General features: G+C 42.1%; 1 protein-coding gene, 2 long non-coding RNA genes and 1 pseudogene across 5 annotated transcripts; 2 read left to right on the forward strand and 2 right to left on the reverse strand.

Annotated features, from left to right (window-relative positions):
* Positions 1-19,651: 19,651 nt before the first annotated feature.
* LOC132664379 (uncharacterized) lies at positions 19,652-21,201 on the reverse strand. Of its 3 annotated transcripts, none has more exons than XR_009603643.3 (4): positions 20,966-21,201; positions 20,746-20,885; positions 20,266-20,390; positions 19,652-19,759 (listed from the first exon to the last, which is right to left on the reverse strand). It is a non-coding gene; the product is annotated as an uncharacterized LOC132664379 (long non-coding RNA). The 3 variants fall into 3 exon arrangements; XR_009603644.3 differs by having other exon boundaries at positions 20,746-20,867; positions 20,966-21,198; XR_009603642.2 differs by lacking the exon at positions 20,966-21,201 and having other exon boundaries at positions 20,746-20,953.
* A 3,798-nt stretch (positions 21,202-24,999) lies between these two features.
* LOC132664818 (uncharacterized) lies at positions 25,000-36,540 on the forward strand. Its single transcript, XR_009603860.1, has 3 exons — positions 25,000-25,056; positions 33,818-33,904; positions 36,369-36,540. It is a non-coding gene; the product is annotated as an uncharacterized LOC132664818 (long non-coding RNA).
* Positions 36,541-37,422: 882 nt separating this feature from the next.
* Positions 37,423-85,010, forward strand: ATP6V1C1 (ATPase H+ transporting V1 subunit C1). The gene is made up of 13 exons (XM_078441597.2): positions 37,423-37,600; positions 54,604-54,774; positions 56,063-56,130; positions 62,116-62,201; positions 66,751-66,845; positions 68,804-68,895; positions 69,935-70,033; positions 72,033-72,101; positions 79,236-79,328; positions 79,421-79,514; positions 81,678-81,775; positions 82,628-82,754; positions 84,105-85,010. Exons 2-13 carry the CDS (start codon positions 54,643-54,645, stop codon positions 84,198-84,200), a joined length of 1,149 nt encoding a protein of 382 aa, XP_078297723.1. The 5' UTR covers positions 37,423-37,600; positions 54,604-54,642; the 3' UTR covers positions 84,201-85,010.
* LOC132664380 (centromere protein N pseudogene) lies at positions 64,577-65,634 on the reverse strand (annotated as a pseudogene).
* Positions 85,011-115,987: the final 30,977 nt, after the last annotated feature.

The following is a 115,987-nucleotide window of genomic DNA, read 5'->3' on the forward strand; positions in this document are numbered from 1 at the left end:
ACGTCTTCTGCTGGGTGACTTTTTAAAATTTACAATAAACAAATTTATACAAAGGTATCACTAAGTATAATACTTGTGGCATGTTTATAAATGTAGAAGGGGCTGTAGGAACTGGTATATAAAGATGGAAATTTTAGGGGCACCTGGCTGGCTCAGACAGAGCATGTGACTCTTGATCTCGGGGTTGTGAGTTCGACCCCCACATTGGGTGTAGAGATTACTTAAAAATAAACTCTTCTAAAAAAGATGGAAATTGGGGCACCTGGGTGGCTCAGTTGGTTAAGTGTCAGACTTGGGCTCAGGTCATGATCTCGCGGTTCATGAGCTCGAGCCCCACATCGGGCTCTGTGCTGACAGCTCAGAGCCTGGAACCTGCTTCAGATTCTGTGTCTCCCTCTTTCTCTGCCCCTCCTCTGCTCATGCTCTATCCCTCTCTGTCTCTCAAAAACAAACAAACAAACAAACAATATTAAAAAAGATGGAAATTTTAGGTCTATGGGAGGCAGGTGGGGAAGGCATTTTTGGTCAGAGGTGCTTTTTAGTGACCTCTCTTATTAAATCTGTGGGGGTAAAAGACATGCTTAGCATCATACCTGGCCTGAAATATGGACTTTATAGGTAGCTACCACCGCCACCCCCACCCTCATCATCATCATCATCTTCTTCTTCTTCTTCTTCTTCTTCTTCTTCTTCATCCTCCTCCTCATCATCATCCAATATTCCTGAGGAACAGAGCTAGGCAGAGCTAAGAAGCCATTTGATTGACCTGGATCTCTGTGTGGAAGCTTGCAAACTCCTTGTTTTGCCCTCTCATTTTCCCTTAAATTTATTAAAGCATCGAAACATTGTGAAGAAAGCTTTTTTTCTTGTGGCGGTTAGGATGCTTTGTACATACGCCTCACCGCTCCCCCCCCCCCCACCTGCCAGTGGGAGAAGCAAGCGGTAAATATTACTTTGATCTGATCTGAATAGATGGAGTAAAATGATTGGCTGAGAGGACCTTCCCTGTAATTTATTCAAGCCAACTTAGCCAAAAGCTAGGATGTAGATGAAAGATTATGTCACATCATCCTTACGAGAGCAAACAGTATATGCAGAAGCAGCAGTAAAGTTTGCCCGCTGTATTCTGATCTTACTGCTACAGGAATAAGTATTTTGCAGTAACAGTGAAGTATTCTGATCTTACCACTCATCGGTCTCTGTCCAAAGGCCAGAGAGTTGCAGCAATAAAATCAGAACACAGACAGTTGTGGGTTACGAAGGGGGTTTCATGGAAGAGACGAGACCTGCAGCAGAGGGAGGGATAAATTACGAAGGATGTCCTGAGGGAAGAAAGTTAACTGGGGTAAATATTTAGAATCGCATTTCCTGCTCTGTGCTTTTACAAAAACGGCATTTGGCAAAAAGCATTCTAAGACCAAAGAAGTTTGGGAAATGGTGCATATATCCACCTTGGGTTACGCTATGTATCATATGCTCTGGGAACACCTGAAGTGAAGAACCCTGATCAGCTCTGTTTAATCTGTTTCCCAGCTGTGCTTGATCGGGGCATCTCCTTTTGGGGCATACCTATTAACATCTTCGAGAATGTTCAAGTACCATCGGGCCTCAATTGGGACACACTAATTTACGGGATGATGTTTCTGAAAAACTAGCATTTATTTATGCCTTTTTTGAGACCTCAAAAGAGTCCGTCTCATCCTCAGTTCACACTACCTTATGATCACAATTTCAACAGGGCTTCTCTTGTATTTTATCTTTCCCCTTTATCCCCAACCCCCCACTCCCCACCTTAAGTACCCACGTTCGTGTGTTTATTATCTTCCTTAAATATGCCTTTATCTTGATTAAAACAGAGAGGGGGGCAAACCATAAGAGACTCTTGGAACAAACTCAGGGTTGCTGGAGGGGAGGTGGGGGGCGATGGGTTAAATGGGTGATGGGCACGAAAGGAGGCACTTTTGGGGATGAGCAGTGGGTAGCATATGTAAGAGATGAATCATTGGGTTCTACTCCTGAAGCCAAGAGTTCACTGTATGTTAACTAACTTGAATTTAAATTTAAAAAAATGTACCTTTATCTCATACAAGATAGTGTTTTGTGCATATGTGCTTTATGTTTTATTTTTTCGTCTATTTTTTTCTCACCCAGTACTCTGTTTTAAAGAGCTAAGATTGTTGTCCATTCATCTCATTTGCTGTTTCACCTGCTGCACAGGATTCCACAGTATGCAGCCCACCTACTTACTCATCCATCCCTCCCCTAATAGACACCAAGTTTGATGGTGTTGGGGACCTTGAGACTGGGACACCAGAACAGAGAGAATAGTCATGTCTCCTAGATAAATAGTTTGAAAAGTTCTCTTCTATTAAATAATGAAATAACCTGGCCAATTTTGGCAAGCTGACCTAATCAAGTCCTGGTCATTTTGAAGAGTGAATTTCAGAAGAAATAGCCTTCAAATAATTTTCTAGAGCAGGCAGGGACTGAAGATCACTTGGTTCAGATTGTCCACATCTGCCATCCAAAACTTTCAACTTTATGCAGTTTTCAAGATTGAGCCCTTAACCTTAAATATGACTGTTGAAAATAAAACATTTTCTTAAAAACGCATAAAGGAGAAGAAACATTATAGCTTGTGGCAAGTGGTCTTGAGCTGGGCGTTGAACAGTCTTCCCTGTTGACCACGTCAGGAGAGCAGGGAGGGGTTGGCATAAGGTCCGAAAGAGTCTCATACTGAGGCACCTTGACCTTCTCTCGATTACCCACCCCCAGGACCTTCCAGTTCCCGTTTAGTGTGCTAAACAAAGTATTTAATATTAACCCCCTGCTTCAGGTAATAACTATGGACGAGAATCATGGCAAATTGAGAGAGTCAGAGGAATGCCAGCTTTAGAGGAAGCTTCTAATGGTGTTGAACAGGAAGTATCATATAGTTCAAGAACTTCTTAGCAATAGAGGCAACTCTTCCAGGTAATTAAAGTACCTGGAATTTGTTCCTTCAACTTGGACGCTTTTTATTTCCTTCAAAAAGTGATTCCTGCCATAGCCAATATTAATGAACTCTATTGCCAAAGAGATGGCTGAACTTAGAGAATGAACTTTATGTACAACTGGGGAGAGGATTTTCTGCAGTTGGGATTAACAGCCACTGATTAAACTCTTGAGTGAGGCAGAAAAGGTTTATTGGGCATCAGAAGAAATGGAGCTGGTTGAACCACACAGAGAGACTTCTGGATCAGAATGTCTAAGGGTTTTTACCAATTCACTCAAGAGGGATGATGGGTTCATACAAAAAATTTGCATATTATTTGTGGTGTTGCCTCCTGCCTTGAGCTCAGTAGCTCAGTGCCTAGACTGTAGGAAGCATGCAGTATATTTTTAGAATGAATGAATAAATATAAGCAGCTTAAATTAATTGCTTAGACTTCATTTTATCTACTGATTTATTTATATTATTAAGATCTTTTTTTTTTTTTAGAACATGTTTAGCTTCACAGAAAAATTGAGGGGAAGGTACAGCGATTTCTCATATAGCCCCTGCCCCCGTACACATGCATACCCTCCCCCATTAAGAAAATCCCCCAGCAGAGCAGTACATCTGTTACAATTGATGAGCCTACATTGACACATCATGATCATCCAAAGGCCATAGTTGGTCTTTGTGTTCTCACTCTTTGTGTTGTACATCCTGTGGGTTTGGACAAATGTATAATAATGTGTATCTATCATTATAGTATCATACAGAGTGTTTTCACTACCCCCCCAAATCCTCTGTGCTCAGCCTATTCATCCCCCCCGCCCATCCACTGAAAACCACTATCTTATGATTCTAGTTGGAATTATGCAATATACAACGTTTTCAGAATGGCTTCCTTTACTTGGTAATATGCATTTAAGATTCCTCCATATCCTTTCATGGCTTGATAGCTTATTTCTTTAGTGCTGAATAATACTCTATTGTCCGGATGACCCACAGTTTATCTATCCATTCATCTACTGAAAGACATCTTGGTTGCTTCCATGTTTTGGCGATTATGAATAAAGCCGCTAGAAACATCCATGTGTAGGTTTTTGTGTGGATATAAGTTTTTGATTCTTTTGGGTAAATACAGTACCAAGAAGCACAATTGCCACAAGGTGTGGTCAGAGCATGTTTAGTGTGTAAGAAACTGCCAACTGTCTTCCAAAATGGCTGTACCAAGTTCATTTTATTATATACGTTTATAAAGCTGTAAGTCGAAGAACCCCTTTAGATACTTATTGGGTGATCCACACCTAAAAACTGTAGTCAAGACTAGTGACCACAGTGAAAAGGCCAGGTGAATGGCCAACTTACAGAAGGAGGTCTTAACAAGGCTTATTTTTCGTAGGACATGTTGCCTGTTGGATTATCCTGGGCGGGGGAAGGAAACCAAATGTTGGACCTAGTACCTATGTTTGATTATTGGATTAGTCATTTGATGTCTCTTAAATCATAGGAACAAACACCCCCCATCTCAAGTATGAGATCTCCATGTTTATGTCCTCAGCTGAGGGCCTTTTCCTCTGTCCCGGTATGATATAGTCAAACGAGCTGTGCCGAGATTGGCCTCCAGTGTAATACAGCGCCCAGCCACATCTGTGACTCTGTAGCCAAACACAGCCCAAGCTTTCCAGATGTTTCAGCGGAGCACGCAAGCCATCTGTTCACGGGCACTTTACAGAATCATAATGGGAAAGGGGACAGATGCAAGGGCCTGGCTTCCAGCCCCAACAACAATAGTAATGACTTAAGAGGAATATTTATTTTGTATGTTTACTCAGATGTTTGGAAATGAGCTTCAGAAAAAGTCAATAAAAATAACACAAACTGTGGGGGAACTTGGAGAAAATCAATTCCTTCTCCCTGGTATTGAATTATAATTATCCTATAACTTTACACATTTTGAAGGGGGAAAAAAAAAACCTTTATTTAAGTGTTTCTACTCAGGCATGAGTCTAAAATGCAGATAATCTCTTTCCACATATATGTTCCATACACACACACCCACATACATATATCTATTTATGTAATATCTATGTAAATGCATATAACATAAATCTATTTGTATTACACATATACGGATATATACTTCAACATCTTATAGGTATAGGAGGAGGTAGAAAAAATGTAAGTTACCATCTTTGTCCATTTCTGAGAAAAATTTTTATCTTTGGGCACTCGGTATTTCTACTAATTAACCGCTTCTGCCAGGGGTACTTAGTAGAACGGCCTGCATGAGGGGCCAGGATACCTGGACTCCCTCACCCTTCAAGCAAACACTGCAAAGAAGTTGTAATCTTGTGAATGTCATTCATTTTTCTGGATTCAGAAATGAATCATTTAATTTTCTGAAGTCACAGGAGGGGGTTGGACTGCAGTCACATTGAACACCCTGGCAGTCTGACCTCCTTCTTGACCAGCCTCTCCCCTCTGGAGCATCTGAGGGAAGACTGTGTGGACATTGGTGGTCTTTTTGCCATCTGGCATTTTACGTAGGAAGGAGTATAGAAGCCACTCGGCATCCACGGCCCCTTCTGTTGGTAACATTCTGAGTTCCTTTAGGGAAGCCATCCCTGCCCATACTCTCCGCCCATGTGCTTTGTCCGGGACAGGCCTGGACATCAGTGCCCCAAATCCTCCAGGACCCATGGCCAGTCCATCAGAATGAGTCCCAGGACTTTGTCTTTCTACCTGAACCTGCAAGGATATGAAGCAAGGATGTGATTGCTGCAGCAATCTTACCAGCCCAGGGGAGCGCCTGGCTCAGCAATGAGCCAACACAGAAGCAGAAGAGCCCAGAGTTGGGGGAACCTAAGAGATCCCGATGACATAGTCTTGAGTGCCCGAAGCCTTGGACTTTTCAGTTCCTTGAACCAGTAGGTTTTCTTCTTGTCTTAACGCACATTGGGTTTTCTATTAATGTGCCGAAAGAGCCCAAAATTTTCCAAATCTTGTTTCAGTAACACCCAATGTTATTAAAAAGGACTCGATAATTTGAAATGTTAACGTCAGTTGTCAGATCCTGACATGACAAGGTAGTTTCCCTTCGTTCACTGTCTACTTGAGCTTCTTCAGGTATTTGGAATTTCTTACATAAAAGACATGTAAACTCACGGTTAAAAATAATATGGGGCATCTCGGTGTTTTAGTCGGTTAAGCTTCCGACTCTGGATTTTGGCTCAAGTCATGATCTCATGGTTCGTGGATTTGAGCCCCACATCGGGCTCTGTGCTGATAGCCTGGAGCCTGCTTGGGGTTCTCTCTGCCCCTCCCCTAATTGTGCATACACACTTTCTCACGCACTCTCTCCAAATAAATAAATAAACTTAAAAAAAAGAATATAACTCAAAAATCTTTCAAACGACATAATAAAACCTAAAGAAATGAATCACCTCAGTGCCGGTGCTGCCCTACAGAACCACTGCAAGAGCCCAGCAGGCCAGTACACTGAAAGGAGAAGTCAGAGTAGCTAGGCACCAGTGAGACGTGCAGAGGAACGAGCGATGACTTCCGTTTTGTGACACCCAGTTGCTGGAGAAGCATTGCAAAATATTCTTCAATACGCAGCATCTTCTTTTCATCTTGTTTTGCAGTCATTAACACAAAGGTTAAGTCAAGAGAAGAACCGGGGGAGGAAATCAGTGTTCCTCAGTTCCTCCATTATTGCTTTTCTTTTATGTTTGATTTGTTTTGTAGCGTACTGTTTTGATTCCTTTTTTATTTCCTTTTCTATTTTTTAAATGTTTTGTTTATTTGGTTTTAGTCATATTCTTAATCATATTCATACTCTTACTCTGGAGATCACAATTCCACTCTTAAACATACAGCGATCAGTTTTGAATTAATACCACTTTAGCTTCAATCGTATATATGAATCTGCTTCTGTGCAACTCCATTCCCCTTTCATGTTGTTATTTTCATCACAAGTTACATCTTTGTACATGATGTGCCCATTAACATAAATCTGTAAATGCTGTTCATTCATTTGTATTTCAAGCCATAGGGGGAGGGGCGCCTGGGTGGCTCAGTTGGTTGAACATCCAGCTTCAGCTCAGGTCATGATCTCCCAGTCTGTGAGTTCAAGCCCCGCATTGGGCTAGCTGCTGTCCGTGCAGAGCCTACTTCAGATCATCCGTCCTCCTCTCTCTTTGTCCTTCCCCCACTCGATGTCTCTTTTTCAATCTCTCTCTCAAAAATAAATAAACATTAAAAAAAAAAAAAAACTACGGGGAAAAATGGGTTACAAATTAAAAATATAATACTGGCTTTGTATTTACCTTGTGGTTATATTTCAATGCTCTTTATTTCTTCATATATGAAGAAATATATGAAGCCTTATGAAGCCTTCATAAGGCTTCACATTATGCCTTCTATTTCTGCATTAGCATTTCTTCTGGGGAAGGTCTACAAGTTGCATATGTGAGGATATGAAGGTGTGCACCAACCGGGGAGTGTCTGAAGAAGGCACCTGGCAGTCTTTTCCCTAGAAGCCTAGATCAGAGCCAAACTCCACCAAAGGACCCCATTTTGAGCTGAATTCAGAGACCTGCCATTTTCTCTGTCTCATACAGGCTTTGACCTGGGAGTCAAGGCATCTAAATTATAGTCTTAGTTCTGTCTTAACTGCCATGTGACTTTGGACCAAGTCACTTATCTTATTGGGACTTTTTTCCTTATCTGTAAAATTAGATGTTCTAGATCAGGTGGTCAAAACTTTTCTGCAAAAGACCAAATAGTATTTTATTTTATTATTTTTTTAAAGAAAAATAAAGAAATAAAGAAAAAAAAGAAAATAAAAATTTAAAGAAATTTTTATTTAAACGTTTATTCATTTTTTGATAGGGACAGAACACGAGTGGGGGAGGGGCAGAGAGAGAGGGAGACACAGAATCTGAAGCAGGCTCCAGGCTCTGAGCTGTCAGCACAGAGCCCGACACGGGGCTCAAACCCACGGACTGTGAGATCATGACCTGAGCCGAAGTCGGATGCCCAACCGACTGAGCCACCCAGGCGCCCCTCAAATAGTATTTTAGATCCTGCAGGTGGTAAAGTCTCTATAACAAGTACTCAACTCTGCTCTTGTAGTGCAAAAGCATCCATAGACAATAGGTAAATTAATGGCTGTCTTCTAATAAAACTTTATTTATGAAAACAGGAAGCAGGCCAATTTGGCCTGTGGGCCGTGGTTTGCCAACCCCTAAGAGTCCTTCTAGCTTTAAAAAATATAAAGAAGTCTGGTGCAGCCACTCTGGAAAACAGTATGGAGGTTCCTCAAAAACTAAAAGTAGAACTACCCTAGGACCCAGTCATTGCACTACTAGGCATTTATCCACGGGATACAGGTGTGCTATTTCGAAGGGACACAGGCACCCCCATGTTTATAGCAGCACTATCAACAATAGCCAAAGGATGGGAAGAGCCCAAATGTCCATCGATGGATGAATGGATAAAGATGGGGTGTATATATATATATATATATATATGCAATAGAGTATTACTTGGCAATCATATATATATATGTATATATATATGTGTGTGTGTGTGTGTGTGTGTGTGTGCAATGGAGTATTCCTTGGCAATCAAAAAGAGTGAAATCTTGCCATTTGCAACTACGTGGATGGAACTGGAGGGTATTATGCTAAGTGAAATTAGTCAGAGAAAGACAAAATCATATGACTTCACTCATATGAGGACTTTAAGAAAAAAAACAGATGACCATAAGGGAAGGGAAACAAAAATAATATAAACACAGGGAGGGGGACAAAACAGAAGAGACTCATAAATATGGAGAACAAACAGGGTTACTGGAGGGGTTGTAAGGGAGGATGGGCTAAATGGGCAAGGGGCACTAAGGAATCTACTCCTGAAATCATTGTTGCACTGTATGCTAATTTGGGTGTAAATTTTAAAAAATAGAATTCAATAAAGTGTATATATAAAGAAGTCTGATGATCTGCACTGCTGTTAAGGGTATCCTTTTGTCTACTCCTTCGTGCCATTCTAGAGCATTATCTCTATCAACAATACAATTGTAAGAATCTACTAGCCTTACTTGTGTACCTGGAGACCAAGCTTATTTATTTATTTATTTATTTTTTGTACTTTATTCATTCCTCCCAGCAAGGCTAGCAGGTGGATACTATTATAATCACCATTTTGGTAAAAAAGAACGAAGGTGAGAGAAATTCCCTAACAGGTCCCAGGCCATAGCATTGCCAGTAGCAGAATGCAGGCCCGTAGGACCCCAAAACCTTTGCTAAGTTTTCTCCATCTCACATCTCCTAGGTAAAAGGTTTTTAGCACAGTCGAGAATCCAGTTTTCTTGACAGGGGGAAAAAAATCTTAAATATGCCAATCTGACGATTAAGCTACACACACTCCACCCAGGCCATCTTGTATTATAAACCACAAAAGTGATCAGTTGCTGACTTAAAATGTAATCTTTCAAGTTGCAAAGCTGGCAAAAGAATATACCGATGCCCTCGAGAATCTCCCCATCTCTCCCGCAAGACATAGGAAAGAATTAGTAAACAAAATACAGTGCCAAGTTAATTACAGTAGAAGTGCTTTTGATTCCTCTTCACCGGCTGCACTTGCCAGACAGACTGACGCATGTCCTCAGTGCCACTCTGCCCCCAGCACTCTGGGTGCCTCTCCAGAGCACGACACTTGGGTCCCGTGCTAGTACCAATGGAAACCGCAGCAATTACCACACACACAGTGGCTTAAAACAACACACTTCCATTATCTCACAGTTCTGGATGTCAGAAGTCCAGAATCAGTCTCACTGGGCTAACGTCAAGGTGCGAGCCAGGCTGATTCCTTCTGGAATTTCTGTGGGGAAAATCTATTCTCTTGCCTTTTTCAGCTTCCGGAAAGCTTCTGTGTTCTGTTTCACTGCTCCTTCCTCCTGTCACTCTGACCTCTTGTTTGCATTGTGACATACTGTGCCACCAATTCGGACCCTCCTGCCTTTCTCTTACAAGGACCCTTATAAGAGATTATGTTGGACTCATCCAGATAGTCCAGGAAAATCTCCCCATCTCAAAATCCTTCTCTTAATCACAGTTATTTTACCAGCAAGATGGGTTTAGTTGAAAATAGCAAAGGATTTGCAACTCAGAATAAGCAAGCTATAGCTTTTATAGCTATAGCTAAAGCCATAGGCAAAGTCCACAGCACCAAGGAGAGGAACACTCTTATTTTTTTTTTAAATGTTTATTTATTATTGAGAGACAGACAGAGTGCGAGCAGGCAAGGAGCAGAGAGAGAGGGAGACACAGAATCCGAAGCAGGCTCCAGGCTCTGAGCTGTCAGCACAGAGCCCGACGTGGGGCTCGAACCCATGAACCGTGAGATCATGACCTGAGCTGAAGTCGGACACTTAACCGACTAAACCACCCAAGCACCCCAAGGAATACTCTTTCATAGAGGAAAGGGGCAAGCTGGGAAGACTGTTATAAACAAAAAGTCCGTAGGAATAAATTCAGAGCTCAAAATGTAGTGGCTTTTCATTGGCTGAGTTGTGACTGTCTCTCATTGTCTGGGCTGTTGCCAGGCAAAGAGAAAAATCTTCCTTCCTCTTGCTGGTGTTAGTAAAGTCGTATCAAGTGGCAACATGCCTCTCTTCCTATTGAGGTCCTCCGTAAGCTTCTTCTGTTGAGGGTCTGTACTCGATGGCAAGTGGTAGTGCCTGAGGGCTCCCCCTTGTGGTCTCCTGACTCTATTTTAAGGAGGTTTCCCTTTATTAATTTTCATGGCCATATAAGGTAACATTCCTAGGTTCCTGGGATTAGGAGAGGGGCGTCTTTGGGGAGCCATTATTCAGCCTACCACAGATCCCACTCCTCCACTTCCTCTCTCACAGATGAATCATACTCCCACCAGTCGGTTGTGTTTGTTTCCAGCTCTGTTTTTGTACTTGTTCTTGCAACTCCCTAATTTAACTTAAATATAATGAAACCAATGAATTCTGGGGGGCAAAAAGAAAGAGTTGCAATATCTATGGAACAAGGTAAATAAGCTAAGGCAAGTCGTTTTAAAAATGTGGTCAAATTAGGTATGGCCAGGAAATCTGTGAAAATTTGAGGGAAAAAATGTCAGATCCAAAACAATTAAATAATATGTAATAGGGATGATTTGTGTAAGAAAGACGAAGCAGAACACGTTTTGGTTTTTTTTTTTTTTTTTTGAAAGGTAAGCGTACTCATTTTAATTTCCTTTTAAGAAAATATTTATGGGGGCGCCTGGGTGGCTCAGTCGGTTGAGCGTCCGACTTCGGCTCAGGGCATCATCTCGCGATCCGTGAGTTCGAGCCCCGCATCGGGCTCTGTGCTGACAGCTCAGGGCCTGGAGCCTGTTTCAGATTCTGTGTCTCCCTCTTTCTGACCCTCCCCTGTTCATGCTCTCTCTCTCTCTCTGTCTCAAAAATAAATAAACGTTAAAAAAAATAAAAAAAAAAAAGAAAGAAAATATTTATATTAAGGGGCGCCTGGGTGGCTCAGTCAGTTGAGGGTCTTGCGGTTCGTGAGTTCGAGTCCCACATTGGGTTCACTGCTGTCAGTCTGTCCGCGCAGCCTGCTTTGGATCCTCTGTCACCCTCTCTCTTCCCCTTCCCCGCTTTCTCTCTCTCTCTCTCTCTCTCAAAAAATAAAACATTTAAAACATTTTTTTAATGTTTATTTATTTTTTTGAGAGAGAGCGGGAGACAGAGCTCAAGAGGGGAAGAGCAGAGAGAGAGGGAGACACAGAATCCGAAGCAGGCTCCAGGCTCCAAGCTGTCAGCGCAGAGCCCGATGCGGGGCTCGAACCCACGGACTGTGAGAACGTGACCTGAGCTGAAGTTGGACGCTTAACCGACTGAGCCACCCAGGCGCCCCAAAAATAAAACATTTTTTAAAAGACTTAAAAAAAGGAATATATTTGTATTTTAAAAACAGGACACATATACATCTGACTAAGCAGCATGGCTGACACAGACCAAATCCATGCTGGTAAGCTTTTGAGAACCACGGGGTATGCCGACGTTAACACTGGCACAGGCAGACAGAATAAGAAAAAATAGTGCTTCAGGGAGAGCAGTAGTGATCCACAGGGTAGGTAAAGACGAGGACACTGTAGCAGGAACAACTTCCTACCTAGTACTGATACGTGCAAAGTTCCAAATCTCTACCATCGGGAAACCTACTTGCACAAAAGAACTAGGCCTCGCATGAAAAAATACATTGGTCAGGGGCGCCTGGTGGCTCAGTCGGTTAAGCATCAGGTAACAATCTCACGGTTCATGGGTTTGAGCCCCACAATGGGCTCTGTGCTGACAGCTCAGAGCCTGGAGCCTGCTCCGGGTTCTGTCTCTCTCTCTCTCTCTCTCTGACCCTCCCCCACTCACGCTCTGTCTCTCTCTTTCAAAATTAAATAAGCATTAAAAAAATTTTTTTTAATTGTTAAAAAACTTGGTCAACAAGGTGATTTTAGATGATTTTATTAAAAGTGTAAAGCAGGTATATTTAAATTATATTCCCACTTTAACCAAATTTTTAGGTTAACTAACCAATCTCTCTCCAGTCTTATTTTTTTTTAAATTTTTTTTAATGTTTATTTTTGAAAGAGAGAGAGAGAGATGGGTCGGGGGGTGGGGGACAGAGATTGGGAGACAGAGGATCTGAAGCAGGCTTTGCTGACAACAGAAAGGCCGATGTGGGACTCAAATGCACAAACCGGACTGAAACGGCATCACCTGAGCCGAATTCAGAGACTCAGCCAACTGAGCCATCCAGGCCCCCCTCTCCAGTCTTATTAAATTTGATTCAAGGGGCGCCTGGGTGGCTCAGTCGGTTGAGCGGCTGACTTTGGCTCAGGTCATGATCTCGCGGTCCGTGAGTTCGAGCCCCACGTCGGGCTCTGTGCTGACAGCTCAGAGCCTGGAGCCTGTTTCAGATTCTGTGTCTCCCTCTCTCTGACCCTCCCCCGTTCATGCTCTGTCTCTCTCTGTCTCAAAAATAAATAAACGTTAAAAAAAAAAATTAAAAAATTAAAAAAAATTAAATTTGATTCAGGGCTTCAAAGACGATATTAATCATTTAGGGTTGCAAAAATTTGGGAAGAAGGCTTAATCGAAAGAGTGGAGCTTCTGGGGCGCCTGGGTGGCTCGGTTGGGCATCCGACTTCGGCTCAGGTCATGATCTCGCAGTTTGTGAGTTCGAGCCCCACATCGGGCTCTGTGCTGACAGCTTACAGCCTGGAGCCTGCTTCGGATTCTGTGTGTCCTTCTCTCTCTGCCCCTCCCCCACTTGTGCTCTGTCTCTATCAAAAATAAATAAATGTAATAAAAAAATTGAAAAAAGAAACAGTGGAGCTTAAAGTACTCCTTGAAAGTTATATAGGATCTGAATAGGTGATCAGGGGTCGAGGAAGGCACATGGGATGAAACAGTATATTCACAACTGTCAGATACAGATAAGTAGGAATGATCATTTTTTTAAAAGGTAATCTCCACACCCGACGTGGGGCTCAAACTCACAACGCTGAGATCAAGGGTCGCTCGCTCTTCTGGCTGAGCCAGCCAGGTACTCCAAGAATGCCTGAGGTAGAACCTTGATACTTCAAGTGGATCTCATTCCAGCAGCATCAGCAACACGAGGGGGCTAGAAATTTGGCCTGCCAGGCCTCGCCCCAGACCCACTGAGTCAGAATCTGCAATTTAACAAAATCCCCAGTTAATTTTATTTGCTTGGAACCTGTGACAAGTGCTGTTTCAGAGAGAGCAGGAATCTTCTTAAACTGCACCGAAGACTTAATATGGTACATGCAAAACAGAATGCCAACTGAGTTTATTAAGCACCTACTATGAGCCAGGCACACTACCAAGTGCTTCGCAAAGCCTGTCTACTTAATTCTCAAATGTCCCAGTCTTATGAAATAGAGGTGATCTTTACTCTCAGTAACGAAACAATCTTCTCTGCTGTCTGTGATCTCTGTGGTTGAACTTGGTGTAAAGAATACATTAGTGTCTCAAAACCTCAAATAATTGCTTTTTAAAATTCAATATGTAAAATATTTTGACATAATATTTTTTGCTCTCTTTGTTCCCTACGTTGCAAACTCTCACAGCTGGGATGATCTCAGATGCCTGGATAATTTCAACCTATGAGAAGTGGGAGACAACTCAGAAGCACTCTGGTTAGAACAGGGGTAAAAAAAATAAAAAGCAAGAAATACACACTGTTAAGTGGACTTCAAAAATGATAAATCAGATTGAGCCAAATCTTAGAGAGTTTGGAATAGGTTTGGGGTCCTCCTACAACACTGCATTCATCAACAGTTCATGCAAAAAGAGGCTAAGCCCTGTCTTACCAGAGGAGGCATGGAGACCGTCTTTCCTTGCCTTGTCCAGACTAGGAAAGGATAAAATTGTATCTTCTTGCTTCTCCCTGAGCTCAGTGCTCAGTCCCACTGAAAAGGGTAGAAGAAACCCAGGTGTGGGCACTCTCCAGAGCCATGAACATGTGTGTGCCTTGCTCACTGGGTCGGTTTTCAATGGACCTCCCGTTCCGATTAAATGCCTTTCTATAAGAAAGATTCCATGGGCCTCCACCCAGCTGTTCTCTTTATACAGTCTGGGGGTGGCAGACAGAAGGCTCCTAAAACTGCCCCAAGTGGTGAGTGGTAGGCGGACTGGTGCTCACCGCCACTGGGCTTAACCCCAGAACTAAACCTCATTGTGATGAGGATGGGAAGGCACTGGGGGGCTGGAAGGGCTGGGGTGTGAGGGGCATTCCTTTGCCTCTGACTTTCACAGAGCACACGTTGTATTCTAGAATCAGAAATCTGAGCGTGGGAAGGAGTGGGTTAGCCCTAGAGAAAGGGAAATGAGGATCATGAGTCTCTGCAAAGAGCTGGAAGTTAAAAAAATCAAGCTGTGCTTACTTACCAGCCATGATTCAATGGGGTCTTTCTTTGCCAGGTCCCAATGTCGCCTTAAAAGTATCTTGAATCTAAGGACAATTCCTATAAAGCAAGGGACCTTCCATGTCTTTATGCTTTACCACCTAAAGCCTTGCAGGGAGTACAGTGCCTTTCTTTCTTTCTTTCTTTCTTTCTTTCTTTCTTTCTTTCTTTCTTTCTTTCTTTCTTTCAAGTAGGCTCCAGCTCCTCCCAATGCGGGGCTTGAACTCACAACCCTGAGATCAAGACGTAAGCTGAGATCAAGAGTTGGATGCTTAACCGACTGAGCCACCCAGGCGCCCCTCTAATCAGTCTTTTTAAAAATACTTAAGGGGCGCCTGGGTGGCTCAGTCGGTTAAACACCTGACTCTTGGTTTCAGCTCAGGTCACGATCTCACAGTCTATGAGTTCAAGCCCTTCATCAGGCACTGACAACACGGAGCCTGCTTGGGATTTCTCTCTCCCTCTTTCTCTCTGCCCCTCTCCGGCTTTGTCTCTCTCTCTCAAAAATAAATGTGTAAACACTAAATTTTTTCTTTTTTTAATTTTTAAAAATACTTCAAAAAGTTTGAGGTGCCTGGCTGGCTCAGTCTGAAGAGCGTGAGACTCTTGATCTCAGGGTCATGAGTTTGAGCCCCATGTTGGGTGTAGAGATTACCGAAATAAAATAAAATAAAATAAACTTAAAAATAAGAATACTTGGGGCACCTGGGTGGCTCAGTCGGTTGGCGTCTGACTTCAGCTCAGGTCATGATCTCACGGTTTATGAATTTGAGCCCCACGTGTGGCTCTGTGCTGACAGCTCAGAGCCTGGAGCTTGCTTCAGATTCTGTGTCTCCCTCTTTCTGCCTCTCCCCCACTCTCTCTTTCTTTCTCTCTCTCTCTCTGTCTCAAAAATAAATAAACATTAAAAAAATAAAATAAGAATACTTAAAAAATTCTATATATGTATTAATGCTTAGTATTGTTTTTACACTATTTAAAAATTTATTTAAATGATATCATAGTATATAGATTCTGAAATTTTCTGTTCAGTGACTTAATATTATGTTCAGAGATTTATACTGAGACTTGATGTAGTTTATAAATGATGTATTACATTTCATCTGTTCTAACTAACTATATGGTATTGTAATTGATGATCAGATCACATTGTATCTAGTCCTCTACTGAGGGGCATTTAGGAATGTTCCAGCCTCTCACCATTTCAATTTTTCACTTATGTGAATAACCTTGTATTTACTCCTTGAGCACAAGTGGGGAATATTCTCTGGGATTTATGCCTAGACATTCTGCAGTTTATCTTAGTTTGGGTTTGTTTTTTGTTTTTGTTTTTTTCTGGAAAGAATACAGATATCTGCCTAGTGCATGGAATGGCTGCTCGGAACAAGTAACCCTGTAAATATAAAAATGCTTCGTAAATTGTGACACATGGCATAAATAAATAGTATTATCGTTCACAACTTAGTGATCTCTGCAGTCTGGCTTGCTGGAGATCGTATATTTAGGGGACTAAGAGCTTTCTTCCCCTCTTAAATTACTTACAAAATAAGATTGAAACATGAAAATTACATGATAGGTGGTTTAACCCAAAAAGTTCTTAGGATATGGACACCTACTATTGGAGAAGTAGAAGTAGGCATGGGAGGAAATTTGGGGGATGTTTTTTAGGGATCAATACTTATAGGGGTGCCTGGGTGGCTCAGTCGGTTAAGCGGCCGACTTCGGCTCAGGTCATGATCTCGCGGTCCGTGAGTTCGAGCCCCGCATCAGGCTCTGTGCTGACAGCTCAGAGCCTGGAGCCTGTTTCAGATTCTGTGTCTCCCTCTCTCTGACCCTCCCCCGTTCATGCTCTGTCTCTCTCTGTCTCAAAAATAAATAAACGTTAAAAAAAAATTAAAAAAAAATACTTATAAAAGGGTTGGGGGAGGAGCAGGATTGGGCAGAGGTTGAACTGTGATATACCGCCACAAGCTTTCAGCCTGGTGGGGAGCCCTGAAGTGCATATTCCCCATCGGTGTCCTGCCTCAGGTTGGAAGGGCTGGGTCTCTATACTCCTGCCTTACGAGGCACCAGAGAAAGGTGCAAGCTCAGGTGATGTGGCTCTCTGTAGTTGTGACAGCTCTGAAGAAAAGGACAGCTACAGGCTATCCATGAACCCCTCTTCCTGCAGCTGGGCTGCACCTCAGGCCTTCTTTGAAGGGAGATCCTGGGCTGGCGTCTCCATGTCCTTCGTCTCCTTATGCTGCTTGAACCCATTCTTTATGGGCATTGAAAAAGCAGCTTCCCCAGGATTCCAGCGGCCTCTCTGTTTGAGGTACACTTTTGGAGAAACAAATTCTGCCTCCGTCTCTACAATTGGTCTGGGGCAACAATTGACCTACATCATTTTCCTCCTACACTGTCCATTGAAGATCCCCCTCACCCTCGGCTACCAGCTCTTCTGGCCTTGGAGTCTTACCTGGGGGCTTGATCTGGACTGCCATCAATGAGGGGCCTGAGCCCTGGTCACCATTTCCTTCTCTGGCCAGGCTCCTGTACTTGTCAATTTACAGTCATGATTGGGCACGAATGTCTCCCCGCCCCATTGCGTAATAATAGCCTTACCTGTTCCTGATGATCAGGGTCAATTACCCCTGCCACAATGGTGACTTCTCTTCTTGCCTGCTGGCCCCTGGACACAAGAAGCCCAAGGTGTTTGGGCAATAGCTGTAGCTTATGATTCAATGCGCTCTTGCTGGGTCCCCTGGAAAAAGTGAATCCTCTTTGGGGCTGAGGTCCTCTAAGCCTGCAAAGCCCAGCAATGTGGGGACAGGAAACACAAAGTCCCTCAGAAGTGGGTCATTGAGAATGATGGTAAGTGAGGCCATCTGGACTTATTTACACTTCCTATTGGGAATACAAAGCTACCTAAAAACTTCGGTTCAAGGCACATGATGTGCTCTGGAAGATGCATCCTCACAGAGTAATGTCTCTAGCTGGCACTTCAGCTCTGTCTTCAGCAGGCTGCTCCAGCCCCATCAGGCTGGCAGCGTCTGGGTGATATGGTCATCGGATCCCACGGTCACGGCCCATTTCCACACCTCCTTTCTGGTGAAGTTAGTTCCCCTGTCTGACACAACGTGGGATCTGGTACTGGTGGGTCAAACACTCTGTAAGCCCTCAGATAGTGGTGCTGGATGAGGAAAGGAAAGCTCATACCGGAATATGTCCTGTGGGAACAAACTGTTGACCTTTCCAAAAATGGAAGGGGCCCAACGTGGCCAACTTGCCCCCAGTTGGCCAGTTGGCCTCATTGAGGAGTAAGGGGCTCAATATTGGTCTCTGTTGCAGGCAAATTGGACATTGGACAGTGGCAGTAGCTACATCAGTCTTGGAAGTACAGTTAGTCCTTGCTTTGCATGGTTCCAATACGCACAAAACTTCAGTTACCATGATTTAGTTAAATAACACCGGTCCCCCAACAACACGGTTCAAATATCTATTACCACACTGTATTAACTGTACAAACTGTGCAGAGCGCAAACCCCAATGTTAGCTCTGTAGGCCAACGATCACTATGTAAATAGAAGATGCATGTCATGATCGGTGCTGATCACATCACTTCTTTCAAAGTCAGGTGGTGACCGGTCACTGCCCACCTTTGTTCGGTTCACACACAGGCGGGCAGCCAAGCATCTAGTTGTGTTACCTGGTTCCCAGCGAAGCTACCCATGTGACGGTTGACTACGATGGATACTCGAAAAAGGGAATTGGCCAAAGAGATGAAAGCGCGGCAATGAATCCCCACAGTGATAAGGCTGGAAGTGAAATTCGAGTCAAACGAATTATAGAAGAAACAGCTGACTCTGGGAACACACCCCCAGCTGCCTCTTGGGAGCCTCTAGATGCACAGCAGAGGAACTTAGTGAAGGCCAAAGGTAGCGACGGAACTGAGAACGAGGTGGCAGCAAGAGAGCGGAGGTGTCCCAGAGGAAGCGGACCTGGCAGAAACTTCACACGCAAGCGGCTCTTTGAAAATTCTCATGACATTCCCGTTCAATTTCGTGGAAAGCGCAAAGCATCAAATGTCGGAAACTGATCCAGACTTAGAAAGGAATACAACAGTTCTCCACAGAGGCATAAAAGAGATGCTCTCTCCATATAGAAAAGTATACAAGATGGTAAACATTGTCCGAACTCTTGTTGCTAAGTTTACTTATACAGGAATAAACCACTAATTTCCAGACTTTCTCATGTTTTCAGTCATAGTTGACTAACAAAATATTAGTCGCACTATTTTTTTTTGTTTCCCTATACATGTATAACCAACAGTAAAACAGTTTTTAATATTTTGACAAAACGTTTTTAAAGTCGCAGCATGATCATCATTTTTCCCCCACTGATTTTTTTAAAATGTTTATTTTTGACAGAAGAGAGAGAGAGCACATGTGTGCGTGTGCACGCACACGCACGGTTGGGGAGGGGCAGAGAGAGGGAGACACGGGATCTGAAGTGGGCTCTGTGCTGACAGCAGAGAGCCCCATGCAGGGCTCAAACTCACAAACCATGAGATCATGACCCGAGCTGAAGTCAGGGGCTTAACCGACTGAGCCCCCCGGGGCGCCCCTTCCCCAGTGATTATTAACACTGCACGGTTTCAGGGTGCATGGTCATTTTTACCATCCCGCACTACTGTGCAAGGCAAGAACTGCCTTTATGTGCCCTTGGAAATATTCTCAGCCTCCATCTCTGTCACGGTGGCCTCTCCATTCATGTGCCCATCATGCCAGTTCTCGGGTGGCCAATGGCCTAGGAAGTTCAGACAGTGAGATGTCAAAATCTTTGGGGACATCCACCAAGATGTCTCCATTCCATCTGTTAGGACTAAAGGTTTTTCTAACCTAGTCCCCTCTCTTGACATGGGCCTGCTTTAATTTTTTATGAAGTCCAGTCTCTTAGCTGGAAGAGTCCAAAATTTTTTCTTATCCTACCATTGTAGGTCTGAAGGTGCATCTGTGAATATTCAGTGAGAGCCTTCTGGCGTTCACGCCTGGATTTCATACATGGTTTTCACCCTCAGCTGCTCCTTAAGTTTCTGTAGCCATCAGTGGGACTTAGCCAGAGCCACCCGATCCAATTATCCTTATATCTACCTTTTCCTTCCAAGTTTCAAATACCTGATACATCGCACCCACTAGTGCATTGGCTTCTCCTGGTACTCGTGCCCAAATCACCCCCCACCCCCCAGCCCCCCGCCCTGGGAGATGTAACAATTGAATGGCCGCCGGTGCTAGCAGCATCTGGACTCTACTTACCACCAGCGATGGGGGCCTCACGGCCAGCCTGGTGGTGTGTGACCCACTTTCAAACCCTCACTTTGTTGCCTGCTTTCTGGGACCACGCCCAGCACCGATGGCCACAGGTTAGAGTCTCTGGAAGTCTGGGGTGCAAGATGGTTGTCAGAGATGAACACCCGTAAAAGGATGTGAGAGGAAGCAGGACTGCTTTGGCGAAGAAGTTAACTGTTACATCCATCCAACAAAGGCTTCAGCAACCCAACAGGACAATCTGGAGCAAGCATTTATTGTCATGCTTTCCCCAGTTAGGTCAAAACAATTAGGCTTTAATACCCACCCCCCTCCCCACTTTCCTCAGCCACTGGACTCAGGCTTTCCTGGGAAGGGCATGACCTTGCACGAAGCCGTTTAGGCAGCTGAGACCCACCAAGAAGGAGCTGACAGCCGGCCGGGCTGTTTGCTGACTGCACTCCCCGCCCCCAGCCAGACAGCACATACCTCCTTGAAGGGGGATCTGGGCGGCACCCCTCTGTGTCTACCAGATCACGGGAGTTGCCTTCCTCACTCCGATTCTGCCTCATATAATGACATTGACAACGTTCATTCTAATTGTGACCGGACTGTAGAATACCACAAAACTGGAGTACAAGTCTGACAGTGTAAATCTCATCCTGAGAATGAAAAAAAAAAAAAAAAAAAAAAAGAGTCATTTATTCACCTGTTTTGGACAAAAAGCCACTCTATGTGATTTCTCTATTCCGACATGGATATTTACAAAGGAAATAGTCATTGATGTTTCCCTCTTTTCGGTCTCCTAGAAAAAAAAAATCTTGAAAAAGTTTTCCTCGGAAAAGCAGAGTCATCTAGCAGACCCTGTGGCTAATGTACAATTAAACCGTACAAAATTAAACACATCTCACATGACTGTCACGGGTTCCCTCTGAAGAGCTGAATCACATATACGAAAGCAAACTCCCCCTAGAAGAATAACAGAAACATGGAAACCGGGAGGCGGCCTCGTGCTAAAGACCCAGCAGGGAGGGAGCTTGGAGGTTAGCCACGACCTAAATTCCTACGGTGCTGAAATACTACCATTTTAGTCGACCCACAAGTGTTTACTTGGCATCTCCATTGTTGCCTCTGACGTTGCACGGGGTCCGGAGGGGAAGCTGAGGGCCAGCGGGACTGACCGACTCCCCCAGGGTCACGCTGCGGCCCAAACCCTGACTGAAACCCAGGCCTCCTGACTGGAAGAACAGTGCTTGCTGCTGCTCTCTTCCTGGTGCTTGTTCTCCAGCAGGGAATGTTATCCATACAGATAGAACACAACAAAGTCAGAGTTATATGTTGTTGTTTCCCCCCCCCCCCTTTTTTTAAGTTTATTTATTTTGAGAGAGAGAGAGAGAGCAGGGGAAAGGCAGAGCGGGGGTGGGGTGGGCAGAGAGAATCCCAAGCAGGCTCTGTGCTGTCAACACAGAACCCGACATGGGGCTTGATCTCGTGAACCCTGAGATCATGCCGTGAATGGAAATCAGACGCTTAACTGACCGAGCCACCCCGGTCCTGCTCCTTTCTTGAGGTCCCCTCAGTAGATGCTGTCAGTGTGCCCTGACACTGGGTGTGCTTTCTGCCACCAGCCACCCCATCTCTGCCGTAGCCTGCTTTACCTGTGCTGCAGAAAGCCGGGTCTCCCTGGCGATTATCCCCCTCCACAACCTGTAGTCCGTAACGGACCACAGGCAGAAACGGGGATACGAATGTTGCCATCCCTGTCCTTGGGTGGGACAACTCTTGAGGTGTGAGCTACCCCTCCCCAGGTCACCTCGGCTTGGTATCACAGCCTTACTTGGTCCTCTTTTCTTCCCTGCCCCACTTCCTTATTCCCCTAATGATTTTTCCTGGGAACACTCCCTAATACATCATTTTCCTATGAATATTCCTTGTCTCAAAATCTGTGTCCAGGGAATAGAAGTGAAAAACCACTGACTCTGAAACTTTTGTCTAAATTTCCTTCTGTGTAAACATGGAAAATTCTCTCTCTCTCTCTCTTTCTCGGATATCAACTGCTTATTTTAATGTGGGTGTGGGTTGGGGGCTTGGCACTCAATTAGAGAGAAGCAGGCCAGGTCAGTGCTTTGGTGAGCACCGAGGCTTCAGCCAAATAACTTGCTGACGTGTCTATCACTAATGCCTGTGACTACAGGGTGAAAAAAGTGTTGTCCAAAGCTGACTGATCAGTGGGGCAAGAGAAATGGTATTTTTCAGTATCTCTCACGGGACGAGACCTCTGAAGGATTTTGTAAGCATTTGTTGGCAAACTGGAAAACACAACCGGGTAACTCCCAGAGGGGACAGGAGCTTTTTAGGGGACACAGTGGAAAGTAGAAGCCCAAGGGGAGGGAAGGGAACGGACCCAGGCTGGAGCAGCAAGCTGGATGGGGGAGGGGAAAGGGGGCCTGGCCCAGTAAGGGCCTGGGAGCCAATGAAGATTCCACAGAGAGATGGGAGGGGGATGGGAAGGCCTGGGGGCATTACCAGAACAGGTGAAGTCTCCAGGGGACATAAAACAAATAAACACCCAAGGAAGAGAAGCCTTGCAAAACATTTGTAATCCCTCACTAACTGCCAGGCAATATGGTGGGTGACTTTCAGAGACTCAAACTCAAACACGCTCTATTTGTGTAGGAAAAGCCTGCACTGGCCAGCCACAGTGACTAAATTTCCACAATTAATCAAACCATTTGATGAAGGCAAGATTTCTTAATCAGGATCCAAGGCCCAAGGACATTGAATTCAGGGGGTCCGTGAACTTGGATGAAGAAAAAAATTATATTAAATTATATCTGCATTCTCACCTAACTGAAATTTTAATTATGAATGTAGTCAACACACCTTAGCACCACCTAAGACTTCATCACCAATAGAAATCATAGGTATTTTTGTATGACGTTACCGTCGCTATGAATATTTCGAGATACCATTGATGCTCACGATATTTTCAAATTAAGAAAACTATTAGATATGCCTCTAGGTCTTGTTTTCTGATATATCAATAAAGAAGAACACGTTACTATTTCACATTTCAAAACATATTTTGAGAGCAGTATTTCAATACAGTTGGTTTCCTTTGTATTTCATTTTATGCATTTCAAACCACTTTCTGACAAGAGGCCCATGGAAGAACAGAATAATCATAATGAAGGCATTGAAAGTCACATATAAAAGCTCATGTGAGTAATTGTCACTGGTGTCCTTTAACACACATCAGAAGAGCTTCGTCCCCCCCAGGAAAGAAAGGGTGCTGCAGAAAAGGTGAATACTGAGGAGGCAAAAAGAAAAGGAAGATCTGCTTCAGAGGACAGAGCTGGGTGTTGGCACCATACCTGGGGAATCTTCAGCACCCCGGAAGGACACGCTTCAAAAAAGAGAAAGCCAGAGGATCTGTTGCCACACAACAAACAAACGAAGATAAAACAACCTTCTCTGCAAGTTGATGTGGATTGAAGGATGAGTCAGCTGAGACATGGGTGTTTGTTAAAAATACAGATTTTCAGGCCTTGGGTTGAGCGTGAGAATCTGTATTTTTAAGAAGCACCCCAGGCGGTGTGGCGCTAAAACCCAAGCAGGGAGTCTTGACTATAGAAGAATGTTGGGATGGAAGAATATGCTGTAGCTTTCCAGGGAGTAACTCGGCTATCCTTGACATGCTAATTTGTACCTGAATTCCCGAGAAATGGAGATTGCATCCCTGTGTGTCATAATCCAGCCCCCTACTGAAGCAGGTGGACCTTCTCCCTCCAGGAATTTTAAATCCTGTGTCATTCATGAACGTATGGCCCCATATTTTTCAAAGCACCAGATCGGGGCTTTCCTTGGTCTAAATGAATCTTTTTAAGTAGGTCCGAACTCTAACTACACTTCCCATCTCAGTTTTAGAGGACTGGGATATTTACTTATTAACAAATACTTATTATGCAAATCATAACGTTCTAACCTTAGTGTAACTGAATGTAGTTTGGGATTTGGGGGGGGGGGGAGAAATTCTGAGGAGTAAATCCACAGTATGTTTCAAAGAGAGATTTAAATTGCTAATTTCCTAGCATCGGAATGTGAGTAAGGATTGTCACAGACTTAGCATGCAAACCACGTATTTAACATTCCTGTGTAGTAACGGTCTCTGAAGTTGTGTTTTGGTTTGAGAAACAGCAAGAATAAATATAGCACGAGGGGGAAACTTTGTTGTTTATTTTTAAGGGGATAAAAATTTATGAGGAGCTTTTGCTCACCAGAAAAGAGCTTTCTCTTTAGTCTCCCACATGATTTTATACCTCTAATCACATTGGAAAGAACTTGTTTCCCAATGCTCTCGGAGTTCTGCATTTCGCTTCCCAGAACAAGGAAGTGAAGGGCTATGAAACACACACACACACACACACACACACACACACACACACACACTAGAAATGTGAAGAACAAGCATATCACCAGACAATATATGTGATTTGAAACAAAGACAGAATTATTTGCCTGCAACTCGGAAAGTTGTGCTGGGGGTGTCGTGAGGGACTGGAACTGGGTCTCTCCTTTCCCAACCCCCCTGGTAATCTTAACCACTTCCTCCACATTCATTCTCTTTTGAGTAGCCAACACATGGCATTTGGACTGCAGCAAAACCTCATTGTGACATTTCAATGGCATAATTAGTGACAATTCAGTCAATGTGTGTTGGGCACCTTCCACATATACCAGGATCTGGTCTCAGCCTTGTTTGTACACCGGCTCATTGACTCTTCATAATAACTCCATTAGGTGGGTTTTATCATCCACATTTTACAAGTGGCTGGCATAGAGTAAGCACTCATTGAATAGTACTTATTGTTTTAAATCGTCATTATTACTTTTATGAATAACTTCCATATGAGGCAATCAGGACACTTTCAGACTCTTACTTGAGCCTTGGAAAACAGGTTCAGTGTTGGTGGCTGGAGACAGGGAGGAGGCAGAGGGTAGTCCAGTATAAACCCAAGGCTGAAGGAAGGAAACTGTAAGGAATACATGAAAAATGAGTAAATTTACTTGTTTGTGTTGAGTTTGTAGAGAGGCATGTTTGGAGCCGTGCCTGGAAAGATAACTGCGGGTCTCATTTTGGAGCCTTGCTTGGCCAGAGAGTTTGGACATAAATTTAAAGGCAGTGGAAACTCACTGAAGGTTTCTGACGGGGCAGATGTTCTGGACTATGCAAGAAGGGCTGGGCACAGGGCAGGAGGCAAGAACAGAGAGGAATGCATTAGAGAGTTACTGTGGTATTCCAGGTCTAAGGTGATAAAGTCGGAGCCTGAACCAGGATAGTGGCCGTAAGAACGGAAGGAAAGGATGTGTGAGGGAGAAATTATGCAAGAGGGCTTGTTAGGACTTGGAGCCAGGAGAAAATGATGGGGAAGGTGGAGAAATCAAAGATCACAATCAAGGTCTTAATCTTGAAAAAATTATGGTATCGTTTCCAGATAGAGGAGATGGTGTTCAGATAGAAACGGGTAGGTCTGACTTTGAACACACTGATTTTGATTAGAGGATAATATCTAGGTAAAACTGCCTGCTAAGCAGTCGGAAACTCTAGTAGAGTGGGAGAAATGGAGAAGGGAGGAGTCCATTCTTTGGAAAGACTCATCTTTTGTGGGTAGAGGAGGAAGGGAGCCATTGAAGGAGAGGGAGAACAGTGTTGACATGTAAGGAAGAAAAGCGACATAGTAAGCAAGTGTCAGATAAGCCAAGGGAGGAGGAGGATTCAAGCCAGGGGGTGGAGGAGGTGGCCAAAAAGCAAGAGGGCAATGGTGGCCACTAGACATTTTTGGGAGCCACCCACCTTCTCCTGACCTTCCTTTGTCTGAAAGGCACATGAAAAGGTTATAGGGGCTTAGGAGAAAGAGGGTAGCTCTGTACAGATTCTAGGTCTTGCATTGATGTTTTTATTTACAGCCCCACAAATAAACCTCACTTGTGGTCAGTAGTGCCATCTGTGAATATGGAAAGCCTATCATTTTATTTTTGCAGTCATTGTCAACATCATCTAGAACCATCAGTGTGCTTTGGCTGCAAATACAGAAATGCAGACTCGGGGCGCCTGGGTGGCTCAGCCTGTTAAATGTCCGACTTCAGCTCAGGTCATGATCTCATGGTTTGTGAGTTCGAGCCCCGCGTCGGGCTCTGTGCTGACAGTTCAGAGCTGGAGCCTGCTTCAGATTCTGTGTCTCCCTCTCTCTCTCTCTCTGCCCCTCCCCTGCTTGCCCTCTGTGTCTCTCTCTTTCTCTCAGTGAATCGGAAGCCCTAAGGTAGAGTAGATGTCACCATTGGTTGATTAGAGGCTCAAAAAAAATTTTTTTTAATTAATTAATTAAGGAACGAAGTATTTCCCATTTCTCCTCTCTGCTGTCCCCAGTGGAAGCTTCTTCCTCAGAGAAGTAACAAGATGGCTGCCGCAGTTTCAGATAACACAGCAGAAGTATCTCTATTTGGAGGAAAAAGAGAGACCACCTCTTCCTGTAGCTTTCTTGGAGGAGGCAGGAAACTTTGCCAAAGCCTCCCAGCCGACTTCCCCTCATGCCTCATTGGCCAGAATTAGGTCACATGCAAATGCCTGACACAGTTCTCGTAAGGGTAATGGCATTACCTTTAGAGGAATCAGACTCATTCCTGACAATTTCCTCTGAAATACTTGGCTATGCAGATGAGTCCCTGGACAAAATTGAAATTCTGTTAGAAAGGAAGGAGGGGGAATGGACCCTGAGGGGGCAACTCTTAAATGGAGGCTATATTATCAGTCTTTAGGATTATGAAGAAATGTTTGCTTAGGATCCCTATCTGAAAGGGCCTTGTAATCTGGTTGGTGGTAGACACTCCAAAAAATGACAGCAGAGTTTTTAGCACAGTTTGGATACATAGTAGGCGCGTATGAATTTGCTGGATGAATGAATACGTACCAGTACACCCTAAATGCTAAATGAATAACACAACCATGCACAGAGATTCAGATGTATTGAATCAGTTCTAGTGCAAAGATTTATCAAGTATAGTGAAGTTCTATTAGAATACAGATACCCAAGTCACAACCCCTAGAATTCAAATTCAGGTTTTTTTCACGGCCCCAGTTACCTGCATTTTTAAACAAGAAGCCTAGGGGGTTCTAGTACAAGCTCCATGAGAGTTAGGGAGGGTGGCTGTAAGGGTGTGGTTGGAGTAGGTAGGTAAAATTTTGTTTAAAGCCATCTAATGAATCATCAAATTAAAGAACTGGTGATTTACCTTCTGATATTTGTAAAATGGTTGCTAGGATCCACAAAATAGTGTTTTAGAGTTCTTATCAAAGAACCGTAAGTACAAAGGGAACTTACTGTGCAACTTTTCCCTTCTGGGCTTAATTAAGCTGATCGACTGCTGAGGAAAAGGTGAATCAAACAGTGTTTCCAAATTCCAAATTCGAAGGTATTTGTTTTATTTGAGAATACAATCACATACAATGATCAGGCTGCTGTTTTATAATGGATTGAAAACATTTGCTCATTCTTATTCTTCCCCAGCACCAGTACCCCCTGCCCCAATTTCTTTATAATTTATTGTACTCAGAAACTTGTAGGTGTAGGGTGAGACTATTCTTTCCCTCTGAATTCCAAAATTTACATTTAGATGGGAAGAAAACCTTAATTTGCCACAGCTCTTATTTAACTGTCTGAAGAAATAGGGTCTAAATTCCAACCAGCAGGTACACGCGTGCTTGCTTTCATGTTGCCAATGTCATTTTCATTTATATCTGGTTAGTTTTTACTTCCCTTTCCTAATTCACCCTTTTATTTCTGCATTGTACTCACTCCCTTTGCTGGGGTGTGTGTGTGTGTATGTGTGTGTGTGTGTATTTTATTTTCTCAGTGAATGCACTGGTATGTGTGTGTGTGTATTTTATTTTCTCAGTGAATGCACTGGTATTGATATACCATTTGGATTGGATATTTGTAAAGCCTGGTTGGAGAATGTATGTAATAATCATAACTATAATTATATAGCAAGCATGATTTCAAAGCACTGTGACTTCCATTATCTCAAACTTCAAAACTTATTAGGTGCTAATATGCATATCATTTAGCAGGTTAGGAATTTGATATTTTTCCAGGATCATACAGTTAGTAAATAGGGCAGCCAGGGGGGGAAAAATTATAAGCCATGGTGGATTTGGTAGTGTCATATAAACTGGATTTAATTTTATAGGATTATTTTTTAAAACCTAAAAGATAGATCATCTCATCTGCTTTCATTCATACGATAGTAGCTACATCTGGATGCTCTGTAAGTAAATTGATATGGTTAGGGTGTTATTAATGTCAAGGATTGTTTTAGTGCAATCTGGATGCTTAATGTGAATTTAACCTCTAAAAGTGAAGGCTAGGGGCCCCTGGGTGGCTCAGTCAGTTGAGTGTCTGACTTTGGCTCAGGGGAGCCCCACATGGGCTCACTGCTGTCAGTGCAGAGCCTACTTCAGAACCTCTGTCCCCCTCTCTCTCTGCCCCTTCCCCACCTGTGCTCTCTCTCTCTCTCTCTCTCTCTCTCAAAAATAAATAATTAAAAAACATTTTTTAAAAAGTGAAGGCTATGGGGTGCCTGGGTGGCTCAGTCGGTTGGGCGTCCGACTTCAGCTCAGGTCCTGATCTCGTGGTCTGGGAGTTCAAGCCTCGCGTCAGGCTCTGTGCTGACAGCTCAGAGCCTAGAGCCTGTTTCAGATTCTGTGTCTCCCTCTCTCTCTGACCTTCCCCCATTCATGCTCTCTCTCTCTCTGTCTCAATAATGAATAAACGTTAAAAAAAATTAAAAAAAAAAAGTGAAGGCTATGGGGTGCCTGGATGGTTCAGTTGGTTAAGCATCCAACTTCAGCTCGGGTCATGATCTCACGGTTCGTGGGTTAGAGCCATGCATCGGGCTCTGTGGTGACACCTCAGAACCCGGAGCCTGCTTCGGGTTCTATGTCTCTCTCTCTCTGTCTTCCCTCCCCTGCTCACATTCTGTCCTCTCTCTCAAAAATAAATAAATATAAAAAAAAAAAACAACAATTAAAAGTGAAGGCTAAAAAGCTTTACGAGTGTACGTGTCTGTGTGTGTTCATGTGTGTTAACAGAAAATAGGTTATGATCATTCACAAGGTTCTTTAGATACTGCTTGTGTTCAGTTTCTGCAGCAGTTTTTAAATTTATTTAATTTATTTAATTTTTTCCTGGGGGCTCAGGACTCTGTTCCAGTTTCTGAGCAGAGATATGAGGCCCTCTAGCTCACCATGCTGAGATTCATGATCATCACCCTGTGCCTAACACACCAGCTACTATTCTAGGAACTTGGCTGCCTTTTTGAGACTCAATTCCCTTTCGTGTGTTCCAGTTTTATTCATAAATGATAATGATCATTATAGCTAGCATTTTGTGGGGACTCAATGGGCACCAGGTGCTTGCATAAGTGCATGATCTCATTTAATCCTCCTAATAAGCCTATTGCAAGGGTTATGGATGAGAAAACTGACATTCAGGTACGGTAGCAAGTGACAGAACCAGGGCCACCCTTAACTGGTGCATTGAGCCCCTGCCCAATACCCAGTCTGTCTAAGATCATGCTTTACAATGCCCCTTCCCTTTCCCAGCTCACTCCTGATGTTCACAAAACTCTCGTGGTCCCCAGAGAATCAGTTATGCCAAGAGTATTTTGCGAGATGTTAATTTGTGTTAAATACACTTTCCGTCCTCCACAAGTAAAGTGATGTGATGATATTAATCATAAGTCAAGATAATGCCTAGATTCTAGGCAAGCAATACACTCCTGGGGGTGTACCTAGGAGCCCTGGAAAGAAAGTGTTGTTTACAATTGTCGGAGCCCCCCAAGTTAAACCTACGTCATTCAATGGGCACAGGTTGACAGTTCCACTAATGTGGTCACCCACCAGCTGTTAAGTCCTAGAGTTCTCATGTCACTTGGAATACTTGAGCCTAGTCTTGTTTGAGGAGCTGCCTGGGGGCAGTCAGACTAAAATTGTCCGTTTGTCCGTGTCACCAGGCAGGTGGCATTCATCCACCCCTTGGAATGACTGTGCAATGACTGTACGAGTGGGGCTCGGGAAGACAGCCAGGAGTGTTGACAGGTGCTTTGTGTAGGACATGCAGGAGCTGGGACCATTCCTTGCTCTTTCAGATAAACATGGCGGTAAGGTTAAGGGGAAGAGGATCAAACCTCCAGTTGTTCTCAGAGCCAACAGGCTGGGAAAAGCAGTGAATGAAATGGAAAGTGCTAGGAAAGTTTAGGAGAATCACGATAGGATGTTCTCCTTTCTGAGGAAGGCTCTGGGGATGATCTAAATGACAAAGATCCTCAAGGTCCTTCCTCCTCCATACCTGCTAAGGTCTAGGGTGTTACTTGCCCAGGGGCTGGGTTATTCTCCCTCCTCCAACACAAAATCCAAGTGTCCCATTCCAGCGGCTCCCCCTTCACCTTTCCCCAGTCATTCTCTGTGCTCACTTGGACCTTTCATCTGGAAGAAACTTGCAAGAAGGATAAGGAATTTTTAAAAACTTACCGTGATTTATTATGTCCCCACTCTGGCCCCCAACAGGCCACTCTAGGGAGACTTGATGAATAGTGTGTTCAGCCAAGTGTTCGTTATCCTTATGATCTCTGTAACTGTTCTTTGACTGGGGTGGGGGCAGGGGCGTCTGCTCACCCAGGACACGTATCAGTACCAGTCATTATAAAGGGAAGAGCTGAGGCTGATTGCCAGAATGGTGAGGAAGTGCCTCCGCCTGGAGGAGAGTTAGCAGCCCAGCAACCCTGGCCCCAGCTAGTCTTTGAGACCGCATGACTTGCAACCGCCTCCCCAGTTCCTCCTTGGCAACAGGCTATAAAGCAGAGAACCATTTATTGCTCAGCAGACATTCGATGTAGCCTACAACTGATTCCCAGGGACCATACAGCTTGGTTTATTATCCGTTTTCAGGGACTTCTTGCAAAATCCATCAATCAGCCCATGAGATCCTCATCCTTCCTCTTCCAGAAAGCTGTGTCTGCGATGTAGTCCGTAGTCCCTGTCACAAACACTATCGAGAGCTGGGAAAGGTCTGAGATTGAACACTACAAGTTAGCCTGGCCTGTCAGAGCTTCATGGATGCTAGTCGCAGACGTAAGACCCCTGGGTCAGAAACAGAGGTCTTAGACTCACAGTACAGTACGTGGTGGGGGCCTCAGTGTATTTCTATCCGTTCCTCCACCCCGATGCCCACGGCGGGGACATAGATGGATGCGGGGACACATAGTCGATTTCATTACAGGCGTGTAACCCTGAGCTTAGGGAACCCAGATCTTTCATACGGTACAGTATGTGTGGCTGTCCAGCACTTCAGAAGGAGACGCTGTGTGCTATACAAACATCCTGGAAAAGATAGTCTGGGGAAGTTGGTGCTTCTACTACCAAGACGTGCAGAGATGTGAGAGACCCATGAAGAATTCTTTCCCTACAGGGGTCACATAAATACATTTAATAAAATAGTGAGGGCTGAGATAAAAGTATTGAAAAGGCACTTGAAACCAGTGTTCATTATGTCTGCTAATTTGTTTTAACACACTTTCCCTTCAGTAAACCCATTGTATTATTAACTGTTTGGAAAGATGTTATGTTTGTAAATTGAGGAATTAGATGTAACAATAACTGAGGGACTAAAGAGAACATGTTTATGATTATTATCAGGGGTTTTTTTGGCATGTTTTTTCCTTTAAAAAAAAACCTGATTGGTTCATTATAACTACTGGATGCTAACTTCCTGTGCTATTACTTCTAGGCTATTAGTGTAAATAAGAGGAAAATTAAATTGGTTTGGTCTGAAGCCAGCCACTTCCCAGTACAGAACAGTACTTGTTCAAAATCTTGCCCACTGTGTTATTTAAAGCTGGAATGAGCAAATTAGAAAGTAATGATAAAGGGAACAAAATCTTGAAATACAGATGAAAGGACCGAATTGCTTTTTTTTTAAGTTTATTTATTTATTTTTGCGGGGGGCAGAGAGAGAGAGAGAGAGAGAGAGAGAGAGAGAGAATCCCAAGCAGGCTCCATGCTGTCAGTGCAGAACTGATGCAGGCCTCGATCTCACAAACCACGAGATCATGACCTGAGCCAAAATCAAGAGTCGGTGCCCAAGGACAGAACTGCTTTTTAAAAAATATATTTTAGGGGTGCCCGGGTGGCTCAGTCGGTTAAGCGTCCGACTTCAGCTTAGGTCATGATTTTGCAGTTCATGGGTTCGAGCCCTGTGGACAGCTAGCTCAGAGCCTGGAGCCTGTCTTTAGGTTCTGTGTCTCCCCCTCTCTCTCTGTCCCTCCCTTGCTTTCTCTTTCTCTCTCTCTCTTAAAAATAAATAAAACACAAAAAAAATTTTTAAATATATTTTATCTTCCTACTTCTATGAATATTTGCTGCTCCCAAGAACGTTTCATAACATTTCCAAGGAGACAATGACAAAGGTGATAATTTCTATTAGTTCAGGGACCAACAATGCAGGGAACAGAAGAAAGGAACTGACAGGTTTAATGACTCAGTAACCTCGTCCCTTCCCCTCTGTCACTCAATGTTTGAAAATCCTGCCTTTCTTTTAATTATAAAATCTATTTAATCGTCTATTGGATGCTTACCATGTACAATACCCATTCAAGACTGAGTAAAAGGTGGTCTTGGTTAGGCTGATAAATCGTAATGCAAGTGAAATTAAATGCCCTAAGAATGCCGTGAGAATTCAGAGTAGAAAAGGAGTATGTCTCAGAGTGCAAAGAGAGCTTTATGTAGCAGAGGCTAAGAGCATGGACTCAGGAAACAGCCTGGGTTCAGAACTCAGATCTGCCGCTTACTAATTAGTCAAATGACATTATCCCATCATTCTTCAGTTTCCTCATATGTAAAATAGGGATAATAATACTTGTCTCAAAGGGTTGTTTTGAGGATTAAATGAGTTAATATATTCAAACCACACGGAACAGTGCTGGGCACAAAGCTAAGTGCTTTAGAAGTCCAGCTGTAATTGCTGTTGTTATATGTATGATTGTGGAGCTCAGGAAAAAAAAAAAAAAAACAACCTTTATGAATGAGAAGTCACTACAGGTGATCCTGGTTAACAGCAGGAAATGGAATGGAGACAATGTCAGACATCCCTTTTCTGACAGCCCAGCTGAGGCCCTAGAAACATGGATGTCCTTGGGTCTTGCTCTGGGGAAGGCTAGACAAAGACATTCCACACCTGCTGCTCTGAGCCTAGGGCAAAGGTTGCATATGTGCATACATCTGAACTGAAATATTCATGAAGGATGTACCCAATTGATTTTCCCTGAGTCGTGGAATGACAGGTGATGTTTACTTTCTTATTTTTGCTTGTCTATACTTTCTAATTACTAATAATTAATATCTATTATTTGTTATATTAGGAATAAATGAAACCCTGTTTTAAAACGCCATTATTCATTAAACAGTTGGCATTTATTGATAAAAAATTGTGTTTCTATTCTTCTCAAGCAAGGACTATAATATGCAGAAATTTGTGACTACGATGAGTCCAGAATTCACTAGGAGGGTGGCATATGGAAACCAATCTCTTCGCTAGTAAGTGAGTCTGGCTGACAACCCAAAATGGCAATGTGACCATAACATTACTTGATTCCATTTAAATCTTACAGCAACAATAGAGGTAGATATTATCGTCTCAATTTTATGGATGAAAACTCAGAGTATTATATATCATATTGGTAATCAAGAATTTGGGAATCTAATGGGATGCCTGACTGGCTCTGTTGGTAGAGCATGTGACTCTTAATCTCTGGGTTGGGAGTTCAAGCCCCACACTGGGCATAGAGATTACTTAAAAAAAAAAAAAAAAAAAAAGAGTTAGGGGCGCCTGGGTGGCGCAGTCGGTTAAGCGTCCGACTTCAGCCAGGTCACGATCTGGCGGTCCGTGAGTTCGAGCCCCGCGTCGGGCTCTGGGCTGATGGCTCGGAGCCTGGAGCCTGTTTCCGATTCTGTGTCTCCCTCTCTCTCTGCCCCTCCCCCGTTCATGCTCTGTCTCTCTCTGTCCCAAAAATAAATAAAAAACGTTGAAAAAAAAATTAAAAAAAAAAAGTTATAAAAACTTTGGAATCTGAGAATATCATGCATCTAGTCTAGGGTTCTCAGCCTCAGCACTAGTGACATTTTGGATCAGAAAATTCTTTGTCATGGGGGCTGTCCTATGCATTGTAGGACATTCAGCAGTAGCCCTAGGTTCTACCCCTAGACACCTGTAATATCCCTTTCCTCACAGGTTGTGACAAGCAAAAACATCTTCAGACATTGCCAAATGTCCTCTGATTGAGAACCACTGGTCTAGTGTATTCTATTCATTAATTATTAATTATATATCATTAACCATTAATTATGTATGAATTAATTATTCATATTAAACTCAACATTCAAGATATAAACCTCAAATCATTTTCAACACTTCACCTTTATAGGGGGCTTAGTCCTTCAATTAAATCTTTAATTGATGTTGCTGTTGATGAAAACAGACATTATGACATAATGGACATATTTTGTGTAAATATTTTCCTGTCTTTTGAATTACTTCCACCCTAATGTTATCAAATGAACAAACATTTTTTTTTATTTTTATTTTAGAGAGAGAGAGAGAGAGCATGAGTTGGGGAGAAATGTAGAAAGGAGAATCTTGAAAAAAAACCTTTTTTTTTAATGTTTTTAAATTTATTTTTGAGAGAGAGACAGAGAATGAGTGGGGGAAAGGCAACCAGAAAGGGAGACACAGAATCCAAAGCAAGCTCCAGGTTCTGAGCTGTCAGTATAGCACCTAAGACTGGGCTTGAACTCACGACCTGTGAGATCATGACCTAAGCCCAAATCAGACACTATAACGGACTGAGCCATCCATTCTCTTTAGGTGCCCCTAAAAAGAATCTTAAGCAGGTTCCATGCTCAGCCCAGAGCCTGACTAAAGGCTCAATCCCACGACCCTGGGACCATGACTAGACCTGAAATCAAGAGTTGGACGCTCAATCAACAGAGCCCCCCAGGTGCCCCAGGTGACATGATTTTGATTCCTATTGTGCTATTAGTTTGAACTACTTTTCTCACTTTGTTTAATTAAAATATTTATCTTTTTCCCCTTGAAAAAATTGTAAGAAAAAAAATAAGTGTTCTCTATGCAGTTTTTCAGTGCCTTTAAGCTTAGAAGGCACTTCCTGGTGGGGAGTATATATTTGGAAATGGAGGGGAAAGTGTGGCATGCCTGTTATACACACTGACATACTTAGTAAGCATGCTCCTACATGTAGTATAGAAAAGTGAGCTTGCTCTCTTTTGTAAAACACATTCTCCTACTCTTAAAAGCAATCATTCCCTGCTTATATAAACACTTGCTAGGTTTTTAATTGACATATGCCAGACCTAGTAATAATTAGAGCTAACATTTACCGAGCACTACATTACACGATCTCTCAAGTATAACATGGTGTTTACAACACTGGAATGTGTCGGGAGGCCAGAATTGGATGCACTTGAGTTTAAAATTTAAGAAACTGGGATGAGAATTCTGCTTCAGGGCCACACACAAACAAAAACCCCGGAAAGGTTTTAAATGCAGACCCTAAAATTGCACTGTCCAAACCGATTGCTACTAACCTCCCGTGCGTATCTAAATTTTAACTAAAGTGAAATAAATTTTAAAATTCAGTTTTGGCCACACTAGCCACATTTCAAGTGTTCAACAGCCACATAAGGCTAGTAGGTATCATATTAACAGCACAGAGTAACATTTCCATCATCGAAGAAAGTTTTATTGGACAGTGCAGAGCTAACAGAATATTGCCTTCAGGGCCATTTTTGTGATACCAGATAAAGCTTTTGGAATTCCTGACAAGTTTCCAAAGCTGTGTAACAGAACTGGTTGTTGGAGTTGCCTGAACTTCCTCCAGAATTGGTGAAAAGCATCAGGTTGGGGATAGTTTGGTTGGTTGTTACTTTCTGTCCAATATAATACTAAGGCTCTAAGAAATTCTGTGGTGAATTTCTTCTACAGGGACACAAGAGCAGAAAAAGCCCAGGATAGCTCAGAAAACTTCCGTCTTGTAATATCCAGTAAAACTGGTGACCATTCACTGGGTGTTTCCTATGTGCCAGTCACTGTGCTGAATGCATACTTCCTTCAATCCTCACAAAACCTCTAAAAGATGTGTATTGTTGCCACCATTTCACAGGTAAGGAAGCTGAACTTTAGAGGCCTAAGGTCACACAGTAGCAGAGCCAGGATCTAAAACAAGATACCTTTATGCTCATGTGTTAAGCACCCCTGTAAACCTCTGGTTCTTCACTTTCCTCATCTGCAAGTCTAAAAGGACTAAATTAGAAAATCCCAAAGTTCTCTACCATTTCTAAAACTATGTTCTAAATTAGAATAATACCCCCGCCCCCCATTTTCCCAAGCCAATGAACTATGCAGGGTTTGGAAGAGCGCCTTGCTACCTAAGGATATGCTTTCTCCCATCCATACTTTTTCCTGAAACCTTTCTCGGCTTCCCATTATCTAACGTGGTTTCGACTGTTGTGATGTTTATCTCACGCCACACATACTCCTGAACTAGAGAACGTGCTCTCGTGGCAAGGAGGGATTCGCTCCGGTAAATTCTTAAAAACTTAGCAGAACGCCTAGTGCACAGAAAATGCTCCACGAACATTTATGGAATTAACTGGAAGTGGACTGGCAGGAAAACGTGAACCACTTGAAGAGAACTATTAAGGATATTACTTAGAAAACGGGGCTGTCTGAAGAAAACCCCGAATGGAATAGCCCGTATGGGGGGGCGGCTGGAGACAAATTCTGAGCCGCAGACACCTGAAGAAGTGGAATAACGTTAGGGATGGCGGTGGTGACGTTCGCAGGGGGCGGAGCGGACGGCGCCAGGACTCTGGGAGAGGCGGCAAACTCCACCCACCCCGGAACAGCGGCCGCCTGCCCTCCCGGGTCTTCCAGGTTCCCGGGACCGCATCCCAGCCCCGCCCCTCCTCGGAGGTCGCTGCTGCGACGGCAGCTGCGGCTGCGCAGTGGCGCGCGCGTAGGCGAAGCGGCGCGCGCCGCGGTCAGCTGATTGCTCCGGCTGGCACGTGACTTGCTCCGTAGACGCTGGGGTCGTGAAAGCCGTGGGGCCGGAGCTTAGGTCCGGGAGGGATGGAGCGCTGAGCCGTTAACGTCTGCCGGGCTGTCCGCCTCCGTACCTGTTAGTGCAGCCACTTCGTCGTTTGACATCTTCCTGGGTCAGTGAGCGATGGTTACCCCGGATGGGGAGTCCTGGCCAGGCCGAACCTTGCGCTGCGGTCGCCGTCTGGGAGGGATGGGGGCGGGCGCAGGGGCCGAAGCTGTGGCGTTGGAGCTGGCTGGGTGGCTGTGGCTGGTTTCTCGGCGCCAGTTCGTTGAAACCTTGGGCGTAGGTTCTGTTTCTAAGGAAGAGGAAGCAGGGAAAAAGAAATGGCCCTAGGGGGTACGGAATAGCAGAGACAGGAAGGCAAAACACTGAGGGTCTGGGACATTTCTCCTTGCATTGAGGGTGGGGAGCAAATCCACGCCCCCTGATTGAGAGGGATGAAATGTGACAGAGTGGCCCAGATGAGGATCTGGGGTGGTGTTGTGTGAAGTCACCGCGAGCTCGAGAGCCTTCACTGGGTGTACGCGCTTGTGAGTAGGGGGATGGCAGTTTAAAGGGTCTGCGAGCCCTTCACTACTGGCAGGGGTCTCTCGCACAGGATGCAGGATCTTTGTAGGCAGGGGAAAGAGTGAGAATCCAGAGAACTCAAACCATTTTTTATTAGAATGGGGGAAGGGTAGGCAAGAAACCCTGCAAAGGAACTTGAGAGAGTCACGTAAGGCAAATTGAATCACCTGAAAATGAGTAAATAGAAGCTGATACTCTTTTCAGAGGAAAGGTCTGGTATGTTAGGGAAAGATAAAATATTTCAGTGAGAGCTCAGAACTTAGCACTGCTCTAGGAATGCGGGAGTGGGGTGTAAACAGTCCAGCCTTAGGAGTTCCCACCAGTGTTGGGGAGAGAAGTCACACACACATGAAACATTGAAGTACTATGAAGTTACAAGAAATTATCAAAAAGAATGCTAAGTGCTTTGGAATTATGAAGTAGGGATGGAGATATGACCCGACAGTATCATGCAATGTCCTGGAGGAAAGATAACTGGGGCTGGGCCTTTGCAAGCCAGTGGGATTTGAACTGGTGGAGAGAAATGAGGAGAACTTTCTAGGTGAGGAAATCCACAGGATCTGAAGGCCTGAAGATGAGAAGAAAGTGCTTCTAGGGGAGTAAAAAATCCAGGTTTGTGGTGGATTTGAATTACAGAGAAGTGAGAAATAAAGTTGGGGTCTGATAATGAAGACTACTGAATGATATTTACTCATTCATTCAACTGATACTCATTCAACTGAGCTATATATATATATATATATATATATATATATATATATATACCAAGTACTATGCTGCTATTAAGGTTTAGAAAACAGGATCTCTCTCGTAAAGCTTACAGTCAAGTGGAGGAGATGGGTTTTAATAAATAATCGTGCAAGTGTGAAATGTGCTTGGAAGGAATAACAGTGGTGTGAAAGAGTTTGTAAAGGAGATGCCTTTTTAGAAAGTACAAAGGAGGCTTTTTGGAGCATGTGACTTTCAAACTGATAGCTGAAAAGAGGCTAGAAAGGAGGAGAAGGTGTGACTGAAAATGTTCCAGGTGGAAAGAACAGCGTATGTATGTCCGTGCCCTGAGATGTGAAGAGGAATAAAGCTTTTGAGAAGTTGTAGGAGGGCTAGCATGGCCAAACCTGGAGGGAGCTATGTGAGAGAGGCATGCAGAGGAAGGCTGGGATCAGGCCCAGCAGGGCTTTTATCCTAAAAGTAAAGGGAAGCCAGTGAAGATTATAGTCAGTAAAGTGAGTTAGACATGTTGTTGTTGTTTTTTAATATTTATTTTGAGAGAGAGAGAGTGAGAGCACGCAAGTGGGGGAAGGGCGGAAGGGTGGGGACAGAGGATCCAAAGTGGGCTCCGTGCTGACAGCAGAGAGCCCAACATGGGGCCTGAACTCACCAGCCCTGAGTTCGTGACCTGAGCCGAAGTCAGACATTTAACCGACTGAGCCACCCAGGTCCCCTAGACGTGGTTTTTAAAAATAAAATTTTGTTGGGGTGCCTGGGTGGCTCAGTCACTTAAGTGTCTGACTTCGGCTCAGGTCATGATCTCACAGCTCATGAGTTCGAGACCCATGTCAGGCTCTGTGCTGACAGCTCGGAGCCTGGAGCCTGCTTCAGATTCTGTGTCTCCCTCTCTCTCTGCCCCTCCCTCACTCATGCTCTCTCTCAAAAATAAACATTAAAAAATTTTTTTAAAAAATAAAATTTTGTTGAGAGAGTGGAGGGTGCAAAAGTAAATGAGGGGAAACCACCTTGGGAGGACGTTGTTGTAATTCCTGCCAAGAGATGGCAAAGCAATTAATAGATCCTCCTGTAAGAAATGGAGAGCCACTGAAGGGTTTGAAGTCAGGATACCTTCTCTCTCCAGTAAGGAATTGAGAAGGTTTAACTGTATTCACTTTTGAGACTCAAGGAGTCAGGGAAGGGAAAGAGTGATTAGATTCTATATTGACCCTTCACTGAGGGCAGTTCTAACTACCCCCTAAGCAGTCCTGAAGTCCACAGGGAATCGTTTGGGAGTTGACTAGAGATTCTTTTGCAAAAATCTGTCTTTGGTCTCTCAGACTTATCGTCTGGTAATGTTATCTTCTCCAGAATGCCTTTTATTGAACAATAGTAACGGGCGGACTCAGTTACCTTTCATGTTTATCTTGTTCTCACAGGTCTTTGAGAGAAGGTAGATGAAAATGCTGTTCATTGTAAAGGTAGGAACCTGTTAAGACCCTTGGAGCTAGAAACAGTTTTGTCTCAGTGTGGCATAACTTCCAGAGTGTACTGACTCCTGGTATTGTTCCTGCTGATACACCTACATAATACTTAACAACAATCATATCTAGAGAGAAGGCTGAGTTTCCTAAAGTACATTGTAATCTTTGATTCAGCAGTTTTGGTGAACTTTTTCTAGTAGGACACCTTCAAAGGATTGGCAGTGGTGGTCAGCGCTTTTAAAACTGCTTTTCTGTAAGCTTGGGTAAACCTAGTCAGTACACAGCGGCTGGAGGAGATAATGAGCAACAAAGTAGAGCTCAAAGTGCTCAGGTTGTCAATCACGGTTCTTTGGCAACAAGCAGGTTTTAAGGTGTGCTGAAGACGCAGCGGAGCCTCAGGGTTGTGTCTCAGAGCTCCCGGATCTTTTTCTCTTGGTATATCTTGCAGGGACTAGATAAAATCTAAAGAAACAGTACCTGGCATCTGACTAAAGTAAATGCTGAGAGCTAGATAGTGTAATTTTGCATTTAAACTGGATAGAAGATACTCGTTTTTAATTTTTGGCATGTTAGTCTTAGGAGCTTCATTTACATTTGCTTTTACAACCTAAAAAGAAACTTCTGGGCTTCAAAAGTTGGATACTATGATTATTTCCACAACTTGTGAAATAATTCCATTGGCCAAAGAGCAAAATTGGAATGCCGAAATAAACCTTTATGGCAGGATCTCCTTTGTAGTCCACTAGTTCCAGAGCAGTCTTCCTATTGAACTTGAGTTTGTTTAGGGGTAGCTACAGTTTTGACTAAGTACCTCCTAGGTAAATTTTTTTCTTGTACATATTCTGATCTGTCTGCAGGAGTAAATCTTTTTCACCCTTTGGATGTGACATTTAATACCATTTTATGTATAAACTAATTCATGTTAGATTCCCATTTCATAAATGTTTTTAAGACCTAGTAGAAACCATTAGCATAGTGCCCTTGGAAAGATAGCTCAGGCAATGACCCAGACCATTCTAAAATCTTACTGAGATGACTGACCTTTGGAACTAGAAATTTCAAACTATATTCTTTTTTTTTTAATTTTATTTTTTTAAATTTACATCCAGATAAGCATATAGTGCAACAATGATTTCAGGAGTAGATTCCTTGATGCCCCTTACCCATTTAGCCCATCCCCCCTTCCACACCCCTTCCAGTAACCCTCTGTTTGTTCTCCATATTTATGAGTCTCTTCTGTTTTGTCCCCCTCCCTGTTTTTATATTATTTTTGTTTCCCTTCCCTTATGTTCATCTGTTCTGTATCTTAAAGTTCTCATATGAGTGAAGTCCTATGATACTTGTCTTTGACTGACTAGTTTCATGTAGCATAATACCCTCCAGTTCCATCCACGTAGTTGCAAATGGCAAGATTTCATTCTTTTTGATTGCCAAGTAATACTCCATTGTGTGTGTGTGTACATATATATATACACACATATATACATATATATACATATACATATATACATACACACATATATACATATACATATATATATATATGTATATATATACACATATATATATATATGTACACACACACACACCACATCTTCTTTATCCATTCATCCCTTGATGGACATTTGGGCTCTTTCCATCCTTTGGCTATTGTTGATAGTGCTGCTATAAACATGGGGGTGTATGTGTCCCTTCGAAACAGCACACCTGTATCCCGTGGATAAATGCCTGGTAGTGCAATGGCTGGGTCTTAGGGTAATTCTGGTTTTAGTTTTTTGAGGAACCTCCATACTGTTTTCCAGAGTGGCTGCACCAGCTTGCATTCCCAGCAAACTATATTCTTTTGTTGTTGTTTTTTTTAAATTTCTTTTTTTAATGTTTACTATTTTTGAGACAGAGAGAGAGACAGAGAGCAAGCAGGGAAGGGGCAGAGAGAGAGGGAGACACAGAATCTGAAGCAGGCTCCAGGCTCTGAGCTGCCAGCAGAGAGCCCCATTTGGGGCTCGAACCCATAAACTGTGAGATCATGATCTCAGCCAAAGTCAGATGTTTAACTGACTGAGCCGCCCAGGCACCCCCTGAAACCGATGTGTTTTTAAAGATATTTTAAGCAAGCTATCAGTGAATAGAAAGTTACTTGTAAATTAAAACTGATAATAGGTGGAGTAACTTTACCATGAAAGCTTTTCTTTATGAAGCAGCCTATACTTTAGTGTTCCTGTATGAGTGCTACTGGCATTTTGGACAGGACTCTGTTGTCTGGCCTCTGTACGGGGAGAACCTAAAATGCTCCCATATATTTTCAGACTCCTGGAGGAGAGAGGTACCATTTGCTTGCAAAACACATGTGGTGCTACCATTTATTTGTTGGACAGATACTTGCGTGCTTGTTAAGTGATAGGCACTCTGTTAGTTATTGGGGATCTAGAAGTTAAGAGTAGTATTTTAATAAGCTAGCATGTAAAATGTGTATAGCCGCTAGCTGTGTGATTTTGCGCACATAATTTCATTAACTGTTCTGTCGTTTTCTAGTGGGGGTGGTAGTAATATCTTCTTTGAGTTAAGCACAAAATTACTTAGCATACTGAAGTGGTTATCACATAGTGCATATTCAGTAAGTGGTTGTCACTACCAGTAAACAGAATCTCAAGCTTCTAGAGTGAAGAATGGGAGAAAACTAACATGTTGTAAGTCTGTAACTTGATGAATGTCAGGCTAGGATACGTTGTGTTGTAGATATAAGCATCTTCTGGCTGAACATGGTATTGTGGTCCATTCACGGTTACAAAATACCAGCCCAGGGTTGCTTGGCTGGTTCAGTCCATGGAGCATGTGACTCTTGATCTCAGGGTGTGAGTTTGAGCCCCGCATTGGGTGTGGAGCCTACTTAAAATAAAAATTAAAAAAAAAAAAAAAAACCCACCCCAAAGAAAAGGGAAATAACGTTTGGAAGCCATGAGTGTAGATTCAGGGATTCCCCTGGATTGGAAGGAATTGTTTGTTCCTTGGGTCATTGCTGAGTTGCATATGGCAGAGAGGAAGTCTCTAGGAGCTCAGAAGGTCCTGATGATTACTTTCAGTAATAGGTGTACAGTGCCCTCCTTGCCATGTCTAGCTTACCAGAAATTACCAGAAATTTTCCCTAACACAACCTAACACCACCCCCTCCCTAACCCTTCAGTGTTTAAGACAGATATCTATGCAAAAGGAAGGCTTGGCTCCTCTTCTTAAATTTATATATTTATTTTGAGAGAGAGGGAGAGAGAGAATTCCAAGCAGGCTCTGCACTGTCAGGATGGAGCCTGATGTGGGGCTTGAATTCATGAACCACAAGATCGTGGCCTGAGCCTTAAGTCGGACCCTTAGCCGACTGAGCCACCCAGGCGCTGCCAATTTATTATTAATTTATTTTTTAGAGAGACAGCACATGTGGGAGAGAGGGGCTGAGGGAGAGACAGCACATGTGGGAGAGAGGGGCTGAGGGGGAGAGGGGGAGAGAGAATCTCAAGGAGGCTCCACGCTCAGCCTGACACGGGTGAGGTGACCCACGACCCATGGTTGATCCCATGACCCTCAGATCATGAGCTGAGCCAAAGTCAAGAGTGGGGTGCTCAACCGTCTGAGACACCCAGGCGCCCCAGGCTTGGCTTTTACAAACTGTTTCTAGCCAACTGAAATAAAAAAGATGATCATTTATAAACTATGTCTATTAAAGATGAAATTGTCTTCCATCTTTAAATGTATTTATGGCATGAAATTCAGGTAGTCTGTAATGGGATTATAGAACAATTTTAAATACTTTAGTTGAAAACAGAAAAAAGCAAAAATTAAGGCTTATTTAAAGAAATATGTTCTGACAGTTTTTAAGTTTCATTCTGTATGAGTCATGAGACTACTCCTTGAAAGGTAAAATTCCCCTTTTAGTTACTAGAAACTTTTAAACAAGTTTTATTACCAGTAAGCCAAGCCCTTCCCACAATCTCAAGATGGTTCTGTTTTGAAGAGTAGAATTTTAACATTCAAAGAGGAAAAAGTTGTTATTTTTTCTTTTTAATTTTTTTTAATGTTTATTTTTGAGAGAGAGAGTGTGTGTGAGCAGGGGAGGGACAGAGAGAGAGGGAGACATAGAATCTGAAGCAGGCTCCAGACTCTGAGCTGTCCGCACAGAGCCCCATGCAGGGCTCAAACCCACAAACTGTGAGATCATGACCGAGCTGAAGTCAGATGCTTAACCGACTGAGCTATCCAGGTGCCCCCCATTTAAAAAAATTTTTTTTTTAATTTTATTAAATAATTTATTAGTTTTTAAAATCACAGTTGGAAGGCTATGTGATATTTCTCTGACATCCAAGGTGTTTCTTCTCGTGCTTATTGAAATCGGCACTTTATTTAGTAAACCTGTATTCTCAAGGACTGAAAAGGAGGTGGTTTTGCATGTAGACCACTTGCAGTCTCATTGCAAAAATTTATTTACTGTGAAAGGTGGTTGCATTTCAAAGATTAACATATTGTTTTCTGAAAGAGTTAAAGTCAGTTCAGTGTTGGAGCACTTACAGGGGTGCTATATTTTCTGTGATTGCCCCTAAGTTGGGTCAGGCTCATACCTTCAAAAAGAAATGCTAGCAGCTCTCTGTTTGAGCTTATTATCCCCACCATTTATGTTGTGATAGTTATTGCTTTACTGTTTTTGTTTTATATTCAAGTGAATTGTGGTAGGAAAATAATCCACGGCCTTCAGATTCCCAGCAATGGGTTGATAACAGTAAATAGTCTCAGAGCTTTGCACCCAGGTTTTCCTTTCTTCTCTCCTTTCTTCCATTTTGAAAAATAATTGTTACTGCTTTTTTTTTTTAATGTTCATTTTTGAGAGAGTGAGAGTGCAAGCAGGGGAGGGGCAGAGAGAGAAGGAGACAGGCTCCAAAGCTGGCTCTTTGCTGACAACAGAGAGCCTGATGTGGTGCTTGAACCCATGAACCGTTAGATGACGACCTGAGCCGAAGTCAGTCAGTCAACTGACTGAGCCGCCAGGCGCCCCACTGTTTGTTTTTTGTTTCTTTGTTTTTAAAAGCAGCATACTTAACTGCAGTCAGACAATATAGAAGTATTTTAAAAATTTGATCAGTGTTCCTCTTGTGTTTCCACTGGATGCTGCCTTGATTTTTCTTTTTTATCTTGTCATCTGGATTAAATTTCCCTCCCACCCCTAGCTACACACACAGACCTACCTACTCATACAGACCTGCGTGCTCAAAATTGTAAGCTCCTTCACGATAGGGAGTTCATTTTATTTGTTTTGCTTCTTAGATCCTACTACGGTTCTGGAAACTTAAGCACCCACAACGTTTGGTGAGATAAATGATATGATCCTAAATTGAAAACAATTACAGTCAAGCAAGAGACATGTGACAAAACACAAAATAGATGTCTGCTTTAATGCAGTTAGTTAATTACATGGTTCTAAATGGGTTGAGGGAGAACATACTGAGGGGGACATACTGGTTTGGTATTATAATAATGGTTTTAGTGCATGGTTGGGTGTAGTTGGGGAAATCTTTCATGAAGGGAAGTTTGAATTGATTTAAACAGGAAAGGAGTTGTTTTGTGCAAAATGGACTGAGCGGAGGCAAGTAGAAAGAGGACTAAAGGTAGGCAGGCCTGAGAACAAGATTGATAGAGTTCAGGAAGATTTGTGAAGATAAAGTAGAAAAACTCAGACAAGGACATCAGTAGTGATGACAGTGAAGACTGGCAGATTTGAGTTTTATTTCCAGGAAAGAAGCAAAGTAGGGGCAGACATTTTTGTGAGTTAATCAGCCTTCTATCATCTACAGTAATTTTTTTAGAGTTGGAAAAATTTTTTAAGGAGAAGTTTTGGGAATGAATCTGGATTCTACACTGTGGTCAAAGAAAGGACTTTTATGTAGGGCGTTTAAAATCCTCTGTATGCTGTCCTTCATAAATTAAATAAAAGTTCGCATTTCTTGAGCAAAGTAAGAGTTTACTCAGATTTTGTTTTGTTCTGTACTTGATATCGTATTGCTTTTCACATTTTAAGCTTATAACCTGCCATGGAAAGCATGCAAAAAGTGGGTTTCTAAACTCCACAGAACAAAAATCCATTTCTGTGTTATAGAACTAGCAATACTGTATGATTCTTGATGATATGACATTTAGCCATCTTATTAAAAAATATCTACCATTTTTTTAATAACATTCACCATATAATCAGTATGCAGTCCACTACTTAATCACGGAAATGCCTATTTTAGGACAGTGGTTCTGAAACCGGAGTGATCACCTGAATTACCTGAGGGATGTAACAAGAATATTAAAAAAAAAAAAAATTCTTGGATCTCACCCTGTATAGATTAATGGAATAGAGGAGGAGAAAGGGATCTTGGATATCGTATCCAGTCCTCTCATTTTACAAATGAAGAAACTTACACAGACAGTGATAAGCAGAACTGGAATTAGATTTCAGGTGTTCATATTTTCATTGCAGTGCTCTGGCCATTACATTGTGCTTCCTGAAGTTGGCATTTGGGTTTTCTCTGGCTGTAATTTCCAGTGAGATAAAAGGATTGCTTACCAACCTTGATCTCATGCTTCAGACGTAACTATTACTAACCAGCATTGCCCTTTTGTATTATCTCCAGGGTTCATTGTTACCATGCCTTTTAGTGGTCTCTAAACTTCTACATGATTTCAAGTGTGAGGATACTGCCTTTTTAAATAAATTGTATCGGGGGTGTGTGTGTGTGTGTATGCACACGCGTGTGTGTGTTCACATATAGTACTTCATTATTGAAAACTTAGGAAACAGGAATGTATAGGAAGAATGAGAACATTCATTATTCACTCCCAAGAGATAATCTTTAACAGTTTCTTTATAATTTAATGTTCACATGTACATACATCCTTTCCTTTCTTTAAGTTGGGATAGCTGGGACATGTGTACATTTTTATGGCTTTTGATAAATATTGAAACTGCCTTCTAGAAATTGTCTCTTTTTAAGCACAAAACTTTTTGGTCTTTCAGGTATTATATAGTTATTTTAGATTGAGGAGAAAGTACTAATAGCAAGTTATTATGTCTTTTTAATGGTTTTAAATGAATTTGTTTCATCAATCATGTCGGCATGCCATACATTTCGGAAGTAATAACATGTATGAATGTGTGGGACATTAATTCAAGCCCCATCTGTTCTTTTTTTTTTTTTTTTAACAAAAATGAACAATTTCTCCCCATATTACTAAAGCAATACATTTTCATTGTTGTGTTCACAGTATTACTACAGTCAGCTTAAACTTGTTAACATTTCTCAAGTTCATTGTTGTTACTCCTGCTTTCTATTGAGTGTTAAAACACTGCTGAGAGAGGCTGGAAGGTTATGGCTGGATCCCTACATAGAAACAAACAGATAACTTATAACAAAAACTGATGAACAGTCTATACAACAAAACTAGATGAGACTTCAGTTTTTGGCCATGATGGATCTTCTGGTACCATACTTGCTTTCTTACCATGAACAACTAGGAAACTGGACAAAATGTATGAAAAAATTCTTCCAAATATTGGACAACAGGTAGTATTTGAACTGAGAGACTGGAAACAAATGAAGTGAGATCCATAGTTCCTCTGCTTTCTACTTGGAATTGCTTTCTGTCTGGAGTCACTCTTTAGATCATGGTCTCAGAAGGAAAAACCAAGTAAAGCATGTTGGTCTTGCTGAATTGAGGAGACTGGAGTTGGGGAACACTTACCTGGCTGGAAGTTGCAGATCATATTGTCAGAAAGGAGGGAGCCAGACAGAAAAAACACCAAAAATTTGTATAGAGGTCTCTGTAGGAGGCCCAGCAAAGAATGACTAGAGAGCTTTAAGTGGAACAATATCCAGGGCACATGGGGCTGGGAAGTGTTTGAATACCTAGGGCATTCGCTAGAATCCCCAGAAAGACCTTAGTAGTAGAGCTTAATTAGCTTTAGACACATTCTAACAAAGTTTAAAAATAAGCCTCCAGTGTATTATGCTAATTCTCAAGTACCTGTCAGAAGAGAGTACAACATTCTTATAAGACGACAAAATCCAGTGATTGGCAATGTAACATTGTGAATTAGTGATCTAACAGAAAACGGAACATAATGAGGATAAAAATGAAAGGCTTTTGAAAATGGAACTTAGCTGAAAAATACATCTAAAGAGAAAAACTCACTTTGTGAGATGAATAGCAGATACTCTAAAGAAAAGTTCAGCAAACTAGAAGATAGAGCAAGAGTATACCCAAACTGAAGCATAGAAAACAACTGAAAAAAAAAAGAATCGAAGCTTTTTGACCTGTGGGACAGTATTAGGTGGTTTAATGTGTGACTTTTGTATCAAGAGAAGAGAAAGGGAAGCAGAAAAAAATTTGAAGAAGAAGATGGATGGGATTTTTTCACATTTGATGAAAAGTAAACACAGATTCAGGAAGCTCAGTGAAGTCTAAGCTGGATAAACCCTTGTGACCATGGAATAGGCAAATTTTTCTTATGCCACAGAAAGCATATATTATGGAAAAAGTTGGTAAATTAGACATCAGAATTGATAAGTTGAAAGCACTGAGTGAGCACATATAACACCTGGAGCTTGCATACCTTTCTGATGGCCTGTCTGCTTGGGAAAACCGTTTGGCGCCTTCTTATGAAGTTAAACATACGCTAATCCTTCAGCTCTGGAATTCCACTTCTTGATGTTTATCTAAGAGAAATGAAAATATATTTTCAAAAAAAGATTTGTCGTGGAATGTTCATAGCACCTTTGTTAATGGCTCCAAAGCAGAAAGTCTAAATATCGCTCAACATGCGAATAGATCAGCAAACCGTAGTACATTCATGCAATGAATTAATAAGCAGTAAAACAGAATGTACTGCTGTTGATACAACATGGACAAATACGAAAGACTTGCTGAGCAAAAGGAGTCCGATACCGGAGAGTACATGATGTATTTTCATTTACAGCAAACTTCTGGATTAGGCAGAGCTGTCGTATGACCGCAGATCAGCATCTGCCCAGGGCTGGCAGTGCAGTAGGAGTTGACTGGGACTGGGTGTGGGGGAAGGCTTTGGGACAAAAGAGATGTTTTAAATCTTGGTTGTGGTAGTGGTTACACAGGTGTATATGTTTGTCAACAACTCATGAAACTTTATATTTTCATAAAGTTGATTTTTAAAAATATAGGGGAAGTGAAGGGAGCTAATCAGTAATAAACCAGATATTTTAACTAGATTATCTCATTTAATCCTCACAGTTATTTATTCATTCACAAATATTCAGTAGGTACTTTTTGAGGTTCTACATACTGGCCTCTGTGCCAGGTACTGAGTTGTGAGCAAAAATTATCATGGTTTCCACCAACTCTAATGGGCAGTTTATTTAGAAGAAAGACTTGAATAAAAAGTGTCCCTCAGGGAAACACTAAAAAGAAGGTGCTATGAGAGCATATAACATATTTATCTGTAGCATATAATATATACTGTCACAATGTATGATATCCATTCTGTGGTGTATCTCATATGAGGTACTTTCTGTGCCTTGGTTTCTTTGCAACTACTACCCATCTGATAAGGTTGTTTTAAACATACTAAATGAGTTAATATATATGAAGTGTTTTTATTGGTGCTAGGAGATAGGAAGTGCCCAGTAAGTATTGGCTGTTACCTTGATGACATTTGACAGTTCTAACTGTCTAATGTATACCTGTAATAACCCAGGGAACACTGGAGTAGGAAGAGGTTTAGGGGAAGACATGAATTTGACTAAAAACACTGGGTTTTAGATGTTTTTGAGGCCTCCAAGTGGAGAGGTCTTGTAGTTAGTTGAGGAGGCTTGTTGGGTATGGCTCTGGATGCAGCAGAGGAGTCTGAGCTGGAGGTAAAAATTTGAGAGAGTTCATCTAGCCTGGAATTGTCTTGTTATAGATAACATCCTCAAGAGAAAAATTGTATGCACATGTTTATACCCACATGTAACAGAGGGAGTCAGACCTAGGTCTGAGTCTTGAGGAATTCCAACATTTGATTAGGGTACCTTTTAATTTTCCCTTTTGTTAAACATATGATTCATGTGTATTTATGCCTGACTTCCAATATGCAAGATGAAAAAAGGGAAATGATTAGGAATAAAAACAGAAGTCATTTGAAGCGTTCAGAGGGGATGGAAATGTCTAGGTTCTTGATGAGAAGATAACCAGTGGACACCCAGTTTTGACTGTTTCAGTGCAGCTGAGAGAAAAGGGGAAATGTGTTTAACAATACAATTTCATTTAAGATATATGTATATTCATCTGCAAAGATAAATTTTATATGGAGCTGAGCTTAAAGTTTTTTAAATTTGAAGGAAAAAAAATTTTTTTTAATTAAGTAGGCTCTGTTCCCAGTGTGGGGCTTGAACTCAATGACCCCAAGATCAAGAGTCACATGCTCTCCCAACTGAGCCAGCCAGGCGTCCCTCAAGGAGAAATTTTTTTATGTGACTTGTGTCCACAGGGTAACGGTGGACATTGTTCAAAAACAGAACAAAAGGAATTTTGCATAAGACTTACTGATGCTGTTCTCAAAGGCAATTCTTAGGTTCATCATTTTGTTGATTCCTTCCAACAGTTGTGTGAAGAGATTTATAGCATTCCACAGATGAGGAAACTACTGAGGGAATAGAGTCAGGAGTTTAACTCTTAATGGGACTCTAAAGTTTGTGCTGTTTTTCTCTTTTTAAATTTAATTAAATTTAAATTCTATCTCCATATCTCTTGAAACTATTTTTTTTGCTTTTCTGTTTGGAGGTATCATTGTTCCTTTAGGAGCTAGGATAGTTGGGGTGCTGGGCGTTGCTGTTTCAGACATCAACATCATCATTCTGATGATCCTAGATGAAAAGAAAAGGGAAGGGAAGCTCAATTTATTTAGAATTCCTTGGGCCTACTGGTTGCTTGGAGCCCAGAAGGAAGCAGTACAAAGGGTTTAAGGTTACACGTGGATTTCTTCAAATAGTGGAGCTCATGTGGGTCTGAGTGCGGAACATTTTCTTCTAGTATGACACAATAGAGAGTACATAGCCTTTTACAGTCAAACTCCATGGTATTTGAACCCCACTTGCCACTCATGTGGTCTTGGTAAATGAGAACCTCTCCTAAGTATTACTACCTACCTCATAGGGCTGTCATGAGAATTAAATGAGATAGCATATGAGATGTGTATAGCATAATACCAAACATAGAGAACACCTTTTCCTCCTCATATCCAAACAATTAGGCCCTAGAGAGGGCTCCAGTTAAAAATGGAATTAGAGTACTTTGTATAAGTTTCCTAGACATTTCCTTTTTCTTTTCTTTTCTTTTTCTTTTTTTTTTTTTTTTTAACCAATCTCAAACTTATGATTTCTAGTGGCTAAGTGTGGGGCTCAAACTTATGACTTGGAGATCAAGAGTTACATGCTCCATTGACTGAGCCAGCAGGTACCTCTTTCCTAGACATTTCTAGACTCTACTTTTGTTTAGAATCATCGTGACATTATTTTATGTGGTCCTGATAATAGCTCAGTGAAATAGGATAGGGCAGTTATTTATAGATGAAAAATGGGGTTCTTTTTCTTATTTTTTGAAATACTTTGGAAACCTGTTGGATAAAAAAGATTTTCTAGAACTCTAAATGGTATGATAGTGACATCTACTGTAATAGCTCATATTATTACAGTCTTTGAAGAAGCTGCACTTTGGATAATTTTAAAATATCAGAAAGAACTTATTGATTTAATCCCTGCTATTTTGGAAGGGAGAGGAGGTATAAAATGTCATCAGATACACTTTAACAAAATTGCTTGTATAAATAATAATAATAAAACCTCAGATTTCCCAAAACTACCATCATGTAGAAGATCTGGATTAGTAAAAGAGGTTTAAAGATGTTATGGAATTCTCTGATCAACTTAGAATTTTAAAGTTTAAGGTAGTGCTATGACTGGTGTTTGGGCTAAAAAAAACTAGATTTGATAAGTGCAAGAATATTAGATGGAGGAGACCAGAGAAGGGGAAAAGCCAGAGCCAAAGTTGCCAAAGGCAAATGAAAGGATAGCAAGGTTTGGAGCAGCTTAGGTGAGGTGACTCGGGTTAGGGGAAGACAGGAAAGCAGGAGATAGAACCACAACATTTCATCAGGAATTTAAAGAGCAACTTACTGAGATGGACTCTGGAGTTAATACAAGTGTAGCCCAAGCTCTTACCTTTACAATATTATGCAGTTAGAGTTCCTGAATATGTTGACCCTGAAGTATTTCTTGACAAAAAATTCCAAGACATCAGGAAGGCTTTTGTTCAATATATTACTATACTTGGTCATAACACAGTATGAACAGACTAGAAAGCATCTTGACTAGTTTTAAAACAGAAAAGTTGTGCTTGGGGGATCAACATGGTAACAAGACTATTCTCTGGATATTCTGTTTGAGAGTCCATTAAAATTTATAAATTTGCTAAACATTGTTTTATTTTATTGTGAAGTAATTACATTCTTGTAACAGTTAAAAATACTTAATTTTGAAATATTTCAAGTATGCAGAAAAGTTCAAATACTTTAGATTAACAGACATCCGTGTACCTACTACCCAGATTTAACAGTTATTAACATTGTACCATATTTTCCCTAGATATTTTTATTTTATTTTTTTAAATATTTATTTGTTTTGAGAGAGAGCACCAGCAGGGGAGGGGCAGAGAGAGAGAGAATCCCAAGGAGGCTCCATGCATGGAGCCGGACATGGACCTCGATCCCACGACCCTGTGATCATGACCTGAGCTGAAATCAAGTCGGTCACCCAGCCGACTGAGCCATCCAGGTGCTCCACCCCATTTTTATTTTTATTTTATTTTTTTGTTTTTTTAATACTTCTTTTTTGAGAGAGAGACAGAATGTGAGTGGGCAAGGGACAGAGAGAGAGGGAGACACAGAATCCTAAGCCAGCTCCAGGCTCTGAGCTGACAGCAGAGTCCAATGTGGGACTCAAACTCGCGAACCATGAGATCATGACCTGAGCTGCAGTCGGATGCTTAACTGACCGGGCCATGCAGGTGCCCCTAAAACATTTAAAACAGTACCTGGTATGTAGAAGATCTGTATAAACAGAAATTGGAAAAAGATAAAGTATATAGAATGGCATCTGTGTTCACTTTCAATTGTGTAATGATTGCCTAGGAGTACCTTAATTACAATTCTAAAAATAGGATGAGTGAAGTTATGAAGTTAATAAATGAGTGAAGTTATGAAGTTAATAAAAGTCCATTATGATTATTCTACTTTATATTTTAAAATAAATTTAAATTTACAAAGTCCTTTCACGTTCGTTACATGATTTTGTTATCAGGACACCTTTGTAAGGTAGTTCTTTTCTATTCGGGAGAGTGTCAACAGTGACTGGTAGTAGAAAGTTTATGGTGGTCCTAATGAAGACATATTCAAGTAGAAATAATGGTGCGGTAATATTTTCATTTTTAGGAGCTTGTGTGCTTTACCTACTTAGATTCTGAATAGATTTGGCTCTGGACTTTTATTTTTCCACGTGGGAGGGAAGGAGAGAGATTGTATAAGAGGGTTGGTTGTGTCTTAATGGAACTGCCTGGAGAGGGAGGTCCACAGCCTCTCACTTAGATCCAATAGTGTACCACCCCCAGCCCCCGCCCTGTTATATTTTTAAGTGTAAGGCCAATTGGGAAGATTGTTTTGCAAATTCGTAAAGTTTGATGGCAGCTAACTGTATGCCAGGGATGTGAGGAGATTCCCTTAGGTTGAATATGGGTTAAAATTAATAACTAATTTGGCTAACTTCGTAGGATTTGCTAAGCCAGGTGTGACAAATTTATTTGGTGGCTTCTGTTCAAGTGCATTGATTCAGTTCCTTCTCAAAGGTAAAAGTTATGCATGTTTTAAAATGTCCTATTTTGGTTTTTTGTTTTAAAAGTTTAAGATTAGCCTGTAAATTTGTGATTCTTCCTACTGCTTTTGTGGAATGAGACCTTTGGTGGCTGGTATTTTCCGTAGTTGCACCTCTTTGAATAATTCCCATTTTAGACTGTTTTGTAATTAAAAAAAAAATTAGATACTAAATGTGTTAGGTTTTTATCATCTTTTTTTCCCCCTAGTGTCATAAATAAATCCCCTTTTACCATTTATGTGGATTTACTTCAGGTAGGTACATTTGACTCTGCTTGGGATCAGCTGCCAATGCTGGATTCGTTTTGAAAAAGGTTAATATTTATCACTTATCCTGTGACTCTGAAATACTTTAGAAACAAATGTCATTGAAGGTATTTTTTGTTTCGTTTTACCTTTCAGAGTCCCTTTTGATTTGGAAAGAAACACTTGGTAACAAATATGACTGAGTTCTGGCTTATATCTGCTCCTGGGGAGAAAACATGTCAGCAAACATGGGAGAAATTGCATGCAGCAACTACGAAGAACAATAATCTTGCTATTACTTCAAAATTTAACATTCCTGACTTAAAGGTAAAACGGCATGGTGCAAAGTAGTGCATGAGTTCATTGTGAAGAGAACAGTTGTCTTTGCTTACATTTTGGTAGAAATTAGAGATCTGGGTTCCTTCAAAAGAAAAAAAAAGCTCATTTCTAGCCATTGGCATAATTGAAAACTTAATCTTGTTCTTTCTAATCTTCAGATTTTGTTTTTTAATTTGATTTTCTCTCGGTCTTTAAAATTTTTTTAATGTTTATTTACTTTTGAGAGAGAGAGAAGAGACAGAGGAGTGAACGGGGGAGGGGCAGAGAGTGAGGGAGACACAGAATCTGAAGCAGGTTCCAGGCTCTGAGCTATCAGCGCAGAGCCCAAAACGGGGCTCGAATTCACTGACCGAGAGGTCATGACCTGAGCCGAAGTTGGACACTTAACTGACTGAGCCACCCGGGAGCCCCTCTAATCTTCACATTTTAAATAATGAGGAACTTGAGATTTTAGAAGTAAACTACCAAAGTGAATAACATTTTTCTAAACTTTTGTGCTTTTCTAAATTGTAATTTGAATTGTAATGAGAAATGTTATGAAAATATTTGATATATTATATTCACATATATCTTCAGAAGTGAAAAATCTTAGTAATATACTTCAATATCACAGCAAACCCAGTTTTTTGTTATTAAATTCATGCAAGTTTCAGTAATGTTGTAAACGTTTTACCATTAGACCTCTTTAATCATACTTTGCAGGTCTACCTTAGTTATTTAATGTGGTTAATTTATTTAATATTTACTGAAGGTCTGTAACCTAGCAGCCTCAAAGGGAAGCAGGTTATCAGTAATTTTACAGAATGGAAAAATCACAGTATTTTTATTTTGCTGGGTAACTTAGCAGGTAGTTATATAGAGCATTCATTTAAGAAATAACTTGAAATTACTGGTTCTTCGTATTTTGGGAGTTACGAATTCCTTTGAGACACTGATAGTCATGGACCCCTCCCTATTTAAGAGCTGCTGCTGTAAACCATGACTTCAAATGGTCCACCCATCACTGGGCAGTAGAAGCAGACGCATAGGCCTGCCATTGCAGAATCTTCACCTCTTAAATGCTGGCTGTACCCATGAATTAGAGGATTATCCCGTGCATATAAATACCTTTGAAATGTCTGGCAAACTTTTTTAACCACACTTGCACATCATGGAATAAAATACGGAAAACTTAGGATTTATGGGCCCTTCAAATCAAGATGTTGTATCACCTTGTTAAAAAAAAAAATGGCAGGGGATGAAACCTAAGTAGTAAAATGCTGTATTTCCCTTCCAGGTTGGCACACTGGATGTCTTGGTTGGTTTGTCGGATGAACTGGCTAAACTGGATGCATTTGTAGAAGGGTAATGTATTTATATGCATTGACTAGAGCAAAATGAGTCACTGTTCTCAGGCTACCTGGACATTGGGTTTATTATCACATGTATAGTCTACTTATTGGAATGGTTTTAGAAGATGCCGACTCTTGGGCGCCTGCGTGGCTCAGTCAGTTAAGCGTCTGACTCTTGATTTCAGCTCAGGTCATCATCTCACGGTTGGTGAGGTTGAACCCCATGTGGAGCTCTGCGCTGACAGCGTGGAGCCTGCTTGGGATTCTCTCTCCCTCTCTCTCTCTGACCCTCCCCTCCCCTCTCTTTGTCTCAAAATAAATAAAAATAAATAAATAATAATAATTTAATTTAATGCTAATAAGTAATTTATTTAAATAAATAAAATAATAAAAGAAAATGATGACTCTGTTTTCTTTGTAAATCACCTTTATGAAAGTACATTTTATATACAATAAAATATACCTGTTTGAAGTATGAAAATGGTGACTATCTTTAATATTTTTATTGAGATATAACTTACATACCATGCGATTCACCTGTTTAAAGCGTACAACGTGTACCTTTTAAGTGTACAGTGATTTCTAGAATAGTCGTAGAGTTGTGGAGCCATCGCCACAGTCAGTCACAGTACATCTTCATCACTCTCCCACTACCACCATCACAGACATCCTATTCCTTGCCTCCCCTTACCCCCTGCCCACTTTCTGGCGCTACAGATTTGCTTATTCTAGACATTTCGTGTAAATGAAATCCTTTAATACGTGATCTCTTGTGACTGGCTTCTCTTCCTTGGCATAATGTTTCACGATTCATCCATGTTGTAGCGCGTATTGGTATTTCATTTCTTTTTACCAAATAATACTCCATTGTATAGATGTACCATATTTTATTAATCCATTTATCAGATGGTGGACATTTAGGCTATTTCTACTTTTTGAGAATACTGGTATGGATATTTGTGTACAAGTTTTTGTATACTCATATGTTTTCATTTCTCTTGGATGTGTACCTAGGAGTGGGGTTACTAGGTCATATGGTAGCTCTATTTTTAACATTTTGAGGAACTGCCAGACTGTTTTCCAAAGTGGTTACACCGTTTTACAGACCCATCAGCAGAGTATGGAGGTTCTCATTGCTTCACATTTTTGACAAACTTGTTACTAATCATCTGTTTCATTATAGTCTTTCTAGTGGGTATGAAATAGTGTTTCATTGCATTTTCCTTTTTGTAAAAAATTTTTTAACGTTTATTTTATTTTTGAGAGACAGAGCATGAGTTGAGGGAGGGACAAACAGAGAGGGAGACAGAGAATCTGAAACAGGCTCCAGGCTCAGCACAGAGCCCGACGCGGGGCTGAAACTCATGAACCATGAAACTCAAAGATCATGACCTGACCTGAAGTTGGACGCTTAACCAACTGAGCCACCCAGAGACCCCTTTCTCTGCATTTTCAATTTGCATTTACCTAATGATTAATGATGTGTTGAGCATTTTTTCATGCATTTACTGGCCATTTCTGTTTCTTTTGAGAAATGTCTATTTGGATTCTTTCCCCATTTTTAAATTGGCTTATTAGCCTTTTTATTATCGAATTCTAAGAGTTCTTTATACTAGATACAAGTTCCTTATCATAATGTGACTTGCACATATTTTCTTTCATTCTGTGGATTGTCTTCACTTTCTTGATAGTGTCCTTTGAAGCACATGCAAAAAATTTTTTTTGAAGATTTTATTTTTAAATAATCTCTATACCCAGTGCGGGGCTCAAACTCACAACCCTGAGATTAAGAGTCACGTGCCTTACCAACTGAGTCAGCCAGGCACCTCTGAAACACACACACACACACAAAATTTTTTTAAGTATAATCTCTGTCTTATTTTAACAGAGAACAGTTTTTCTTCAGTCCTTAAGGACTTAGCTCTTTACATGGGCTTTGGTGGAGGTTGTGGGGCAGCACCAGCAGGTCTAAATCGGGGTGGTGGTGTTCGGTCCTTCTGTGCTTCGTGAGAGCGATTCCTGACTACCTTGTTGTGAATGGCACAACTCACACAGTAATGTAGTTTCACATACAGCTTGGGAAGCACATAGGCGTCGAAGACACTCGCTTCGGAAATGTCCTTGACTGCGGCAGCCTCTTTTATATTCTGAATAACGAACTTCTTTTTTTTTTTTTTTTTAAATGTTTGTTTATGTTTGAGAGAGAGAGACACAGAGCAGAAGCTAGGAGAGGCAGAGAGAGAGGGAGACACAGAATCCAAAGCAGGATCCAGGCTCTGAGCTGTCGGCACAGAGCCTACCCAACACGGGGCTGGAACTCACAAACTGTGAGATCGTGACCTGAGCTGAAGTCAGGCACCCAACTGACTGAGCCACCCAGGTGCCCCAGAATAACGAACTTCTTAATGGCCTTGTCCTTGGGCACGGAACGGGCACAGTTGGTGCGGAGAATAGGCTGCATGGGGCCGTGGCCCTTTTTGGCATGACCATTATTCCTTCTTTCTTGGTCATCTTGGAAACCTGAGAGAGTGAAGCACAAATTTTTTCATTTTAACGTCCAATTGTATCTATTTTTCGTTGCTTGTGTTTTGTTTGTCTAAGAAACCATTGCCTAATTCAAGGTGACACAATTTTATAGCTATATTTTCTTATAAGAGTTTTATAGTTTTAGCTTGTACATTTAGGTCTTACATCCATTTTGAGTTAAGTTTTGTATATGATGTGAGGTAGGAGTCCCCACTTCAGGGTTTTTTTTTTGCATGTAGATATCCAGTTGTCCTAACACCATTTGTTGAAAAGACTATTTTTTTTCCATTGAATTGTCCTGGCACCCTTGCTGAAAATCAATTCAATGTAAATGTGAGGGTTTATTTCTGGACTCTCAGTTTTATTTTCTATTTCTTTCTATTCCTTATTTCTGTCTTTATGCCGGTACCATATTGTCTTGATTGTTGTAGCTTTGTAGTGAGTTTTGAAATCAGAAAGTGTGAATTCTCTGTGTTTTTCTAAATTTTCAAGGTTGTCTTGGCTATTCTGATTCTTTGCATTTTTATATGAATTTTAGGATCATGTCAAATTTCTGCAAAGAAGTCAGCTGGAATTTTGAGGGGGATTGTGTTGAATCTGTAGGTCAATTTGGGGATTATTGCCATCCTACCAATATTAAGTCTTTCATCCATGAGCATAGGTTTTTCTAAACTCCAGTTTCAGTTACTTCTGAAATTTACTTTGTGTTTTAGCTGAAGATGGGTGTGGGTCCTTGATAACTTTTTGCATTTTGATTAATTGGCAGAATCAGTCTATAATCCCCTTGACTCTTGGAATACAGAGCTTTTAAATAGGTAGGGTTTAGGTGAATAGGTACAATTTTGTAAAATACAGAATTTTGGAGAATCTTAGAAATGTGTATTTGATTGAAGCTTTAAGGGAACTTGAAGTCTGTGTAGAAGGATTTCCCATGTATGCTATTAGGCTTTTGTGAATCGATAGAACCACCGTAATGCAATCTTTCTGGTAATAGAGGCAAATATTGCCTCTCTACATTGATTTAACATACCAGCATATAGTAAGTAAATAGACCAGAAGATATACTGATGGTCTTTAACACTGGAGGCAAAGAGGCCAATTAGGAGACAGGTTTACAGTAGATTAGGCAAGAGATATTACAAGCTTCAACTGAGGCAAGACACTTGGCATAAGAATTAGTAAAAGGATGAAAGAAAAAGTAACAGCACTTTATGGTTACCAATTTCATGTATTCATGGTAGGGCAAATGTGAAAGTAATTATTGATGATATTCTCAGCGGACTGATTGATAGTATGAATCATCTCTTGGTTTCTGGATTACACATTTTTAGTTGAGGAAAACTCTTTGTAGTTGCCATTCCTGAGATGATGGTCTTCCCTACAGTCCCATCCCCACATTACAGTTTCAGGTGATGACAACCAAAGAAATCTGAAGAAGGGAAGTCCCTGAGAATGTAATTATCAACACTTACTTGGATTCTTGTTAATCACCTGGGTGGCTCTATAGGTCTTTCTTTAAATCGTCATTGGGATGTCCTGCATATTGTTTAAGGTTTGTTCACATTTTTTAGGGAAGGAATCTGGAAAGTATTTAGGGTAAATGCAGTCTGTTTGGTCGTGGAATTAAAAGTTGCCTGTGCATTTTGTCTCCTCTTCTGCACTGTTATGCAACTTGTCTTCGTCAGTTTTCCTGAAACCTTTGAAGAATTTAAAAATCTGTGGTTGTTAGACCTTGGTAGAATTGACAGATGTTAGCTTTTTAAGTCTGAACATTGTGATAATGTGGAGTAAATTACAGTTTTTACTTACCAAGTAATCTAATGATAAGAGCAGCTTTTGAGGTTACCATGTGTACTCGGACATAGATAACTTTTGTGGAGATGCACAGGGAGATTGTGAAGTTCTCAATTACACATTAAGTGTATAAACTTGACACCAGTCTGTTCTACACTCTTGAACTATTTCTGTGGCAAACATATGACCATTTTTGCATGTTCATAGTAAATGGTTCTGTTTACAAGATGCTTGGGAAATTATATGGGAATAATGGTTTGTCTCCTTTGAAGGGATAAGTGAATTTTGGAGACATAGCCAAATGTGTGTACAAATTCGAGTTGAAGACTTAACAGCTTTATCATTTTTTCTGCAGTTCTGCTTGATTAGGTTTGAGGTCATTCAGCATAGGATTTTTTCTGGGCCTTATTGGTTCATATTGCATGGAGTTTCTTAATTTGTCTACCAGTTTACTCTCCCTGCCATTGAATATATGGTCCTCAGATGAATTGTCAAAAACCCTGTTTGGACCGTGTTATACTGTACTTCTCTGTAAAGTCTGACCTCAGAGGCTGTCTATCTGCAGTCTGGCTCTGGGCCACCTTCCTCGCCCCCCATCCCCCTCTCAGCACGCTGGGCAGCCTGGATTCCTCATAATACTGTGAAGGCCCATTGGCTTTTCTGCCTCTCTTGATCCTGACTCGGAGGGTGCCCTGTAGCAAGAGTATACTTTCTCCCCATCTAATCATCCTTTCAAGACCATTCCTATCCTTTATTGCCCTGCTCATGAGTCATTGTGCTTTTTTTTTTTTTTTCTTTCTAAAGTTTATTTTGAGAGAGAGCACGCAAGCTGGGGAGGGGCAGAGAGAGAGAACCCCAAGCAGGCTCCACGTTATCAGCACAGAGCTCGATGCAGGGCTCAAACCCATGAGCCGTGAGATCATGACCTGAGCCGAAATCAAGAGTCGGACACCTAACTGACCGAGCTACCCTGATGCCCCAGAGTCATTATGACTTTTTGATTACAGTAGCTGAAAGTGATCCCTTTTTCCTTTATGCTTCTCTTCTCTGTAACCTGGTAATCTCAGTTGGCACTTAACCACACATTGCTTTGTATTTAGTCATTTGTATTTTTTGGTATCTTTTCAACTCGATATTTTGTCTTGTATACTTTTGTATCCCACCTCCTAGGGCCTAGAGGCAGACATGGAACCAGAGAAAGAACACCAAAGTCCAGACACTATGTTTCTAGTCTCAGCTCTGCCATTAGCTGCTTTTGTGATTTTGTGACTTTTGTGACTAAGTCATTTATTCTCTTTATACTTTGGTGTCTTTACTTATATAAAATGAAGGGATTGATAAGGTAACGTGTAGGTGCCTCAGTAGTTAACGACACCATGGTTTCTCTTTAGCGTTGTTCCTAATAGTTAATAGTAGTTAAATAGTTAAATAATAGTTAAGAAATAGTTAAAAGTCTACTTTTACTGAGTTCAGCTTTGCATGTTACAAAATCTTGGTCCCTTCTATCCTTAAAACATTACTTAAGAAGTTATAACCCATTTGTTCTGTATTAAATAGATACATGTAAAGGGATATATAGTCCAATTCATGTGTGTATGTAGTGTGTTCATTGTGAAGCATGGAATTTAGGTCTTTTTCCTGGAAACGATTATTGATTTTTTTTTTTTCCCCTCCCAAGGGTGGTTAAGAAAGTGGCTCAGTATATGGCTGATGTATTGGAAGATAGTAAAGATAAAGTTCAGGAGAATCTGTTGGCCAATGGAGGTAAGCTAATGTTTCAAGATTTGATACTGACTTGTATAAGGTGAATGACTTAAATATAAAAACAAAAAAAGAATGTAAAAAAAAACTATAGATAAGGATATTAAATATAATAGAAAGCCACTAAAGATAGGATTATTATTACTGAATTTGGTGATATTCTAGTTACATCTTGTCCCCCTTAACATTTTGTGTAAGACAGTCTTACATACATAGTAGATAATACAGCTTATGACATGGATGTCACGTCCTTCTAAAAGCAATATTATAAAGATTTACCTGAGTTCTTTCCTGGAGCCAGTTGTTAACTCACATTCACAGTGTTTCTAGGTTATGTGTCTCAGCATTTTTCCAGCTGAATACTTGTCTTCTCTAGCTTTTGTATTTAATAGCATCCAGCTTCTAAAGCCTTGGAATAAAAATTTTTAATTTTAGTGCAGGGGAAATACCTTTCCCCTCAAATTTGAATATGGCATTTCTTTATCTTAGTGCCATGGAGTAGTCTGCTACTGACCTCTCTGTAGCTGGAAGCTAATAGTTTGCTTGGTATAATAATGACTTTGTAAAGATAGTTTGACCTCACTGTTGTCATTTGTACTTGTATTTGGTGTTCTTTATGAAATGACACTTCATTTTAATTCAGGCTCATCTTTAGTGCTATGTCATTATAATAAGAAGTAACCCTTTTCTTTCATTCTGTCCTGTATTGCCTACTGTGATGAATGTCACTGTTGGGATTTTGTTACATTAACATTTGTTGAGTTGAGAGTCCTGGAGTATCATGGGATGTTGAGCCATGATTCAGCAAAAGACCTCAAGGGAAAGTGAAATAGAGAAGTTTATTACTCACGGGTCCTGTGGGAGGGGGCACCATACGGGGAGATCAAGGTCCAGGCAGAGAGTGGCAGGACCTGGGGCACATGCCTTTATTAGGGTCTGCGGGTGGAGTGCTTTGGGGTTCCCAGGCTAAGTTGGGGTTGGTCAGTTCAAACCAAAAAGAGTAGGGCTTTGGCAAACTTTGAGGGGGTCATGTCTTAGGGAGAAGGCCCTGGGCAGTGGGGGAGAGTGTTTTGTCAGTGGGAGTCTATCAGGAACTCACATTTCTTGCCACTCTGCAGGCTCTTACCTAGAACTGCTCCCAAGGAAAAGGCTTCTGTCATTTCTAGTTCCCTGTGGGCCACTTGGCCACACAAAATGGATGCCGAGGCAGCAGTATGGAGTAGTTTGACTAAGAGTTAACTGTATTTAAAAAAATTTGTTTTAAATTTTATTTATTTTGAGAGAGAGAAAGAGAACAAGCAGGGGAGAGGCAGAGAGAGAGGGGAGAGAGAATCCCAAGCAGGCCCTTTATTGTCAGCGCAGAGCCTGACGCAAGGCTCCGTCTCACGAACCGTGAGATTATGACCTGAGCTGAAACCAAGAGTTGGATGCCTAACCCACTGAGCCACCCAGGTGCCCCTGATGTACCAGTTTTTAAATATCTTCATTCACGAATGGTGTTTTCTTCTCTGCTTTGACCACTGGCTAACTCCACTCCAGTTTTTCAATCTTCTAGCAGATGGAGGCACTCGTATCTTGTTACATGGCAGTTTTATCTCTACCTTTATTCGGTCCTTGCTTTTCGTTTGCTTTCCCATTTGTCCAAGACTGCCTCACCTTTTAATTTTATCATAATTGTAATATACATTTTTATACCCCAAATCCTTTGTGGAACACAATAGGAAGCAGATTTCAAAATGTTATTAAGAAAGGACATGCTATATTGTGATGATCACCGAAGAATTGCCATCAGACGTAACTGATGTACCAGTTTTGAAATCTTTATTCACAAATCAGTATAGTATGGTGAGTTTGAATGCCATATGTAGGATAAAACAGATTATGAAAAGTATCACACTTACATTGAAACTATTATATTACTGAATCATCTGATATTCTACTTCCTGCAATAACTTAATGGACCCAACTCTACCCTTTGAATGGACCAATTTTATGATTTTCCTAGAAAGTTTTGAGTTGAGGATAGTTTCTTGCTGTTTCTTTCCATGATCCAAGGCTTCAGACAAAATCCTTGGAAACAAGCAATTAGAACCCAGTCTCTCCAGGATCAAGGAGAGATAGGAGTGAGGAAAAGGACACCTTATCGCTTTTTAAAGGCCCTCAATTGCTATGCTTTGCAGGATATGGGGGAGCGGGGTGCATACTGGAGGAGGAAAGAATCAGTCCCAACAAGCACATTGAACATTTCTGGACTGTCAATATTAAGAATGAATTTCTAAAACACAAGTTCGTAAACAGAAGCTTTCCAGCTAGCTGTTAACTGAAATGCATATGCAATATAGTCAAGGAAGTACCGTGCTTACAAAACCACAGACATCTTATTTATCTCTGATTTTAAAATAATTCATTCCCTTATTGGGTGAGCAATGGAGAAAGTGGTGTGACTGCAATACCAGCTGGTGCTAAGGATTTCAGTGCTTCCAGAAGATGCAGGCTAGAGAACTTCATTAGGCACCGGAGGGGCTCTTTTCTCTCGGCCAAGATGCCCCCATGGAAGTCACTTTTGAATTTTCGTTTCAAGCTTATATTGTGCAAATTCTAGTCTTGGTTGAGGATAGTCTCCAAAAGTTTCTTGAGTCACTCTCCGGACTCTCTCTTTTTCGATTCTGTTTTCATGAATGGTCCTTGAATCCGTGTGCATGTCCAGCTCAAGGGTTTCTTGTAGAGGCTTGGTGGAGTTGTGAGTTTCAAAGGTCTGACTATACTGTTTGAAAACAATAGCCTTCAGAGAGTCCAGATACTGGCTTCTGAGGTCCATTTTCACAATCTTATGGTGATTGCTAGCCCCTGTCAGTGCCTGACCCAGAAGGGGTATATTGCTCTTCAGGTGGCAGAAGGAAGTGAAGGCGTAGGGAGTCTGGGAGTAATACAGCACACAAACAGGTTTGTACTGGTTTGACTTTCTATGCTGCGTTCCCCAGTCAATTCAGATCCGTACTGCATTCTCCTCAGCGTCTCTGAAGCTGACCCTCACATTTTTTAATGCTCTCCGAAGAATTTTCTCAAATGAACTTTTGAATTGTTCCGTATCAAAAAAGGTCAGCGTCTTCACCTGGTTCTTTACTCATTTGAAAAACATCCCAAACTTTCTGGTGCCGATGAAATTGAGTATAAATGATGTCTAAAAGGGCTGTGTCGTGGAGACTTGCACACTTATCTCACAGAGCAGAACCAAGTCCTGAACGAGAGATTGCTTTCTCTGCCGGAAGTTTACGGTCTGCAGTTGATTTGCAGACAAAAAATCCCAGGCTTTGAGGATTTTCATCATTTCAGTCATTGGGATTTTCAAGATGGTCCTCATGATAAACGTGGCAACAGTTTCATCCATCTCTTTGGCAGTTGGAACATGTGGCGGTCGTGGAAAAGTCGCCCCACAAGCCTGGGATGTGGCTTTCTCAAGGTTCCTGCCACACTCAAGGGCCTGATCCCACACTGCGCGGGTCTCTTAACAGTCGGTTATCTCCAGCAGTGTTTCTTCTCGGCCAAGAGTTAACTGTATTTTTAATTTAGTGTTTCTCTAACCTCATTTCTTCTCCTTGCAAATAATAGATGCTGAATAAATACTTAGTAAAACAAAAATTTAGTGATTTATTCTTGCTCTTTGTTACAATAGTGATCCTGACCTAGTTGTTTACTGTTTCTGTTAATTTGGGTTCGGGGCAGAAGGGTAGAAGGTAGATATGTTAAGTTAGGATGCATTTACTGATCTTGTAGGTATTTGATGAACTAGGACATGCAGTCTAGTAGGTGGAATGGGGATTGACAGTCCACCTGGGTGGCACTGCGTGTGCAGTTGCTTTTAGAAATAGCATCCGTATTGACCCCTTAACATTAATGTAGGAAGAAACTGAGGAGAGAAGGATATTTTGATGTAAATTATTTTTGCCAGTTAGCCATTTGGTCTCCTTGACCTTGATCCCATTAGACTTGAGAAGTAAAGTCATCTTGATTACTGAACTTTCCAGGGAGTAGTTGTTGAGTGTCTCTTTGGCTTTACATTTTTTATTCTTTTCATTTGAATGTGAAAGGGCCTGTGTTTTGAAGATTGTTGTAAAGACTCCTAGAAACGGTTGTTAACCTGGTTTTAACAGGTTTATTTTCAGTTTATTTGGGTAGGCTGGCAAAGAAAGAACATACTTGCATCAAATTCTACTTATTGAGGAGTAGTTTCTTAATCTTTGTGTCTGTTTCTCCTACATATGAGGTATATCATGGGTATGTGCATATTCCATTTATTAAGTCATCACGTTAGAAGGAGCATTTATAAATATAAAATTCTGAGTAAGAAGAGATCCAGTCAGATGACAAAGTAAAAATGTTGATTAATCCATTACTGAATATAGTTCCACATTTTAAAAATCCGGACTCTCCAGCAGTGATGACGTTTTTACTGATTTTCTCGATGCAAATTTCAGCATTAAAATTTATTACTGTGTAGCAAACTATGAACGTTCTATTGCTTCTCAGTAATTAATTTATTTCCCTATTTCAGTTGACTTGGTTACTTATATAACAAGGTTTCAGTGGGACATGGCTAAATACCCAATCAAGCAGTCCCTGAAAAATATTTCTGAAATAATTGCCAAGGTAAGATAAAAAATGACACAGGTAGGACACACTGATTCATAGTGGCTTTATTGATTTTATAAGTATTTAGCTGTGAAATACTGTTTAGGTTTTGAGAAAGCAACTAAATTATATGTGACTGATAGAAATAGGAGGTACCATTACTACAACTTTACCAAAAAAGAAAGATGTTAAAAAGTGTTATGCTTTCCAGTGTACATTATCCAAGTTGTGTAGTTTACTTACTTAAGTGGTTAACTTAAATATTACATCAACAGTGTTTAAGTAAGGAAAAAAAACTTTAAAATCCTGTAATTATTACTGATACAAATTTTAAGGGTTAACTGAGATTATGTAGAACAGGAAATTGGAATCTATTAAAGATTTAGGAGTCATTCAGCTAGTGATAATGATTACTTTGGCATGTTTACATACAGTACTGCTTCAGACATTAAACTTTATGGGTTTTCTGACACCTTCAGACATTCAGTATTGACCCTCGACACAGAAAAATGCCTGTATTCATGTACACATGATTTTATGTACGGTTTCAATGAGTACACAGATCCTGAAGCTCATCCATGAACTCACCGAGTTAAGAGTTCCTTTTATATTACAGTCATTGAACTTGACAGAAAATATAAAAGTCTTACCTGAAACTCCAAACAAGGCAGATAGACAAGGATCTATTAACTGTTTGTCAACATTCTGACCTGACTGAGATGAAAAGTGGAGTTTAAATTCCTTGGACAGACTTTCCTTTTCCTAGCTTTCAGTGACTTTGAGTAAGTGCTGTATAGTTAAATATAAATGAGTAGATTATCAAGGATTTTAAAGCTGAGGTAATCATTATAATATAATGAAAATGAGTAGTTTGATAATATAAAGTGGTGCTCTTACTATGATTGAAGTCTCCTTATTTTGGTCCAGTTATCAAGGATTTAATCATCATTTTCTGATACTATTATAGATGAGGAAATAGGCTCAGAGAGGTGAATTGACTTACCGTATTGCCACACAACTGATAATGGTAGAGCTGAATTGAAACTCATTCTTCAAATGTTAAATCTGCTGATTTGTATGTTCTCCCTACATTGTTAGTAGTTTTAGGACTCTTTTTGAAAAATCAGCTTCTGTAACATTTATAAATACATCTAACCACAATTTTAATTTAATTGAAAAAATATTCTATGTAAGAACAGTGGCATTATGAACAATAAAACTCTGTGTAGCTTCATTACTTTTGGAAATTAATCCTTCAGCTTTGTGAATTTAAAGCTTTTTAATTAATAATCTCTATACCCAGTGGCTTAGATTCCATTTATGGTTTAAGATGTAGTATCATAACAGTAATTAAAATATATGTGGACTAAAACATTATCTTTAGTAGAAAAGATTCATGTGGAAATTACCAGGGTTATTAAAAATGAAGGAAGTTATTTTTTTAATCATCTTTTAAATTGTGCTTTTACATCAAAAAGAATGAAATCTTGCCATTTGCAACAATGTGGATGGAGCTAGGATGTATTATGCTAAGCAAAATAGGTTAATCAAAGACCAAACCATATAATTTCAATCATGTGGAATTTAAGAAACAAAACAGATGAACCTACGGGAAGGGGGAAAAAAGGAGAGGGAGACAAACCACAAGAGACTCTTGACAATAGAGAACAAACTGAGGGTTGATGGAGGGAGGTGGGTGGGAGATGGGCTAGATGGCTAATGGGTGTTAAGGAGGGCCCTTGTTGTGATCAGCACTGGGTGTTGTACGTAAGTGATGAATCACTCAATTCTATTCCTGAAACCAATATTGCACTATATACTAAAATTTAAATAAACGTTAAAAAAAAAAAGTTGTCCTTTTAAAATAATAGTTGTTACATCAGCAACTAGTGGTATTTGTTTTTTAAAGTGTTCAGGTACAGCTACTTTATTTCTGTTAGAAAAATTTTGCTTATTTTTCTTTTTCATTTTTAAAGGGAGTGACTCAGATTGACAATGACCTGAAATCTAGAGCATCCGCATATAATAACTTGAAAGGGAATCTTCAGAATTTGGAACGGAAGAATGCGTAAGCATATGTGAATATTAAGAATTGGGCAAGTGCTGAATGAGCTATTGTTGGGGTTTAGTGAATTCCAGTTTATTCTATTTCTATAATTAAAATGGTGTTTTTTCACTTCACGGAGAAAAATTTATTAATTCAGACTAGTCAAAACAGATGAAGCTGATTTATTCTTGTTTTATAAAACTTGTGAGTTGGGTCCTAATTTGTCCCTTGATCCATTTGTGTTTTCACTGAAAGATTGCCTAAAATTGTTTCAAATTGAATCATAGTTTAATTGCATAGCAATCACCTGCTGCTTGAAAGAATTCTATCAAAGAATTCTATTTGAATTTTATCAAAGAATAATTCTATCAAAGAATGTAATTTGTCTGTTTATCTGTTTTCCAAGTTTAGCTTTTTTACATGTTAGATTTTCCAAAAGTAGGACACGTTTGTTTTCTTGATCTCATTGTAGTATGACCACTGCAAGTGTAGCTTTAAATGTTTAACTATTCAAGTTACACATTCATATTCCAGAGGGAAAGTTGGTTGGATACTATCAGTGGTACAAACAGGGCAAGTCACTTTCATTATGAAATGTACTGGGAGACCAAATGAAGACTGATTTGATTATTGGGTTAACTAACCAAAATTGCCTAGGATCAGATGATACCTGGGGAGAGGGAGGAAGATCAGAGATTGTCCTTAGATGATGTAATTTTGTAATTATGATGAAATAGGTTTTAATTGGTATACAATGAATAACACTTGCCCAGTCAAGGTACTAGATATGTAATCAGGAGAAGAGTTGAATTATAATAATTAAAGCAAACACAAGGGGAGATACTAGAGGCAAATACTGATAAATGGTAGCGTTTCTTTGATAGTGAGGGTGGGAAATACTCAGCTAAATTTAGTCTTCTTACAAAGTAGAAACGTTACCTAAGACTAATCATAATCAGTCTCTTGAGGTGTACATATAGTAGATGTGAATGTAATTAGCCTGATACTTCTTATGTTATGGAGGCATGATCAGCCTGATTATTTTCTTCTTACTCCTCAGAGGAAGTTTGCTAACTAGAAGTTTAGCAGAAATTGTGAAGAAGGATGACTTTGTTCTTGATTCAGAGTATCTCGTCACATTACTGGTCGTGGTTCCCAAGTAGGTCTTTTAATTACTTTTGCTTGTTAAAATATTAAAAAAATGTTAGTGTCTGATACTGTAATTTGAAGTTTTCCATAGAACTCAATTGTAAAGGGAATATTATTACGTTGTCATTCATTCCATCAACTAACATGTACTCAGGTGGCACGTAAGTAGAATTTAGTTCATAATCTGATAATGGAGACATCAATTATAAATTGAGATTCCAAATCAAATTTAGCAGCTTAGTAGAGTTGGCTTATTTAAAAATTAAATAATGCTAAATTATTAGATTTAAAAAAAAATATAGATTTTAGATTTTTCTATAGGAGGAAGCTTTTGTTTTTCTGAAAAATCTTTTTTTTTTTTTTTTTTAAGTTTATTTATTTATTTTGAGAGAGAGAGAGAGGAGGAGAGGCAGAGACGGGGAGAGAAAGTACAGAGCTTGAAGAGCCCAATGTGGGGCTCAAACTCACAAATCTGTGAGATCGTGACCTCAGCTGAAATCAAGAGTTGGACGCCTAACCAACTGAGCCAGGCAGGTGGCCCTTGTGAAAAATCTTTATGATTGGTTAGGATGAATTAAGCCCTTTAAGAAGCAAAGGATAGATTAGATCTGGGGTTGGCAAATTTTTTCTGTGAAGGGTCATATAGTTCATATTTTACACTTTGCCAGCCATAGGGTCTGTGTTACAGCCACTCACCTTTGCCATGTCGACTTCGTGGTTGTAGCTGAAAGCAGCCATACACTGTACCTACAGAATGGATGTGGCTCTGTTTCAGTAAAACTTTGTTTACAAAAACAGTTTCAGGCTCTCGGCATAGTTTGCTGGGTTAGATAACCCTTTGAAATCTTTAGATTAGGTCTTCTGTGTTAATTAACATTTGATCATTGTTAATAAAATGAGGCCTTTCGATACTCATAGGAAGAATTAGAACTCTGTGTGCATGTGTGTCTATGAGAGAGAAACACTTAATGATTTCACTTCTGACTTGAACTGAAGTCTTGCTATCAGGGAATCTTTGGAGGATCCAAACTGAGGTGGAAAAGTTGGGGATTCTTCACAGTATCGGTGTACGAATTCTTCCTTTGCTGTGCTCTCCATTTTTTTTATCTGGTTACGAAATGGGGAGTATTAGAAAATGATGCCTCCTGGAAAGGATGGGAAAGCACCTCCGTTGAATTTACTGTGGCTACACTATCATCTGACTTCTGCTTTTCTCCCCTAACTTCAGAATACTATAGAGCACTGATTTTTTATAATAAATTTCTGTGTGTCTATGTTTTTATGCATGTAGGAAAATAACCTTTGTGCAGATAAAAGATTTGTCTCTGTTTTTATTGAAAACTTGTGTTTAAAATCAGACGTTTTTATAGTTTTCGCTTCGCTATTATTGAAACCTAGGACCTGGGGCACCTTCCATGATGAATTAGTCACCATCCTGACCTATAAATCCTGTAGTTCTTTATATTGCAAACATAACCTTCTCTCCCCACACCCCCAAAATCCGTTGGTCTGTAGAGAAAGTTGTTGCACAATGTTCTGTGGAGCATGGTTTACTGTCACTTAATTTACTCAATACTTCCTGGTACTTTGTGCTTTTGGTAAATAGTTTGATCCAGCCCTTCATAATGGCCAGTGAACAGAAATGATAGTGACTTCAGTATGGCCTTTGAATTTATTTATTTTTAATGAGGTAATGCATTATTGACTCTGAAGTTTGAAGGTAATTTAGAATGTATACTTTGCTTTACTACCTTTCCAAACTTAGTTCTAGGATGTGCCTCTTTTGCAATAGTTACTGGATGTAAGAGAGTGGTGAACTGTATTTCTTGCTTCACTGCTCACTGTATTTGAAATTCATTCTCAGTAGGAAACTTGAATTTTGTGTGTGACATAGATTTGAAGTATACTTTAGTTGAATTTCCTGTTTGTCCCATATTTTTTTCTGTCTCAGCATGGCAGGAGGTAAGACTTGTTTTTCTTTTCCACTACTTACTGTACCTTTTTTGCAGGTTAAACCACAACGACTGGATTAAGCAGTATGAAACACTAGCTGAAATGGTAGTTCCAAGGTCTAGCAAGTAAGTAGTAGTCTTTGTAAAACTTGTTGCTTTCCTAGAATTCCTTTTATAGTTGGGATGTTGGGTTAGGAAATATCTTTTTACCTTTTCTTTGTGGTAAGTTTATGGTTTCAGAACCATCTTTTTCACCTCATAAATAAGTTACGCCAACTCTAGTTATCACGATCATAGACCTGAAGGGGATTTTGTACAATATGATTGACTCACTCATGTTTATAGGTGTAGAAGTTTGAGGCCGCAGAGGTGAAGTGATTTGCCCAGAGTCGCACATGTCATTAATGGTAGGGCTAGAATTAGAACCTGGGTCACTGGTGTGGTACTTTTTCTGCTGTGCTGTGCCACCTTCTGAAAATGTTTTGTCCGGTATTTATTGTATACCTACTATGTGTCTGCCATTCATTTCTCTTGCAAAGGAAATGTACCAAAATGGCTGCTAGAGTACCATGTTGTTCTGTAAATACTCACCATCACTTTCCAGTGAGCATAGAGACTGTGTAATCTGTATTTTCCATTAAAAATTTTGCATTTTAAATTTATAGATTAATATACATTATCTAATTTGATATTTACAACAATTCTGTGAACTGGTTGGAGCAGTTATCGCTCTTGTGGATAAAGAAGTAAAAATGCAAGAAGAATTAAATAGTTACCTAAGGCATATGGCTGCATTTGGCTGTATTAGTGTCCGGTGACAAAGTTAGGACTAAAAGTCAGGTTTTTTAACATTAGGGCTCGTACTGTTGACGCTACCTTGTCATTTTTTTCCTGTGTTCTATCATTCCACGTGAGATGTTCTCCGAGGAAGTATTAAATACAGTATATATGCATCGCCCAAGGATTCTTTTGTGTGGATACCCCTCAAGAGGTGGCAACATGTGGTGAGAGGAAGGTATAGCAGATAGTAAAGAAGTGGTATTAGTGAGATTGGGCCCATGAAGTATTTGCTTTTCCAGTTTTTATATGGGAGGTACCTTAGTATAATAGAAAGAGTACTGGACCCAGGGATTTGAGTTCTATTGCTGGTTCTGCTACCAACTTGCTGTGTGACCTGGGGTAAGTCTTAATTTCTCCGGGCCTCATTTTCTTTGTAAAAAGAGCATAGCACCTTCCCAGTACACGTTATGAGGTTGTTTTAAGGCTTGATAAGGTATACAAAACATGAGGTCATATGATTATCGTAGTTTCATGAATGTTGATTTTTTGAGAACTAAACCACAAACCCCTGCTCATCACAAATTTTTTTTTTCCCCCATTTCGGGGAATACCTTCTGTTCACACACCAGCCCTTCGCATGGCAAACTGAAGAGCAAGGTGGTGTCTTCATATTAGTTTTCCACTGAAGGACAAATAACAACTGCATGTACCTTTGTACTCTGTAGGTCATTAAAGCCAAAGAGGTTGACTTGGTGTCCAAGAGGCAGGGGAAGGAGGGGGACTACGGACCCAGTGCATATGGAATGCAAGTTGTATATATGCCAGGCCTAAGGTCCAGAGGAGTGGTGTGGAGACACGTTTCCAATTTACTCTGAAAGAAGGACTCTAAAAATATTACTTCAGAGAGTTGCATCTTTTGAAGATTAATTTAGTAGTTTAGAGGAAAAAATGCCAGGTGGGAATGGTTTAGTGTAGACAACACCTGTCTTCTGAATGACAGATGAGTACTCCCTGACCACCAGTCGGTGGAAACATCTGTTCTACCTTTTTCTCAGTTCAAAAGACATTTGGAACCATTGCCGTGAGGCTTAGCTTTTTAAATTTAGTCCGCAAGAACAGCAGCATCTCAGCCAGCACCGTGAATAGCACGATTCACTCATGGGGGACAGACAGGCTGTAGTGGGTTAGTCTGGAATTTTGTCCATTGTTCAGGAAAGAACTCTAGGACTTGATGCTGGTTTTTTTTTTGCTGATCATAGTAACTAACATTTTTGAGTAGCTGCTGTGTGCTAGTAATTTTTCTAAGTGCTTTATTTTTAAGTCATTTGTGAGTAGTAATGCATTCACTTGTCGCTTCTTGGTACGTAAGTCCTTACTTGGGAGCAGTGAAGAGGAGAGTGGAATTGTGAGGTAGGAGAATGGATTGAAAAATACTGTCTTCAAACCTGAAGGAAACAATGTCACTTAAAAAAAAAAACCCTTAGAATCTTGCTGTCTGCAAAATTTTCTACTTAACTCTTAAAATTATTGCAGACTTTGAGCCATGCCACTGTTGTGTAGATAAGTGTAGGGATGCGTGTAAATGCCATGCAAAGTTACGGCCAAAGAAGTGGAGGCTGGCTGCTGTTCTGCTTCTTGTTGGAAAGCCTGCTCAAAGAGAGGTGTTTTTCACCACCTAAGTGGTACTTAGGGTTACCACTTTTCTTTTTTACGTACTTCTGCTTGTGAAGATAGTCTGACCAGGTCCAATTGCTAGTTAGCTTTGCCTTTTCTGTGTTTTTGGAAGCAGTACCACAAATGCATTGGTTCTTCACTGAGATTGGTGTTCAGGGGGCTAGAGGAACGTAGCTAGGAAAGCCTAGAAAAAACTTGTGCAGAGAAAAGTTTCCTTTGGGTTGTATAGCTGGGCTTGCAAAGATAACTTTTATGAAGAAAAGCAGGAGAGATGCCCCTGCAGTGACATGGGAAGATTGGTTAGGGGACAGAGAAGATGGCAGGTCTGAGTCTTAGGAGTGAACTAAGAAATCACAAGTGGCAGGCAGAGTTCAGTGAGCTCCAGAAGCACGGCCACTCACATGGGTTACTGAAAGTGCCGTGAAACACCTGGAAAATGTTGACGTTTCCTTCAGGCCTGGTTACATCTGTGTGAAGATAGTGCTGCTACTTCTATGTAATAGAACTAAAAGAAGGGAGTGTGTTTGGGTCATTTATTTGAATCTAGTAGAACTTAGGCAAGCTGAGTTAAGCCAAACTGAGCTCCTTTTTAGGCTGTTCCTGGCCAGTTCCTAGCCAGCATCACATCTGGGAAGTGTTATGTCCATGTTTAATCATGAAAAGATGGTACTTTCTTACCTCTTTCCTCTCTTTCTGGTTTTCATTTTGTTTCTATACCTTGGTCTCATATATCACTTAAGGTCACTGCTTGTTTTGGCTTGGTTTGAAATCCCTCCAGCTTCTGGCTTGTCAGCTCCCTGATCCCTGCCACTCACAGATCTCCAAGTCCACTTGAGTTTTGCATGCTCTTCCCTTGCCACATCCCTGACTTCTAGAAAGGCTTTACTTTTAGAAAGGCTTAAACCTGTAATCCAGCTCTTGACCCAGAGCCTTCTTTCTGGTTTTTTTTTTTTCACTGTGACAGAACCTGCTCTTTGACCTTGTCCACATCTCCAGTCCACCCCTTTACCTTGACATTGTTGATTTCTTCCAGTCATGCTGCTTCTCCTGCTGAACCTGGACTCTGAAGTCATCACTTTAACTGTTGTCCTGCGTGCACCATCGTCTCTGGACCCTGTGACTTCCTGTGACTTCCTCCCCTCATTAGCCTGTAATGCAGCCTCCTGGCTTCTATGCCTGAATTGCATGAGTGAGACAGAATGTGGTAGCCCTGAGTATTGGCTAGTGGACTTGGACTCTTCTGTCTTAGTGGGACAACCTGTTCTTCTGTCAGTGCCTTTTCAACCCCCCCCAGGGCTCTGGCCTCTGCCTGCGGCTTTGGGACCCTGAAATCTCCATCTGTGGCCTGGTGATCCCCATAGTTTCAGACTTACACGCCTGGATTTCTCGGGCACTGCACATGTCTGTACGTCGGTAACTACAATAGGACATTGTCCCCCCAACCTCAGCCTCAGTCGCCCATCTCCCTTGTGTGTGTGGGAGCAAGATCTGCCTAGTTACCAAACCAGAACATGGGAGTCCTTCATTTCGAACTCTTCCCTCTCCCTCCCCCACCCCCGGCCCACCCCAATTTAACCAGCTGTGTTATTTCTACCATCCGTAGCATTTGGTTGAACCATATGAAATTGCTATTTTGTAGGTCAAAAGTGGTCAGATACCAACAATTCATACAGGTCCACCCACTTACAGCTGTTCCTCCCCCTCTTCCCCTCCTCCCCCGCCCCTCACTCCCTCAGCTACTAATACTGCTTTAGTTTAGACTCCCATCTCTTGCCTGGCCTATTGTAATTGCCATTATCTGGGCTCCTTATCTCCAATATTTTCTTCTTCTCATCAGTCTCCTGCATTGCTGCCATTTTCATTTTTGTGGTGTACCAGTCTGTTACTGGCGCATGTGTGTACACACACACACCCCCTTCGTACCCTGTGTTCCAGCTACACTTCTTTCTGGCAGTTCCCCAAATGCACCATGCTGTTCCACACCTATATGCGTTTGCATATGGGCTTCTACTGGCATGTTCTCTTCTTTGCCTGTCTTTCAGACTTCCACTTGGCATCACTGCTTTTGTGAAACTCTTTAATATTCTCTGAGGTAAAGTTGGTTTTTGAAATTATTTTTTTAATGTTTATTTATCTGAGAGAGTGGGAGAGGGAGAGGGAGAGAATGAGTGGGGGAGGGGCAGAGAGAGGGGGAGACAGAATCCGAAACAGGCTCCGGGCTCCACGCTGTCGGCACAGAGCCCGACGTGGAGCTTGAACTCATGAACTGTGCAATCCCCAGCTGAGCTGAAGTGGGACGCTTGACTGACCGAGCCACCCAGGTGCCCCTGAGATAAAGTTATTAATTCCCTTTTTGCTCCTGTATGTCACATATATCTTCTGATACACTGACAACTCTGTATCATGTTACTTGTTTCTTTCTGTTTCCTTTATTAGACCCGTGTCTTGAGGTCAGAGAACCACTTTGTCTTAGTTTTGTTCCTTTTTTTTTTTTTTAAGTTTAGTTTTGAGAGAGAAAGCACAAGTGAGGGAGGTGACAGAGAGAGAGGGAAAGAGAGAGAATCCCAAGCAGGCTCCACACTGTCAGTGCACAGGCTGATACGGGGCTTGAAACCATGAGATCCTGACCTGCGCCGAAATCAAGAGTTGGACACTTAACTGACTGAGCCACACAGGCACCCCCTAGTTTTATTCCTAATACGTAGCAAGAGCTGTGCACCTTTATAGAGAGACGCAGTACGTGCTTTTGTGGTGGTGGTGGTGTGTGTGGTTTTTGTTTTGTTTTTGAGGCTGAGTACATGTTAAATGATTGAAAGTCCATTGTACCAAGGACACGTGGTTGGTTTTTTTAATAAGATTTTAAGAAATCTCTTTCCTGGGGATAGGAAGGAAAAGCAAATAAATGGTTTCTATTTATTTTTTTCTTCATAAGGTAGCACAGCAGGATTTAGTCCTAAAATAAGACTGAATTTTTATCGTGGCTCCCTTCATCATAAGGATTTTAAATACAGCAAACAACTTCACCGTGACCTAGGTCTCTACATGACAGAGGAACCTGCGTAATAGACACCCTGCTCATGGTCTCAGAGCATGTCAGACATCAGGCGCTTTTGAAACGGTCTTTAAAACAGCAGAGTACCGTATGAATTTAAAAGATTACTGTGACAGTGGTGGGATATTGTTAGGGGTCTGTAGTAGCCTGTCAGGTTGGATTTGGATTTCTTTTGATCACAGTGTGCATATTAGAGTCAAGCCTGGTAGACCAGAAGATCATTAAAGGTTTTTTATTAAGTTCTGTCCACTTGGTAGCTGCCTTGCTTTGGATTTGATAGTCACTGGGAGCAGGAACCTAAGGGTAATCGTTTTGAGAGGGCACCTTTCATTTAAAAAAAAAAATTTTTTTTTTTTTAAATTTTATTTTAAAGTAATCTCTGCATCCAATGTGGGGCCGAATCTCACAACCCCAAGATCAAGAGTCACACGCTCTGCCGACTGAGCCAGCCAGAGAGGGCACCTTTTAAAAGGAAGTTTAAATGTTCTAAATCCGCAGTAGCTGGGTTTCTGTGTCAGTGATGACAGTGGCCATTCCTCCCAGAGGCATCTGCTGGGCCTATTGCTGGAGAGGAAGACTGAGAATCAGTGGCTTCAGTTCTTCTAGCCATTCTGCATTAAAGCATTGTAGTTGCCTCCTGAATTAACTGCCAATCAGGCAGTTCTTAGACTTCCTGGAAAAACTAAACTTGTCCCCCCCCCCCCCACCCCCATATTTAGTAAAATATCTTTGAGTTCCACAAGCACTCCCTCAGGTTTATAAAACCTTTTTTTCTGATTTTAGAAGTACCATGTTATAAATAAAAACTAAACAAATAAAAAAAAACCCCCCGATACAGGAAAGATAGAAAGGAGAAGAGACCCCCCCCCCCCCCGACCCGCCACCCACCACCAAGTGATTCTCTTGCCCCACCATCATCACTGTTGGAACAATTCAGTGTATAGCTTCATAGACCTCATACATGGGATTCTGTACATAAGTAGCTGTAGGTAAGGTTTGAAAGCCAAATCAGGATCATAGTATACATGAACTGTGAAGTTTGCCTTTCCAATCAGTGGGTCTTTCCCCCAGGCATTTCAGATGTATATGGTAGTTAAAATTTCCCCATCGTGTCTAGAAAAGTCATTCCAGTGATGTCCATGGGAACTGTGACTGGAGGAAGTTCTGATCTCGCTGCTGGGATCTTCTAGAGCCTAGAAGGAAGCCCTGAGATGCATAAAAAAAAATCTGAGATGCGTCAGAAGTTGTTTAGACCATTGCATTTGTCAGTTTTTGAGTTAAGATGTGGAGGGAGACAAAGGAAAGATCTGTGGTAGCAGGTACTGGCAATGCAGAGAGGGTGGGCCAGGCCTCAGTGGGCTGGGTTGGGCTGGAGAGAGAGAGAATTTGTTTTCCAGAAGAGAAGAAGGTACTTATTAGCAAGAAAGCAGGGAAACTCTGGAAATAAACTGGCTCCTGGTTTTGCCTCAGCCGGCCTGGCACTGTTACAGATTGAAAAGCATGGTCCTTAGAGTTTGGACACTTCACTTGAGTTAATGTTGGATTTTGTTGGGTTAGAGAGAGGTAAATGTAACATAGGGCTGTGAAGGCATTGTAAATAAAAAATCGTAAACACAGATGGTTAGCATTGAGGTGGTTTGGAAAGAAGGGCTGCTGCCCTTTACTGTTCCTCCTCCTCCTGTTTGTGAAGTCTGCCCTCAGTGTGAAAGAGAGGAATAAATATCAAACTTTAAATGGACTTTTTTCCCCCATAGTGTACTCTCAGAGGACCAAGACAGTTACCTTTGCAATGTCACCTTGTTTAGGAAGGCAGTTGATGACTTCAGACACAAAGCCAGGGAAAACAAGTAAGATTATTATTTTTTGATTTTTAATTTGTTGATTACCTATATACACAGAGTGGACAATTTTGGTTTTCTCCCCGCTCCCCAAAATTTAGATTCATCGTTCGTGACTTCCAGTATAATGAAGAGGAGATGAAAGCAGATAAAGAAGAAATGAACAGGCTTTCTACTGACAAGAAAAAGCAGTTTGTATGTGTTGTTAATATTCAATATTATCAGTGTTAAGCAAAAGAAGAGGGCAGCACTGCTTTCTTCTTTTTATTTAAAAGAAAACTCTGATTTTACTTTTCAGACACTTGGTTTTAGTTATTTTTTCTATTTTAATAGTTTTTTTTTTTTTTTTTTAAGTTTATTTATTTATGGAGAGACAGAGAAAGAGAGATTGACTCCCAAGCAGGCTCCACGCTGTCAGTGCATTGCCCGACGCAGGGCTCAAACTCATGAACTGTGAGAGCATGACCTGAGTTAAAATCAAGAGTCATATGCTTAACCACTGAGCCACCCAGGCGCCTCTGGTTATTATCTCTAAACAGACTTCGATCTGTGAATAGTTATCTTGAAATCATACCTTTAATTATTCCATCTAAATCCCTACGAGTGATTATTTTAATTAAATAGTATTCTTTCTTTTTCAGTAAGAATTTTCACTTGAGGCAAATTTTTTTAATGCCGCAATCTTATACTGAAGCAATTGGTATTTAAACCACTGGAGAGTTCTAGTATGTTCTGGGCAAAATGGGGAAGGGGGATAGAATTGTGAAAACGGAAGATGGTGTCAACTTCCTTGCCATCTTTGAAGTGCTGGATTATTGTGAAGACAAAAAGCTTGTCTGGGAGGGGAAGAATGACTGAAAATGGATTTCTCTTGAAATGGAAAAAGAAATAAAAGCAAATCCCATTTGAAATTATTCCTAGGTACTTTATAAACCATATCATCTCATTTGGGATAAAACTAACCCTAACCAAGTAATGCCCAGTAAAACCAACTTGTTAGGAAGGACCAAAACCCTTTTAAAGAACAGATATTTTAACCAAAGATTTTTCACTTTGTCTTATGATCCTTTTTCCTTAAATTAATTGGTTGGTACATTGAATGAGCCTAATATGTTGTCTAAATAACTTAGCTGAACTTATCATGTATGTCTTTTAAGTATTGAGAGGCAGTATTGAGTTATTTGAAAGCTGTTTCTTTGAAGAAGTATTTTTATTTAATACTGGAAATCATACTGAATACTTTAAGTTCAAAAACAACTTAATGTAATCGAATCTTTAAAAGTTTGGAATGTGCAGAGAGGTTTAAGAGATCTAGATGAACATCCCTGATTTTACAAAAGAAAAAATTAAGACCTAGGGATAGGTATTAAATGATTTATTGCAGGGCGCCTGGTGGCTCACTCGGTTAAGCATCTGACTTTAGCTCAGGTCATGGTCTCACGGCTCATGAATTCATCCCCGGCTTGGGCTCTCTGTTGTCAGCACAGAGCCCACTTCAGATCATCTGTCTCCCTCTCTGCACACCCTCTCAAAAATAAATAAACATTTAAAAAAAAAAAAAGACTTATTGCATAACTTTTTATCCTTGTTCCTGAGAAGTTGTTTGTAAATTGAATTCTATTTTAAATGTCTGAAATGTATTGCATAATACATCCAGGTTTTTGTATTTTGGTTTTCAAGCATAGGGCACATCTGTATTCTGTATCAGTTTAAATTACTTTCATTAAAATGTATGTCTTTTCCTGTGTAGTGAGTAGGTTCTGTGAATTTTAGTGTCTACTGAGGTAATAGAGTAGTGACTAACCCTTTAATTTTATTGAAGATGAAGCATCCAAGATAATGAGAACATTTTTAAAACATTTTTAAAAATGAAACATTTTAAAATTTGTTAAATTTAAACAAATTTAAAATTTGTTTAAAATTTGTTTAAAATGTTTTAAAATAAAACATTTTAACATTTTAAAAACATTTTAAAAATGAAACATTTTTAAAAATGAATTATAATGTGATTTGATTTTCTTGTAGATTCTTACTAGATAGTCACTCCTTTAAAAATATTTGATTTGTTGGGCGCCTGGGTGGCTCAGTTGGTTAAGCGTCTGACTTCAGCTCAGGTCATGATCTCCTAGTTCGTGAGGTCGAGCCCCACGTCGGGCTCTGTGCTGACAGCTCAGAGCCTGGAGTCTTCTTCAGATTCTATGTCTCTGTCTTCTGCCCCTCTCCTCGTGTGCTCGCTCTCTCTCAAAGAATAAACATTAAAAAAATGTTTAAAAAAAATAAAATAAAAATATTTGATTTGTCTATTTTTAATTGCCATTTCTATACTAAATTTGTGGTAATTTTTTTTCCTTTTTATAGGGACCACTTGTACGGTGGCTGAAAGTAAATTTCAGTGAGGCGTTTATTGCGTGGATTCATGTGAAAGCGTTGAGAGTTTTTGTTGAGTCTGTCTTAAGGTAAAGAAAGTTAATTAAGAAACTTGAAATTGAAGGGGTCATAGGTCCCTTTACATTGGCCTCTTTGTTATAACACACAGTCCAGTGATGGGAAATTGCAGCCGAGAAACCGAAGGGACAGCTATGAGGGAGAGATCGGCAGTATCGCACGTGCATGTTAGTCTTGTCCTTAATACCAGGATTAGAAAAAGTGATCCATGCTGCTGTACTCCCTGATTCTTTTCTTGTGTAGTTAAGCTAAAAGTAAATTATACACTATTTAGCCAATGTTTGCTTAAAAGAAGATCTTTTGTATGTTTTATAGGTAGTTTAGTACACAGTGTATTGGTGACTTATTTGAAATCATTGTTTCATATTAACCTAAAATATTTTATTTTGAGACACTTAAAAATCTCAATCATCTTGTGATCCTCTGTACATTTTGCTTATGTTAGAAATAGTTCAAAATGCTTGCCTGTAGCCATGCTCACTCTTTGTAAATTTCATTGGTTTTTCAAGATGTGAGTAATTATGTTTATTATTATGAAGGTGTCTACTAAGTGTACATATTATTGCTATTTGCTGGGATTCATAGATTCATAGATTACCTTAGAAACTGAAGAGTAATTAAAAATAATTCCTAGTAGACAATTGGCTCTCATTTTAAGGAAAGATTTCTAGTGGACAGTGAGGACCAGAGAAGATTTGAGTTTCTTTGTATAATTAGCTGAACTTGCAAAGGTGATCATTAAAATGAGGTACCCTCTCTCTATTAACTGTGATTAAAGAAGAGTATGAGAATATTTGCTTTGAAACAAAAGTCTGTTTATATGTTTACTTGTGTTACACACTACACGTTTGCTTCCTGATAAGGTATGGCTTGCCCGTGAACTTCCAAGCAATGCTCCTTCAGCCCAATAAGAAAACAATGAAGAAACTAAGAGAAGTATTATATGAATTGTATAAACATCTAGACAGCAGTGCGGCAGCTATTATTGATGTAAGTACTTATTCGGTATTTTATTAGAGTAGGAACTGGAATTAATTTCAGAAAAAATTATTGGAAGGAGATAGAAAAGGGATAGTAAATATCCTATTATTTAATCTATCTTTTTTAATTGCTTTGAGATTCTCCATTAATTTGTTAGCTAAACATAGCAAGTAATTTACATTGTTTACTGTTTTATACTAGTTAGAGCAGTGCTTTGCTTCTAAGCCAGTCATTATCTTGCTATAGATCAGATGTTCATAGCTGTGGAAATAAAGAAGCAACCAGTGATACACTTGTTTACAAAAGTTAATAAATGGCAGAGAAGAAGAAAATAAGTAGTTATTTTAACTGTATTTGGTAGAAGTAGCGAAGTCAATAGAGGAGCATTTTAAAGGGAACTGTCAGTTTTCTAAACGGGTGTCTTTATATCTTCTTTTAAACAGAGGATATAAACAACATACGTGTGTTTTTGGTATTGCCGTTGTTTAAAATTGTAGTGGGCTTTTATTTCATATTTTTTTATTTCAAATACCTTGTTGATTTTCTTTTCGTTTTAAGGATGGTAGTATGTCACTCACATTTGCATTAGTTAGAACCCATGGAAAGTCAGTTTTTCTTGATAGAAGAAAATGAAGGAAATTACTTACTACATTATCAATAAAAAATGATGTCCAACTATTTGATACATAATTTCCTACCAGTGTATTCTTAAAACATGCATAAATAGTAAGTGATATCAGGGGCGCCTGGGTGGCTCAGTCAGTTAAGCGACTGACTTTGGCTCAGGTCATGATCTCACAGTTCGTGAGTTTGAGCCCCACATAAGGAGGGCTCTGTGCTGACAGCTCAGAGCCTGGAGCCTGCTTTGCATATTTTCTCTCTCTCTCTCTCTCTCTCTCTCTCTCTCTCTCTCTCTCTCTCTCGTCTTCCCCCGCTCATGCTCTGTCTCTCTCTCCTTCAAAAATAAATAAAAACATTTTTAAAACATTTAAAATAGTAAGTGATATCATTAAAATTATGCTTGGTTTACTTCTGTTCAACATTTTATAAGCCATATGTCCCATAAACCCAATATCCCAAACCTGAGATTTAAAAATTTTTTAAAATTTTATGCATTGGTAGGATTATGGTTAAACACCTACAGGCTTTGGAGTCAGTGCTTAAATCTGGCTTTACTACTTACGGTGTTTCCTCATTGGCAAAATAGGAGTAATAATGCCTAACTCAGATTAAATTAGGGTAAACATACAAACTTAGCCCACAGTAGGTGGTCAATAGGAAGGTGAATGGTAATACTTAGTTTGTTCTTTTTTTGATTTCTGTAAGTATTTCATTGAATAATTCTGATTTTTTCCATAGGCTCCTATGGATATTCCAGGCTTAAACCTGAGTCAGCAGGAATACTACCCCTATGTGTACTACAAGATTGATTGCAACTTGCTGGAATTCAAGTAAAAAAGAGCTCCTTCCCAGACAATCCTGTCCTTGTGTTGGTGTATTCTAACAGAAATAGGTTACAGTATGACAGTACTTTTAACTCTCTATTGTCCTTTGCTTGCTTCTGACCCCCTCTCCTAGGTGAGTTCTTCTGTAGTGGTCCATTTCTCAGTATTTTCTTGTTCAAGGAAAATAGATGTCTTATTTCTTTTTATTGATCAGGTCTGTAAATGTGTACTAAAAAAAAAATCAGAGTTTATTTATAAACAGAATAGTTTATTTAAAGACAAGGTCTTTCCTCATTGTGGTATGCATTAATTCCATTTGTTACTGTTGTGCACAAAAACCTTGTTTACAAGGGAATGGTAAACGTTTATACCATCTTGTTCACTGTATTTAGTAGACATAACTGTTTAATAGTGACTGAATCATGATGTAAAGAAATGTGACAATATTCAGGTATGTGCTTTCTGAATGTTTCAAATTACAATCTGTGAGCACTGTTGACACCCACAGGAGAGAATAAAATGACCTGTGCAAAGGTGCATTGTGGTGTGTGTAACTTTGGAAGGTGACAGTTGAGTTTGCGAGTTTGATAAATGATATTGTAGCTAACTTGCTGTCCCACTTGCAGGGTTTTGTTATGTATGGAGTGTCGACCATTTGTGTCTGACTCAGGTATGATTTAAGTGTGCCAAATCTGGGTCCCAGCACAAATGTAAAGATTATTTTTCAACGTATGATGGATATTTACATTTGGACACTAGACTTTGAGTTCGCTCAAATTAAGAGAAGGGCCAACTTTGAATAAAGTATAGCAAAACTGTGCGGTTTCGGTCATTTGTGTTGTGTAAGTCCTTGTTTTACAGGTTTCCTTTTTTTTTTTTTTTTTTTTTAACGTTTATTTATTTTGGAGACAGAGAGAGACAGAGCATGAACGGGGGAGGGTCAGAGAGAGAGGGAGACACAGAATCCGAAACAGGCTCCAGGCTCCGAGCTGTCAGCACAGAGCTCGACGCGGGGCTCGAACTCACGGACCGCGAGATCATGACCTGAGCCGAAGTCAGCCGCTCAACCGACTGAGCCACCCAGGAGCCCCCACAGGTTTCCTTTTTAAGATTTGTGATAAAAGGCTTCATTTTGACATATATGTCTTTGATGACATGGTCTGAAAAGAGGCAGTGTTAGTTTTAAAAATCTCTGAAATGGTGTGACTTAGTTTCACATCCTGAAGGAACTTTTAGAAGCGGGTTTTGTGGCAGTGCGAGCCTTCCTGTGCACTCCCAGGCTTGCACATGGGAGAGAGAAGTTTCTGTTGTAAGGGCATTTCTAACCTATTCTATTCCTTCTAGAAATTAACCTTCCAAATACTTTCTACTTCAAAAATTTATACTGTTATTTCAAGAGAAATTAACTTCAGATTCAGACTTTTGTAAAGTAAACAATGAGAGGTGACCCTTCCTGCCTCTCACATTTCTTCTTAAGGAAGTTTTTGTGTATTCTTCCAGGCCTTTTACTAGATTTCCACAACGTGTATATCACACACATGCCAACACTTTATTTTTAAATAAAAGTAGGATCAGACCGCATATATTCTGTCACTTGCTTTTTTGCTTACTGGTAATATCCAGAAGAGCCACAGGTCCATCTGTCTAGAGCTACCTCAGTTTCTCTTAACTGGCTGCATGGTTTTCCATCATGTATTTGTGCCATAATATAGCTGACTGGATGACTATACAGGTTATGTTTTGCTTTTGCTCTTAACAAACACTGCTGCAGTAAACATCCTTCTAATACCTTTGTTTACTTGTATTAGTATTTCCATATGCAAGACCTTGGGACTGGGGTTCACAGGTCATAGGTATGTATATTTAAAGTTTCGACACGAACTGCCAAGTTATCTGTCAGAATTCTAAATGTAAGACACGTTCAGAATGCAGATTTTATTTTCAATTTTCCTTTGGATAAGAGGCAGCTGAAAATTTTTGGTTTTGATATCAGAAAATTCTGGTTCTCTGCCTTCTGTTGCAAGCGTCGTTTAGAGTCTTAGTATCTGTACAATGGGCATAATGTGGGGTCGGGGATGTGTTTTGACAATTACAGTAAAAGATTGGTAGGCCTACGTGATGACTTTAAGGTTTTACTTGGACTGTAACATGTTTTGACCCATGTAGGTAGGGATTATTTCAAGTTTAAAATCCCAGCGTACATTTGGAACTTGGGAACTTTCACTATAATTTCTGTCAGGGATGCAGAGTGGCTGAGAGTGTAGCTGTGGAGCCCAGGCCCACCTCTGCTACTGATGAGCCCTGTATCTCCACACCCCGGTCCCTCCTTCATAGACTGGGGACAACCCGGGTGCCCACCTCATAGGGCCGCTGTGCTGACTGAAATAGATCCCCCCCTGCACACGGAGTGCTTTGAATGGTGGCTGGGGAGAGAGCTTATTAGATGCACGTACTCACCATCCTAGATGAGTGCCTGTAGCTTCTTTTCACCCATGTTTAATCTGAGAATTTCGAGATTTGTGACATTGTGGAGTCCGAAGATAGAAGGAAGGAAGTGTGTGTGCGCGCGCGCGTGTGTGTGTGTGTGGTGGGGTGAGTAGAGTTTGTGTACGTAGCATCATGTTAAAGCAGTGTGGGTCTCTGAGCTTCAGTCTGCATTGAAGTTTTTACACCTGTGATGGCAGCTACCGTTTCTGGGAAGGGACTCTTCCTACTGTTTTGCCTTGTTTGCTTCAGAGGCTGCTGGTTCTCTGAGACAGAGCTCAGATAACTTTGACATTCATTAGACATTTGTTGGGTGTCTGTCAGAGACCATTCCGCCGGTGCTCTCAACACTTGTTGCCTCACCCCTTCCCTGTGTTGTTTGTGCTGGAAGGACTGGTGGTCCCCATTCTACTTGTGGAGGCTTAGGGGCAAAGCATTGTAGTGGTTTCTTAGATCTCACAGATTTTGAGTTGGAGTCAGAACTTGAACTCTTGAAGAAGTCTTGAAGACTTCTGACTGCTGGGCTCTTTTGTCCATATCATGCCTCCTGCCCTCTGCTGGGTCCTGTAGGAGTGAGCCAGACATATTCCTTCACCTTCACCCCAAAAGGTCACGATATAGAAAAGGCAATTAAGTGTAGTTCATGAGATAGTAAACTGCGCTGGTGTTTGGCAGGAACTTGGGAGCCCAGACATTTTTGTTGGTGACGGGTCATGATGTGTCTAGCTGTTGTATGCTAATTTCAGCAGCTCAGGTAATTCAACCTGGAAGGTTTTCCTACCTGCTGAAGTTGTTCTTAGGCAGACACCATGTGGTCTGGATGGGTCAGACTCCCATGCAGCTTTTTAAATAAGGACATACCAAGTAATACCTTTCAAGTAATACTTTGTGCATCACAAATACTCAGCAAATGTAAACTTTCCTTTGTTCTCACTTCAAAATTAAATAGTCCCAAATGTTGGAAATAAGATAACAAGAAATTGATCTAGATATGAGGTTATTCTCCTTTATTCTCTTTAGGCACCCTCCCCCCCCCCCCCTTTTTAAAGAAATAACAAATGCACTAGGTTAAAAACCATACGTACACATATTATAGAATAGCCTATAATGAAAGCCGTGCTCTGTAGGAAAAAAAAATGGTTGTTTTTATCTATTAGCATCAGTAAAAGATGGTTTCTACTAGAAGATCTGTAACAATATTATGTTCTAGAGGAAGTACATTGAAAACTATGGTAACTTAGTTTTCTGTAAATTGAAGTTTAACCGTTTCAGTAAAGTAAACTTGTTTAGGGTCTTTATTTTTCTAGCCTAGATAGCTTTAGATTAATATGAATGTAATTCTGGCCTTTTTAGAAAACGTAACCCACCAGAACTATTTTATTTACCAGCAGATTCACCCTTAGGACAGATTTTCATCCGGGCCCCGTGACTTAGAGAAAAAGGGAACAAGGTAACGCCATGGAACTGATCGGCAGTAGGGGATAGCTCGTGGGATGGTTAGCTAGAGAAGAAAGTGAAACTGATGAGAAACGACAACGTACTTCGCACCAAGAATGGTCAAGATAATGCAAAAAGAAGAAAGTTTAAAATGAAGCAGTAGTGAGCAAACACAGATTTCCTGACAGTTTGCCTAATAGTGAAATTGATTAGATCCGTAATGGTTGTTACTTGGGGAATTTAATAAGAATGCAGATTCATTGCCATACTCCACAGAGATGTGGTAAGTCTTGCGTAGGTCTGAAGAATAATCTACATTTTTAAAAAAATTTTTTTTTATTTTTATTTATTTTTTTTAATGTTTATTTATTTTTGAGACAGAGAGAGACAGAGCATGAACGGGGGAGGGTCAGAGAGAGGGAGACACAGAATCTGAAACTGGCTCCAGGCTCTGAGCTGGCAGCACAGAGCCTGACGCGGGGCTCGAGCTCACGGACCGCGAGATCATGACCTGAGCCGAAGTCGGCCGCTTAACCGACTGAGCCACCCAGGCTCCCCGAATAATCTACATTTTTAACAAACACCCAAGAGACTTGGATGCTGGTGATCAGCCAGCTAAGTGAGACCACCTTTGGAAGACCTTTCCTCTGAACCCCCAGATAGGGTTGTTGATTTAGGATTTGGGAGCATGTTGGGGTCTCGTTCAAATAGTGATTCTTCTCTCTTTCTCACAGACAACACTCAATAGGATCATTAAGAATAAATCAGCTTTGCTACTCTGCCACCTAAAGAAGCATTCTACATTATTATTAATCAGCAGAACCAGAAAGTTCTGCCTCCGCAGAAACTGATGAATGCAGGTGTCTTCTACCCTGGCAAGGCCATAGAATATCAAATTGAAATTTGCAAAAATAACCTAAAGTGACCAGAATCACATTTCTATCCTTTATATGAAAACCCACTTTGGGAATGATTTATCACTGCTTATAAGAGTGTAAAAAACAACCAAAACAGATTTTCAGAGAATGGTTTGTATGAGGAAACAAAAGGATATTAAGAAAAAAGTGAAAACAGTTGGGTGCAGCAAAGATAATTGTTGATGTCAGACTAAAAAAGGAAAAACTGTATATATTTCAACTTCAAAATATTTTTTTTTAACCAGAGGATGAACAGAAACTATCCAGAGTATCAAATCCAGAGAGCAGCTTTGATGTATTTTGCTGTTTCCTAGGTATGTGGATGACCTCTTTGGATGGTTCTGTGACAAATCATTCTTAAATTACCTTTTATCACCACCACAACTTGCCAGATCTTAACTATCTTGGTACATAGTTGGGTTGATTCTCAGAGTAGGTACAGGTCAGTCCAGTTTTTAATGTGAGAAGCAGAAAGTCACTTTTTTTTGTTTTTTTTTTTTAAAGAAATTGTGACTACACAGGTACTATATTTCACCACAAGAGGGCGCTCTGGTGCCATCTAGAAGCAAACAGGTAGTTTAACCCCCAACTCCCCTTTATGGTTTGTTTACGAAACATACAGTCAATTTAGAGAAGCCCGCAAAAACTAGTTAATGTTCTGATTTGGAATATTTTGTTACAAGCATTTATTCATATAAAGGTGTCAGAAAATTCTAGACAACTTGTATTCATTTTGTGACTTAATCCAACCTGTATGTGTGTGTATGAGGCGCTTTGTGTATAGAACCAGTGTTTAGAACCCAAATACCTTGAGGTGACTAGTGCCAGCCAGTGACAGTTTTCACCAAAGATAAAATGCAAAAAGTAAGGATATATACAACCTGTCTGTCCACCTGTGTGCACATATGTTCATTTATTCAGCAGACAGCTTTCTAGCACATACCGTCAATCAGGTATTGTTTTAGGTACCAGGGATGTGATGCTGGGCAGGAAAAAGGCACTGAGCCTAACAACCCGAGATTAGAAAAAGTATTGTAATTACTGATCTGTGAAATCAAAAGCCTGAAACATACTTGAGGATATCTGTCCATAAAAGTCAACCTATCAACCTATATAATATCAGTCAGTGAGTGAAGAATAGACTTTTTTTTTTTTTTTTTTTTTTGCCTCCAAATATGACCACACAGTTAATCTGGTTTAGCACTGTCCACAAAAAATTTCTGTGATGATGGACATTCTGTGTCTGTACCACCCAGGCTGGTAGCCTCCCCCATATGAGCTGTAGTCCACTTGAAATGTGGCTGGTGTAAGTGTATTTTTTTTTTTTTTTAACGTTTATTTATTTTTGAGACAGAGAGAGACAGAGCATGAATGGGAGGGGCAGAGAGAGAGGGAGACACAGAATCCGAAACAGGCTCCAGGCTCTGAGCTGTCAGCACAGAGCCCAACGCGGGGCTCGAACTCACGGACCTTGAGATCGTGACCTGAGCCGAAGTCGGACGCTTAACCGACCAAGCCACCCAGGTGCCCCGAGGAAGTGTATTTTTAATCTTACTTGGTTAATGTAAATAGCTACCTGTGGCTAGTGGCTCCTGCATCAGCCAGCACAGGCCCAGTTGGTCAGGCTCAGGTAGTGAGCCATTTTGCCTTTTAGTTTCCAGTGTGCCCTGTGTCCTTTGGCTTTTTTTTTGTTCCAATAACTGGCAGAGCCAGCCTAGCTTCTAATTCACTCTTATTTCCAGACTTAATTTCCCTGCCAGCTTGAGAAACAAGGAAGGGATGCTTTCTGAGTCATTGTTGATGTGCCTCAGATGGCTACACACACAGCTTTCACTTTGATCACAAAAGACAACTACGTGTACTTTGTGCCTGTGTGTGCATGAGGGTAAACTGGTTGCAATATTGAAAGACCAAAAGCTGTTTCTGATGGGAAATATTGAATCAGCAGAATTGGAAACACAGCTGTGTGGTTCTGATGGGGACCTACTACTTTCTTCTGTCAGTCAGTGCTCACTTAGCACTCATTGTGTGCAGGGCATGCACTATGCCAGGCTCTGTAGGGAGACATCAAGGAGATGCTCAGCACAGGTTCTTGAAACCTGTCTCTTACTTGTCTCTGTTGATTGTCTTTAGGAATTTAAGAAGTTCGTAAAACAGTGAAGCGGTCCAGGTCTCTAGCAAGAAGAGGGACAGTGTACAGGGAAAGAGGTGAGTTATATCCGAGAGGACAGTACCTGTCTGCGGGTTGTTTTCATCAGCGGTATGGTGCCCTGGGTCTTGCCTGGTTCCTGAGCCCATTGGCACCATTTGCAGGACAGCTGGCCGAGGGAGGACAGAGTGCAGTCGGAAAGCAAGCCCCTCCCTCCAGCCCCGTGCTCCCACCTCTGCGGCCAGGCACTCAGGCATTCTGGAGGTTCTCTCCCCATGCCCCCTAGTCTCCAGCCCTTCCTTCCCCCAGTCTGTTTTGACAGCCTCCTAACTGGCTTTTTTGTCCCCTCTCCGCTCACCTTCAGATCACCCTAGCACTGCTGCCAGAGGACTGTCCGGTCACTGCTCACAAATCCTGATCACAACAGGACTCACAAAGCCCCCTTTTGCATATTGGATTCTTTTCCTTCTTTTTAATTTAGCCTTTCTGTGTGTGTTTTGAAAGCGGGGTATTGCTTTAGGTTTGTCTTGAATTTAGTCTGGAGTTTCTTTGACGAGGGAATGTAGACCACTGTTGTTTGTTACGAATACTCTGGTGGCATATTCTCTCCTGGCCACATCTGCCGGGGCTGGGTCCGGGTGTGGTCCTGGGCAGCCTGCCACCCTGGGGCTGACTCCATTTCTTCATCTGTAGAAGAGGGGTAATTATGATAACACTGTAGGATTATTGTGAGCATTTAAACCTCATGGTATGTTCAGAGTTTTGGCAAAGTACATGGATAGAGGAGGGGGTTCAACGTGCTAACAGCCATTTGGTTGTTAGTATTCTTTTTTATACTAGTTGGTTTTCGTTTCTTTTTTGGTCCTCCTCCAGCTTACGTGAATTGAAATTCGTTTCCCTTTAGGTACATCTATTTAGAAGGCAAATTCCTTCATTAAAAACCCACCAGGATCATGTGACTGGCAATTCCAAGGTTTATATACCCAGGAGAATTGAAAACCTGGATCCACACAGAGGCTTGTACACAAAAGTTTAGAGCAGCATTATTTATTGTAGCCAAAAAGTGGAAACAACCCAGGTGGCCATGATGAATGAATGGATAAACAAAATATGATATGTCCACACTAGGGAATATTATACTCCGCCATAGAAAGGAACAAAGTCCTGGTCAATGCCACAAACACATTGGCTGAACCTTGAGGACATTGCGCTGAGTGAAAGAAGCCAGACCCCGAAGGTCACATATTGTCTGATTCCTGTACATGAAATGTAGTGAGTCGAGCACACTTCCTGGTTCATCCAGGGGATGGGCAAATGGAGTGTACCCTATGCCAGGAAGTGTGTCCGACTCTGCAGCCAAGAGCTCTGCACCTTGTCACTCTTTTGAAAAGTGTTTTGCAAATATACTTCATGCTGTCCTGCAAATGTCCATGAAGATCCAGGCAGAATTTAACCATTCATAAACTTATTGATGTTTTTTTGTTTTTGTTTTTTTTTTTTGCAACTGCCCTGATTTCTTCAAGATCATGGTTATCACGTGTTTTCAGTCACATTCGATACATAACTGGCTAACGCTGTATCTGATTTAGTCACAGAGTAGTCCTTTGATAAGAGCCAACATACGACAACGGGACTTTTGGGGGATGGAAGGGACACTCTGGTTTCTTCCTCATTTTTCTGATATGTCTGAATTTCTCGCTTCCACACTCCTTAGAGGGGAAAGTTGTCTTTTTGCTTCAGACTGCCAGCCTTCTGCTGGGAGACAAGAGGCCATGATCCCCACTCACTAACTTAATACAGGAAGTGAAAAGTATCACGCAAATTGCTGCCGCTCTAACTTCTGTCTTGCCTCTGCCTCTTAAGTCATTGGAGGCATTCATTTGGCTCTGCTGTAACGGACCCCTAACGTTCTTCCAGGAGAAATACTAGAGCTTTGGAGAGACACGAACCCTGCGGTGTATGAATTGACTGCTTGAGAAGTGTTAGTGTCGGTTCTGGAATGGGGCCTGTGTCATAGGTACTTATGCTGAAAGGAAGTGTCAAATTTTCCATAGTCCGAGCTTTCCAGAATCTAGTTGGCTGCTTGCCTCTGAGTCAGAATTTCTTTTCTAAAATAAATGATTTGGAACGCTCTTATCTTTACACGCAGACGTAGCGCTTCAGTTCCTCCTGCCTGGGAAAGTTAGCTCTGCAGCTGAAATCCGGTACATGGTGTTGTCCTGGTTTAATCAGCTTCCAGAAACTCATTAAATCCCACACTAACTTTGTAAGGAAACAGCAGCATGTATTAGATTCCTTTTTGTTCCCCGCTTCGATGCCATTGTTTATTTTTTTTTTTGCCTTTTTTTGTTTCCTAGTCTTACCTCCTATTCTTTCTTCTTAATTTTGTTTGGTCAAAGGCTTTCTTTTAACATTCGGGTTCCATTTTGACTGTTTCACCTTGGTAGTAATTCTGCTTATTCTTTCTTCCTTTTTTCTTTTTTTTAAAATTTTTAATGTTATTATTTATTTTTGAGAGAGAGAGAACGAGCATGAGCAGGGGAGGGACAGAGACAGAAAGGGAGACACAGAATTTGGAACAGGCACCAGGTTCTGAGCTTTTAGCACAGAGACCGTTGTGGTGCTTGAACTCACAAACTGCAAGATCATGACCTGAGCCGAAGTTGGACGCTTAACCGACTGAGCCACCAAAGCTCCCCTCTTACTTTTTTCTCTCTTCATTTAAGAACCCCTTTCCAGTGAGCGTGCTTTTCTCCTCTAGGGATTGCAGTTGAAAAGAAAACCTAGTTGCCTGGAAATTCATGTCAATAGCCATTGCATGACCTTTCTTAAGTTGAGTGAATGAATGATAAAATCATAAAATACTTAGTGTATTCATCAGGGTCTCTAGAGAAACACAACCAGTATGATACACATGTGATCCTTGAACAACGTGGGAGTTAGAGGCCCCCCCTTCACCCCATCCCATGCCGTCGAAAATCCGGGTATAACTTTTGATTCTCCAAGCACATAACTAAATTAAATCCCATAACTTAACTTCTGGTCTACTGTTGACCAGAAGCCTTGCTGATAATATCAACAGTTGATTAACACTTATGTTGTATGTTATATGTATTATATACTGTATTCTTTACAATGAAGCAAGTTAGAGAAAGTGGTACTAAGAAAATTGTAAGGAAGAGAAAATGCATTTATAATATTGTACTTTAAAAATATCTGTGTGTAAGTAGACCCATACAGTTCAAATCTGTGTTGTTCAAGGGTCAGCTGTGTGTGTGTGTGTGTGTGTGTGTGTATGTGTGTGCGCACGCGCGAGCGAACACAAAAAGGACTTCTTATAATGAATTGGCTCATAGGATTATGGAGGCTGGAAAGTACAAAATCTCCAGAGTCAGTGCCCCAGTTTGAGTCCAGAGGCCAAAACTGCTGTAGAACCAGTAAGAGCTGATGTCCTAGCTTGAAGGCCATGAGGCAGGAGAATTGGCTCACGTGGGGGAGGTCAGCCTTTTGTTCCATTCAGGCCTTCAACTGATTAGGTGAGACCCATCCACATTAGGGAGAGCTATCTGCTTTACTCAAGTCCACCAATTAAAAAATTTTTTTAATGTTTTTTTTTGAGACAGAGGGAGACAGAGTGCGAGTGGTGGAGGGACAGAGAGAAAGGGAAACACAGAATCCGAAGCAGGCTCCAGGCTCTGAGCTCTCGGCACAGAACCTATCACAGGGCTCGAACCCATGAACCGCGAGGTCATGACCTGAGCTGAAGTTGGACGCTTAACCAACTGAGCCACCCAGGCGCCCCCAAGTCCACCAATTTAAATGCTAATCTCATCCAGAAACACCCTCACAGAAACACCCAGAATAATGTTTGACCGCCTACCTGGGCACCTGGTGGCCCCATCAAATTGACACTAAAATTAACCATCACAGGCAGCTGTTGCTTTCTCAGTAGCCTGGAGTTGGAGTTGTGTGCTGTTTGATTTGAACAGGAGCTGAACCCAGAGAAAAGGGACTGAAACCTCAGTTCGGAGCTATGATTTTATTTTGCAGGTTTTACGCCCCTCTGCTCTGCTCTCCTGGTCATGGACCCTCTTACCACGTTTTGTATGTGCTCTTTTTCTTGGTCATTGGTCAATGGCTTCTCATTCACCATAGGAATTGCTCCAGATGTCCTAATTTTTTAAGATCTTTCCCTAACTCCTGACCCTTTGCTTTCTGCTTGAGATCTGGCCTCTTCTTTCGCAGACGGGAGAAACTGAGACTTGGACAAGTCTGTTATCTGGCCTGAGGTCACACGGCTATTGGATGGTCAAACTGGGATTTAATTTGGAGCGATTGGGCTTGTCAGTCCTGGGAGCCTCTTGGGAGCAGGCACCAAGCCAAGCGCTAAATGCTCTCGTTTTCCCGATGTCTCTAACCTTGATGCCTATGTCCTTCCCATTTCTGGAAGGGCTGCAACCAGTATTTCCCTGACACTCCACGCACAACACTGCACTGATCTTAGCATCCAGTACCTGCCCTTGGTGCACAGGCCTCTGGCACTTGGCTCCTATAATTTTCTTTCCTGCTTATTTGTGGTATGTAAACCTAATTCTGTTCTTTCATCCTAAAAGCTCTCCCTTGACCCTGTGTAGCTGCTCCTGATCCCTTCTTTTCCTTTTATTCCCCAGTCTTTATTTTTAACTCCAAATAACTAACTCCTTAGCCTGCTGAGACCCAAGCTGCTGCTATCTGCCCATCCACTGAAACTATTCTTGGCAAAGCCACGGAGAGCATCCTGTTCAGTCACATGTAGCGGCCGCCCTGCTTGACTCCATCGCATCTGTCACTGCTGACCATTCCTTCCCCCAGGAACTCTCGTTCCTCCTGGTTCTTGCGCGGCACTCTCCGTCTTCTGTGCAGCTGTTCCACTGTGGTCCTCACACTCGACTGTGCGACTGTGCGTGAACATCGCCCCGAGGGCTTGCCGGCCCCACCCCAGGACTGCCGATTCAGCAGGTCCAGCAGGTCCAGGGCGGGCCCAAGGGTTTTGCCTCTAACCGGACTCCGTTGATGCCGCTGCCGCTCCAGAGACCACACTCCCGATGCTGACATTGCAGTTTTTCCAGAATGTTCTCTCATTGTGAGTTCTCCTTAGTGTCATCCTGTCTTCTCATGGATTCTGGTGTCATTTATTTTCTGAAACTCAGTCTCTCATTTCCACATCTCTCTGGTCTGGCAGGGAGATGTGCTTGGGGATTATCTTCAGTGTTTCTTGGAAGTAGCGCTTTTGGCATTTGGGTTGTGACAGTTCTGTGCTGAGTGGGGCAGTCCTGTGTCTTGCAGGATATTTGGTCCCACCCAGGCACTGGAACAACCAAGACACCCCCCACTTTCCCATCCCCCCGCTCCCGCACATTTCCAAATGCCCCCGGGGGTGTGGTGCCGTCCCAGCTGAGAAGCACTGGACTCCCCCATCCTGCACCTCCTGTATCCTAGCACACACCCCATCAATCAAGCAGAGACCTCTCCCTTCTCCCTCAACCTCCCTCCCTTTTAATTAGTCACCAATTCCATCCATTTAGTTCTAAAACAGCTCTTAATCCTTGATTTTAACTACTTCCGTAGTTAAAAGCGCAGGTTTTAACATCCGGCTCCTTGGCAGGAGTTCAATTAAAATCCTCATTTGGCCATTTAGTAGCTGTGTGACGTTAGGCAAGCTAACTAACCTCTCTGAGTCTCAGCGTCTTCATAAAGAGAAGATAAGAGTTCCTTCACAGGGTTATTGCGAGGATTAGCAGTGAGGTCCAAGCACTTTTCCCTGACACAGACGGGCCCTCAGCAAATAACGGCTGTCCCTAGGGGCCTGATGGTTTCTGCCTTAGACCACTGCAGCTGCCCCCTGCCAGCCTCCCCAATCTCTGTGCCCCAATCCTTGCCCCTTGCTTTTTAAAACGCAGCCTGGCCCGGCCACTCTCTGTTTAGGATCTTCATGGATCCCTGTCGCACATAGAGTTAAATGCCTTAGTGTGGCCTATAAGGCTCTTTTGATTGCAACCCAGTTTTCCAGCCTTAACTCTTGTCTTCCTGTCAACCTGCTTCCTCTGCTCACCACCAACCCCCAGCTTGCCCTCTCTCTCTCTCTCTCAAAGATTCACTGTCCCCACCCCCTCACATCTCCATGTTTCTCCTTTGCTTTCGGTGCCTGCTCCTTCCGGGCCAGCTCAAATGCCTTTCTCTTTCTCCTTCTCCTTCTCCTTCTCCTTCTCCTTCTCCTTCTCCTTCTCCTTCTCCTTCTCCTTCTCCTTCTCCTTCTCCTTCTCCTCTTTCTCTTTCTCTTTCTCTTTCTCTTTCTCTTTCTTTCTCTTTCTCTTTCTCTTTCTCTCTCTCTCTGGAGTCTTTCCCCTGCACCTCCTTCCGTCCTTGTTCCCACTGTGAGATGCGTGTCTCTCTTCTGGTGTGTGTTTTGTGTACCTGATTTCCAGTTTCTCCTTCACTTGCTGAGCGTGATGTGGTGGAAAGGGCACGGGCTTTTTCCCATGACACCTTTTCCCTCGGGCTGCATGGTGACTCAGCCACCCCTGAGGGGGAGCACGTTGGCACACGCCCCACTGTGGATGAGTAGTGTTTGGGTTCCCCTATGTGCCTCACGGACTCGGATGAGATCATATCATTAAGGCACCTGATAGAGTTCTCAGTGGGGAATAGTTGGGCAGAATGCCACTGGGGGCTCTCCACTTCCCTTCCCCTTCCCCTTCCCCTCTGAGCATCACTCGCCAGCACCATTCCGATTGTTCCAGTGTTCTGTTGCTGCCTGAACCAGTTACCACAAACTCAGTAGCTTGGATGACACGTGTTTCCCATCCTACGGTCTGGTAGGTCAGCAGTTTGCCCCCGATCTCACTTGGTAAAATCAACGTGTTGACAGGTTCCTTCCTAGAGCCTCCAGGGGAAGATCCGTCTCGTCACTCAGTTTGGGTTGTTGGCAGAATTCACTTCATAAGGTTGTAAGACTGAGGTTCCCATTTTCTTGCTGGCTATTGGCTGGAGGCCATGCTTAGCGAGTAGCCGTCTGTCGCTGGTCCTTGCATGGAGCTCCCTAGAGCTTCGAGCCAGCCACAGGGCACCAAATCTTCTCACTCGGCCACCTCTCAACACCCGTTTCTGCTCCTGCCGTGTGATTGTAATGGGCTCACCTGGATAATCCAGGATAATTTCCCCATCTCAAGGTCCATAACCTTAATCACATCCATAAAGTCCCTTTTGCCATGTGAGGTAATACATTCACAGGTTCCGGGGACCACAGCGTAAACATCTTGAGGGGCCCTTATTCTGTCTGCTACACCTATCCTCTCTCTGAACTCTGAAATATCACAAATGTTTTTCCCTTTCTTGATGATCCTCTGGTCATTTTCTTCCAAAGAATCCTTTGTCTCTGCAATAGCAGGCACCTCTTCTTGGGCATGGTGAGCGACGTGGTTATTGGTTGTTTTTGGCAGCCCAGAACTGGTCCTCCTCCCCTGAGTGATGGTACCCCGATCCTCCAGCCCCTGTTCTCAGGGTAAGTGGGGTGGTGCTGAATCAGTCGGCCAGCTCAGTGGTGGGCCGTGACCACACAGCTTAAGAGTGATTGGGCCAGGAATGGGGACCCGACAGACATCGGGCTACTGAGACATTGACCGGGGACTTTTCCTGGAACTGTTGGACAAGAGGCCTTTCTCCTTCCAGTGGGACAGACTGCTGGATAGAATGGCAGCCCGGAGATGGAGGTGGCTTTCTTGACCTCACCAGGCTAGGAAAGAGCCTGCCAGAGAATGAGGCCAACCTGAAAAATCAAAGCAGACCTAAAAAATGGAGACCAATAGATTTGTGCTGACCTAGTTTGAGCCCCTGGATTTAGAATTTTCTGAAGCCTGATGTGTACCTGAACTTTTAAGTTATAATGTAGCAATAAATTCCCTTCCTTGCCTTAGCGGGGTCAGGTTGGGTTTGTGATGACCGTGTGTCGTGACTCAGGCAGTGAGTGAAGGTGGAATCACAGGGTTTGTGTGTTCCGATAATGTAGCTCTGTCTTCTGGGTCTTCATGGAGATTCTGTTGAAAGACCTTATACTACTTGTGGGACCTGTTATTGTTTCTCTGGAATTTATGTGAAGGTCAACTGCTCCCACAAATTCGTGGAAGAAGCTCTCTTTAGTTACACATCTAGTGTCAGTGGCTGCTTATTCGTTTAAAAAATTGTAAGTAGTTCTGTGCCTATATAGCTGCAGTAGGAAGGCATGTCTGCTTCTAGGGAGATGTTGGCAAGACCGTGAATACTTGTACCCATGAGGCCAGCCAGGCTTTGAGGAGCTATAACACCCAGCCAGGGAAGGAAAGAGCCCTGTCTGCTCTGCTCCCCTCTGGCCTGTCCCTGAGGCAGTCTGTTCAACAGACGCAGTGCTCACAGCCAGACCTAGAAGGCCACTCAAGCACTAACACATGCGTACGTCCAGGAATCCGCCAGTATTTGAGGAAAACCCAACATGCTGAACGGGGAGGCACTAAACCCAGCAAATGAAAAAAATAACCTGGAAGAAAACATGAATCTGACAAGTGGAGTAAGGCTTTTTGAAAAAATAATACGAAGATTCATGTTTATAGACAAAAAGCTAGGTATCTTGGGTATGGTTAAACACTAAAAGGTGTTGGTTGGTTTCTAAGAAATGATTTACCTCAATCTAATTTAGCATTTTAATAAATCCTCCAAGGGGAAGGAAAAAAAAAAATGAGGTTAGAGTGGGAGAGAGCCAAAGCATAAGAGACTCTTAAAAACTGAGAACAAACTGAGGGTTGATGGGGGGTGGGAGGGAAGGGAGGGTGGGTGATGGGTATTGAGGGCATCTTTTGGGATGAGCACTGGGTGTTGTATGGAAACCAATTTGACAATAAATTTCATATATTAAAAAAAAATAAAAATAAAAATAAAATAAATCCTCCAAAAGCATGTTAATATAATGTGCCTAGCATGGTAGTTTGCACACACATGCAATAGATATTAGCTATTCTAATGAGAAAAAAAGCAAGTTGAAGAACAGTATTATAATACGGGACTATATTATTAAAACAGAAAGCAAAACTCCACCTTTTTATATAGACCTATATAGTAAATGCTTAGGAAAGGCCTGGAAAGAGTTACTGCTGGGGAGGCTCAGGGTGGGGAGTGAGGAATGGCCTGCATAGATTTTTACTTTATTTTTTATTATTTTTAAAAAATATTTTTGAGAGAGAGAGAGAGCCTGCGAGCCAGGAAGGGGCGGAGAAAGAAGGAGACACAGAATCTGAAACAGGCTCCAGGCTCCAAGCTGTCAGCAGAGGGCCCGACGCAGGGCTCGAACCCACAAACCACGAGATCATGACCTGAGCCAAAGTTGGATGCTCAAACCGATTGAGCCACCCAGGGGCCCCACAAAGATTTTTACTTTAGCTATATGTTGTGCAAATTTTACAGTGAGACTGTATTCAAGCCCAGTATTATTTTAATTAACACAGATTTTTTTTTCTTTTTTGGGGGGAGGGGGCTTAAGTAGAGGGAGAAGTAATAAAATCCCACAAAAGCCTGCTATTATAGTCTGGTCTGTAACACGGGGATTTGTTTTATTCCCTCAGCCCTGGTATTATATGTGACTTTTAAAATATCCTTTGTATTAATCCTTGTTAATTTATAATCACCATTGAATCCAGTGTTTTTAAGATGTGGGCCAGGATTCATCCAAGGGTGGTGAACCCCAGGTAGAGGGTTTCCATCAGCACTTTCTTAAAAAAAAAAAAAAAAAAAAAAAAAAAAAAAGGGAAAGAAAAAAAATAGGAGACAACAGAGCAGAGCAGAATCAAATAAAATAAAACTGTGTGCTTCACAAGCTTTAAGGTTAAATACTGTTTTGTGAAGCTTTGTCACGTGAAATGTATTTCTCGCTGTGGCCTGTGGCCTCAAAAGTTTGAAAAATCACTAATCTAACCCATTTTCTTCCTGGGAGGCTGCTAAACAAACCTGAATATTTTGTTTTCCCTTTGGTGTATTTGCAGAGTATGTTGTCTTGAATTATTAAACACTAAAGAAAAAGAGAAGCAGGCACGGCAGATTCATTCTTGCCATTTTCTCACTAAGTTCAGTTTTTGGAAGAGCAGAACCAAGAGCAGTTGTAAGTGAAAGAGAAACGTAGTCTGCTCCTTCTAAGTGCTCATTAGCACTGGCAAAGAGCCTCTCCAAATGAGGTTCAAGAGGCTTCTGGGTTCTGAATCGCAGCATTCCTTTGTAACTTAACGAGGAAACTAACCAGCAGCTAAATAACTGCTCTGTCAGCCTGGATTTCCTGTTACCAAACATCAAAAAGAGACATTTAGAATCATGAGTATTTCAGATTTGTGAATAAAGGATCAAAAAGTCCTATCACACACATGGAAGAATTTGGAAGGTGAATTTTCTGAAGTCACGGGTCTAGGATAGATACACAATTTGTCTTTGCTGTGCAACAGTATAGTTATATTTGTTCTTATAAACCTAACACATGGTATTAAGCACACACACAGAATATGTTTAATAAGAGAAATTTCTGAACTCAACACACATGACCTACATTTATACATGGAGACTTAACTGTCTCCTCTCGCTTCTCTCCCTGATCGCAACCAGCTCATTTTACTCATCCTCTTTTGGAGCTAAGGTAGCTCTTTTTTTTTTTAAGTTTTATTTATTTATTTGTTTTTTTGAGAGAGGGAGCGCATGTGGGTGAGGGGCAGGGAGAGAGAGGGAGGGAGAGAGAATCCCAAGCAGGTTCTGCACCATCAGTGCAGAGCCCTGTACGGGGCTCGAACCCATGAACTGTGAGATCATGACCTGAGCCAAAGTCACACTTAACCGACTGAGCCACCCGGGCACCCCGAGTTAGTCTTTGATGCATCAACTGCACTGTGTGACTTATAACTGGGGTGTGGGAGAGCCTCAGTGTGAGGGAGGGAACAAGATCTTGCTCCAATATGTCGAAAGCCAAATTAATTCAGTTATCTTTCATATCTGTTTTCTAAAAAGAGAAGATCTTAAATAATTCATGATCCCACATAACTGTGTTATTTTTATAACACATTACTCTGTGTGTGTGTGTGTGTGTGTGTGTGTGCGCGTGTGTGCGCACGCGCGTGCACCCGCCTGTGGTGTAATACAATAATTTTTAATGTCCTGTTTGGTATTCTGTTTTCACTTACCTATTGCATTCTTACTTAGTGTGCCTAATTACCTACTATTGATTTTGCTGCAAGTGTTTGGGGTATTTCCCTTTAACAGAAAAGGAAATAGAGCTAGATATAGATGATCATGTTATTTGTTTCTATTTTTACTCAACGAAGCAGTGCTTCTGCTGTTTGGCTTTAAGAAGCGGTGAGTCCTAAATAGAAAAACAGCAGCCAGTCTTGCCTTATTTACTACTGAAAGAAATCCCACCTGCCAGCATTCTCAGACCCAAGTTCTGTTTCCAATCCATGTTATTCCTTGGAATATTCCACTTAGACTGGTGATTGGAAAAACTGTGGGTTTGAATTCACACTTCTCATGGTATTTTGGTAGTGACCATTCTGAGAGCAGGGCCTGGCGTGGCTAAAAGCCTTTGTGTTCTAATATAATGGGGGGGGGGTGGCTGGGAGTGCCCTTGTGTCTTGGCTTGAAGGGGTGGCAAAGAGTCGAGTCCCAAGCAAACTCTCCAGTTAGCCCTGCCTATGTACAATGTCAAATATTTCCTTCCCCCAATGCCATCACCTCGAGGTGTCTAGGGACCTCCTCTCCTTGAAGAGGCTTTATGTGTGTTTGGAACATTAAAACATAAGTCGGAAACAGACTGACTCCCGGGCACAGACAGGTGCCCCCTGTCTAATGGTGGGTGGAAGATGGTCAATGGATGATGGGCATCCTGGTATTAGAGAGACAGGGTTGTGGCATACACTGTTGGTTGTCTCTCAGCGTAGTCCATACCCTGTTAGAAGGGCTCACCACCCACAGTAGAGACTAAATATGTCAGATATTTCTGGCCTCCACTGTAGCTAGGGGATGGTATATGACCCAGTCTAACCAATGAGATGTAAAGGGAAATCTGCTGAAGAGCATGTAGGAAAGATTTTCCTCCCTACTAAAAAGAAATATGCACAAGAGCCCTTCTTCCCTGTCTCCTTTCATTATGTGTTTGGATGCAGTTGCATGAGGATGTGATGCTTGGAGCTGTGGCAGCCATCTTGCATCAATGAGATGAGAAGCCTAGAAAAAACCCAGTCCTCTGAGATAGCAGAAGAGAGAGCCTGGGTTCTTAATGACAAATTTGCATTTTAAAAACTTGGGAAAATAATATTTCATCAAAACCATACATTTATTATTAGGGGTGCCTGGGTGGCTTAGTCGGTGAACATCTGACTCTTGATTTCAGCTTGGGTCATGATCTCATGGTGTGTGAGATCAGGCCCCATGTTGGGCTCTGCGCAACAGAGTAGTAGGACCTGCTTGGGATTCTCTCTCTCCCTCTGTCTCTCTGCCCCCTTCCCCATGCACGTGCTCTCTCTCTCTCTCAAAATAAACAACTTTAAAAGTAAAAACTTAAAAAACTACGCATCGATCATCAGTTATTTTAAAAGTACACCACATCGCTTGGCCTTTCCAGCACCTTCCACTCTCTGGGCAGTGATATGGCTGCTCTGTTACCCACAGGAGTTTCCCTTTGGGTGACTCTCCCCCCTCCCTCTCAGAGGAGCAGATTTAACCGGAGCCCTGGTGCTTTTCTCCTTTGGCATTTGTCTCCTTGGGCCTTTCTCTTGGGCATGTAAGTGGCAGCTGCGGGCTCCGACTGAGGAGACGGGCGCTTATTCTGGGGAATCACATCGGTTTTACAGCACCCAGAGCAGCTCGAGCATTTCTTTACCCATTAGCTGTTATTGACCCATCGTGGAGTCTCTGAAGTTTTGACCTGGTGTGAAATCCTCGAACTGACAGGGCCTCTGAAGCACAGCTCGTTTCTGCCCTTATCACGAAACACTTCTGCCTTCAAACCGTCTTGGCAGATGGACAAAGGGTTTTATGATTCCGCCACACTCTCTCATCTTGGTTACTGGTATGGCGCTCTGGTTAGAAGTGCCCACCGGTTGCTCACCAACTACATGCTGAATCTGGATATTCCTGAAGGGAGGTCTGAGTGTGCCGGGCAAGTATATCATTCAGTGTTTTCCTAAGTGGACATTTATTGAGTGCCTGCTGTGTGTAGTCACAGGAGCTGCAGGAGATACAAAGCAAAAGAAAAAATTCCAGCCCTGGAGAAGTTCATGGGTTTGTTTCTTTAGCAGTAGTGGAAGGATTCAAAATATCATTTGCTCTCCAGCTCAGGGGTCCCTCACGGACCTTTCCTTGTGGACCGAGGATCTTTATGTCCTGCTGGGGCCAGAGGATGTGAAGGCAGCTGCCTAGGCTAGAGATACTGGTGATGATCTAAAAACCTGAGTGGGATCCAGAGAAGGTAAGTGCAGCCCCGGAGCCACCTGGTGGGTGGTCTGCTGATGGTGTTGGGGAAGGAGACCAGCCATTGCAGGGGTGGGGAGCGTTTGGGGATGCCCGAATTCCAAAACAGAAGAAAGGCTGAATTTCTGTGAAACAGGAACATCTCAGAGGAGATGGGGAGGGAGGGGTTCCAAGTTGGCAGACTTTCCAGAAAAGAGAAAGCTCTCTTTTTTCCTACATCTCTCACCTGGCATTCTTCCTCACCCCAGGACCTGGAGGGAGTTCAGACTCTTTCCATTCTGGGGCCTAAGGACAGAACTGAAGAGTTAATATAAGTAGCATGCTGAGAACGATGCCTGGCACAGAGCGAGGGCTATTTAAGTGTCTGTCTTTTGTTGTTATGCTGCTATTTTCGTTCCCAAATGATCAGACAGATGGACCTGGACCTTCCATTGGAAAAGCCACTCACTAACGGTGGTCTGAATTCTGTGCAGACAACTTGTGGGCAGAGGGCCCATCTCTACACCCCGCCCCTCAGCCCTTACTGATGTCATGTGGCTAAATCCCTCTGCTGCCTGTTTTAGGAGGCTGGGGGAAGCTCCCAGACCCCATCCCTTCCTCAGAGCAGGGCCAAGTGGGGGCAATGAGGTGTCTGCCATGAGTAGTTCTGGTTGGCATCCATGTAGCAAAGAACCCCAAAGACACCTCAAGGTCCAGAGGTGCAGTGAAAGGAGGCTTGACTCTGCGAGGAGGTGAGGAGGGTGGAGAGGGGTCTGGAGTACTCGAGAAGCATCGAGGGGCGCCTGGGTGGCTCGGTCGGTTAAGTGTCTGACTTTGGCTCAGGTTATGATCTCGCAGTTGGCGAGTTCGAGCCCCACGTCAGGCTCGCTGCTGTCAGCGCGGAGCCCTCTTTGGATCCTCTATCCCCCTCCTTCTACCCTTGCCCTGCTTGTGCTCTCTCTCTCTCTCTCTCTCTCTCAAAAATAAATAAACATTAAAAAAAAAGAAGCAGCAGCATTGAGAAGTCCCAGCTCGCCTCACTCTTGGAGAGCGTGCCCTGTTACTATGCAGAGGGAAGCTTTCTTTTCTCACCTTCTTAGTGGTGTGGGACCTGTTCTCATGGGTTAACCAATCCTCCTGAGCCTTAACCAGGACTTCTCGAAAGGCTCCCAAGAGTTTGGAAATTGGATGGAAAATCCTCTAAACCAAGTACTTGAGGGCTCCCCTGACAGTAGGGGGCTCCAGTCACCCACATGACAAATGAAAAGTAAATGTTTTCATTAGAGGAGCTTTGTTTTGGTAGCATGTGGAAAACGTAGAGTTTAAGACACATGCTTAAACCGCTTTTACTGAGGAAATCTTAAGGGACTGTCCTTATAGAAAGTGCTTAAAAAGTAAACCTAGAGCGATTACTTAGAGTGTCCAGATAGGTAGCATGAGATAATTATTGAACATTTTATAATTTTATCTTCAGCATTTATAGGGGGCTTAATAAGTGTCAGACTCTGTGGTTAGTGTTTTGCATCCGTTATCTCTTTTAACCTTCATAGTAACCCTGTGATGAAAAAATCATGAGTAACTAGATGCAGGGTCACGGTTGCTTGCCCAAAGTCACCAAAGTTTGCCTCGGCTCCAAAGCTGTGTTCTTAGAACCGTTAGAACTCACCGCTCGGGAAATAATTGGTTTCCCTGTGAATAGTCACAGGTGTTCTGGAAACCAGTCAAGGCTTTTATAGGAAGCCTCTTGTTTGGGACTTTGAGGGGCAGGAAGAGAATATTTACCATGGTCTGAAGAATAAGAAAAAAAAAAAAAAAAAGGAAATGGTCTCATTTCTTCTGAAATCTAATGTCAGGTGGTCGGGTCATTTCAGCCAAAGTGGATTTTTGTCTCTGTTGACTTGGCCGGCCACAGGTGCACTTTTGGGGTCCATGTTTTCAGGCGCAAAGCCCCTTTCTCCTCCCTTACTGGTTCGGGACTAGGCCAGGAGGAAGGGAATGCCGATTCTGGGCCAGGCTGCTCTCCGGCTGCCTTGGGGCAGCGCCCCCGCCTCATCCACTCTCAGCCTGTGGGCCAAGTGGGGGAGCGAGCCCTTCCTCCCTCCGAGCTCCGATCAGAGACAAACGTGCCACGTCACTGCTGTCGGGGTGCGCGGGGGACCCCAGGCCCTGAGCAGAGAGGTAGCTGTGTGCAGAACTGCAGACCCACTCAGCCTTCCTTTTAAGGAGGCCTTGTAAGAGGCATATTTTTGAGACTGATGCAAAATCCCAGGCAGCGACGTTCCTTCCAGTGACTCAGCCCAGTAGGTGGAACTGACTTTAAATAATGACAGTATCGACCATCTTCCCCCTCCTGCAGTGTCACACAGCAGCAAACACACCCTCTCAGCCCCGCACCCGCTGTGTCAGCTGCTCTCCGCGAGAGCAGAGTGGCTGGGGTAAAGTAACGCATCTGTTGGACAATGTCCTCCTCCTCCCCAGAAACAAGCCCAGATAAACAAGAGTGACAAAAGGGTCACTCTGTACACCCCCCTCTCAGAGTGAAGCGAGCCATAATTCTAGCTGCCACCATCAGGGAAGAGGCCGCTTGAGTTCATTAGGAAGGGAAGCCACCCAGTCTCAGTTCAAAACATTTAGAAACTGGTAACGTCTTAGAAAGAGACTGCGGTAATTGGATCGGCAGCGTCACACGTCTCTGTAGACAGAACAAAAGGGACGTTGGCTCAGGAAAGGGGGCGCAGGTCATGCTGGGTTTGGATCTAACAAGCTTCTCTGTGTTCCGCGTAGACGTTGATTCACTGAGCCCAAACGGTGCCCAGCCACGGCCCCTGCCTCGAGGTGTCCTTGACCCTAGGTGCCTCCAGAGGTGAGGGGTCAATCGGGGACTTTACTGGGGCCTCTGGAGGATTGCAAGGACCAAATAAGGGTCAAGGTCCTCAAGCTGGCAGTGGGAGGAGAGGAGGATGGTTTCTTAGCAGCCATGAGATGGGAAGGGTCGGAGGGAAGACTCCAGAATAGCGTCCTGCATCAAAGCCCCTGGCTCCATATCCCTCAACTTTACTCCAAAGCCGGAGGCCCCGGATTGGGCGCTGGGCCAAAATGGATTTATTTTGTGTGCATCATTTTAAGGAATGCCCAGTGTGTACTGTCAGAACAAAAACAAACTAAAAGCAGATTCAATTCTCTCTGCTGAAAATAAAGGAAGAGATTTCCCTTTTTTCTCTCTCTCTCATTTTTTCCAAGCATTGATTTTAGGAAACTTGCCATTGTAAGTGCCTTCTCCCATCTTTGAAAGATGCACCTATCATTTAAAAAAAATTTTTTTTAACATTTATTTATTTTTGATAGAGACAGAGCGCAAGTGGGGGAGGGCCAGAGAGAGAGGGAGACACAGAATCCAAAGCAGGCTCCAGGCTCTGAGCTGTCAGCACAGAGCCCAATGCGAGGCTCGAACTTGTGAGCCACGAGATCATGACCTGAGCCGAAACCAAGAGTCAGATGCTTCACCGACTGAGCCACCCAGGTGCCCCGAAAGATACACAAATCGTTTTGAAGACTAGATTGGCATTTTGCCAACGCTGTGGCCCAGGAGTGTCTCTGTCGGTGACCTAGGCCCCATGTCTTTGAAATGTGAACATCAAGGGAGACAGTGCTCTGTCTTAGGCGGGAGGGTAGGAGCCTAACTTCGGTGAGCACCTCCCTCTAAGCCTCAAGATAACCTCCTATCATGAAGTCGGAAGGTCATTTCTCCTCTGGATAAAGCCAGTTAGCTAGCACACAAGGTCCTCAACTACCAGGTAGAGTTAGAATGAACTACGTGTGACCAATGGTGCCATCACTTGCCCGTACTTGAGGACTAGTGATGGTTTGTCTTGAGAACACGTATGGAACGGGTCGTGTCTGCCTGGCTCTTTAAAGAGTGAGACTTTGTTCTTTCTCTGCAATTCGCAGCACATTGTGCTGCACATCACATTCTGGCTTAATGCTTATTCAGTAATAAAACTGACCTTATTCTGTACTACCTTTTGGAGAGAATTTCTGGGTTAAATATCTTATGCCTGTTCTGTGCCTGGCCTCCCGCACTCAGTCCATATTTATAAGTACAGCATACATCACCTTGGCCTTTTATAGATAACGTTCTCCTAAAGGACCCAAACATTTGCCAAGAGATGACCTTAGAGCTCTGTGAAGTAAGGATCAGATATATCTACTTTCATTTTGTGGTGGTTCCGGAAGGTGTGGGGCTAGTCTGAGACTGGAGGAAGGTCAGGGAACTGTTTTACGAGGGAACTGTTAAATCCCTCAACTCCAGGACATTCCATATCTGCTGCCGTCTTACCCATCCCACAGGAACCCACACCATTTGATTTTCACTGTATTATAATCTTACAATTTTCTTTTTTTTTTTTTTAGAGGAGGGCTCTTTATTTTTCTTTGAAGTTCTTCAATTCTATTGATAATTTTCTTATCTAATCACCTGCAGTATTCACATTTCTCCCCAATTCCTGGCCACGATCTGCACCATCACCTTTGACGAATTCTTAAAAATGCAGCTTGCTCTCCTTCTAGACATATGTGCAAGAGAAAGACTTGCACAGTAATGTTCATAGCAGTTTTGTTCACGGTAGCCAAAACCTGGAAACAACCGAACGCGTCTCAACAGGGGATTGGGTAAACTAGCTGTGATGTGTCCATACTGCGGAACACCACTCAGCCACTGAAATAGACTATGGATACGTGCAGTCACATCAGAGAATTTCAAAAACATGACACTGGGCTAAAGAAACCAGACGGAACAAGGGAAATCACACATACTGTGTGATTCCACTTACATAATGTTCTATAATAAGCAAAACCAACCCGTTGTGACAGAAAGCAGCTCAGTGCTTGCCTAAGGTGGGAGAGGGGGAGGTTGATGTTAAATGGGCGCGGGGAACTTTTTGGGACGGCGGAAATGTTCTTTATCTTGATTGGGGTGGAGGTTGCACAGATCTATCCATTTGTCAAAACTCTCTCTCTCTCTCTCTCTCTCTCTCTCTCTCTCTCTCTCTCTCTATATATATATATATATATATATATATGTATATGAAATGGGTGCAGTCAGCTGTATGTAAATTTTCAGGAAGGTTTATTGAAAAAGTAGGGGCACCTGGTGTCTCAGTTGGTTAAGCGTCCGACTCTTGATTTCTGCTCAGGTCATGATCTGATGGTTTGTGGGTTCAAGCCCCGAGTTGAGCTCTGCACTGACAGGGAGGAGCCTGCTTGGGATTCTTTCTCTCTCTCTCTCTCTCTCTCTCTCTCTCTGTCTCTCTCTCTCTCAATAAATAAATAAATAAATAATGAAAAATGTTTTTAATTAAAAAAATCTAAAACATAAAATAAATGTTTCTTTATGCACAAAATCTGAAATTAACAGAAGACGCACAAACTGCGGCTCACTTTCTCGGCCACGGCGGCCTGGTTTGCACGGCGCTGGGAGCACAGCCCGTCCGCAGACTCTGGGAACCTGTCACAAGCTCAGAGCTGGTGTCGAGGTTACCCTGGCCCATCTCCGGTCTCTGAAAGGATGCGAACAAAGGCCGGCTGACAGTAACACGCAGCTGGCAGTGGCGGGTCCCCAGAGCTCTTCCTCAGGGAAAGTCTGCCCTGTCAGAAGAATAACACGCAACCCACAGCTGGCAGGCAGGGTTCGCGATGAATCACACCGCTTCTGTAAGAACGAAAAGGGTGTGATTCACACGTGTCACGGTTGATGGGAATATTAAGGGCTCCTTTCCCCAAGCGAGGGGGAAGCGGAAAACTCTCTTTAAATATTACACTTCTTTTCTTAAACAACTGCCATTTCAGCTCCTCCCCACTGACTCATTTGGGAGAAGAAATACGTGGCAGGTTTTGTATCGGTGAAGTCAAATCCTTCCTCGGAACAGGACAGTGTAGGGTACAGGGAAATCACCCAGATCTGGTCCCCGTTCACCAAAGGTTGGGGGGGGGGGGGAACCCGCTCTCTCTTTGTGACGTGAGCCATGCCAGGTGAGGGCGGCAACATTGTCCTTCTCTGACTGGTCTTCCCACCCTCAAGGGTCGGGAGGTGGGGGGGAAGATGGGCCTCAGTTGTAACTTGGTGTTTTAACGTAGACATCATGAGTCAGCAGATGCCAGAATGGGATCCTAGGGAGATTGTTAAAAAGGCTTTTGCAAATCCATCAGAGACGTCCATCCATCTTAGGAAAGCTTAGGAGAACAAAGAGATGAAGCAGGGATGGGAGTGATGTGTGTGCAAGCCACGGGACACCCAGACTCCTGGCCTCCGGAACTGTGGGAGAACACATCCCAGAGGCTGGAGCCCCCAGTGGGTGCTACCTTGTTCTGGAAGCCCCAGCAAGCTGGTGGGAGAAAGAGCCCGTGTGTGTGAAGAAGGGTGGTGAGTCCCACGTAGCTGGAGGTGATGTGTGAGGAGAGGGCCTCCACGATCCCTCCGGCTGGGCTGTGGGTGGCTGTGACCAGCAGGCTGTGGGGGGGGGGGGTGGGGGGACTTCCATGGGGGAGCCTCCCAGCCCCGTGCTGGCCTTTCGCCACAGAAAGAGCATTCAAGAGTCAACCGAGAGATGAAGTGAGAGCACCAGGTCCCTCTCCTCTGTCTGCCTGGAGCTCCGGAGCTCCCATTTCCACTTTCCTGGTAACATGGAGGACGAGCGTGACAATGCCTGGCCTGTGCGTCTCTCGGGGTGCCGGCAGGGAACAGAGGAAACTGTGTTTGGAAACTGTATCTTGGGGCACCCGGGTGGTCCAGTGGGTGAGCGTCCGACTTCAGCTGTGGTCATGATCTCACGGTTTGGGAGTTGGAGCCCCGTGTCGGACGGGCTGCTGTCCGCGCAGAGCGCACTTCAGATTCTCTGTCTCCCTCTCTCTCACTGCCCTCCCCCGCTCGTGCTCTTTCTCTTTCAAAAATAAACAATTTAAAAAAAAAAGCCATCTTGTGGGGGTACCTGGCTGGCTCAGTCAGAAGAGCACTTGACTGCTGATCTCAGGCTTGTGAGTTCGAGCCCTACATTGGGTGTAGAGATTACTTAAATGAATAAAACTTAAAAAAAACACAACAAAACCCAAAACATCTTGTGAATCACATGCACCAGGGTGTTAGACGCACCTTCTGTTGTCTCAGAGTTTCGGCAGAGACCCCCCAAAGGGAAAGAGAAATAATGCTTATGTGGGCAGGACTCTCTAAGCCATTATGAAATCAGCTTGTCACAGCCCCGGAGACCCCAGAAGAAGAGGCTCGGGGTGCAGCGTGAGATGGCGGAGAGCAGCTCTCTAGGGCGGGAGCCATTGCACTGTGAGGTGCCGCTTCTGCCCCTTTGCCTGTGACAGTCCCCAGCCCCTTCCCCACAGTGAGCCTGGTGAGACTCTGAGGCTTGAGAGCGCCCACAGGTGCCCGCTGGAGTTGGAGGGACAAAGGGACCGACACTGGGCCACACTTCAAGCCATGAATGCAGAGCCTGGATGGAGTGGCCCATGGTGGCAGGAGGAGGAGAGAGCTCAGAGGGGGGGCTTCTCACAGCTGCATGAGGACCCCAGGGAAGGGAGCTGGCACTAAGGTACCTTTATTATTTTTTTTAATGTCTATTTATTTTCAAAAGAGCGAGAGAGAGAGACAGAGCTCTAGCAGGGAGAGGGGCAGAGAGAGAGAGGGAGACACAGAATCCAAAGCGGGCTCCGGGCTCCAGCACAGTGCCTGATGCGGGGCTCGAACTCACAAACTGCGAGATCACGACCTGAGCTGAAGGCTGACGCTTAACCGAAAGATCCCCCCAGGAGCTCCCTGAGTTACCTTTAAAGGGACTCTACCCTGAAGGATCATCTGCAAGGCAAAGTGACCCCAGCAGAGTGACTCAGGATGAGGCAGAAGTCAGGGGCTGGGAGGGTAGTTATGAGTGGTCAGGTCGAGGAGCAGGCCCTGTGTCTAGTATTCCCTCAGAGAGAGACCTCTGAGGAATCTGCAGAAGCTCCGGGTGGGAGAGAGTCAGCCTTGGGGCAGGTTGCACCCCTGAGTCCTGGTTCCTGACACGGCCTGTGCTGGTCAAGTACCGTCCTGGGGCTTGCCGCCCTTACCGCTCTCCCCTCCCTGCTCCGAGTCTGGGGGAGGGGCAGGACAGTATTTGAGGGAGGTGAGGAGTAGGGGAGAAGCCCACCATGTTCTTCCTCTTCTGTTTTGAGTTTTTGTGTTTTTTTTTTAATTTTTGTTTCTAATGTTTATTTTTTGAGACAGAGGGAGACAGAACGCGATTTGGGGAGGGGCAGAGAGAGAGGGAGACACAGAATCTGAAACAGGCTCCAGACTCTGAGCTGTCAGCACAGAGCCCGACGCGGGGCTCGAACCCACGAACCATGAGATCATGATCTGAGCCGAAGTCAGACGCTCAACCGACTGAGCCACGCACGCGCCCCTGTTTTGAGTCACTTAGCCTGAGTCAGTCCTGAACTTTAAATTGGTTGTGGGATTATAGCTTTGATAGTAGACTGAACTGGACTTTCCAATATCTGAAGAAGGAGCCTATTCACTAATCAACAGAATGACTGGAAAAGCTGTGGGACTTTGCTTAGAATTCATCCAGGGACAGGGAGGAACAACTGGTCAGCAGTTGCTTAAAGAAGCAGTGGTCAGGAAGAATGGAGATCTTTTTCTGTTTGTACCATATTCCCTCTTACTCTTTTAACAGAAGTTGTAGTTAGATAAATGTTAACCTTGGAACCTCCTCTCCTGGAAATAAAACAGAGGCCACTCTCCTTATTGTAGCTAAGGGGCTATCTACATAAAGGGCATGTCATTAACTTTATTTAGGTTGAATCTCAAGTTAGCAATAAAAACATAGATTTCCGTTAAGGATTTCTTTTTGCATTGAAAGAAGAAGAGATGACTGTTCCTTCAACTGTACTTTGCATGATGTTTGTGAGATGACTGGATAAGATTGCAATTAAGTGAGATAGGTTTTTAGGAATCTTGAAATGGGTAGGAATGCATTAAACCACAAAATAGCGTTACAACAGCCGTATAGTTGACAAAGAATCTGCTGTATCTTGAGTACCGCAAATTCTATGCTGGAATCTGATGATGTTTTACTGCTGGTGTTAGTCAAGACTTCTTTGGTGGGGAGTGACAGAAACCCAACTCCGACGAGCTTAGCTGAAGGAGAATGCCTTGGTTCATATAGCTGGGCAGTCCAGGGGTGGATCTGGCGTCACACATAGCTGGTGTAGGGCTGCTTCTCTCTCCCAGCTCTGCTAGTGATGCTTCACTTCATTCAACAAACTCTCCCCCGTACGACGGGCACAATGTCTCCAGGCCCCCTCCATCTCTCATGCTCAGCAACCACAGTAGAAAGTGCACTCGTGTCAGCCGTGTCCGCATAGCCATAAGCCCCAGAGACAACCCAGGTCACATCCTCCCGTGAATCGACCTCTTTGGCTAAGAGACGGGAAGCTCTGATTGGCCGGCTTGGGTCATGTGGCCATCTCTATAGAGAGAGGCTGCTGTATAGAAAGAGGTGGACAGTCCATTAGGACCTCCCAGAAAGGTCAAGAAAGTACCAGCGGAAGGGGATGGAATAGCATGCTGTCTTGGCATACGGCAAGCTCCATTTTCTTCCTTATTCACAGAGACTATTCAGTTGGCATTTTCTAGGTCTGGAGTTGAAGTGACATCCCTTCACCCTGTGCCCCTGTTCTCTGACTCCACTCGGAGTCAGCCGACCCATCTGAGCCCAAGTCCTGGAAGTACTAGCCTGGGGAGAGGACCTATTTGGAATACGTATCAGACTTTCTCCTTCAAGTATCAGACTTTATTTTTTAAATCCATCTATCATTTATTTATACATTATTTGTACTCGTTTTGAGTTTTCTGTTAGAGCAACTCATGTAGTTTCTGTTTTCCTCATTGACGCCCAGTTGGTTGATACACGTCCCTTTGGGACTGATTTCCATGTGTAGGGCTGGCTGTGAATGATGAGGTTTGTTCTTGGATCTGGGACACCTCCTTTCGGGGCTCTGACTCCCAGATGCTCCCTGCGACTATGCAATACCCCAGGCTGCACACCACCCTGCCAGCCTTCCATTCTTTCCTCTCGATCACCCACACCCTTGGGGTTGCATTCCGATAGGTAGCAGGACCTGATCACGGGTGTTGGGAAGATGACCCAATCCCCTAGTATACTAGCTAGTTGAAGTGTTTCCCTCCCAGGTAACCTGCTTCCTTGGTTTATATAAATATGCTTCTTAAGGTCTTTGGTGGGGGTGCCTGGGTGGCTCAGGAGGTTAAATGTCAGACTCATGGCTCGTGGGAGCTGACAGCGTGGAGCCCGCTTGGGATTCGGTCTCTCGCTTTCTCTTCCCCTCCCCCACTCTCATGCACGCTCTCTCTCTCTCTCTCTCTCAAAATAAACAAACTTAAAAAAATAAAAAAAAAAAAAAGCCCTTTAGGGGATGTCAGAAGTGGAGGAAATCACAGTCCCAGGGGCTCACCAGTCATTTCCATGCACACAGGCACAGACATCTCCTCTGCCCATGCGTGAGGCAACATGAGGGTGCTCGTGCGTCCCTTCCTCCTTCGACACCTTCCCATTTAGGCCCGTGGGAAGGCGAGAGCACAAGCAGGCTAATGCATTCTAGCATTGGTTACTATGACAAAGCAAGGCTGCCAGAGCCTCAAAGACATTATGTGTTAGAAATAGAACAAATCATTTTTAGCTGGTGCAGATAAATTAGTTTAATTTTCTCCAGCAGTCAGTTTAAACAAAATTTGGTAAGCTTTGTTTTGAGTAATTGAATGCAATTTGAGCTGTGAGTTGTGTGTAACTGTTGTACATTTGATAATGAGCAACTATCCCCATGTCCCCTTTCTGCGGAAAAGGATTTTATGTTCTGTGATTCTTGCAGATCCCCCATATCATGTCTATTTTCAGGCTCAGCTCCTAAATCTACAATTTATTCAACCAATCCAGTGCTTTAAAATATTTCTAGAGGGGCGCCTGGCTGGCTCAGTCAGTTAAGCGTCCGACTTTTGATTTCTTAGGCTCATGTCATGATCTCACAGTTCATGAGTTTGAGCCCTACATTGGGCTCTACGTTAGCAGTGTGGAGCCTGCTTCGGATTCTTTCTCTCTCCCTCACTCTCTGTCCCTCACCTGCTCACACACTCTCTCTCTCTCAAAATAAATAAATAAACTTAAAAAAAAATCTTTCAAGAGGGTGCCTGGTGATTCAGTCAGTTGAGCGTCTGATTTCTGCTTGGGTCATGATCTCATGATTCAGGAGTTCAAGCCGCATGCTGGGCTCTGT

This window comes from Panthera onca, chromosome F2, assembly GCF_046562875.1.
Source record: "Panthera onca isolate mPanOnc1 chromosome F2, mPanOnc1 haplotype 2, whole genome shotgun sequence".
Lineage (NCBI taxonomy): Eukaryota > Metazoa > Chordata > Mammalia > Carnivora > Felidae > Panthera > Panthera onca.

Bases quoted from the DNA above. Each gene is read 5' to 3' on its own strand.
- ATP6V1C1 (XM_078441597.2), top strand. From the start codon at position 54,643: ATGACTGAGTTCTGGCTTATATCTGCTCCTGGGGAGAAAACATGTCAG. The intron at 54,775-56,062 runs GTAAAACGGCAT...TTTCCCTTCCAG, and splicing joins TTAACATTCCTGACTTAAAG to GTTGGCACACTGGATGTCTT. The intron at 79,329-79,420 runs GTAAGATTATTA...CCCAAAATTTAG, and splicing joins CACAAAGCCAGGGAAAACAA to ATTCATCGTTCGTGACTTCC.